Source organism: Cupressus sempervirens, chromosome 3 (assembly GCF_028749045.1).
Source record: "Cupressus sempervirens isolate cs-2001-9-10 chromosome 3, ASM2874904v1, whole genome shotgun sequence".
Taxonomy (NCBI): domain Eukaryota; kingdom Viridiplantae; phylum Streptophyta; class Pinopsida; order Cupressales; family Cupressaceae; genus Cupressus; species Cupressus sempervirens.
The window spans coordinates 1,012,556,702-1,012,700,880 of NC_143120.1; the positions used below are offsets into that span (position 1 = coordinate 1,012,556,702).

A 144,179-nucleotide genomic window follows, 5' to 3' on the forward strand; every position below is an offset into this window, starting at 1 on the left:
TATTCAAAATATTGCACATATCATTATTTGAGATCAAATGGGTATGTGGGATTAAACACACAATGAACAAAAAAGGAGGGAATTGAACATACCAAGGAGGTCCCACACCTTATGCTTGTTGAGTTCCACTTCATCAATGAACCTTCCTATTAAATTACTATCCAAAATGTTTCTCATAAGATAATGTGTAATGAGCTCTTCATTGGTGGGATGAAACTTGAATCTAGGAGGTAATTGTGCATCACCCTTATCATGACCATAACCAAAGTTAAGACCCTCCATTGTTGAATTATACTCTCAATCTTCTTACAATAAAAAAAGAAAACAAATGGATCATTTCAACTGTCCTCTACTATATAGGCCAAGGAAGCCTATCCCAGCTCAATTTAAGAGATGTCCATGTAGCCTTTGCAAAATATGATATGTGGGTTGTTGTGTTGACTTATTTTATGGGTGTAAAGGACTAGAGGTAGGAAAATGGAATGCTATGGGATGTATGGAGAGGCAGAGATCAAGGCTAAATACTGATGAATCTTATTGCTAGTCTGAAAGGGATTTCCTCAACCTCGTGTGTACATGTGTAAGAAAAGCATCACCATAGACAAGCTTTCTTAGTGTAAGAAGGGTGTGTATATATTCTTACCTAAATTTGAAAAATCTCAACTATTTCTCATCAAATCCCACCTAGCTCTATAAATAAAAATCACATAAAATAGAAAAAAAACCATAATTAGGGTCAATGGATATACTAAAGGAATATATAAATGCTATGGGAATGGGCATGTTGCAAAGTTGGGCCAAGGCATTACATTTGTGTTGCAACTTAGTGTTGATAGCTAGGCAGTCATCCCAAAAATATTGGTGCCACAAATTGTGCTACTCAAATGTGACAAGGGTTTTAGTGTTGTTAGGGCATAATTGATGGTATTTTTGCATAGATTTTTTATAGTTTCAAACAATTTATTTTCAAATAAAATTTGGTTTCAAGCTAGGCAATTTCATTTTCAAATCACATAAATCAGGTTTCAAACAATTTCATTTTCAAATAACATAAATCAGGTTTCGAGCAATTTCATTTTCAAATCACATAAACTTGAAGCAGTACATGTCCTTACCCAAGTAGTGTCAATGATATATGGGCTTGCAATGTTGAGTGACTCACAATGGAATTTGGTTCTCAAACCTCATCACACCACAATCATGCATTTCATATATGTGTGGTCAATAGTGAAAATGATTTGGCATTTTTTTCTTTTTTCTTGTATTGCCCATAATTGTCGACATTGTAACAGTTTCAAAAGAGGTAGTCATAATTCTGAAAATGTTGAGGGTCAATTCAAAACAAAAACACCAATTTCACAAAATGTGCACCCGACATTGGAAATTAACATAAAAAAATAGGGCCAAATGTAGTAGTGTGTCCTAATATACTTTAATATTTCCTAAGGGGTTTTAATGGGTCCTAAGTGGTCATATGAACCTTAGGACCCATTATGAGCCCTTGGAACCCATTTATACCAATTAACGCACATTATGACCCATTATAACACATTAATCATTGTATAACATACTTTAGGGTTCCAACATGTGCTAATCAACCCTCTATTTTCATAAGGGGATTTAGTGGGGCTTAAGCAGTTCTAGGTACCCTTAGGACTCATTACAACGTCCTAGGACCCATTGTAACCCATTATGACACATTAGGATCCCTTAGAGCATACTAATTATTGTAGGACATTCTTTTGGGTTCTCATGTGTCCTAATGTGTCTTGAGGGGTCATTAGGGCACATCAAGGACCCATTTAGGACACAATAGAACCCATTACAACCCCTTCCAACATATTAACCATTGTAAAGAACACTATTGTGTCCTAAGGTGACCTGATGTCTCATAAGGGTCACAATTGGTCCTAAGTGTTTCAATGACCCATTAGGACCTCTTAAAACCCCTTAAGATGCATTATGACCTATTAGAACATATTAGAAGCCATTAATACCACTTAGACCATCCCAAGGGGCTTAGGACACACTAATAGGCTATAATATGTCCTAATAGGCCCTAATGTGTCCTAAGGGGCTCTAATGTCATCTAGGTGATCCTATGACACCTTATGAACCATTAGAACCCCTTAGGACCCATTGGGGTCCATTCAAACACATAAGAACCAATTACAACCCCCTAGAACACATTAACCATCATAAGATACACTAATATTTCCTAATGCATCTTAATGGGTCATAAATGGTTATAATAAATCCTATTGTGTCCTATTCAGCTTTGATGGTCCTATTTTATCATAAGGGGTTATAATGCATCCTAAATGGTCCTAGGACCCCTTATAACATATTAACTACTATAGGACACATGAATATGATGTAAGTGATTCTAATGTATCATAAGGGGTCATAATGGATTCTAAATGGGGCTAGGACCTATTGTGACTGATTACAACCACTTAGGGCACATTAGGAATGATTAGGACACATCAGGAGCAATAAGGACATATTAGAACCTATTAATACCCCTTAGAACATATTAAAGGGTGCATATCATACTAGGATATATGTATGTGTGCTAGTATATGGTAATGGGTCTAAAGGGGCCTAAGAGGTCCTAGAATACATTAATGTGTCCTAGGACCCATATTAACCCATTAGGACTCCTTACCATACATCTTATGGTTCCCAAATAGTCTAAAGAGGTTGTAAGGGATCCTAGGACTTGTTACTGTACACTTATGTATCCACTAACAAGTAATAACGGGCCATATAACACATTAATGTGTCCTATGACCCCTTTAGACCCCTTACAACCCATTAAGAACCCTTATCATATATTAGTGGGTGGTAAGGGGTCTTAAGTAGTCCTACAATACAATAATGTGTCCAAAGACCCTTTATGACTCTTTAGGATTGTATATCATATACTAATACATGGTAAGTGGTCTTAATGAGTTTTAAAGGGTCTTAAGGGGTATTAAGGGGTTGTAGGAATTATTAATGTGTTTTAGGACCTCTTAAGACTCCTTAAAACCCCTTACCATACATGTTAAGTGCTCCTAAGGGTGCTTAGGATATATTAATGTGTCTTAGGACCCCTTACCATGTACTACTATATGATAAGGGATCCTACAGAGTCATAGGTGGATCTACGACACGTTAATATGTCCTAAGACCCCTTATGCCTTGTTAGCAACACTTGCTCTAAACTATAGGGTTCTTATGAGTCATTAAGGAGCCCTGGGATCCCTTGCAACCCTTAGGACCCCTTACCATACACTAATATATGGAAATGGGTCCTAAGGTGTTGTAAGGGGTCTTGAGAGGTCCTAAAGCACATTATTGTTTTGTAAGACACCTTAAGATCCCTTACAATCCCTTATGATACACTAATGCATGGTAAGGGTTCATATAAGGTCTTGTGACACATTAAAGTGTCCTAGTACACCTTAAAACCCATTACCATACATTGGCCCCAAGGGGTTTTAAGAGATCTTAAAGGGGACATAGGACACATTAATGTGTTTTAGGAACACTTAAGACCCCTTACCATACATTAGTATATGATAAGGGTTCCTAGGATACCTTATGACCCCTTTATATCTTTTAGGAACTATAAGATATAAGATATATAGTAAGTTATTCTGAGAGAGAGAGAGAGAGAGAGAGAGAGAGAGAGAGAGAGAGAGAGAGAGAGAGAGAGAGAGAGAGAGAGAGAGAGAGAGAGAGAGAGAGAGAGAGAGAGAGCTAATAAATAATATAATGAGAAACAATCCTAAAATGATCATACATAAGTCAAGGGCTCAAGCTTATAATCAATCATCCACTAGAAATCATGTTGAAGATAATGTGTTGATTCCTAAAATTTGGCCAAGTTGACTTTTAAAAAAAGAACTCAAAATCTAGAATCTTTATCTTAACTCCTTTGAAATTGAAGCTACTCTTAAACATCCTAAAAGTATATACATAAAATGTAACTTAACTGATAATTAAATGTTATATTATATGTATATGATCCCAATGCTAAAATTGACATCAATGTGCCCTATTTAAAAGGGTTTTCTAGTCTTTCTTTATTTCCCATAGGGTGTACACACTATAGCACGTGCGTGCACATACACACACACACAATTTAATCCACTACATTTTGATAGTGGGCTCGCATTATAGTGTAATCACACTTCATAATGCATTAGAATTCACTAATCCCAAGGCTTATATTTGCCTTGGAGATCCAACCCAAAGGCTTTGTGTAATCAAACAGGTTTGAGATGTATTTTTTAACAAGCATACCAAAAAATTTACAACATTTCTTGTGTTCTCTCCATTAGGTCTCTTTGTGGTTGAATTTCAATAAAATCAGGCTATATGATATTGATCTTTGCGTTATCTATCTAACCATATATTTTATTTAGAATTTATACTTTTTAAAGTCTTTCAACTATAATTTCTTTTGAATGTATGCCCATTTTTAGTCAAAAACCAACATGTAGTATTTGGGGGTTAGATTTTGGCTCGTCTGTTGAATTTTGCAACAACTTAGTTTTTTAGAAACTAGACTCCATTCTAGAAACTTAAATTTTATTTATTTTTAATTACTTTTTAAGTATTTCTATGGGTTAAACATAGATATTTCACATTTTTTAGGATGTGTCCACTTACAAAATTCATAAAAATAAAATATACATTAAAATATTACTTTTAAAATATGGGATAAACTATGTGGTGTTAGGTTACTTCTGACAAGAGTGATTAAAGGTTTTTTTTTAAAGTTAGCATTTTAGGGGGACCACACTTGACACTGTTATATTTTTTACTAAAAAAATAGTACCACTTTGTGTGGTCCCCCTTTTTAAGGGCCTTAAATGCCGCCATTTCAAAAATCAATTATTATTTGAGAAACTAGATTATGAGGACTACGACTTTTTTTTTTGTTATATCTTGAAATTTTGATTCTAACTATCTTTGATTTCTAGTTGAAGTTAAAAAAAATGATCTTAGAAAAACTGGCATCTTATACCCCTTTTTGGTACCACATCTTTGTGCACTTACCCCACCATGTTAAAGAGGGCCAAAATCTAGACACCTAAATATGACTACACAATTAAATAATCTAACTTAGTTTTCTTCTAGGAAATTATTAATTGAATAGTAAATATTTAATTATTTTATGTTATCACCGTAGTTAATTCATTTAAGTAATCAATAGTAGTCCAATTAATTATCTAAGGATAACCCATAGTTTGATAATTAATTAAATCCCCCTTCCTCTACTAAATTAAATAAATACACAATCTTATTTGATGTAAGTCCCAAATTTCCTTTTTGATTAAATAATTCCTATCTAATCAATCCTAACTCTAGACCACCATTTAACCAAACTAAAAATCCTTGGTTCAGACTCAACCCAATTTATTCATTGATACTAATCCCATTTAATTAATTAATTAATTAATCTAGATTAATTAAGTGAACCACTTGCATTCTTCATAAACTATGACTTGAATCCTAATCAAATCATAATCCACTCCTAATCTTACCCTAATCATTTGCACAACCTTAATCATGAGGATTAAGAAATCATAACCCAACCTAAATCAACTCTCATGTCAAATCCTCTCACTCTCCAACCAAGTGTATTAATGTCAACCTTAAATATACTTACACATCCCTTACACCCCTTAGCCCCTTTTCCCTTCTCACATCTCCCAAAATGGTCACATTCTTCCACCTTTCCAAGCTTATCTCCTTGTGACACTTTTCACAATGAGAGCCATTTGAGAAAAAAAAAATCCATGCACTCTCTCTAAAATGCATCTTAGACACCATCAAACCTTTTCCAAGAGTGCATCCCAATCATCCATTTTACCGCTTCTCATCTATAAACTGAACCCTTCTCCCTTCACAAGGTGTCTACCAATTCTATCAAAGTTACCATGCCATTTTGCATCCAAAATCATAGGCAAGACACCATCATATTGCCAAAATACTTCCATAGCATCTTCATACCTATGTAAAGCTCGAGCATAAGTCATTGAGCACACATATCTCCATTATTAGACAATATTTTTTCAAAAAGGAGGCTTTCTTTGAGGGAGTGCAAGGTTTGCATTTCTTGATTTTATAGCTTAGTTTCTTTTGTTCTAATCATAAATAGTCTTTTGTGTTTTGTTTGTTGAATGCTTAATACAATTTTGTGCTCCTAACATACTTTTAATTACATACACTAAAATTCAATCTATATATTTTTGTATTATTTTCAACACAAAAGGGATATTTAATTTAATTTGTGCCAAATCCCTTGAGCCAAATACATCCACTCTCCTTCAATATAATTAAACTTCCAAAGTAGGCCTAACTCCTTCCATGCAACATAAGCTAGTAAATTGTATTTCCTTATATTATAAGTTCTTATTTGTAGAATCATTCAACCAACTCCTCACTGAGTAATAATCAAAATATGATTTCACAAAAAATGTTGTTCTTAAGAGAAAATTTGTAGTGTCTCTCTCATTTGATTTTTGTAAGTCATCCTGATGGATGCAACCTTGTTGATCTTTCTTTGTGAAGTGATCGTGATTGGGACTGAGTGGTCTACACCCTCGAGGTGATTAGATTTATGTTGTTGTATCATTTACTTTGATTATGCTTATGGATGATTTATGAGATTATGATGTGTTAGATGGTTTTGCTAAGGTTTGTGCCAGTGGTTAAACCAAGATTGATGTGGTATCATGATGTTGTTATGTGATTACCCTAAGATGTGTGCAAATATTGCACTGTGCATTAATATCCTAATATATTTGAATAGGTTCTTGCGCTAGTGGTTAGTCATGTGTTTGGCCATGTTCACTTGTGTTTTAAGTACCCTTTTTTGTTGTTTAAAAAACCATTATTAAATGCTTAAATAATTAGAAATGAATTGCCAATGTTGGATTTGATGCTATGGTTAGTTACTTCATTCTTGCTTTGTGATGATTTATGCAGAAGTGAGTGATGTAAATGGATTATTTCAGTATAATTAAATAAATGGTTAAATTAAGTCATTTAATGCATTTATTGCTTTGGGTATGATATTATATGCAATTGCACTTGATCATGTGTTTTAGTGTATAGGATTTATGTTCCTGGCAGTGGCACATTGAGTTAGTGATTCACCTGTTCATATCTAGCCAATGTCATCCCTGTATGGTTGATGTATCCTATTTAATTGTTTAAATTAAACCCTTCAGTGATTTAATAAATTCAGACTCATTTACATTATGTGATTAGACCCGTGAGTGTGTCTGTGCATTTTAGAGGTTTGCAATTATCATGAAAGTTAGTAAGGAATTCTATGATTTTTGGTTTAAGGGAATTTTGGGCTTTATTTTATTTAATCTATTTCCTAGAAACTTTGTCGTAGTTGAATTCCAATTACTTGGAATAGCTTGTTTTTGTTTGGGTTGATTTAGGGTTTAACTAGGTGAGCTAGTTAATTACCCTAATCCTTTATTCACTTGAAGAGTGAATATATTTCCAAAAAGGAATATTATTCCTCACTTCTAACTTTCTGAAATAAGAAAATTGAGAGCAAATATCCAAATCGTCTTCTGTAGGATTGTATTTCCATTCATTGTAGGAGCTATGGGTGTGGGATCATTGTGAGATCAGTCTCGTTGGATCCAGCTTGGGGAGATCTTGGATTGTCATGATTTTCAGCAATTTTTGTGAGATTTTTATTTTATTGTTCAGATTCTCATTTTCGCCCTTTTGGTCGTTAGGTTGGGCTCTCCTGTTTTACTATTTCAGCTTTGTTTTTGCTCCTATTTTTGGTAGCTATTTGGTAGGAGGTTGAGGCCTAGTGTCCCCCTCATTTCTGATCGCTAGCTCTACCTAGATGGTTGGGTATGAGCATTTTCCTAATTTTTGGGATGTGGCTTTAGGATTTTGCACTGTTATGTTGGTCATTTTTGCATACGGTGTTCAAACCTGAATTTTATTAGATTTTTGTGGCTCATTTACCCAAGGTTAGAATGGGTTTTATTTTTGTTGATTTTAGTCAACATTGGGTTTTTGATGTTTTTGCCTCAATTTGTGTTGCCCAGTTTTCTCAGGTTTTCTTGGCATGGTGTTGGTCATGGATTTAGATTATCCATGGGATTTATATCTGACCGCTATTGCATCTTTATGTTTGCATTGGGATGTGTGTCACGTTGGTACTCCTAACTTTGTGTTTGGTTGAGTGATTTTGTACCTAGTGTTATTGTTTCTGGTCGAACCCTTGTTGTTATTTCATGGACGCTGGGATTTGTGTAGAATCCATACTCCTAGATTAAGGCCCATCAAGTGAGTTCATGATGTATGGTTTTCTTGCATCATTGGGATTCGTGTAGAATCTGTACTCCTAGATTTAGGCCGATGGAGTGAGTCACAATGTTTGATTTCTTTGTTCATTGGGATTCGTGTAGAATTTGTGCTCTTAGATATAGGCAAGTTGAGTGATTTTGTTATACTTGGTATTTTTGCTTGTGTTCTCATCCAACCCTTGTTATTTATGATCTTTGTGTAGTTGGTGCACCCATGCATGAGCACATGCATGTGCATTTTTCAAGTGCTTACGAGGCCCAACCTCTCGATGTTTATCGATGGAGTTACGTTCATTGGGGTTAGGTTGGGAATATGCATTGCCTATGGACACTCATCATGTGATGAGCATGGATATGTAGGGTAATAAATCTAAATAAGTGATAACTAAATAAATTACTGGGTAATAAATCTAAGATAATTAAAATAGTGAGCACCCGAAGTTGTTTCGAGGACACTTAAAAATGTGAGCACCCAGATTGATTCGAGGACATAGTGGTTGAGCCTCCTTCGGGAGTTGATGCCACACAATACTTAGCTTGGGCTCCTTGATGCCTAGTGACTTACTCTCCATTGAGTCCCTACATAGTTGACCTCTAGAGTGTCTAACCATGACTTGTTGTATTTGCATTGTCTCATGATCTTAGTTTCAATCCTCATTACTATCTAGCGTGAGTGTTAGCCATGGACAATTGTTTTGTGTGTGTTTGTGGTTAGATCACTATCTCCATCAGTATGACAAGAGTGTGCCTACATGTTCCACATGGTTGGAAGGTGTAGCTATCTTTCCATTGTTGGGGAATGATGTACAAAGATGGTCTATTTCCAGTTGAGGCGGATGCTTGATGTTCACTTGGTATATTTGGATTTTTAGAGTATGTTTCCTTGTTTTTTATGCTTTAATTAGATATCATATTTAGATGACGTTAGTTTTGTAGATGCATTCCTTTATTATGATGTTTTAGCATAGGGTTAGATGATGTGATTCACTATTAATTGGAGTATCTATGCTTTGTTGGATTAACATGTTAGATCTTCTTGTTCTTATGATGTTATTACATTGTAGTAGTAATGCCCTCATAAGACAACTCTGACTATCTAGTTGGCAGTTTGGGATGTTATGCTTGGTGGATGACTAGGGCCCTTGAGGTCTCATGTTGCTATTATGGTTGGGAGGAATCGAGTACAAGTTTAGTTGTTCATGTTTTCTTCATATGATGTTTGGTTTATGAACCATGTATGCACATTGCGATGTTGCTTTCCACTTGTCCCTTCATATGCTATTATGGATTAGATGGATAGATAGTTTCTACTTCCTATTGCTTGGTGTCTTGTATTTCATGCCTTTGAGTGATGTTTCCTTGACTACTATGGTTTTGGTACTCCCCGGTATGGAGTTTCTTACGTTGTTTGCCTTTTTATCTTGTTGTCTTGCCTTTTGGTTTTGAACTTGGGTGGCATTCATTCAGCATTGAGTGATACAAGAAAAGTATCACACCATAGTTGTGAGAAATGCCATACAACATTGGAAAAGTGTCGCCTGGCCATAGTAAGAAGTATTGCCTAGCCATAATAGAAAGTATCACCTGGCTATAAGGAAAAGTATCGCCTAGACAAAAAGTATCGCATGACTATAGTAAAAAGTGTCGCTTTGCTGTAGTAAAGTGTCACATGGGTTTGTGAGAAAACCTACTTGGGCGACTAGTGGGCACTTTTTGACTTGATCAAAAAATTTTGTGAGGTGTTTTGGCTACCCTTTTAGGTTGCACACCTTCTTGGTATACTTAAGATATATTTTAATAAATGCAACGATTCATTTGAGATAGGTTCCAAACCTCTCCGAGTTAAGATAAATATTCTAGAAAATTTCAAGGCTTCAGGATTTCATACTTAGCCAAATTTTAGGAGTCAACGTTTGTCTTTAGCATGGTGTCCAATAGATGAGTGGTGGTAACTTTGAGTCCTCATCTTATGTATGACCATTGTTGGTCCCTACTTGTAATTTTGGATTATGTTATGACTAGTGGAAATGGACTTGTTGTCTAACCATGCTAGGATCTTTTACCTTGGGTTTGAATAAATGGAACACTTAGCACTCATCGGATCTAGGTGATGCTTATAGAGGTGAAGCACCGAGACTTCTCAAGAGGTCACCCATTCCATAACTACTCCAGCTTGAGCACGCTTAACTACAAAGTTCCCTCCATGGTTAAACCCACTCTACTTGTAACCCCATTTGCAAAACCTTCACCAAGTGTTGTGCCTTGTGAACCATTCATTAGGAAGCCTCATCAATTGATAAGTAGGAGATAATTTCCACAGAAAGTCAAATTATGATATTGCTACTCATTGACCCATGTTTTATGAGTAGTTATTCAACTTGAATCCATCTCTCCTGAGAATAAATGGAACACTTAGCACTCATTGGATCTAGGTGATGTTCATAGAGGTGAAGCACTGAGACTTCCATGGAGGTTACCAATCCCAATACTACTCCAGCTTGAGTGCACTTAATGATAGAGTTTCCTCCATGGTTAAACCCACTCTTCTTGCAACCCCATTTGAAAAACCTTCATCAAGTGTTGTGCCTTATGAGCCATTCATTAGGAAGCCCCTTAAGCTCATCCATTGATAAGTAGGAGATAATTTCCACAACAAGTCAAATTGTGATATTGCTATTAGGATTTAACTATGTACTTTTTGAGTCAAACTCATTGACCCATGTTTCATGAATAGTGAGTCAATACAAATCCATCTCTTGTGAGAATAAATAGAACACTTAGCACTCATTGGATCTAGGTGATGCTCACCAAGGTGAAGCACCGAGACTTCTTGGGAAGTCACTCATCCCAGTACTACTCCATCTTGAGTGTGCTTAACTACGAAGTTCCCTCCATGGTTAAATCCACTCTACTTGCAACCCTAGTTGCAAAACCTCCACCAAGTGTTGTGCCTTATGAACCATTCATTAGGAAGCCCCTTAAGCTCATCAATTCATAAATAGGAGATAATTTCCACAGCAAGTCAAATTGTGATATTGCTACCAGGATTTAGCTATGTAATTTTTGAGTCAAACTCATTCACTCATGTTTCATGAGTAGTGATTCAACACAAATCCATCTCTCATGAGAATAAATGGAACACTCAGCACTCATTGGATTTAGGTGATGCTCATAGAGGTGAAGCACATCGACTTCTTGGGAGGTCACCCATCCCAGTACTACTTTAGCTTGAGCGCGCTTAACTACAGAGCTCCCTCCATGGTTAAACATATTTTTCTTTCAATCCCATTTGCAAAACCTTCACCAAGGGTTGTGCCTTATAAACCATTCATTAGGCAGCCCCTTAAACTCATCAATTGATAAGTAGGAGATAATTTCCACAACAAGTCAAATTGTGATATTGCTATCAAATTTAACTGTGTAATTTTTGAGTCAAACTCATTGACCTATGTTTCATGAATAGTGATTTAACACGAATCCATCTCTCATGAGAATAAATGGAACACTTAGCACTCATTGGATCTAGGTGATGCTTTGGAGATACTTTAGAAATATTCAATTTATGAAAAATAGTTATTAGTTCAAAACATTGTACTATTTTAGAATTATAATGTTTAAATGCATATATTTTTTAATATTTGTTAGGAATTCTCATAGTTGTCACCATAATTCTTTGTTGCACTAGTGACTTTATTTCACCTAGGAGGAGGATTTCCCCCACATAGGGCGAATTAATTCTCAGGAGTGGGAGGCCGACCCTTGAATTAAGCAAATTCATAGAGGAGGAGATATGCACAATTTTATCCAAATGCAAACACTACTTTCATAGTAAGTGTATTGATATATGGTTCTTGGCTCTATGGATGGCATGCAAATGTAATGCAATGCTATAAATAAGTACATAAATAATTATAAAAAATATATAACTTAATTATTTTGTATAATTATTATTAAAAATAATTATAAAATGTAATTATGCTAAAAAGTTTTTAAATCTAATTTTTAATTTTTTTTAATATATATTTTTATCTATCACAATATAATAATTAAAATTTGAAAAATATATTTATTGTCTTTCAAGTTTAATTACAAATATTAAAAATATATGCATTTAAGCATTATAATTCTAAAATAGTACAATGTTTTGAACCAATAAAGAGTAACTATTTTTTCATAAATTGAATATTTCTAAAGTTTTGTTATTTATTTATTTATTTTCTATATTATTCAATTTATTTATCTCAAATACGATTGGCTCTCAATTGGTTCTCATATAAGAGCCCTTTTTCCAAGCTCCTCATATTTTTAATATAAAATTACAAATATACAAATATATAATTATATAAATAAATCTATTAACAATTGATATAGTACATATTATATGTATATACATATTTTTACTATATATTATTGTTATTTTTGAACAAAATTATAATATATCAAGAGTCATAGTTAGGGGGGCATTGTTGTAATTTGTTGTGATGAAATGATTGAACTACTAGACTAGGATTTTCAAAGGATAGAAATGTAATGTGGGATTCCACATTAAGCTATTCTAAAATATTTATTATATTAAATTTGTAATACATACATGCTATAGATAAATATTACAACTCATAATATATTATTATAATCTAGATATAATATAGTAATATAATTTAATATTTTAAAATAGAATTAAATATACATTACAATATATTTTATATTCTCTAATACAATATCATTTACAATACATACTTTTTTTTACAATATAATTTAAAACTACTGCAAGGACAAAAATAAGAAAAATAAAAGAAGGGGAAGAAGGAATGAAGGTGCAAAAAGATGAGAACAAAAGAGGGCATTGCATTTCACAATGACAATATATCTAAAAGATGTCAACACAATTTCTAATAAAAAATCTAATTTATTGTTCAAAAATAAAATAAAATTTAACTTACTTTCTAAAAAATAGAAAAAAAAAAACTTTTACTTACAAAATAAAAATCAAATATAACTTATTTTTAATTATCTTAATAACAATATTCATAGACTATTTTTGGCTTCGTGGACGTTAAAATTTTATCTATCTATCTATCTAATATATTGTCTACATATAAATACACTAATTCTAAACATAGTAGGATTATTTACACTAAATTACAAAAGCCAAAAAAAAAACTTTTTTCTTTTTTCATTTTTAGATAGGTCCTTTCCATTAATTATAAAGTTACATTTTTCATATCATTCTCATAAACTTTGGATCTTCGACCCCACATTTCACGCCCAAAAAACGAATCTTTTCGATACAGAGGCACAATTCCGTTCAAATAACGCTGAAATAACGAAATAGTATAAGGCGCACATTCAATCCCAAGAGATTTGAAAGGTTGGAGTGCCTCTAAACGGTCCCGTTTAAGAGTTATTTTAGCCGCTTAGTCAACTCTGTTCTTTCTCAAAACAAGCTGTAGCTTTATCTAAGTACCTGTACTGCTTTCGCTTCCAGATCCACCGTCGTTCATGGATTCTTTGGCTAACAATCCCCTTACGAGAATACCTAAGTCTTGTTCTTCTCAGGTTCTTCAAAGGCCACGTCCATGGTTGAGAAAAACTTTTCATTTCAGCCACTCAAAACATAATGATTTACCGAAATTAAGAATAAGAGTCAGAGCTGGACTAGAAGAACTCATTCATAACCAGGTGACTGTCACAGATCTCAATGAGTCATTATACAAATAGTATACAATTTATATTAACAATGATGTGGGTATGAAATATACCAATCTTTTGAATGTGGGTATCGAAGTTGTGAATACGGGTGTAAAATTATCAAATGTTAAATTGGAATATTAGTTAATTATTTTTTCACGTGGCCATTGGAATTGTGAATATAAGAAAATTTCCATGTGGGCATTCGAACTGTAAAATTGGGCATAAAGAAAAGAGAACGTGGATATCAAATAAGATTAGATAGCTTTTAATGTCCTCTACAGGCCAAATTCATGCAGTACCTAGCAAATTGTGCTTACTTCTCTTGATGATTTTCTACCTTTGTTTTGTTCGAATAATTTTTTCTTAAGTTTTGTTTTAGTGAGCTGATTTAAGATGTTCATGTATGAGGTCAATGACTGCAAATATATGTTGTAATTGAAGGTATTAATATCGGCAACTGTGGCCGGTTTGGGCAGCCAGTTATTGAAACCATTTGTGCCTGCTGTGCTGGGAAGAGGCTTCAATTGGGAGTTGGCTTTAACTTCTGGCGGCATGCCTTCCAGTCATTCTTCTGTAACACAATTATTCATCTAAGAATGCTATAAGTTGATTTGAGCGATTTTTAATTTTTATTGCTTCTAAAGGTTTTGATTTGAGATATGGGTTTGTGAGTTGCAGAGTGTTGTGGCCGCTGCAACAGCCATTGGTTTAGAGAGGTAAGCTTTGTATCTAAATATTTTGCTGTTTCAGAACAAAAGGAGTAAGTTGTGCGGCTCTAATTTCTGTTGTTTCCAATTCAGGGGGTTCGCAGATTCTTTGTTTGGATTGTCGGTTGTGATTGCAGGACTTATCATGTATGATGCCCAGGTACCTTTTCTTACTTGGTCATTAAGGTTGAAAGTTTTTGAAGAATGCAAAATGGATTAATAGAATTGAATACTGTTAACTTTCAAAATGAATTAATAGAATTGAAAAGCAGTACATTTGAGGTTTTGTTCTTGTCGGGAGATTGGTAAACACTCACACCATGTGTATTCATTGTGATTGAGAATGCTGCCAATGTGTCAAAATTCACCTTGGACCTTACACACAGTTTTGTCCAAGATGACTCCCTTACAAACACAGGACCATGGTAAGTGGCGTTGCTTGATCATTGCCTCGAGAATAGCAACACCTTAACATTAAGCCAAGTCCACTGGGTTTTCAGGGTTATTTCTAATACAAATGTAATGGAAACTTTGAAGATCATGAATGGTCCAGAGCTTCCTTTCCCAATAGTCTGTAAATAAATTTCTGTTTAGGGAAGAGCCAAATGAGTATGAGTATATTATGCTGCAGAATCCACGGCCCTTTGGTTCCCTCCAATTTATCAGCCAGCAAAAATGACTTGATGAGTCCATGCAATGTGTTTCTTTGGTACTATTTTAAGCGTTTAAAGGATGCTTCTATTTATGTCATAGATGAAATTAAATGTCAATGATCCAATTTTTTAACTTGGATAATGGAGAAAAATCAGAGCCAAACAACTTCCCCATCTCAACTAACAGGAACCCAAAGCCCCACAAAGAGAATCAACCCAAGCAACTACACTAGCCACCAACACCGATGTAAGATACCTCTAGTGGACTAGGAACCCTGAGGAAAAGGAGGAAGTCGGATTGAGATCATCAAAGTTCCCTCCCTTAAGAAAATCAGCACCAACCAACTTTCTAACCTCAACAATCAAGATACCTAAAACCCAGAAAGAGAAGACTCCTAAGAAGCTTCCCACAAAGAGAAACCTCTAGAAAACCTAACACCAACAACATTGTGAAACACCTCCAACAAGAAAGGTCCACAAAGTGATGAGGGCACAACCCAAGACAAAATGAACACAATAGGAAAAAGATAATTTATTATCAGAAATGATATGCTATTACATTCAGTACAATGAAAATAGACTCAACTACATGCCCTATGGGCTTCTAGTAGATTTTAGAGAAAAACCCTTCTCACAATACCTTCTCCCAAACTCCACAAAAACTGTCTAAAGAACGCAAGAAATGACCTTAAGTAACCCGAATTAGGTTTAGGGTTAGGAATGCATTTTAGAATATGCCATTTGGCATCAACTGCTAAAGCAGAAGGTTCTAGAAGACACATCAGAAGTTAGTGTAAAATTAAAAGCGTCCAGAAATGGTAGTCCAACTTTCGGGAGGCATAACTTTTGCTCCGATACTCCGATTGACGAACTGTTTACATTTTCGGAAAATTCTCTGAGCGCTTTGTAGCCTTGTGGACAAGCCTCACTCATTCTCCATTTTTTAGGCTCGTACGAGGCCGTTTAGTGCCTCAAATTTGACTTCGAAGCATTCGTAGGGGGTCTCTAGGCAACTTAAAACTGTAATAACTTTCAAACCATAAAGCCTTTTGACTTGATTCTTTATCTAGAGTGCTTGAAATCACAAGTACAATCACCCTCCAACTTAAACCCTCTAACTCACCATAACTATGTTTCAATCACAAAATAACCCATTTTCTACACTGACACGTATCCCGAGGTGCTCAAAAACACTAACCCAAAAATTTGATAGTGGAACTATGAGAGTTGGAATCTTTATCTGGCCCAAATGGGTATCCAGAAATACAAACACATTAAACAAAAACAAAAACTAACCATATTATTGGGTGATATAGGATTGCCTTTACATCACTGGATGCTCCTGCATCGCAAAGGAGATGGAAAAAAAGATGGTTAGAGATCATTGAAGCACCCTAGCTTAAAAAACCTAGAACCAACCATCTTTCCCATCTCAATAAATAGGAACTCAATAACCCACAAAGAAGAAACACTTGAAACACTGCACCAAACACCATCACCAAGGGAAGACACCTATGGTAGAAGACGAAACTTGGAGTGAAGAAGGAACTTAGAAGGTTTTAGGATCTTTAAAGAAAACTCCCTTAAGAAAATCAACACCAACCAACTTCCTAGCCTTGACAACCAAGAAACCAACTTCCCACAAAGAGAAGCTTCCAAAGCAACTTCCCACAGAGAGAAACCAAACCGTTGGATAACTGGGGGGGTGGGGTGAATCAACTATCATAGATCCTTTAAAGCAATTTGTACCTTTTTATACTTATCAATATATAATTCGGTAGATATTCAATCGACCAACAACAGTTTACAACTTAATGCATATAAAAACATGAAATAACATGAAACACATCCAATAACACATTAACACTAGTATTTAACGTGGAAACCCAATTTGGGTTAAATCCATCGTGGGAATTGTCACCCACAAAGAAATTTACTCTTCTGAAGTGAGCTCGGTTAAGAGCTGACCCTGTTAAAGGTTACAAGCACATCTATTAAAAACTTAAATGTGACCTTGTTAGGGAATTTTCACCAAAGATCAGCTAGATTTGTTCACCCTATTCATGAGTGGCCTTACTAAAGGACTTAGTACATGCATTAGAATGACACCTTACAAAGGATTTACGAATAAGATTGTTAGATCCATTTGTTTAAGAGATTTTCTGCTATAATGGTTAGAAAGTAACACTGAAATGATCCGTGAATATAGCAACTACCTTTGCTTGTTCAAATCTCCTTTTTGCTCAATCCTCTTCTTCACACTCTTCTTTATTTGGTTGATCAACACACACTTTACAATAACTCTTTCCTTCACTTGATTCACACTTTCCTCTACTTGGTATACCCTTGAGTAGCAATATTAGTTTTAGTAACAATCTCCCCCTTTGACATTGATGACAACACATTTGAAATATACCATTCAATATCAACATCAGTAAACTTAATCAACCGTAATCTTCCTTGGCAACACATCTGCTTTAATGTTGTAGTCTCCCCCTTTGATTATGCTTCTCCTTCTTCATTCTTTGTCTGCTTCCTTTAACTGTATTTTTTTGCTCATCCCACTTTATCTTTCTCATTTTCTCCCTTGGTATTCATCTCCCTTACTCATATTCTCTCCCTTTGATAACAATGTCAAAGGTATCTCAAAACTGAAATTAATTTTCTGTGGAGTTATACCTTATACCTCGCTTGTACTATTTATTTCTATTTCCTTACAGCTTTTACATTTGTGACAACTTTAGGTGGCTCCTACAGAGTAAGCATCAATATCAACTCATAGACATATATTCTGATAAAGCATGAATTGATGCAGCATGCAACTTTCTTTAATGAACATTAGATAGGGGAATGACCCCTAGTTTACCTCTTAGGTACGTGAAAGTATTCTTAGGTAATGGCTTGGTGAAGATTCAACAACCTGCTTTTTTGACTTTACATACTCTAGTTTCACTTGTTTCTTTTGAACTTGTTCTCTCAAATAGTGATACTTGATTGATATGTTCTTTGTCTTGGAATGCATCACCAGTTCTTTGAAATGTTTTTAGCACTGGTATTATCACGGGACCATTTACTTCCTCTTGTATCCCTTCAAACTATTTGATCCACATAATATTTGAACAATTTATTTCAGCAGCAACATATTCAACCTCAACAGTAGATTGTGAAATGCAACTTTGCTTTTTTACTTATCCATGTCACTAGTCTTTCTTCTAAAAAGAAAGCTCCTCCACTTGTTCTTTTTCTATCATCCACATTACCTCCCCAATTAGCATCAATATACACCTTTAGTTCAAAATCTCCATTCTTTCTATACCATTAGCCATAATCTTCAATTCCTTTCAGATATCTAAAGATTCTCTTCACATCAGTCACACGTGTCTCTTTAGGATTAGAAGAAAATCTTGCCACCATACCAAAACATGAGCAATATCAGGTCTACTATGTACCACATACTATAGCTTACAAGTCGTTGATCTGTAAAAGGTCTCATTTACCTTGGTAGAGTCATCGTCCTTTGATAATTTGCATTTAGTTATCATCGGTGTTCCAACCGGTCTTGAGTCTTCCATCCCAAAAGTTTTCAAGATCTCCTTAATATACTTTGATTGTGTAACGGATATCCCATCCTTGGTTTATTGAACTTGAAAGCCAATTAAGAATTTGATCTCACCTATCATTGACATTTCAAATTCCTTCCTCATTTCATCAGCAAATGATCTATGCATCAGCTCATTTCCTCCAAATATATCATCAACAAATATTTGAGCCAATAATACCTTATCATCAAATTCACTTTTCAAGTATAGATTATTGTTCTCACTAGTTGTAATGAAACCAATTCTCATCACGTATGAGTGGAGTCTTTCATGCCATGCTCAAGGTGCCTGTTTCAAACTATACAGTGCCTTGTTTAGTTTGTATACCATGTTCTTCTTGTCTTTCTCAACAAATCCTTCTGGTTGTTCAATGTATATCTTTTCTTCCAATACTCCATTAAAAAATGAAGACTTTACATCCATTTGATAAACCTTTAATCCTTTATAAGCAACATATGCAAGTAGAATTCTCGCATCTTCTAGTCTAGCAATAGGGGCAAATGTCTCACCATTATCAATGCCTTCCTCCTGAGCATATCCTTTACACACGAGTCATGCTTTGTTTCTTGTCACTTCTCCATTCTCATTCAACTTATTCTTGAAAATCCATTTAGTACCAATAACATTTTTGTCTTTAGGTCTCGGTATCAATGACCATGTGTTGTTCTTTGTACAAATCCAATCTTTATTAACTAGAGCATCCTTGATTGGTCTGGGCTCAAATTTAGAAATCAAACATGCCCTCTCTTAACTTACGTCTTGTTATGACTCCTTCATCTTTATTTCCAGTTATCTAGTTCGGTGAATGGTTCCTTTTGACATACTTTGCTAAGACAGGCTCGGTTCATTGTTGTTCAACATTTTCTTCACTTGGTGGGGGCTCAATTGGTTCCCCGGTTTCATCTTGCTATAGCTTGGGTAAGGTATTAGGAACTCCTTCCTAAACATATGCAAATCTTTGATAGACTTCAGGTTCCTTTTTGCTATCTTCTTCATTCTTATTTGCAAACTCATCAATCCTTATATTTGCACTTTTCACAATTTTGTTAGTAGCTTCATTGAAACATTTATAGGCTTTGCTTTTTGTAGATTATCTTAGAAATATTCCTTCATCTCCTTTAGAATCAAAATTTCTATTTCTAATATCTCTCAGTATCTAACACCTACTTCCAAAGGTTTTAAAGTAACTAACATTAGGTGTATGCCCATACCACAATTCATAAGGAGTCTTGTTTGTACCTTTCTTCAATTGTACTCGATTGAGGGTGTAAACAGCAGTACTAATGGCTTCTCTCAGAATGTTTGTGCAACTCCCTTCTCAATCAACAATGTTCTAGCACAATTAACTAGAGATCTATTCCTTCTTTCAGCTATGCCATTTTGTTATGGAGTTCTTGGTGCAGATAATTGTTTTTTGATTTCATTCTCATTTTAGAAGATAGTAAATTCACCAAAAATAAAGTCACCTCCTCTATCAAATCTTAAGCACTTTAGTTGCTTACCTGTTTTCTTTTCAACTCTTGCTTTATACCATTTGAACATTTGAAATTCATCAGATTTTTTCTTCAAAAACACTACAAACATCATCCTAGAGAAGTCATCAACAAGCAAAATGAAATACCGGTCACCTTAATAACTTTGCACTTTCATAGGACCATAAAGATCAATATAAACCTACTTTAGTATATTATCAGATAAATAGGATGTGCTTGAAAAATTTGACTTTGTCATCTTACCAATCTAACATTCCTTACACATCACTTTGTCAAGCTTGCATAATCTCGGCAAACCTCTAACTCTTTGGTTCTTACTAATCTTAATCAGGTTATCAAAGTTAACATGACAGAACCTTTTATGCCATAATCAAACAACTTCATTTCTTCCTTCACTTCTTGCAATAAGGCACGTGTTTGCAATAGAATTCAGATATAATAAGTTACCTTGGGACTGATCACCAGTACCAATCAACTTTCCAATAGCATCATAGATTTTCACCTTTCGGTTTAGAAACTCTAGTTAGTGACCTATGTTGTTTAGTTGTGCAACACTTAGCACATTGTATTATAGTCCTTGAACCCAATAAGCATTATAACATCAAATCTTTTCATTCAGCACATTGAATCCTTTTCATTTGACAAAAGATGGAGCATCATTATCGAGTCTTAACACATCCTCCATCATATTCTTCTATGTTTTCAAACTTTTCAGCATCACCAGTCATATGATGTGAACAATTGTCAAAGTATAGCTTCAGTAGAAGTGATATTGATACCGTGTTTCTATATATGATTCCTTCCACACACACACACACACACAATGTAATCTGAAATTCCTAATCACTCGATACTCATATTTATGTCTGCGTGGGCTTATAATAATTTGCATCTGGCATTAGTATCGGGTTGCATTAAGCATTTTTTAGGCCTTATCTTATATGGCCAACTATGAGTGCATATCCACGTAGGGACATGACCCTACGTGGCCATTGGCCACATAGAGTCACGCCCCTACGGGGGTATGTACTCTTTCCTCCATATTAATAATGATGCCGCCGAGTTTTATAGACACCAATCAAATCGACAATGCTCTATTCCATTATTGGCCATCATACAAGTTGCAACAAATAACAGATTCAGACTGTCACACATTTCATATATCATCAATTAATTCAATAAATCAACCTAATATATATATTTGGAGTTAACAAATCATTTTGAAGCAACAAAATTACATACAGTGATATTACATCTGATCTCTATCAGAGATCCTATACTTTTATATGGTATTAGAGCTATTTTGATAGAGAAATTCAATTTAAAAATTGTTAAATATCAGATTTTAAATATCTTCAATTTAAAATGGTGAATCACGTAAGGTTAGAGGATAGACTTGAAGAAGCTTCAAATTTTGCATCATGAAAAATTCAAGTTATGATTATTCTATGAGAGATGAAATTAGAAGAATATATAGAGTCAAATAAACCGATACTAGAAAATGATCTAAACGAAACAACATGGAAAAGACACAACAACAAAGCCATGAAGATTATCATAGAGTTTATAAAGGATCACATTTTCCCCTCTATATCAATTCTTAAGACAGCTTTTGAAATGTTTTCCACAATTAAGAATACTTTCGAAATTAATAACACTAGTAGATTGCTAACATTGAAGCAAGATCTACTATACATCAAAATGAACAATGGAGAATCAATTACTTCTTAAGAATTTCGGAGTTGAAAGATCAACTTGCGACTATTGGAAATCATATAGATGATAAAGAACTTAGCATCATAGCTCTAAAAGGACTACCACTATCTTGGGAAACATTTATTCGTGGTCTAATTTCTCGACTTGATCTTCCTAAGTTTGAATTACTTAAAAACGAATGTACTCAAGAAAAGTCAAGATTAGTTTAGAGGAATCGGTTTAAATCAAGAGGGAGACATTCAAGCTCTTCAAACCAATACCAACAATAAATAAAAGAAAGGGAAATTTAGACGAAATAGAAAGGAATTCAACAAATCACACAAGAAAAGAGATTGGTCAAAAGTACAATGCTTCAAATGTGACAAATTTGGTCACACTCATTACTTCTATCTAGAGCGAAAGAAGATTCAAGCAGCACTAGTAGAAATCAAAGATGAAAAAGATGAAAACTTCGCATTCTATCTAGCACTCTCAAGTGAATTAAACTCCAACAAAAACATTTGGATCATAGACAGTGGAGCTTCACGACATATCACAGGCTTTAGAGATAAATTTGAAAGCCTTGAAGGATACTCCTTTGAAGAAGTAACCATTGGAGACAACTCTACATACCCGGTAAAAGGTATTGGATCATGTTCATCAAATAAATTCAGGTATTACTCTTCAACTTAAGAATGTTTTATTTGTACCTGGCATAAAAAGAAATTTGGTCTCCATCTCCAGTCTTGCCGATCAAGGGTATCGTATCACCTTCCAAGAAGATAAAGTATTATGTTGGCCAAAGAATTCTAATATCAAGAAAGCTATATCCATTGGATTTAGAGATGGAAGTTTATATAAACTTTGTAATCATCAAAATTTAGCCCTAAATCATGAAACATCAAACACAAATGAAATATGGCATAGAGGACTAGGTCACCTTCATTTCCATGCCTTATCATATATAGGAAAAATTGTAGCAGGGCTACCTAGTCTTAAACCTAATCATTTAGGCATTTGCAAAGGATGTGCCCTAGGTAAAAACACAAAAGGGTCCTTTCCCAAAATTGAACACAAATTTAATTCTGTACTTGAACTTATTCAACTTGATCTATGTGGTCCTATGTCTGTACCTTCCCTAAATGGATGTCTCTACTATGTGATCTTTATAGATGACTATTCTAGGAGAACTTGTATTTACTTCCTTAAACAAAAGGAATCAATCAAAGTGTTATCCAAATTCAAAGAATTCAAAGCCCTCGTTGAAAACCAGTCTGGACAGAAAATTAAAACCCTAAGATCAGATAATGGAGGTGAATACATCTCAGAAATCTTTAAATTTTTTTGCATTTCTGTTGGGATTAAGAGGGAGTTTTTTGTACCATATAATCCTCAATAGAATGGAGTCACAGAACAGAAAAACAAATCCATTATAAAATCAGCCAGAGCTATGATGCATGATCAAAATCTTCATACCTTTTTTTTGGACCAAAGCTTCTAATAATGTTGTTTATATTCAAAATAGATGTCCTCACTCAATATTGGAAAATACAACTCCTGAAGAAGTATTTATAGGCAACAAACCAGATTTAAGCCACCTAAGAATATTTGGTGTCCAGTTTATATTCATATTCCTAAAGAAAAGAGAACTTGTTGGTGTTTTAAAACTACAGGTTTCAAAAACCCAATGATGAGAACAAAATGCATTTGAGGGTAGCTAATTCCCATGTTCAACATATCCATTTAGACATCGGGGCCAACTATAAGGCTATACTTCTTCTTTAGGCTCTGCAAGACTTAGGTGGGTGAACCTATAGATTCTATTATGTGACCAATTCCCAAAACCATAAATCTAAATCTATACTTAGCAGATGAAAACCCCTAAATCTTCTATGCTTATGCAAACAACATAGACATGAAATAGCCAATAACATGTCCTATGAACTTGACAAGCTAAGTGAGGGAAAATCCTTTCAGCTCTTTAACATAGAAGGGAAAATATATTGATTATAAGATTGATTTCAGCATAACCAAGACATGAACAACAAAACATATGGATCCTATAGCTGATCAATGCCTTATCTATTGGGCAATTCCACAAATTACTAACACACATCTTTGGACATCATTGATACATCTCATATATCAAGACTCTAGATCTATCTTATCACTATGTGAATCAAACATCTGCATCAAGACTGAATCTCATATTCGACCTATCCCTTCATGAAATTTGCAACCCCAATATAGTAAATCAAGCATTTACATGACTCCTTGAATTATAAGCAAAATATACCAAAATATACAACCTAAAACAGATTTTAACTGGATCTGTGCTCTTTGTTCACAAACCATAGAAGATTACAAATGTCATAAACATGAGACAAGAATCAGACTGAAGATAAACTTGTTGCTGCATTTTTATTCATTTCCTTGAAACAAATACAATAGGATGCATGAAAATAACTTATAAAATAGCTGAATAGACTAGGACTATCTATAAAACTCTATTAACTACTATTCATAGAAGAGAGAAATACCGGGCATGAATGGTGAGATCACAGTTAGAGCTTTGCTCAATAGTTTGAAAACGACCAACCATCAACCACCCTAGAGAAAGAGAATAGAAGAGACTAAATAGAATGGAAGAAATCTCGGATCTGCTATGATGCTGCCATTTGTCCACTTGAAGAGCTTCCATTTGCTGATGAAAAACTTCTCTCTACTCTCTTCCTTCAACTGAAAATCAGATCTCCATCATTCTATTTGAAGAATGCTTGAAACTGCCCAAATAATGGAAACATAACCAACTGCAAAAGATGCTGAATCTAATGCTAAAAACAAGAGCCAAAACATCCGCCAAATGACTTTAGAGGCAAAATAATACTTTTAGGAGCATTATCCCCCAATCTGGAGCCAACAAACTTCTCTGTTTGCTTCTTAACTGATTCTGAAACTTCATCATGAAAAACACTTGTTCTACTGAGAATGCTCCTGATTTTATAAATCTGTCTATATCCTTTACCGCTGATGACCTGCACATATTTTGACTGCAAATTTGGAAAAATTATCTTCTCCCCTTTCCAATACTATACTGCACTCCATATTTCAGATAAAAATGGTGCCCTTGGTGCTCGTTTGAAAAATTTGGCCCTTGGTCATGAAAAGAGCTTTTAAAAATTGAATTTTTAAAAAAATTATATAGTTTTAAGTTTTAACCATACAATGTTTCAAATTTTTCAAACCTGAACGTGAGCACTCAGATTGGATAGACATTTGATTTTAATTTTTCACTTTATTTTCTCACCTTATATTCCTCCTATTCCACTTGGGTGCCAAGTGTCAACTCCCTATTGGCTGAATCACCTCATCGCGGGACCCAAACAACCTTATGCGTAACTTCAGAGGATTGAAAGTCTTGCTTCCCGATCTCACGAACCTCTTGATCATACGCTCAAGCATATCTTTGCAACACCATATTTCGAGCCTCTTGATCATGCGAAATTTTTAGCTTCGTATCCCACAAACCTTGGCTTTCCTGAACTTACCATTTTCAAATCATTGTAACTCTATCCATTTGACCTCCCGAACTTACGAAGCTTTTGTATCATCTTAACTCTTACCTTTTAGCCTTTGACCAGATGAAATCTCATAACTTCGTATCTCTATTCTATGCCATTTCCGAACTTATGAAAGCCCCCAGAATTTTCCACGTGTGGCTACCTTCTTGTGGTTTGGGTGCTCAAAACTATATCTTTGGTCATCGCCAGCTATCCTGTCCATGGGCCCATCATGCGAGCCTTGTGTAGTTTGTCATAAGGCTTGTGTCTTAGACAACTTTAATGTAAGCGCCATGGTATATAAAATCCAAAAACCCCATTCCACTACCAATATGGGATAATTTGTTTCAATCAAAAGGAATAGAAACTCCCTATGTCCGACTCCGTTTGCACAAACTCCATTATTTCAATTGGGCCTTTATGAGGTGTGCTGCTTTGTAATATTGGCATAGTGGTGTATGAGGGAGGGAACTTGCAATCACGTTGATTGAGTTGCCATCAGTCTTAGGCCCATTAGATGTCATTTTTTTCCCTTCCTTACTGTCATACAAGCTATGGAAGTGTATTAACTTTGACTTGATTGCCGGTAAGGCATTTTCACTTGTCCCACCTGCCCCATCGTAGAGGTGAAATATGATGCAGCCACTCACTGTGTTAGCTCAGCGATATAGATACCCTATTTCATTTTGTACTGGCACCCTTTCATCACACGTTTTCAAATGCCTTGGTCTTTCATGTGTGACATGAGAGACACTTGTCTTTAACCACAACCATGGCATATTCATCTGAAACACTAACCTCTAGCAGCATTGCCTTCCTGCTGCTTTGTAGATATGCTCGCATGTAGTGGGTGATACTTGAAATGATCCATTTTTGTGTGTGGGTAGGTAATAGAGGACAATTACAGTAACGTATATGCTGGATCATCCCTGCCGTCTTCGGCTGGAAAGCCTATGGGTGTGAATGTACATGCCTTCAACATATTAATTGCCCAAGTGTTAAAAAACATGCCAAAGAAAATATCAAAATGGGTGTTTGTGAGAACATTGTGATCAATCCACATTGAGTTTTTTGTATAAGATGAAAATTCTTTCATATCTGAAAAGGAGGAATTCATACGGCTCAAGGATCTTGCAACTATGAATGAGCATCAAGAAGTGAAGCTACGCTTTAGGTGTGAGATGGGGTGGAAAAGGACTGAAAAAGATTTTGCACGGCTGGTGAATGTGCGCCATTTGGACATTGTGAATGGTAGAAAGGAGGCTCCAACAAAGATTTCAGAGAAGAATGAGAACATTGAAACATCTTTGCACCACATCTTTGCAAGAAGTTATATGAGCTGCAATGAATTTTAAAACATTTCATTTATGTTCTTATATCACTGGTGAGTTGGTTCAAAATGAAACAATAACAATAGGACCTAAAATCCATGGTTATAATCAAAATCTATGGGAAATTACCCTCTGAACTTGGGCACCACAGATTCTAGGCTCTTGACCACCCAATACAACAGTAGCAAACACCTTCTATGCAAACTAATTGATCACATGCACCTAGTTCACATCATGTTTGCATTTAAAATGAGTCTCCTCTAATCTCAAATACGTATACAGGAATAACTCATTTTCTTAATGATCATAAACATTTCATCCTCCCAAGACATTTTATTCCCCATACTCATCTTGGCAATCTGTTAAAATCAGATGGATCCCAAAGTGGGTCCAGCTAATTTTTTTTTCAAACTGAAACACTTGACCCGTCAAACTGATTAGTTAATCATCTGGCACTGATTAAAATCAAATTTGACCAATGAATCACCATTTAAAACTCATTTTACCCCCTTTCTAAAAATTGTGATTTTTTGCTCGGAAGCCTCTGAGACTGGCTTTAAAAATTGAGTGAATCAAATAATTGGGTCTTGAAATCTGACATACATGTTTTCTGGTTCACATTCTTCTACCTTGTCATATTTCATCTCATGACGACATTTGGGTCAAAAGATATTCATCGTCAAAGATGCTCGCTTGAAACTGCCTACAAACAAACATGTTAGAAAATAATAAAGTGCGTTTGGATTTGGCTTTGAAAACAGGTCAAATGGACACTTGGAACCACAAACTGGGCGTTAGGTCATTGTCTCGAGGAGAATATAAATTTGTGATTTGGGCTTATGACGAATAACGGGGCAAATTTGGTAGATGTTCGAAGTTGGGTACTTGGATTTGCAGAATTGGGAACACTAGCGGAAAAGTGATTTTCTCAAACGGAATGGATCTGGAAAAGTGTGCAAACGGATTGGTGAAGACTTGAAAACTGGCACACTTGAAGAATTTTTAGAGTATAACACAGTGGTACAATCCTTTTGATCTCATCTATCACAGATTCAGAGTCATGACATTCCGAACTGGGCTATTGATCAATCTGCACTTTTGACACTAGTAAAACTTTACAAATTGCATTTGGAATCGTGTTTGAAAACTAGTTAAACGGATTCGTCATAGGCTCAAATTTGGAACATAGCAAGTGTCTGACCCCAAAAATGCAATGCAAAATGAATTTTCTCATTTTGGTCGATTGGGTCAAAGTTATAACTGGTCAAATAGGGCTTCTCGGAATTCTGAGAAATATGCCTTAGCATGACAATAGTAAACAACCAACTTCAAGGGATTAAAAACCTAGTCAAAACATATCGAAACGACTTGAAAACTGAAACATAGGTTCTTTGATATGCATACTAAATACTCTCAAAGTGGTGAGTCATGAAACTTAACTAGGTGCAAGATATTCAATTGCAAACTAGGCCTGTCGCTATCTAACACCCGGGCAATAATGCAGATTTGAACAATGCTCAAAATGACGCTTTACGGAATGACTTGGAATGACAATTTATCATCATAGAATGCATGCATGTACTGAATGCAAGGTGTTAGAAACATAAAATACCTCATAAGCCTCAAAGTGACAGCCGGGTACACATGCATTAAAAAGCGCTTATAGGGGGTCAATTTGGCTCAAAATTTAGAATGGTACTCAAAATCAAGGCTTGAGTTTTGAATCCCAACAGAACCAAATTAGAACCATCTGGAAAGAAGGGTATACTCATTGGATACAATGAATCAACCAAATGTTACATGATTTATGTTCCTGGACAAAGAACCATTGAAATCAGTAGAGGTGTAAAATTTGAAGAAGACATTGCCTTTAATCTCTCCAAGAACATTGAAGAATCATACTTAAAACCTACTACTAAAATAGATGAGAATCCTTCAATAGAGAATGAGAGGGGGAATAATTTTGAACATATTATACATTCTACTCCAAATTCAAAGAATATTGAAAATCCTAACAATAAAAAGAGACCACTTTGGGCTAGAAAAATGATAGAAGAAAATCATATAGAATTTGATGAAGTAGTCAGAGAAAACAAGAGAACAAGAAATCATTCTTGCTATGTAGCACTACTTTCTGAACTCATCAAAACAAAACCTACAAATGTCGAAGAAGCTTTATCAAACAAATCTTGGAAAGATGCAATGATTGAAGAATATCAATCCATACTAAAAAATGATGTATGGGATGTTGTACCTAGACCCAAAAATAAATCAGTTGTCTCTTCTAAATGGCTATACAAAATCAAGGATGCACCATATGGTAGCATTGAAAAATACAAAGCCAGATTTGTAGCTCGTGGATTCTCTCAAAAAGAAGGAATAGATTATGAAGAAACATTTTCCCTTGTTGCCCGATACACATCTGTTAGGACCATCATAGCTATTGTAGCATCCAAAGGGTGGAAAATACATCAAATGGATGTCAAAACAACTTTTCTAAATGGAGATGATATGATTATATATGTTGATGATTTACTAATAATAGGTCAATAACATCTTATAGCTAAATGCAAATAGGAAATCATAGCAGAATTCGACATTAAGGACCTACGACTTCTTCATTACTTCCTAGGTCCAGAAGTCTAGAAAAAGGAGAACTACATTTTAAATCAAGGAAAATACATTGTTGATATTTTAACTAAGTTTCGGATGATGGATTGTAAACTAGTAACTACTCCTATGGAAGCTAATTTACATAAACATAAGAATGAAGGTTTTGAATTTGAACCTACTGATCCTACTTACTACAGGCAGATTGTCGGGTCACTAATGTACTTGGTTAACACTCGTCTGGATATTTGTTATGCAACTAATATTTTAAGTCAATTCATGTGTGAACCAAAGAAGATACACCTTATGGCAGCTAAGCACATCTTACGATACTTAAGAGGTTTAGTTGGTATGGGACTCAAATATGATCAAGTTGAAATTAATCTTCATGGATATTCAGATTCGGATTGGCCATGCAGCTTTACTGATTGTAAGAGCACCATAAGATGTTCCAGTCTTGGGTCAGCAATGATTTCCTGGTTCAACAGAAAGCAATCTTCAGTTGCCTTAAGTTCCACTGAAGAAGAATATATAACCTCGTCCATGGGAGCCAGAGAAGCAGTATGGTTGCGGAAGTTTCTAGTTGGACTATTCAAGAAACCTTTGAAGCCAACTATCATTCATTGCGATAATCAAAGTTGTATCAAGCTTTCGGCAAACCTAGTTTTTCACAATCGATCTAAGCATATTGAGATACCTTACCATTACATTAGGGATATGGTAGATTGAGATATTATCAAACTAGATTACATAAGTGCAAATGAGCAAACAACAAATGTTATTACCAAACCTCTTGCCAAGCTCAAATTGGAATATTTCAGAGGAAAACTTGGTATGATCAAATTGTAATTATGGATATTGAACTTAAGTTTCAATTATTTATATGTGTGATTATGCTTCTAATTCAATAGTTGCAACAGATATGTAATGAAAGATGATGATCTTTCATGGACATATATATTCAGAAGGTAATCATTGTAAGGTGACAATCTTACAAATGATAGACTTGTTATCATGATGATTTATATTGTTGTTCTGGATATCTAGAAGTCATTGATAACAAACGTATTATGATCAGACTACATTTGGTTATTGTCTCGGAGTACCGGAGATCATAATACCTGTCATGATAGAGTTCATGACATTATAGTTACAGTTATTTGATGAGTTACTAGTTTAGAGTGTTAAAGTTAGATAATCTGTTCTCCTGATAGGTATCATTAATGTTGATAGTAGTTTGTATTTCAAGGGTACCTGAGAAATTTTGATATCTCACTTCTCCCTCGCTAAGAGGGAGTGTTAAAGTATAGCTTTAGTAGAAGTGATATTGATACTGTGTTTCTATATATGATTCCTTCTATACATACATACATACATACATATATATATATGATTGCTTATATGTATTAGAGAAGTAAAATCATATATGTTAAATCAATGTCTGTTTACACTTATATATATATATATATATATATATATATAATGTAATCTGAAAATTCCTTATCACTCGATAATCATATTTATGTCTGTTTGGGCTTATAATAATTTGCATCTAGCATTAGTATCAGGTTGCATTAAGCATTGTTTAGGCCTTATCTTGTATGGCTGACTATGAGTGCATATCCACGTAAGGACATGACCCTACGTGGCCATTGGCCACGTAGAGTCATGCCCCTACGGGCGTATGTACTCTTCCCTCCATATTAATAATGATGCCACCGAGTTTTATAGACACCAATCAAATTGACAATGCTCTATTCCATTATCGGCCATCATACAAGCTGTAACAAATAACAGATTCAGACTATCACACATTTCATATACCATCAGTCAGTTTAATAAATCAATCTGATAAATATATATTCAAAGCTAACAAATTATTTTGAAGCACCAAAATTACATATAGTGATATTACATCTGATCTCTATCAGAGATCCTATACTTTTATAAAAATCACTATTAATAATCCATGTATCAATTTTATCAATGTGAGAAATAATGGCTTTTTCACCTTCATAATCATCCTAATAGCAACATAGATTATGTCTTCACCTTCTTCTAGATCAACAGATTCATTATCAGTTTGACCTTCCTTAGCTAGGTAACATGACTTCTTTCCTTTGTCCTTGTTGTCTCTAATCTTTTGGTATCTGTTCTCCCTATTGTCCTTATGATTCCTATCATTGTCAGGACACCTAGATGCAATATGACTAATTTTGTTGCAATTAAAATATTTCAAAGGTAGTTTACCATTATACTTTCCTTTTTCTGGAGTTAACCTTTTTACAAATAGTGCTTCAAATTCTTCTAATTTTTTCTCCTCGGATTATATGCTGCTATAGCTATTTCCTCTAGAACTATGTAAATCTCTTTCACTTTCTGATATAGGAGCATCCTGATTCTTGGGTGTAAGAGCAATCTTGCATCACCCAAAAACATTTCCTTTTTGTCTCTTGAATAAGGTTTGTCTCAGTGCAGATTTGTTATTTGTGGAAGCTTGCTACCTAGTAAGTTGATCATACGAGCTCAGAATGTTCTAATTTTAGAGGTGGAGATTCATCTTGGGTATATCAGCCCATTGACAGAGGTTCAATGCCATATCATAAGTATTTGTTAAGTTATTGCATATTTTAGATATAAAAACTTTGAGCTCAATTGGATCTTGTGTGAGTCAGGCATTGTAGAATAGAAGATGACAATTCTGAAATTGGTCATAATAGCCAATCGACTCAACGGTTCACAAGTTATGGTCTTTGGAAGTTGAGTTACTTGAAAATCCCAAAATAACATTTGTAATTGTTTTGGGCCAACTCTATATGTAATTTTAGGGTTGGTTGGTCTTAAGGATCGGAGTGAAATGTCTAGAACCTTCTCGGGTGTTGGAAAATTGCCTATGTAAAGAAGGCCCATAGGTTGTTTAGGACAATTCTGGGTGATAGTTCATAGTTCTGTCTAGCAGATTATTGTAAGGAAGCGAACATGTGGGTTTGCATATTGTATTTCATAATTGTATAATTCCACATTTGTGGAGATAATAAGAAAGCTATATTTTATTCTCGCAACTTGTTGTTTCTCTATTTCTATTATGTGTTTGTGGTATTAAGAGGAGCACCCTTCTTCAAGTGGTATAAAAAAGGAGTTATTGCATTTGCAGATAGATCACTGACTGTGAGGCAGTTTGCACAAGCACTGTGGTATGAGCTGAGTGTGTAGATAAATCACCGATTGTGATACAATTGCACTAGGGTTTCAACGAAAGTGTGAAAATGCATCCACGAAGGGAATGTGGTGAAAGAGTCGGAGGTACTACACTAGAGGGTTTTGGAGTCCTCTAGAGACAAATGCAAGCATTGCAAGAACAACTATGTAGAGGGACGAATCATGCCGTAAGAGATGAAAGTGAGGATGAAGGAGAAGAAGTTGATCGAGAAGAAGTAGAGGAAGTTTTGAACCCAGAATAAGAAAGGCTTTCTAGAGCCATTTCAAGATTGGGAAAAGACTGAAGTTTGAGGTTCCTACATTGTCAAAAATTTTTAACCCGGAGGAATTGATCGATTGGATCAATGAATTAGAACAATACTTTTAGAATGGAGATATTGAGGATTTTGATAGGGTCAAATTTGCCAAAGCCAAACTAAAGGGTCATGTAAAGATTTGGTGGCAAGAGATTCAATTGGAGCGAAATAGAAGAGGGAATGATAAAATTACAAGATAGGAACGAATGATAGCTAAATGGAAGTGACAATTCATTCCCTTTGATTATGAAAAATGCAAGGGTTGAAGCAAGTGTGAAGATATGTTCAAGAGTATACAAAAGAGTTCTATCGAGTTCTCATCAGAAAAAGCCATGCAAAAGCTGACAAGAAGAAAGTTGCCTGTCACCTTAATGGGTTGAGGCCAACCATTCACGAGTATTTAAGTCTGGTTCAAGTGGACAATATTGAGGAGGGATACCAATTTGCCCTAAAAATTGAGGAAAAGTTGAATAAGAAGTTTGAGTGAGAACAAGCAATGCGAAAGAGGTCATGGTGGAAGATCTGACAAATGGTCTTATGGAGGCTGAAATGAAGATTAGAATGAGAAGGATGAAGCCATCAGTAGCAGTCAGAGTCAAAGTAGAAACAATCTCAATTGTTTCCATGATGAAAATTATAAAGATAACATAGGAAGAGGAAGAGGAGGCTCTTGTGGAACATGTTTTCATTGCAAAGAAGGGCATAGGGCATTTGAATGTCCCTAGTGCTAAGGAAGGACATATAGGAGAATTGAAGGCCAGGTGAAAGTTGCAAATGTGGACGAAGATGCCAAGTCATCACGTTTTGAAGATGCTGAAAGATGAGAAGTCCTAGTTAACAGAAGGTTCATGCTGAGTGGTGAGATTGAACCTGATCACAGAGGAGCCTGTGTGAAGATAAGTGTTGTGATGTGATTATTGATAGTGGAAGCATTGATAATTTGGTGTCAAAAGAGATGGTCACAAAGTTAAAGCTAAAGAAGTAGAAACACTCATGTCCATACCGCATTGCTTGGATGCAGGATGACCACAAGGTCATGGTCACTGAACAATGCCATTTGAAGTTCAAGATTGGAAACTACTAGGATGAGGTGCTTTGTGATATCATACGATTCATACCTATGAACATATGTCATATGTTGTTGGGTAGGCCATGACAGTTTAACAAGCATGCTGTACCTGATGGTAATGCGAATACCTACACTTTGACAAATGATGGACTGAAACATAAGCTGAAGCAATTGAAGGATAAAGAAAAAAGGGTATGTAGTGCTTGCAGAGTATGTTTTGTTGATGGAAAGAAGTTCTTGGAGGGTATGAGGCGTAAGCATATGTATTTTGCTATAATTCCAAAAGATGGTAAAGAAGTAGAAGAGGTACCTACAGAAGTTGTAGATTTGTTGGATGAGATTCCAGTCATTGTATCCAATAATGTGCCTAATGGATAATCACCAATGAGGAAGATTAGTCCACAGATGAACTTGATTTCAGGAGCCAGTTTGCCAAACAAGGTAGTGCACAAATTGACATAAGCAAAAAGTGAAGAGTTGAATAGACAAATTCATGAGTTGTTGTAGAAGTGGTTGATTCGAGAGAGTTTGAGTCCATGTGATGTACCAACAGTATTGGCACCAAAGAAGAATGGAGAATGTGTATAGATTCTAGGGCTATCAACAAGATCACAACCAAGTCTTGGTTTCCATTACCAAGGATGTATGCATTGTTTGAGTGGGGCTGTTGTAATGTTCTTGTCATAAAATAAATAAATAATCAAAGCATTGTTTATGGGCCGATTGATTTAGCATATCTCAGACCCATTTTTATTTTAATTGTTTCCATAGGTGTTGCCTCAACTGTCTTTGTAAACCCTTGGGAGTTCGTCCAAAGGGTATTTAAGCATGACATGTAGGTAGTAGTTGTTATGCAATTTGGATTATTTCATTGTATTGTGAATTCCTGTTGGAGTTTTGTCTTGTTCGCCATTTTGGAAGTGAAAGATTCCCTATTCTGGCTCTCATGGTTTTGGTGGGATTAAACCCTCACCCTATTCCGTCTGTGTATTACTTTGCTTTGAATTTGGCACATCCGGAGCATCATCTTTATCCAAATATATATATATATATATATATATATATATATTACAATTCACTTGTGCTATTGGTTTGTTTATTTCATTTTCACTCCGCACTAGGAAGACACACTCCAAGTCACAACTCATTGCTGACTCATACTCCATAATCGCCAGTTCACACTCCGTACGACCTTCTCATTGTACACACAACCTTACTACCATACAGTCTGCTACTGCACGGCATACCCCAGGATATCGTCCGCCATCCCCCCCTCTCGTCGTACATCATTGAACCATGCCGTACGCCATCTACAAGGCTATTCTGTATGGACTCCAAGGCATTACCCTACAGACTCCATACTGTATGACCTCCTAACACCTCCCATTGTGCACCTCTACCAAGACTTTCCGTATGACCAAACATTGTTGTACGGTCATTCACCCTCTCACCACCTATGCACTCCATACCTTCCCCTCCTAGCTTCCATACGGACATCAAGCAGCCCTTACCTTCTCTGTCAGCGTAACTAAGTATAGATCCAGGTCCCCTCGTACCTTGGGAACATTACAACTATGTATTTACAAATCTGAAGAGTGGGTACCATCATATTTAGATTAGAGAAGGAGATGAGTGGAAGACGGCCTTCAAGACAAGGGAAGGATTGTATGAGTGGTTAGTAATGCCTTTTGGGCTAACAAATGCACTAAGCACTTTCATGCGGCTCATGAATGAGGTACTAAAGGAATTTTTGGGTAAGTTTATCGTTGTTTACCTAGATGATATTTTGATCTTTAGTAAGACATAGGAGGAGGATATAATACATATTCATAAGGTTTATGAAAAGTTGAGGGAAGAAAAGTTGTTGATTAATTTGAAGAAGTGTACTTTTGTGAAGGAGTTAGTGTATTTGGGATTTGTAGTTTCAATAGGTGGTCTTAAAATGGACCTTGAGAAGATGAAGGCTATCCTTGAATGACTTAATCCAAGGAGTCTAAGGAGGTAAGATTTTTTCATGGATTGGCTAGCTTTTACATAAAGTTTATCAGAGGTTTTAGCAGTTTTGGTGGACCCTCGACTAAAACAATGAGGGGATAGAAAGAGTTTAAATGGACTGTAGGAGCAGATAAGAGTTTTAATTTTTTGAAACAAAAGTTATAGAATGACTTGTTTTAGCACTTCCAAATTTTAACAAGGTGTTTCAAGTAGACTGTGACGCTAGTGGTACTGCAATGGGAGCTGTTTTGAGTCAAGAAGATAGACTTGTTGCTTATTTCAGTGAGAAGTTGAACGATACCAAAAGAAAATATTTTGTTTATGATCAGGAATTTTATGCTATAGTCCAAGTATTGAAGAAGTGAATACATGATCTTCTTTGTAAGGAGTTTGTTTTATATACTAATCATCAAGCTTTGCAATATTTGAATAGTCAAGGAAAACTGAACCAGAGGCATTTGAAATGGGTTGAGTTTTTTGTAGAGTTACATATTTGTTTTGAAACACAGGAGTGGGAAGTCTAATAGAGTTGCAGATGTTCTTAGCAAGAGACAACTTTTGTTGACGAAGATGCAGATTGAGGTGGTTGGGTTCAAGGAACTCACGAGTTTGTATCTAGAAGATCTTGACTTTGGTGAAGCTTGGAAAGCTTGTACAATACTTGTTACACTTGACAGGACGAAATGGTTCGATTTCATTATCTTGAATGATATGTTGTTCAAAGGAAGTCAATTGTGCATTTTATGAAGTTCAATGTGAGAGAATCTCATCAAGGAGAAGCATAGAGGAGGATTGGCTGCACATTTTAGTAGATATAAAACCATTACTTTGGTTGCTAAGAGTTATTACTAGCCACAGTTGCAACAATATGTCAAGAAGTTTGTACAAAGTTGTAGAGTATGTCAGATGGTAAAAGGAGTTAAGCAGAATACATGGTTCTATCAACCATTACTTGTAACAGAAAAGTCGTGGGAGGATGTTAATATGGATTTCGTTCTTGGTTTACCATAAACTCAACAAGGGCATGATTCAATATTTATGGTGGTTGACAGGTTTTCAAAGATGACACATTTCACTCCTTGCAAGAAGACTAGTGATGTTGTTCATGCAGTAGAGTTGTTTTTCAAAGACGTGGTGAAACCACATGGTCTGCCAAATAGCATAATTTCAGATTGAGATACCAAGTTTGTTGGGTATTTTTGGCATACATTATGGAAGAAGTTGGAAACAAATTTAAAGTTCATCTCATCACATCATCCATAGTCAGATAGACAGACAGAGGTGATGAATCAGAGTTTGGGGAATTTGCTGAGATGTTTGGTTGGAGATAAGCCAAAAGGATGAGCTTTGATTTTACTGTAGGTGGAATTTGCATATAATAATTTTGTCAACAGGAGTACTGGTAAATCACCATTTTAGATTGTATATGGAAGTAGTCCCAGAAATGCCTTTGAATTGAGGAAGTTGGATAAAGGAGAGATAAGTAGTACTAAAGCTAAGAATTTTGTAGAACATTTGAAGAACATCCACGAGGAGGTGAGGAAGCACATTAAAAGGATGAATACGTAGTACAAGACTAGAGTGGATGAAAAAAGGAGGTATAAAGAATTTCAGGTTGGAGATGAGGTCATGGTTCATTTGAGGAAGGAGCCTTTTCTAGTGGAAACATGTAACAAGCTGAAAATGAAGAAGTTCATACCATGCAAAATACTAAAAATAAATGATTCTAGAAATGCCAATAAAGTAGAGTTGCCTACTGAATTGAATATTTCACCAATATATAACATTTTAGATTTGACAGTATCATGAAAGAGGTGATGGAGATGAAGTCACAAAAGTACAGTGGAGTATTCCAACAACTACATTAGCTACAAAAGAGATTAAGGAGATACTGGACAACTGTGTGGATAGAAGTACAAGGAACATAACCAAATGGAAATTAAGGCTAGTAGAAGATTCATCATGGCTGACAAGGAAGGAGGTTGACTAGACATCTTGGTTTTCCTTTGACCACCTAAGACGTGACAAGGTCACTTCTCAAATTACCCCGGGTGTTTGATGCAGGAGCATCCTGGGTGTAAGAGCAATTTTGCATCACTCAAAAATGTCTCTTGAATAAGGGTTGTCTCAGTGCAGAGTTGTTATTTATGGAAACTCGCTACTTAGTAAGTTGGTCATATGAGCTCAAGATGTTCTAATTTCAGAGGTGGATGTTCATCTTGGATATATCAACCTGTCGGTTGAGGCTCACTACCATATCATGAGTATTCCTTAAGTTATTGCAAATTTTTGGTATGATTTTTTGGAATAAGAACTTTGAGCTCAATTTTGAAGGCCGTAGAGGCCCTAGATGAGGCCCAAAACTCGGATGGTTGGAGCTTGCACATGTTAAGTGTTGTAAAATAGAAGATGACAATTTTGGAATCGGGTCATAATAGCCAATCGACTTAATGGTTTGCAAGTTATGGTCTTCAAGAGTTCGGTTACCTGAAAATCTCAAAAATAACATTTGTAATTGTTTTGGGTCGACTCTATTTGTAATTTTAGAGTTGGTTGGCCTCAAGGTTTAGGGTGAAATGTCTAGAACCTTCTTAGGCGGTGGAAAATCGCCTATATCAGCAAGCCCATAGCTTGTCTAGGATAGTTCTAGGTGATAGGTCGTAGCTCTATGTTGCAGATTATTATAAGGAAAGCGCCTATATGGGTTTGCATATTGTATTTCAGAATTTTGTAATTCCACATTTGTAGAGATAATAAGAAGCCCATATTTTGTTCTTGCAATTTATTGTTGTTTTTCTATTTCTGTTATGTGTTTGGTATTAAGGGGAGCACCCTTTATCACTTTCTTTCCTTGAACTACCAGTGGTTAGAGATGACTTGAAAACAGTTTCAATCTTCAATGCACTATTATCATAGTAATGAAGGTCATATGTAGTCTATCTACCGATCAAAGCATCAAGAGTAAGAATATTACTAGGTATGTATCTCAATTATTGAATAGCAGAAACTATAATAGCATATATAGGTAGGTGAGATCTAAGGACTTTGCTTACCACATCTTCTTCACTTATGCTTCCTCCAACTCCTCTGATAGCATTAACTACTTCCTTGATTCTATTGGAGTATTGTACAATGTTCCCACCACCTTGCATTCTCATATCATCAAACTTTCCTTTGAGACTCTCATCCTTTACTCTTAGTACATTTTGATCACCTCCATAAAAGGTGTAAGTTTGTCCCACATCTCTTTTGCAGTATTACAGTTCTTGATATCATCATATTCAACATCAGTCAGGGTAGAAGCTATCTCAATCATCAAGGTGTTTTGTTCCAACTTTTCCTTTATCTGCTCAATTTTTATCAGTCGAAGTGGTGTTGAATTATAGTGATTGTCCAAGTAGTACAATGCATAGTCTCCAATTCCAGACATTTATAGCCTCATCTTGCTTTGCAATGAGAAGAAATGTTCCTTCTTCAACTTGGGTACCTCTCTCTTATACGTCTTCGGATCTTTACCTTAAGTCTTTTAAACTTTTTTTTCTAAGAACCAATTTCCTAGATACCAAGTTTCAATAACCAGGGGGGGTGGTGTGGGGGGGGGGGGGGGGGGGGTTGGAGAATCAGTTATCATAGGTCCTTAAAAAACATTATACCCTTTTATACTTATCAATAGATAATTAGGTTAGACATTCAACTGACCAACAACAACTTACAACTTAATGCATATATACACATGAAATAACATGAAACACATCCAATAACACATTAACACTAGGATTTAGTATGGCAACCCAATTTGGGTAAAAACCGCTACGAGAATTGTTACCCACAAAGAAATTCACTTTTTTGAAGTGAGCTCAGTTAAGAGCCAACCCTATTAAAGGTTACAAGGACATCTGTTAAATGTGACCCTATTAGGGGATTTTCACCAAAGATCAGCTAGATCTATTCACCCTATTCATGAGTGGCCTTACTAAAGGACTTAGTATATTAGCTAGAATGACACCTTACAAAGGATTTACAAATAGGATTATTAGATCCACACGGTTAAGATAGTTTTTGCTACAATAGTTAGAGAGTAATAGTGAAATGATCTATGAACATAGAAACTACCTTTGCCTGTTCAAATCTCCTTTCTACTCAATCCTTTTCTTTACTTGGCTGATTCACACTTCACAACAACTCTTTCCTTCACTTGATTCACACTTTCCTCTGCTTAGTATACCCTTCTGTTTTTCTTTTTCTATCAGCAATTATCACCCACTTTAGCCTTCTTCCCCATCCTTTATGTAGATGTTTTGCCACTTAATCTCCTTCTTTAGGTTTTCCTTGAATTCCTCTCATCCGTTCGATCACATCTTAGCTTACAATGTATTTGACACTAGGTAAGACGTCTTTCGTTGAATCTCTTCAATCTGATCTTACCTAATTAATTTCATCCGTAGATTTCCCTGACAAACTTCTTATCTTCCTTGGAATCTTCTAGATTAATCTAGATTCTCACTCGATGTCGTCCCACAATTGATTTCAGCAAAACTGTTCTTCTTCGCCAACTTGTGTTCTTTTACCAAATAACTTCATCTGCTCAGTTAACAGTGTTCACTCGGTTACACTATCACACTCGGTTACACTTGTTCGGTAACACTTGCAAACTTTACTCTCAAACTTATGCTCGGTACACTTCCATCAAGCAATATCTTTGCTTACCGACCACCATTTCCAGCTTGATAGCACACTCTTGTTCCTTATCTTTTCAATTCACAACTTCAATCATTTCTTACCAATCAATGTAACTGACTTCATCTTTCTAACTCTTCATCAAATCATGTAAAACAATCACACCAATATTACCTTGTCAAAGACTGTTTCACCAATTTCCCATTTAAGCTCAAACACTTAACATTACTTCATCATTTCATCTTCCAACTTTACCAACCTTTTCTTTTCTCAACATCACATCCTTTTGATGATTTGGCATCTTACATAAATCAGTGTCCAGCTTAGCTTGACATCAATGACAGAATAACAACTGATCCAATTCTTTTACATTCCTTTCAGTGCTTGGTTTGCTAATCTTATTCATCATCAGCATCATCTCGAGCAGCCATATCAATTGTAGTAACACAACCCTCCCACCAGAAGTAAGGGGAATCATCTTTAACATAGACCCCAAAGGAAATGGAGACAATCAACAAGTGTGAGATAACTGAGGCAACCCATCTTAAAAAAACCAGAACTAGCCAAGGAACCCAAAATCTCACAAAGAAGATCCCAAAAAAGTGAACCAACCTCCAATACTAAGAGAAGACACCTCCGAAGGAAGAGGAACCCTAAAGGAAGGAAGGAAAAACAAAGGTTTGAGATCATCAAAGCCCCATTTTTATAGGAAAATCAGCAGCAACCAACCTCCCAACCTCCACAATTGGGATGCCAATTCCCCACAAGGAATAACCTCCTAGAGAATGATCCCCAACACAAAGAGAAAACACATTCAAAGGAAAAGGATTCCTAAAGAAAAGGAGGAAACCGCCCAAAATCATCAAAGCACCCTCCTTGTAAAAAAGCAGCAGAACTAGCTTCCTCATTCCATCTAACAAAAATCATCTTCCTTCGAATAAGAACCTCCCACACACCAGGGACCAACAACAACCATAAACCAAAAAGGCTCCAAGACAAGGAAAACTCCCAAAAGAGAGAGGGAGAAGAAAGGGTTAGGAACGAAAAAGCTCCTTGCCAAAAGAGACCCATCCCCATCCTCTCGCAGCTCCAAAGGAAGGAGTTCAAGACAATGAAACCTAGGAACTGCGCTACACACAAAAGAACTTTCTCATCCAACAAAGGCACATTGGCATCCCTTAGGAGAGATCCAAGCACCGCAGGGACCAAGGTCTCTCTGCGTTTTTGCTAAAACTTCTCCATCCCTAGACTTCACCAACAATAGTTTGGAGGAGAACAAATAACCACAAAAAAATGACACAAAAAGGGCTTTGCCTCCAATCTAGAATATTCTGTTAAAATATAACTAAGTAGACAATAAAACCAACATTGGTGATAAGCCCTAGTTGACATGGGAAGAGCCAGACAAGGTTATACAAAAGTTCCACAGAACCTGAATCAACAAACCAAGTCAAATGAAGGAAAGAATTCTCTACTAAAGCCCCCACCAACTGGGTTACTCAGCTCAAAAGGGTTGCAAGAAGAATGTAACCCTAGAAATAGGGCTCATCACACCATCAAAGATTACTAATGAGCATAGGTAGGCTTCCCGTTGATCAAATAGGGAAGTAATGACAAACACTAGACCTAACAAAGTGACCGACATGGATCTTGTCCTCAGTATCACCAACAAAAACATAATGAAAGCTAAGAGTCTCCAAAAACATGATCCATCTTGAGACAAAAATACCCCCGACAACCAGTGCAAGGAGCAAAAGCATAGCCCAAAAGTACCAACGCAAAAGTCTTGAAGAAATAGGAGGACCAAAGACCATATAATCTCCTTCATCATCGGATTCACCATCCTCCGCTACTGCAGATTTTGGATCTCCTCTGCCCCTCCATTTCCCACTTGAAGCTTTCCTCTCCATTTTAAACCTTACATTTTATTCATTCTATTGATGTTTTCCTTGAGCTTAAGTTGATTTCTGATTTCTTCCTCTATTTTCTTTGCTTCTTCAACCCAAACCTTCAAATCAACTATCAATATTTCTTCTTCTCCATGAGCTTGTGATAACTTGGTTTTTGCTTCATTTTGCTTCTTGTAGCAGCCATTTCATGTTTTGATTTTTCCTTCTAAGTCTTGATTTCACTCAAAACAATTATTAGCTCCTCTTTAAGATCTATTTCTCCTTCATCAGTAGATTTTCATGTTCTTGATTTTTATTAGGTACTTCTAAGGCTATGAACAATATTTCTTTACTTAGGGACTCTTCATCACTAACATCAGATGAACTACTTTCTTTCTTTGAATAAACTCTTTCTTGATTTTTGAAGCTTCTTCTCATTTCCTTTATACTTCTTCTTGTTTGACTTGAGCTTCTTTTCATAATTGTCCTCACTTTTTGCATATGGGCATTTAGTTGCAAAATGTCCTACCTTAACACAGTCAAAGTACTTGAAAGGCATGTTGCCTTCTGTTGATGTGTTGTAGCTTTAGTATGATAACCCTATGAGATAAATTTTCTTTTTTTGATTCATATATATATACACACAACTATAATTAAGATTATTATTATATTAATTATATTAATGAATTAATGGGACATATCTCCTCTTGGTTTATTCCTCATACAAATACAAAGAGATCGCTGCGTTTGGAGCACACATATCAATCAAGCAGTGCTTAGTACATTTGCAGTGATCCTGGAAAATAACACCTTTATATTTATTGGAACCTTTCTTAAATTTCCTCATGGATTATGTTTCTTTAGAATCAGACTCTTCGCCAACACTTTCATTAGATACACACTCAGTCTTTTCTTTTTATCAAAACTTTCAAGGATGCCTCCTTTTTGGATGAATAATCAGAGTTTGTCCTCATCTCTTAGGCTGTTACAATTCCATGTAGTCCATCAATAGTTAACTTTTCAAGTTCTTCCATCCCTTCAATTGTTGTAACCTTTGCATCAAACCTCAAAGGAAGAGACCTTAAAATTTTCCAAACTAATAGTGGACTCCTCAAGCTTTTCTCCTAAACCCTTAATAGACTTAACAACGTCATCTACTCACAGAAAATAAGCAACAATTCCTACATTTTCAGACTTTTAAATTTTTTTCCAAGTTTGAAGCTTTTGCCTTCTTGACATTATTATCCCCTTCGTATGATTTTTGAAGTTTCTCCCAAATCCATTTAGTTGTATTACAATGCATGATTTTCACAGATTTTTTTCTCTGACAAGCCACATAAGATTGCATTCATGGCTTTTACATTATTTTTAAACGCCTTCTTCCCATCAACATCTGTTGGAGGAGTAGGAGGAATTGTGTAACCAGTCCTCACACTATTCCAAACATCAAAATCAATTGAACTTAGATAAGTAAGCATTCAAACAGTCCAACATACATTGTTGGAACCATCAAATAAGGGAGCTCTATTTGCCATGAGACCATTAGAGCCATTGTGTGCAATCAAGATAACCTCCAAGCATTTAAACTTTATTTCTAAAGGAACCCTGCCCTAATATCAATTCAAGAGCACACAAGAAATACTTAAAGTGGGGGTTAATTGGTATTTCAGATTTTTAAACTTTTAAATGCATGAAACCACATAAAACATAAAAAGAAAGCTACCATTAAGATGCAAACACAAAATTTCTGGTGGAAGACTCTTTTGGGTAACACACCACGACACACTAACTTTTATTAACAAATAGACACCAACCCAGTTTGTATTAGTGAGCACCAAGTCACAGAGAGCACCAACCCTCCTTGAAGCACCAAGTCCGATCAGCTGAGGCACCAACCTTAGTTTGAGCGCTAACTCATAGAGAGCACCAATTCCCAGAGAGCACTGACCCTCCACAAAATAATAGAAACATCAGCTCTATCATACTCGGCTCATAACAGCCCGTCATAAATGTCGTTCAGCTCACGCTTAGATAACATTCCATCCAATACTTCAAACTTTATGCCAACAAAAAAATTTCGTTGCCTAGCTATGTCACATCCACTACTACAAATTCATTAACACATATTTCTCTCTTTCTGATGTGACTCTTGACTGTTTTCAGAAAAAGACTCGATAACATATATCTTGCCAGCATTTAAATTTTTTTATATCTATTTGAATCTGCAAACCAAAGGAAACATATTACTGATACATGTTTTCTCTGAATAATAATTGTCTTTCTCTTGACAAAGCATGTCTTCAAAAAACATGCCATTCAGTCATTCAAATCATTAAAGCTCCACCCAAAGCATTCATGTCTCCCACAAAGGATATCGTTTCTTATTAAAAAAAATATGCCCAGATTCCTATTACTAGCATGGACTTCTTTTAGCCACACACAACCTAGTAGAAAATACACAACACTATTAATTCTACTCCCATGTTGGCACAAAGGATCAATGCTCGTTCCATATCAATCACGCATTAATTTTTTTCTATTTTCACCATGGCAAATTTTTTTTTTGAGCCCACAATGACTACTTTTTTGTCCCATTCATTCACGCCACCCAGCTAAAAATAAGAAACTCCATCAGCCTTGTCAGAAGTAAAGGAGCCACTACCGCTCACCCGAAAAGCATTACAAGGGAATAAATGACATAAGATTTTTGTCAAAAGAAGCATTAAATTATGCAATGGTTAGAAGTAGTGGCAGTAAATCTAAGCAACTAAATAAGACAAGCAAGCAGCTCAAGCAGACAGCCAAGTAGCTTGAGCAGACAGCCAAATACCTTTACCAAACAACCAACTATCTCAAGCACACAATCAAGTAGCTTGGGCAGGAAGCCAAGTACCTCAAGCACGCAACCAAGAAGCTCAAGTAGACAACCATGAAGCTCAACCAGGCAGCTACATAACTCAAGCATGCAATCAAGTAGCTCAACCACCCAACCAGATAGCTCAAGCACACAACCAAGTAGCTCAACCATGTAACCAAGCAGCTCATTCCTAATCTCTATTACTTAGAATAATCCTCTGAGATTTATACAACCTTGATCACCAACCTTTGACATCAATGATATCATACTCAACAAAGGGCCCCTTAAGGCTTATTTGCATTAGGATGAGAGATTTATGGTCTTCAGAGCAGAAGTGGAGTAGATTTTTTATTTCAGTCCATTTCCGTTCCTTTCTTTCTAGATAGATGGCTGAAGATGTCTCTTCTAAAAGGGTGTTTACAACACATGCCTTGTTTGAAGTTGAATGATCTCTAGGTTGATTGTTGCCATTTCTGGATTGTGGACATCTGATATCATTGCTTGTGGAAACTTCAAAAATTGACATTATGGAATTTTTTTTTTGGGGGGGGATGGGTTTGGGGGAGTGAGGGTGAATTAGTGTATCCCAAATATCAACTTGAAATCCAATGCATCATTAGGACCATTACTGGATCTTACTTTAACATAAAAGAAGCTATGCAAATGATAATACAATCACACAACAATACATAAGAACACTAAATGTATGTGGAAACCTAGAAGAGAAAAACGATGGTGAGAATAGCTGCTTGGATCTACTGCCCAAATCCTAGCCTTGCAAAGATGTTCAAGATCCTATAACAATTTGTAGGCTCTCTGTAGGATGTACAACCTATGATGGAGACACCAATCCCCAATCATATTTGCAGGCACCAACCCAAATGAGACACCAATCTCCTAATACATGAACTGAGCACAACTTGGATGATGAGGCACCATCTCAATTCAACAAAGTACATGAAGATATGTCATGCAGACCTTCAAGGTGAACTCTCAGCATTTCCTTGATCTGATCAACATCTTTATAATTTCTACAATGCTTATAAGCTTTGCATTTAAAGCCACACACTTAACAAATTGAGTAGATAGTTTGCACAACTTTTGCCATGGTTATTAATTCTAGTCCAATCAACTGTTGTACATTGGAATGAATCCAGTTACAATTATATATGCATCTCTACATCAATTATATCTGCAAATAGGCCTAGAACATATTTAGAACATCTGCAAGTAGGCCATATGAATAAACTTCAAATCAAACATGTAAAGGCTCAGTCCAAAAGCCTCATTAATCCAGGAAAGGGATCATGCTATGCATTATCCAATACAAACTCAGCTGGTCTCAATCGGCCTCCACACACTTCGTCCATCTAGTGCACAATACAATACTCAAACGCATTCATCCAGAATATACATACATAATGAAATATTCACTGCGAGCATGCTGTCGACCATAGCTTTCCTTCTTCTTGAGCTCCACCTCTGAAACTAGATTAGATTTCTCTTCATGTGTATGTATCTTCCAAATTGCAAGCCCTAAAACATAACTGCAACAGGATTCAGTACAGAACACTATGCGCGGATACATACAATTTCTGAGCAATAGACCATAAAATTTACTGCAGACACTTTTGGATCCCCACAATCAATCGAATCACGATTATGATGATGCTAGTGACATAACCAGCATGGCCTAGTTCTGCTCATCCAGATCATGGCTTCTCTGACATGAGATGATAGTAATTCAAATTACAGCAGCCTTCCAGACTCTTGATGTTTACCGCACAGGCTAAACGGAGATTTATTGCATTCAGAGATTAGAATATGACACAGAGTAAGATAGTATATTATTCCTATAAGTAGAACATACAATAATGATTACAACCATATAGTATATTATTCCTATAAACAGAGCATACAATAATGATTACAACCATAATGATGATCCATAGTCCAATAAGATGATATGCATATACATTCCGAAGGGGCAACTCAACCGTCGCGCAATGTTACATCCCAAATTTTGACCTAGCTTGAAATATAGCCGTTGAGGTTCGCATGAAGTCAGTTGGCAATTTGATTTGATATAATCTGGTGAAATGGTAAGATAGTTGGTCGTTATGATTTCAACTGAAGATGACATGTTAGTTGATCATTGATCGCGAATTCATGGAATTAAGATGAAAGGTTAACTGTTATGATTATATAATTTATAATTAAATTATGGAGAAATTCCTTGCAGGGAGCATGTTGAAGGGGTGAAAGCATTGTCAGAAAAGAATTAGGTAGGGCATCACCATCACTGGGCAGACGGGTAAAAGACCTAGCCAAAATATATCTGCGGGACTTGTATGAGTTATTTAATAATTTAATTAAAATAGTTAGGATAAAATATAAAATGTATCTTAAAGGATTTTTAATTTATCTTTCATTATATTGTTTTTAATAATTATTTATTTTGTACATCTAAATATAAAATCATTTTAGCCCCAATATAATTTAATAATCAATTAAGTGATGGTTGCTTATTCATATTAGATTTTAATAATTATTATAACTTTTAAACATCCTATTTCCTTTCTTCCTTTCCTTCCTCCTCTTTTTTTATTTTTAAAAATTGAGTTGAGGGAAATTCGAATGGTTTTTCTTTGTGACTGTTAGGTACTTGAAGAGCCAAGCATCTCTTTTAATGGTCTCTTTAATTGTATAATTGGAACCTTGGTGTGCCAACCGGTAACTCTTCTTTCATTTGTCTTTTCGTATTTTGCTTATGTGTTATTAGTGAGGAGAAGACTTAGTCTGAACAGTAGCTGTTGCAATGGAGTTTTCTGGTGTAGCCCCTGCGTTAATATATTTCTGTCAGTATGGAGGGTCGTGTTCAATCCCTGTGCACGGTATGGTAGCTCCTCCAAGGAGAGCGTGGGAAATCTGTTCTTGTGAGTTGATCTGGAGCTGACATGTCTCTATTCATGAACATTTAGATTATTGCAGAACATCACCAACCATGGGACCTTAGTAGGAAGGTCAAACCAAAATCACGAGTAGAATGCTCTGTCCAAGATTCATTGTGGAGGTCACGTAAGACATCTGCCAATAACCAAGTATATTATATGTTCTTTATTCACTAGTTTAAATTCTAATACCTCATACACTACCGGTTCCTTGTTGCTACCTTTCTTAGTATAACGTCAACAGCGTGTTGATAGAGGTACTAAACCCATATCATGATATATTTGTTTCTTCCATGGGATAGTAAATAGATTCATTCTGTAGTTTGAAGTAATCCATGACATGATAGTTTATGTAACATAAACCATCTTAGTTTAGAACTAGATACTTTCTGTTATATATATTTGCAATGGAGATTTTGAAAATCAGGACACCAATTCATCAGCAATGATGCTTGTTGAGGTAAAGAAATGTAAAGCAAAAACAACGTACTGACACTAATAATAATCACAGACTAGATCATGTTGGGTAGTAAAAGATTTCAAGTTCTTGGAAAACTGTTCTTAAATCATAGATGATTCTTATTTCATAAGATTGAATCAATCATGCATATAGGAGATAGAGATGCAATGGAAGCTGTAAGCAATTAAAAATTGGCTTAGAAATGTAAAACGTTCATTTATACCATACACAGTTAAAAACATTATCAAGACTCCATACACCATGGAAAACTCGCCAGGCAATACGGTGAAGAGGTGGAGATAATTAATTAGATATTCAATTTGAGATCTTTAAAGAACATAATTTTAAGATCATAGTTTGTGAAAGGCTGAATGCATGTAAAATTGACAAAACCAGTTAATCTGAGAATTCCTAACTCTTGGACTCACCCAGTTGTGTAGCCAAGAAGGGTGACAAGGTGAAAGAGAGGAAACTGTAATAATAAGATACAGTATTAGTTATTACATTTTAATATATATCATTTAATATGAATTAATAATAGCTCATGCATATTCCTGTTATGATGATCTCTTGCTGCCAAGTCATATGGTGTGTTATATATCATGATGCCTAGTGAATGGTAAGATGTTCCCTGTCAATTTCGGGTAGGGAGGGCCTTTCTCGTTAGAGATCGTGTGGGGATATATATTGTGGTCCAAGGTTGGGTGGCAAAGCCCCTGGCAATGTTTCCTCTCTCAAGATGTCAGATATGCGTCAGACAGAGATAAGCCATGAAATCAATTGTTTATCGGAAACAAGTATTATCATTTTTGGTTATGAGAAGGTAAGATTAAATTGAAGTATTTCATTGTTATCATCATTTTACTTCATATAAATGAATATTGAATATAAGTAATTATCTAATCTTGAGAAATTGTCACAGATAAACAATCGGAAGGAAAAGAAATCCGAAGCCCTAATTGATTGTGTGACAGCTAGAACCTTAATTGATATGGTGGTATTGGAAGCCCTAACTGAATCCATGGTATCGAAAACCCTAGTTGAATCCCTGGTTGTAGAAGCCCTAAATTGAATTGGTCGTTGCGGAAACCTTAGATAAAATCCATTGTCGCGGAAGCCCTAAATTGAATCCGTGGTCGCAGAAGACCTAAGTGGTAAAGCAGTACCAGAAGCCCTAAATAAACTGATGGTAATTGATGCCCTAATTGGTAAGATGGTATGTGATGCCCTAATTTAAGTTATATTGGTATTTAGTGGTATTTATCAAATGATTTTTGAGATAGCATTCGATTTGAGAAATTGTTATAGTGTATTTGTGGACTAACTCGGGTGGTTGCAGAAGCATACTTAGATGATTTTCACTCTCAGTTTTTCCGAAGTATGTGATTTCAATTTTTGGAGTAATTTCATTTAAAGGTATTTCAAGTATTTAGTTAAGAAATTTTTGTTTAACACTTTAACGGTAAATCTTCTTCACATGAACATGAATGATGTAACTGCCTTCTTATGAAATCAAAGTTATAACCGTATTCTATGCATATGTTAGATGTTAATTTAGACCTGGAAAATCTGGATGTTACACGCAACCTTTCGGGTATTAACTAATCCCGTCGGCTTTGTTATACTTTTGCCAATAACATCCTCCCCCCCCCCCCCCCAAAAAAAAGAAGAAGAAGAAGAAGAAGAAGAAGAAGAAGAAGAGTTATCTTCAGATGACAAAATGGAGATTACTAAGTACATCAAAACATGACTAGGCAAGAGGGTGCAACTGTGTTCGTAACTCGTGCACTTGCTGGGTCCTTGTCTTCAAATCTGCCTCAACTTGCATCTGAATCTCTAAAGGTTTCTTCATCATCTCTGCTATATTCCCAAGCTCCACCTCTTTTGCTTCCCAGTCCTTCTGTAGCTGACTGTTTGCTTGCTTTGCTTCTTCAAGTTGTGATAAAATTTTTGCCTTCTTTGATTCCTTTTCCTATTTAACTGCCTCCAACTGGGCAATGAGTGTTGCCCATTCTGACTTCCAAGTTGATTGTTGTCTAGCCAAACTTGCTTCTATTGCCGCTAATCAGGTAGCTGTCTCTTCTCGAGTCCTTTCTGCTGCTACCTGATCTGCTTGACCCCTTCGTAGAGCATAGTAGACATCTCGATACACCTGCACTATCTCTCGGGTAAGGTTTTCCGCTCGGCTCTCTACTACTAGCTCTCTAGCAATCCACTCCTATCACATCTCTAGAGTCTTTGTATGAGGCCACCCTCGTGCCTTAGAGCATATTGAAAAGGCATTCGGGTAATCGACTTGCATAAAGGATAGAGCATGCTCTAGTTCCTACACAACTATTTCTAGTGCACCTGCTTGTGTAGAACTCACCACTTGGCGACCTCGAGTCACCAAATCAGCCAAGTATGCCTCTACATCTCCCCCATGTCTGTCAATGATCCTGATGTGGGCTGCTACTGTGTGCCCATTGTTGCCTCAACTTCCTCTAACATCCTCTCAAAGTGCAATTTGTTGGAGGTGGAGGTGGTAGCTCATCTGTGCTGGTGGGGTGACTCACCTCCTCTTGCATAACTATAAGGTCCACCTCCTGGGGCACTTTCCTCATAGGCGAGAGAATACTAGATGCTTGTGCTACTGGCATGTGTTAAACCTCTGACTCAAATAAGCTGTCAATTCTTGTGCTGTACTTTCCCTACTAGTATCTTCATTAGCTGGTTTAGCCAATAATGCAACATCTATGGTGATTACAATGTCTGAACCAAATATGTCCAATTGAACCTGTGGTGCCCTCGGGCTCTCAGGTGCCTCCTACGCAGTTATCTCCATCACCCCCTCATGTGTCTCCAACACCTCTTCCAGTAAGGCTGTAGGTGGCAATATATGAGACTCTGTCAGTGATATAACCACTGCTTCCGTAACGGTTGTAGGCTCCGAGATCCCTATGGGTGCTAGCTGGGCTGCTACTATAACGAGAGTGACGACTATGGGCTGCCAAAATTGTCCGAAGCTAGGAATGTGTACACCTACAGGAGCCAAATGAGATGTCATGGAGAGGGCAGGCTGTGGAAATAGTAGCCGTGTTGCGGTGATTACTTCAACCTCCTCATCGTCTTCCATTTGCGTGCTATCCTCATCCTCTTCATCCATCTCATTGGTATCTTTGGATGACATGTCTTGCCTGTCGCTATTTGTGTTCCCATGTTCAGAGCCTGCATCTAATTCTTGCCTAAGTCGCTTCTGTCCAACGGTGGCCTTCTGCCCGCCTAGTGTGTCTAAATGCTTCCACTGCATATGGGGGGCTCACTTGGAGCGAGTGGGCCAGGCTTGACCTCCAGCCTATCAATAGGGATCATTTGTGCCGTAGCATCGAGGAATAGTCCAATGGCATAATGGGGCATATAAAACATCTTATGCTGCAACATCATGAATTCATATATGTGTTCTGCAAGTATTGTTGCCCAATTATACACCTTCCCATTGATGATTCCATTCATCATTGCTACCTGTGGAAAAGAAATATTTGATGCATGGCTTGCTCCTGTGAGCTTTTTCTTAACCAAGTCCATCAAGCAGTGCTACTCCCCTTCTTGAATGTTGGTTTTTTCCAATCCTCTACCTTTAGAAGTTTCCACTGATGCTTCTTTCTCCGTCTGAGGTAGTGTGCTGCACACCAGATCTATTAGGCAAGCCTTTACCTCCCGACTCAATTTCTTGGGTTTTCCATCAATCTTCTTGCCTTCTTGTGCATGTCTGGGTATGCCAAATACCCTCATAAAGTTTGCTGCCTTGAAAGAAATTAGCAAGTCCCGTCCTAAATAGGAAAATGTGTGTTCTAGAAAATTTGTCGTAAGTGTCTATCATCATTTGCAAAAACCCTCATACTCCCGAATGCAAAGACCGACATTCGGATTGCCCATTCCACTTGTGCCTTCCTTATTCTGATTTTTACCAAGTGATCATTTAGGGTATCTTGCCACCATTTCCTGCACTCTAACCAATTTAGACCTTCAAAGAGTATGTTTTGAGGCATGAGATGTACTATTGCAGCCGTCTATACTTGCGGATTGGTCTTCTTTTTGCCCGAGCTCATGCTTCCTACAAGGTAATATCAGCACATTCATATTCATCCTCTTGCTGGAGGCCGAATCTTCTTCCAATTTCTTTTTCCAGGCTCTTTTCCGAACCGACTACATGATCACCCTTCTTATTTCCAAGGAACGGTTAAGGGAAACCGTTAGGGTTAAAGACTACTGTGTTGGATCACAACCTTGAACTACAATATTCCTTTAGTCCATATAGCTCGAGTTCAAATAGCAATTGTGTGCAATGATCTCCGTGGTCACCTGCACAACGGTATCATCCATACGGACCTTGGTTTCCTTAAAATACCATACGGCACATGCAGATGGTGAGCGATGTCCCTTCGATGACTGTCCATACGGTCCTATAGAATTGCTATATAGTATCGTATGACTCAAGCAATATTTATGTATTTTCACAACATCACAATTGTCGTACGTCGTTCGGTGGTGCCTTGTGAACTACTTGCTTTGGTCATACGGATGTCTATTCTTCCCCTGACCTGGCCGCACAATACATGTGTCCAGACTCTATACATCCTCCTGCATGGTGATTGTACGGTGTTCATGTCTATGCTTTTGGCTTGACCGTATGATGCCTATGTTTATACTTCATTCGAGCCGACTTGTCTGTACGAGTCTACATTTCATGCTTTTCTCGACTTGTTCGTACAGTGTATGCTTCGCTTCTTTGAGGATGCACGATACTTGTCGACCGTACAATGCTCGCTTTTATCTCCTCAGAATATCGTACAATGTACGGTGTTTGCTTTTCCTAGTGTTTGCGGTTACTATTGTATGCCATACAATGTTTGCCATTGCTTGCACACTGTCTTAAAAATGACGTACGGTGTCAATGATCTCATTTGAGATGTTCGAGTCCTTTTATAGCCTTGGCTGTACATCCGTATGGTGTTCTCTACTAGGCATTATGCTGTCTTCCGAACAATGTGATGTTAAGGAGGATGCCAATCGTCTTTCTTATTATTATTATATATATATATATTATTTAAAAAAAGAAAACAGAAAAAACATTCACATTCTACCTGAATCGTTCGTTCGGGTGTTATTATCTACCTGGGCTTCATTCCTTTGATGGTAAATTTTTAACTTTGAACCATTACTTGGGTAGGCCACTTCCTTCCCATCCAACGTCCACAGCTTGATTACTGTGTTGTTATCGCCAACTTCACAGATCTTATATGGCCCGACCCATTTCACCTTGAATTTGTCGGGTTTGATCTCATTACACCCATTATATTTTGGTACTAGTTGGCCTGGTGCGAATTTGTTTAGTTTTAGAAGCTTGTCATGCCAAACCTTGCGCCTAAGCTGTGAAATCTCTGTAGCTCATTGTGCTTGTAGTCTTTGTTCGTCAAGCTTATTTAGGTTGTATAGCCTCTCTCTGAGACACCATTCCTCCCAACTTGTTCTTAATTGCTATTCGTTAGCTTGGTACCATGTACTTTGCTAATACTACGACCTCTTGATCATACATTATATGGAATGGGGTGTGTCACGTGGTGACCTTGTAGGAGGTATGATATGCCCATAATGCTGATGGCAACTTCTCTTCCCAAATCTTCGCCTTCAACACTGCAAAATTTATAGATCACTGAAACTAAGATTTTTTTTGTTGATTTTGCTTGCCCACTCACTCTTAGGTAGTATGAGCTCGAAAGGGAATGGTAGAGTTTAAATTCTATTGTAAGTAGTTTGATGACATGGTTGACAAAGTGCTCTCTGTGGTTGCTTGTCAATTGGACTAGGATGCCGTACCTTGTAATGATTTGTTCATAAACGAATTTTGCCGTACTCAGTGCAGAGTTATCTGGTAAGGCCCGTGCATCTACCCACTTTGTGAGGTACTCCATTGCTACGATGATGTATCGACATTTGTGTCTTGTGCTTACCTTTAGGGGTTTGGCAAAGTCTAGTCCCCACCATTCAAAAAGTTCCTGGGCCTGTGAGGGGTTCAGGGGCATAAAATCCCTCTTTAGTGGCTTTCCGACCCTCTGACATGTATCACATCCAACGACCCACATCCAACAACCTACTCCTTGGCATCCTTGTGCACAATAGGCCACCATAGCCCTGCGAGAAGTATCTTTCACACAGTTGTTTCTGGCCCTATATGTCCGCCTATTGGCCCTTCATGTGCCTCTTTTAATCCTCTCGATATTTCTTCTTTGAGAACGCATCACCGTAGGACTTGGTTAGGTCTCGTCTTGTATAGTAGCCCACTAATCAACTAGAATGTTCAACTTCTCAGTACAAGTTTCTTTTCTCGTTTAGTTGCATTTCTCTAGGGAAGTGACCCGTTAAAAGATACTCTCCAATACTTGCTTACCAAGATGGAAGTACCACGATCTGAAACAATTGTGTTCGGAAAGTCATCATTGACTCCCTTCATTGGTTCCCTTGACTTGATTCTAGAGAGGTCATCTGCGCTCATGTGGCTTTTTCTGGGATGTACTACAATCTTAAACGTGAATTCCTGTAGGAGAAGTTAGCATCTACTTATCTACCCCTGAATGATTGGTTTATTCACCAAATAAAGCAAAGTTTGATGGTTTATGTAGAACATAAACGGGGTTGCCAGTAAATACTGCTTGAACTTCTGTACAACATACACCATTCGAGAGCTTCCCTCTCGGTCATGCTGTAGTTCTTTTCTGCTTTTGACAAGAGTCTACTTGTAAAGTAAACCGGGTGGTCTAATTCATAATCACTTGTCTGTGCGAGTGTTGCTCCTATTACGAAATTTGATGCATCGACATGTACGTGGAACTCCTTGTCCTAGTTTGGGTAAGCCAAAAAAGTTGCTTTGACCAATCTTGTTTTCAACTCTTGGAAGGCTTTATCTTGTTTTGCTTTCCACTTGTAGGGTTCTCCCTTGCAAGTTAGTTTGTTGAGAGGGTAAGACACTTTGGCAAATTTTTTAACGAACCCCCTATAGTACCCAATGTGTCCCAGGAATGATTTCACTTCGGTCACGTCGGTTGAAGGTGGCATTTCCAGTATCACTCGGACCTTATTTGGGTCTGTCTTCAAGCTTGCCTTGCACACGATGTGCCCCAATAGTTTTCCTTGGGGCATCATGAATCTGCACTTCTTAGGATTTAGTGTTAGCCTTGCACGTCTGCATCTCTCTATATACTTCTTGAGTGCGGTCAAGTGTTCGTCCTCTACACTGAAAATTGACCAATCATCCAAGAAAGCCTTGAAGTTGCCTATTGACATCTTGTCAAAGATGTGTAAGATGATCCTTTGAAACGTTGCAGGGGTGTTGCACAGACCAAACAACATTCGGTTGTAGGCGTAAGTTCCATCTTCCACCACAAAGGTTATTTTCAACTTGTTCTCCACGATGGATATTTGATTCTAGCCAGAGAAACCATCCATGAACGACTACATTTTGTGCCCGACCACTTGCTCCAAAACGCTATCAGTGAATTGTATTGGGAATGGATCCTTAATTGTCATTGAGTTCAAACAATGGAAATCCATGCATATTCTTATTTGACTGGTATCCTTTTTTAGTGAGATTACAATTGGAGACACCCACTCACTTGTTTGTACTTGAAAGATAATGCCTGCATCGAGCATTTGGTTAATCTCATCCTTGACCCGTGCAACTTAGTTTTTGTTCATCTAGTACGGTCACTTTCATATGGGCACCACTCCTTGTATAAGTGGAATTTGGTGGACACACAATTCTGGTGGCACTCCCTTTAGTTTTTTTTATGTCCATGCAAAAACATCCTTGTACTCCATGAATATTTTGAATGCTACCACTTTCACTACAGGATTCTAGTCATCTCCCACAAATGTTTTTTGGTTTGACCTCGTCCCCTAAGCTCACAGTTTTCACCGTAGGTTCTTCATATTTAATGTGTTTCTCTTCGTTGAATGTGTGCATGGTGTTTCATCTATTAGTGCCTCCCCTTCCTTGAATTCTCTACATTCTATCGAGAACTCGTTCTTTTCATCCTCCTTATTTCCTTCTTCCACCCCTAACATGTAACAACTTGGGAAGAGTTCATAGTCCTCCATTTTCCAATGGAGTAGGCCATTCAGTGAGTCCAAGTCGCCGTTGTTGGATCCTCCTAGTTTTAGGATTCTTTCTTCGTCGGGTTCCATCCTTTTCTTTCCTTCTTCATCTCCCTCTTCGGCTTCAGAGTTTGACAAGGATGCCACGTCTTCTCCCACCATCTGGGTGTGTAGGTCAATTATGAATTTGTGACCCCCTCTTTCCATCGAAAGAGTATTTCTTTTCCAGTCATGTTTCACTTTTGCCTGTACTAGCCAACCCCTTCTGAGGATGGCATTGTAACCTTTCCTTTTCAGCAAAATGACCACAAAGTTGAGTAGGAAGGGTTGTGTCTCTATTGTTACAGTTTGTGCCATTAAAGTCCCGATGGGTTTGATTCTGTGTTGGTTGGTACTAAGCAGTTGGAATGTAGGTGGCCACAGGGTTGGTTGTCCTAACTTCTTCTATATTTCCTCAAGTAATATGCTAGATCCTCCGTTCACAATGGTGTCAGTTAGGATGATTCCGAGGATACTCATCTCTACCACAACAGGGTGTCTCCCCATGTTCAGTGCGAGTAACATTGGGTCTGTCGTGGGGGCTTTGCTTCTATTGTGGGTGTTCTTCCTTGACCCATCTGTCATCTTTGGGGATGGTGTCATGTTTAGGATTGTTGTTCTTAGCTATGGCATTGCAAGAAGAAGCTGATTTAATTTCATAGGAACCTCAACTTGCATTACTTGTCGCATAATGTTTTGTTTTGCCTGGGTCCTCCTTGAAGTACTTGTAGTGTCATTCATTTGTGTTCTTTCGATCATCATCTCCTTTCCTATTTCTTCTTTTGTGTGGTGCATCCTTCTCTTCTCTCTTCAGGATCTGGATATGCCGCCTTGTTCGCTTGTGCACGGGTGATTGTCAATACTTCTTCCTCGCTTCTTTCTATAATCAATAGGTTCACCCCAGGCTTGGGGCATTTTGAGTCTTCGTCATCTCTAGGACCACACCATCTGCACAATAGTTGCAGTGTTCCTTTTGTGGTACAATCTTTGGCGAAGTGGCCCCATAGATTCCATGCGCGACATTATATCATTGGTTGTTTGGTTGGATCATATTGTATCTGGCTACGACCCTCGTTATTGTTGCTGCCTCCTCTTCCGCGTTGATTGTTGTTTCGATAGCCTCTTGAAGTTGCCACATCATTGTTTGCATTTGTTCCCATAGCTCTTGAGGTGGACTCTTCTTGTGTTAGTAGCACTTGCTAGTGACCTTTTGTTTTCATATTGAACAGACATTCTAATGGCTTGTATTTTCATTTAGCTTAAAAATTTTGATATCTTGTGAAAATTAGGAAGAAAATATGTTTTTGTTGCTTAGGGTTTGTTAGAATGCTGTTATTCCTCAAGAAAAAACCCTAGAGAAAAAATTGTACCTTATGTTTTGATGAATTATTCATAAATTGATATGCGAGTATAAAATAAGGATGCATTAAAGCTTTGGTTATATGTTTGATTTTTATATCCCAAAGCCGTTTGATCCTTTCATGTGTTTTAAATCATATACTTAAATGTTTTAAGTGGCGATGTCGTGAAAACTTCTTAATTGCTTCATCTCTCTAATTGTTTTGGTAGCAGCAAAGTCGCAAAGCAGTCATTTGCGTGGTCATTGCAGCGTCATAGGCATCATTGTTAACTTTCAAGTTAGGGTTGCGAAGAAGAGATTAATTAAAGACTGTAGGGTCGCGGCTTGTGTTTGGTTTAAGAGATTTTAAATTGCGATGATGCAAATCATAACCATGGTAATCAGAGCTGTAAGCCATCACTACATCGCAGGCAGTTAAGGTTAACTTGGGGTTACAGTAGAGAAGTGGAGATTTCTTGTCATTGCACCATTGCAAGGTTCAATTATGAGTTGGGTTCTATGGTTGCAAAGCTGCGAAGTAGTGCAACAGCTAATAAAGTAGTTATTGCATCATCGCGGGTGATAAAGATGTTAAACCATAATTGGTTATTTCATTCAGCTTAAAAATTTTGATATCTTGTGAAAATCAGGAAGAAAATATGTTTTTGTTGCTTAGGGTTTCTTAGAATGCTGTTATTCCTCAAGAAAATACCCTAGAGAATAAATTGTACCTTATGTTTTGATGAATTATTCATAAATTGATATGCAGGTATAAAATAAGGATGCATTAAAGCTTTGGTTATACATTTGATTTTTATATCCCAAAGCCCTTTGATCTTTTCATGTGTTATAAATCATATCCTTAAATGATTTAAGTGGCAATGTTGCAAAAACTTCTTAATCGCTTCATCTCTCTATTTTTCTCTCTAATTGTTTTGGTAGCCACAAAGTCGTGAAGCAGTCATTTGCATGGTCATCTTTGTGTCATAGGCATCATTGTTAACTTTCAAGTTAGGGCTGCGAAGAAGAGATTAATTAAAGACTGCAGGGTTGTGGCTTGTGTTTTGTTTAACAGATTTTAAATTGCGATGATGTGAATCATAACCATGGTAATCAAAGTTGTAAGCCATTGCTACATCACAGGCAGTTAAGGTTAACTTGGGGTTACAGTGGAGAAGTGGAGATGTCTTGTCATTGCACCGTTGCAAAGTTAAATCATAAGTTAGGTTCTATGGTTGTGAAGCCGCAAAGCAATGCAACAGTTAATAATGCAGTTATTGCATCGTCGCAAGTGATAAAGATGTTAAACCATAAATCGTGGAGAAGTTACGAGGCGGTCAGTTTGAAGGTTTCACTACTTCGCAAGGTTAAAGTGACAGTTAAGAAAGTAAGCAGCGAAGTGGAGATAGCCGGTCTCGCAACTTCACAGGTGTTAAGCCGCGGTCAAATTTTGAGGCAGTGATGTTGCGAAAAGATGCCAAGTATAGCTGTTTTGCTAGGTGGCTACGGTTAATGAAGTAAAAGGTTAAAAGGTTGTGAAGCGGCGAGATCGTCAAGTTTTATAAATTCTCTACTTCACGGGGTGTTCATTCGCAGTTTAATTTTATGTTGCGAAAATGCAAATATGGTTAGTGGTGCAATTATCGCTACATTTTTGCAGTTAATAAAATGGAATAGTAAATAGTTGCGATGATGCAATAAAGGGTCAAACGACGTTTTCACTACGTCGCAGGCCCATGTGGTAAACAAGAAAATAGAGTTGCAAAGTAGAGATTGACATGAAGTGCAACATCGCAGGGTTAATGTGGTAGTTAAAGAATTAAGTGGCGAAGTCGCAAAAACAGTCAAAATAGCCATTTTCGTGTGGTCGCAGGTAGGAACAAAGAAAAGCAAGAGACTGTTGAGAAGTAGAGATAAAGAATTGATCGCCACTTTGTAGCTGTCAGTTTTAAAAGCAAAATTAGAGCTAAAAAGCGCATGTCCGAGCTGGAAAAAGGGATGATGAGTTGGAGATATAAACAATGTGGAATATGAAAACAAGGTAGCTTTTGAAGGACTGAAAGGATTTTGAGCATGCCAATTTTAATGCCATTAATGCCACTCTCCAATTTGCAGAAATGGATAAAAGTAGAAAGAACAAGGATTTTCATTACAGTTGCATAGTGTTTGAAGTTTCAGAGTAGAGTTCAAATTGTAGAGCGAATTTCAGCATGCAGAGTTCATAATTGTTGTGCTACTTTGAAGCTATGGCACAAAAGGAAGGAGAGTTGATCACATAGGCTCAAATTGATGAACCTGCATTGAAGGGAAAGAGTCTGAGCACTTTTGTGGATGAATGGCTAGATGTTTTACCAAGTTTGCCCAATCTTCAATCTGCAAATGACCATGCATTCAGAGACCCATACATTTTTTGCAGAGATGCAAAGGTGCTTGACAGAAATGGAAGTGAGTTATTTTGGTACTTCTACAAGAACAGGGTGGAAAATGTTCCTATATCCAACCCTTGGACTAGGAATTTGGGAAAATTGATCATGCTTGAGGTTTTAACTTTTTGTAGATGTTGATCTAGTCAAGGCATTGATAAAATCATACAACCCAGTCAACAAAGCATTCCACAGAAGCGACAGAAGTATACTTGGTGCACTTGACAAAGAAATGGTCATTGAAGTTTTTGACTTGGGAGGACCTATGTCATTACCAATTGACATGGATAAGTTAAATGAGAATTTCAAAAACCACGAGTTTCTACACTGGTAGAACTATGACAAGGCATATTCCCATGGCAAAAAAGGAGAAAGGAGAAATACCAAAGAAAGTGGGATATTTTATGCCTCTTGAGTACTTCCAGAGATATCTCTAGAACACGGTGTTTGGTCTGAACAAAGTCCTAGGCTCAAATGGGACCATAAATGCTCTGGGTGGACATTATGGCATGGCGTTGAATATTCTGGACCCATACACTAATGTTGGGTATGACTATGTTACATATATAGCCAATAGGATTCATGATGAGATTGTTGCAACGCAGGAAGGCTGGAAAATTTCAATTTTCATCACTACTCTCTGATCATGCATTTGATTCTATTCAAGAATGTGCAATTCATTGATCAAAGTTTCTTTGAAAGTATAGAGGAATGGGGAGAGAGACTACCTGTGCAGCGATGGACAAGGATATGGCAAAAATTCTACCCTCACTTAAATACTATTTCTTTTTATAATGATTTTGAATATCCTGTTCTGAACATGTTAGGGGCTATAATAGAAAGAGTGCCTAGGAGTGTTAGAAAGTTATTAAGTCCAATAAGTGTTATGATGAAGGAAAACAATTAGGGCATTACTAGGGAAGTGTTTTTCTTTTTGAAGATTATACAGTCATTAGTGTTTATGGATGCCCTTAGCCACTCCACCTCCCAAAATTTGTTCCAGAAAGATTAGGAATTGTAGAAATCTTCTGGCAATTAATTTCATTAAATAGAGAATACCTAGTTCAAAATGTCAGGAAGGGAACATTTTTGTGTAGATGCTCCAAAGTTGGAGATTTTGAAATAGGAAAAAATGCAATCAAGGAAACTGATGCCTTCCTAAGAAATTATAAATTGCCAATTGTTCCTGCAAGAACATATGACCCTTTCAGTGCGATTAGGAACGCCTTAAAGCAGATGAGGGGATACAATCTGCCTCCAACTAAGGGTTTATGGGAGGAGGAGGTAATTGCAGATTATTTGGATGAAAATGTTTGTAGAGAGAGAAGGATAAAATCCAGAGATGTGATGAGTTTTGAGCAAGAAATGAAAAAGATTGATCCATCCTTCAAGGATTTTATCATGAAGAGGACTACTGGTCAAGTTTCAACAAATGCATTGAAAATTTTGATGAGATTGCAGCTCAGGTACTTGGAGAGATCAGGAACAGAGTAGATCCTGGGTCTCCTAGTCAGGACATTATTGTGGAAGTATGTGATGATGAAGACCAGCCAGAAAGCTCAGCATGGGCTCATCAGAAAAGGAAGAAGCAGAAAATGGTAGAGATTCCCAAAAAGGAAAGAGAAAAAGCCTTACAAATCTTGCCAAGGAATAGCCAATATTTTGACAGTGCAAGAAGAAGCTTCTTGATGGCTCAAGCCACTGAAGTTGAGCAAAGGGCAAAGAAGTTGGAGCTTCAAGCCCAAATGATTGATGACAGAATTATTGAAGCTAGGGAGTTCATGAATGATGAAAATTTTATAAAAATGAAAGAATTCAAAAGCTTTTTGTTTAAATTTAAACAAAATGAACTGTCATTGCAAATGAAACCGGGTGACTCTGTTGAAAATATAGCAGAAATGGTTAAGAAGCTACAAGATTATTATCCTGCAAGTGAGAAATTAACTGTGGAGGACGCAAGGGAGCTGATACAGAGGAGTGGTATGATAGTCTTCCCAGGATAGGAAATTAGTTCCTCTTTCCTGTTAGATCAAATGAGAAGGCAAGAAAGGACTATCTCATTTGATGGTGAGAATTAGCAGGGGTAGTTGAGAGGGTTTGGTTACAACATTGATGCTCAAACCATGGCAATATGGAGTTGAACTCCAGAGAATCAGAAACCAACTCTCATGGAAATCAAGGAATCCCCTAGAGGGAATGTGATTTTTTGGAATGCCCATTCCACTTCAAGCAACTAGATCTATGGGTTGTTGACTTCAGCATCACTGTTAGGTAAAAACAGAATTGATGTGCTGGAAGAGCAGTTAGGTGGAGCCTATGAGAGTTATATCAAGACCAGGAGGCACTATGAAGAGGAGATAGAGAAAACATATGTTCTAGAATAGAAGAATCTCCTGTTAGAAAATGAAATGGTAGCCTTAAAAACACTGTCAGATCTGCTACTGAGATTGAAGATAAAGGTGTACAGATAGAGGCATATACACTTGAAGCAAGGGATATGGTGGGCCAAGCTATGGCTACTAATGAAGAAGTGTTGGAATCTAGCAAAGAGATAGAGATTAGAACCATAAAGAATTTGCTGATTCATAAAATAAATTGTTTGAAATATGTTTTTAAAAATGTGCACAACAATTGTATTGTCTTGCAGGGGGCAGAGTATCAGTGTTTTGAGGCAATATCCTTATTATCTCCCTTATTCACCACATGGGGCCCATACACCCAATTTTTTGAGAACCTTATACCCATGTTGACACAGAAGGACTTACGAAAAATGGTAATTATTTCTATCAGAAAATTGATTAATAGGTTGAAGGTGTTGAATGGTTTCTTTGTAGGAAAGTTACAATTAATTCAGAATAAGATGAAAACAATTGCTACAGGAACTCCAAATTTTGTGCCCAGCATGTTAGCTGAAAGTGGAGCAGTAAAGGATTGGCAAGAATGGTCATCCTCTTTCGATGACATTTAGAATCACTCTAGGTTTATGACATACTGCAACGGTGAGGAAGATATTGTGGTGGTTTATGATTTGATTGATATATTGTATAAACTAGTCATAAATGGGCAAGATAATTGTAGAAGTTAAAGCCATAACAGATGCTAAGTGGAGTAAGAGCCTTGAGGAATTAAATGGAATCAAAGATGCCATCTGGCCAGATATAGAAACTAACATAGCTATTTGGGAGGTCATAGCTGGCATAAAGGCCTTGCCATCCGGGGAAATTGATTAAGCAGTTAAAGTCACAACCAAAAGGCAGAAGAGACAAAATGAAGAAAAGACAATGAAAACGACAGATTGTTAAAGTGCAAATAGATTTATGTTGAAGACACTTGAAATATCTTTGTATTTGTTTTTTAATCAAATTTTGACTAGTGTCCTCCCATCTGAAGCTTGTTGCAATCCTTGTCTATAAAAAGATTTCCAAGATGTGGAGTGAGGGTCCGAATTTTGTATAATTTTAGTCTTTATGCTATTGCAACTGGTCCAGTCTTTTGTGTCAATTGTATGCTTTTTCAAATTTGCACTTTGAGAATATAATGAATATTGAATGATAGAATTTGTCATATTTTGAGTCTTATATCAATAATGTATTATTTTCAAGGAAGATTAATAACAAAGGGGAAGTTTTGAGTATCCATGTCTATAAATTCTGTCTCCATTTTCATGTGCTTGTTATTGTGAGATTGAATGAGCAAAGTTCTTTCAATTTAATGCAGTTGGGATAGGTTGTATGTCATTTCATTGTAGCTTTTAATTCAAGGAATTAAGTAAATGCTTCTATGAATTGATAGGGTTTCTAGGTATATGGGAAGGATATCATAAGAATGGAATTTAGGGTTAATAGTTGATAAATTTAATTGCAAGTCAATTAAATAGGTCAAGATTTACTGGTATGACTCTATATAGCAATGGATAAGGCACTGGTCATAAATTGTGATGCAAATTGATATAGTCATTTGGTTGCATAATACACATTTAAATCAAAATCAATTGTTTAATTTCTATAACAAAGAACTATATTGTTGGTCATTCCCTTATTGTAATAGCTTTCCTTTGAGTTATAGTTGGCTGTTGTAAACCAAGGAATTAATTACAATTTCAAGAAGATGGTTGACCATTTTTTGCTATAGGGGATAAATACTTGAGAAAGAAGATAAGAAAATAAGTAACATAGTCCCTAGGTGCACCAGCCTTGGCCCTGCAAAGCCTAAAGTGTAGAGAGCCCTTGTGCTTTGTCAAGTTGGTCCAGATCTGGATGAGTTCATGTTGAATATGGGAAATAGCTGACCCTTAGGCATCCACCTTCATTCCGCATCTTGGCACTGGTTTTTGAAACCTATAGTTTTGAAACACCAACACATTCTTTGGTGGAATGTTCGACAATCTGGCAGATATCGCAAAACTGATTCTTGGGGCAAGCACCCTTTGTATGGCCTTCCTCCTTGCAGTTTGTACACCATAGTTCCCCTTCTGTGTTTTTCTTTGTATTTGTTAATTATTGGTGAAGTTATTGCAGATTTTCGGTACAAAATTTTGGTATAAAAACTTTAGGGTCAGTTTTGAAGGTCTTAGAGGCTCTGACATAAGGTCAAACCTCAGTTGACAAACGCTTTCGTAGTTATAGTTTGGAGAACAAGAGTTGCCGTTTGCAAAAAGGGGTTATAATAGCCATTTGGGTCAATGGTTTGTAAGTTATGGCATTCGGAAGTTGGGCTACCTAAATTTATAATTTGCAATTGTTTTGAGATGACTATGTAAAAATATGAAAATAATAGTTATTTGGGGGTCACTCGGCCTCAAGGGTTATGGCTAAATGTCTAGAACCTTCTCAGATGGTGGAAAATTGGCTATATAAGGAAGGCATGTAGTGTTGTCTAGAGAGTTCTGGGTGGTGGTTTGCAGCTTTGTCTTGCAGAATATTGTAAGGCACCCATGCGACTTTGCGTAGTGTATTTTTGCGTTCTGTAATTCCATACTTTTGGAGATAATAAGAAGCCCATTTCTAGTTATTGTGAAATTATTGTTGTTTCTCTATTTTCTATTATGTGTTTGTGGTACTAAGGGGAGCACCCTTCATCATAAAGTCACTAGGCATTTGATGGCATATGACAAAATTCAAAAAAGAAAGAGGAAGTTGGGACTTGTATTCTTGAATACCATAGGGGATGAAGATGAAATGTATCCCTGTCTACAAGTAGCTTAAAGATCATCAGGTGTGCTACATTTCTACCATCTAGTAGTTTACCCAACAAGACTAGATTTTGATACCTATAACAGAATCAGAGTGGTGGCTATTGTAAAATACCAAGACACGATTCGCCTTGAAGAATTATGGGCCAGCACTGCATATGAGTACGAGATCAAAAGGAGGTCTTTTTCTATATTTCCATTCAACATGATTAGGGCATGCAAAATTTAAATCATCCAAATGTCGAAACAATTGGATGAGGATACAACTATATTTCTAGATCTAAGATGGAAAAGAGAAGATTATCTAACCATATGATTGCTTCAAGAAAGAACTACTAGATCTTGACTTAATATTGGGATTAATCTTGCAATTCACAAAATGGTGGGTTGAGCATTGAATTGGTGAACTGAAGGTTGTTAAAGATGACTTATAAATTCATGGGACATTAGGCATTATTGGATGATAAACCAAGGCAGTAATCAGATTTTGGAATCGAATGAGGAATTTTGCTAGAAAATGCTAAATGAGGGAAAGGGAAGAGTATTTCCTGAGAAGTGCATCCGAGAGAGAGGTCGGACTCATCCAATGAAGAACCCTAGCAGAAGAGGCAAAGATGAGTGACAACTGTATCATCACCCAGTAGGACTCCAAACTTATAGGAGATTGACCATTTCACAAGGGGAGAAGTTGAAACTAGCAGGAGAAGGATGCCATAGGAAGACCATTTGACTAGGTTAGTGCAAGATAGAGAGAGCATCCATGTTTATCAAGGATCTTCCCAAGGAAGAGATAGAGAGCAAGAGTTTACCGCTGCGGAAAGCATTGGGGCCATTCTAGAATAGGAATTTGTAGAGAAAGAAGTTCATGTGATAGGGAAAAAAGGTTCCTACTATAGAAGTAGAGGTTCCTATCATAAAATAGAAAGTCCCATCGCCAAGGAAGAAATTAATGAAAGGATGGTGTAGGGACATGAACAATTGCCAATCTATGATCAACGAGCTGCGATTTCAAATTGGTTAAGGAAAAGGTTGTAGAGGAGTCATGAAAAAGGAAACTGGGCCTACTTTAGAATTACAAAAAATCTAGGATTGAGTCAACAATTTAGAAGAGAAGGGAAAGGCGAAAAAGTTTGCGAAGTTCATCAAGGGTGAATCTAGATCTAGGACTCTATAGATTGTAGTACCTATAGTTGACAAAACTATGGACGATATTGCTCCAGACAATTACAATGTGACAAAATTGGATCTAGGACATGCTTTAAGGGAGCAAGTAATCAAAGAGTTCAATGACTCTATCCAAGCAATGAAGGAGAAGATGAGGAAGTTGGAGAAAAAAATACTTGAAGGTGAAAACTAAGAACAAGGCTTTGTGCAAATATTTGACAAACGTATCCCATCGAGTAATGGAAGAAATCCTTTCCTTTTTTCCTCTTATAGTTCTTCCAATTGAGTTGGTGGAAGGTACTGAAAAAATGAGGCAGATTTACCAAAGTGGAGGGACTTAGATGGAGGACATCTAGAAAGAGGCATGTAAATTTATTGACGAATTGGTACAAATATATGAAAAGACATTAACTATCCTTTCTAGGGTACAATGCATAGATGATTCACAGGATGATGAACATTTTTTCCCAAGATGGAGTAATCTCACACTTGCAAGCCTTAACATAAATTCCTAGGTAGATGCCCGATGGGGGAGTGATTAGATAAGTGTATTTTTTTCTTGCTGCTATAGTGTACTAATCATGGTGAAGGAGATGGTGTGAAAATCACAATTAAGAATATGCTCGATAGAAAAATGTGGTCGGAAATATTTAGAAAGGAATCTCTAACATAGTTGTAGCCTTATTGACATTGAGGATGACCAAGAACAATGTAATTGTAGGTAACCTAAGAAGCAAGTTGGAGTTCTTTCAATTAAATTCTTTCATAAGGGATGCCTTTGAAAAGTTTTGCATATTCTCGAACGCCATGCATACGACCCAAGACAATGCTAGATTGGGAGAATAGTTTGAGCAAGTGTGAACGAGAAATGACCATTTTGGAGTTCAAGTGAGAATTGACGCCAAGTGTCAGCGTAGATGAGTTTTAGATAGTGCTATTCAGATTTTGAGCATTCAAGAAACAAAATCAAGAATAGGCTATTCTAGGCAAAGGAACACTTACTGCACACCAAGCATTTATTTCACCCCTCCCTCTGAATGGACTAACATAGTGGGCATTCATTACCCCACTTTGGAAGTGGTTTTCTCTTGATTGGTCTATTTGAACCCTTATATTAATTGTAGATTCTCTTTCCAAGCCCTAACCCTAATTAGGGATGAGGTGGTAAAATCTGGGCTACCAATTTTTTTTAATTTGGACTACTTGTAATTTGAGACTTATATAAAGGCCTTGCTTCTCATTTATAGAGGACAAAATTTGGAGATTGTTGCTTTTGAGCTACCGAGATAATAAAGTTGTCATTGAAGTTTGGTGATGTCTTGATATATCTTAGTGCTTGTATGTTCTCTTTGTTCCCTCACATAGAATAGATTTCTTTTCAAGTACTTGAATGAATGTGATTGATAATAGTTTTACGGTAGAATTTTGTTTCTCATACCTTTTGTTCCTAGGTAATTCCTAAATTAGTGTAAAGTTGGCTTGAGCCATTATGTGGATGCTTTACTTCTACCTTGATGCACATTGTTCATTTTGATGGCATTCATTAGGATATAAAAATTATTTGTACAACCTTTGAAGATTGCACCATCTTTGTGTAGTTGTTGAATTTTGCTAAGCAAAGTTTGGTAGATTCATTGTAGTAGTATTCATCTTTGAAGTTCGTAGGACTAGAATAGAATTTATCAACCCCATTCCTCTTTTTCTTTCTACATAGTTGTGACCCCCCCACCCAAAGAAGTGCTTTCATTGCAATATTAGTTGAAAGTCATAGCCCGTATTGTTCAAAGTTGACTAGAGGAATATAATGTAAGTTCCCTCGTCATACCAATATATCACATCAACCACGAATCTTATCCATAGTCAATAACTGACGGTAAAAAAACCTTGGAGTCAATTGTATGACCTTTCACAATCTTAGCATACACATGATTTGGATAAGGGAGAAGAGGGTATCTCAATATTTTATTTTATTGTTGGTACGTCGTAAAGAACACATCAACACTGCTCAATACATATATAAACTTTTCCTTGTCATTTAGTTTACTTCATACTTGGAGCTTCATGAATCATCTAAGTACTGTTAGTTGGTGATATGATATCAATACATCAGATTGATCATTGTGTCAATGGATTCTCATTATATAGTGCTTATTTTCTTAAGCACTTCATCTTTACAAATCTGATTTTATGCATTTTAATCATTTATGATTTGACCCAATGTGACAAGTGACAATATTATTCAATGTTTGACAATGAAATCCTATTATGAGGTTCTTTTGGTTCAAATACCATTTTCTATTAAATTTTAAAAAGCAATCCCCAACCATCTTGCTATCAATCTAAAACTCCAGGTAATAACTTCTCATCCCTAAATTTGCATCAATGTCCTTGAAACTCAGAGGAACGTTGATAAAAACTTGTCATAGAATGCTTAACATTATGAAGGAGCATTTTGAGTTAAGAAGTGATGATGTTGCATTTGAGAGCTAGGGCTAAGGAAACCCTAGCTGCCAACAATGGAGGTGGGCTTCTTTTTTCTCATGGAGGTTGTGAAGGGAGCTCAAAAGATGAGGGAGATGCTGAAGATGAGGATGACGAGTTACTCTTGGATATCTTGTTGGGAGCTCGTGCCTTAGCTCGTTTGTGTTGGTGTTTGAAAACGTTACCGATTTTCAATTACCCTGATGAGAACAAAACACATCTAGGGGCAGCTAACTCCCATTTTCAACATGCCCATTCAGACACTAGGCCAACTATAAGGCTTGACCCTTCTTCTTCAGGCTCTGCAAAACCTAGGCGGGTGGACCTATAGATTCTTTATATGGTACCAGTTATCAAAGCATACACTGCATCTATTCAAAGCAGATAAAATCCTCATTTCTCCTGATAGCTCATGAAATAACATCAATCTACAGTAGCTAAATGCAGATTTAGGAACCTCATAAGCTGAGTGAGGGCATTCTATTATAGCTCTTCAACATGAAAGGGGAAAAGTGTTTGATTATTGATGTTGATGTTCAATAAATCCTCAAACATGCAGAAGTATAACAAGTGATCCTATAACTGATCAGTGCCTAATCCATTGGGTAATTTTATGAATTCAAAACATACATCTGTGACATCAAGACAATATTACATATACCTAGACATCAAATCTATCTACTCACCTTGTGATTTAGACATCGGTGTTCATTAAGACCTCATTCTTATGAAATATCCTTCTCAAGATAACCAGCAACCCTGTCAAACACATCAAGCATTTACTTGGCACTTAGTTCCAATAGCAAGATATATCAGACATACAACCTGAAGGGGAAGCAAATGGATCTCAGCTCTTTGTTCCAAGACCACATAAGACTACATATTACAAAGACAGGAGACGAGAACCAAAATGAAACTAATGAAATGCTTGCTCATATGTATTCATTTCCTTGAAACAATACAATCAAATGCATGAAATTAAAACATGAAACAACCTAACATATCAGAACTATCTGTATTATCTGCACTACTGCTGTTCACATGAGAAGAAATTGCTGAAGAATGGAGGTGGAATCACAAATTTGGATCCAAAGAAGTGGTCTCACAGAATGACTGCAAATTTCCTACCAACAATGGTTTCTCAGTCACAAAAAACTGGAACCTCTACAATGAATGAAAGATAGAATGATATAGCAAGAAGTGAATTCCCGGATCTAATATGCAATTGCCACTTGTCCACTTGAAATTCAATCTTTGGCAATTGAAAAACCTCTTTCTTCTTTCCATCTCCCATTCTGATCTGATCTTGTTTCATCATTTTTCTGTAACAAACTTGCAAAATATCCCTTTCTAAATGATGAAAATTGTGTCACCAAAATATCTGATTTGCCCCATGAAAATACTGGAGGAATCAAACTTTAACTGATTTGAAATTAGTTCCATTCGATCCCAACTGCATTTTACTATCTTTTATGCACATCCAGGTCATTTCCATGCTAGAAAACAATTTTGAACTCTGATACCTGAAATCGGTTGCAAATTGGAAACCTGGGAGAAAACCTCGTGTAGCAGGAACAGACGGCTACCTGTGCAAAAACTAACCTTGGAATCGGAAAATTCAGACTTTCACGATTCCGGCGGTATATGATAAGGCATACTTTGCCTTCCGAAAATGCCCAGAAAGTCGATTTGAAAAATGCTCCTTTGTTACAAAACCCAGGTCTGCATCGAGTCTAAAGTTTAAAACCTTAAACAATGACCCTTTTGAATTTAAAAAGGTTGACGTGTATTTAAAATGATTAAAAATCATTTTGTAAACAGATCTTTAATAAAAATAATAATAAAATATTATTATTTTTAATTCCTCAATATTGCCCTGACCCTTTGAATCCGGGGTCAACCTCCAGTTGACCGACTGCCACGTGGCAGTATTTGATTGGTTGCTCGAACATACATCCGCCACGTCATTACCGGGCGGGCCTGCTGCCACATGTCGCGAGCTTGCTTTCCCGCATTATTTAACTAACATGCATCTTCATAATGCGGAAATGCGGATACTGATGGATCTACCACGTGGCACAATCGTGTGCGCCCGCTTGAACTTGCATGTCCCCGCCACGTCACTGCACCCGGAGCCTGCGTCGCCACGTGTCAACAGCCCGCTTTCCCGCATTTTTTTAACTTCCTCGCATCTTGATAATGCGGGGAAGCGGGCACCGTCGAATCTCGCCACTTGTCCTCATCTGGTCGCATCTCAATTTTCGATGCCACATCATCACAGGTGCAAGTTTGTTTAAAATTTCGCACTAACTGACTGACGTCAACATCCCACGTTAGCTTCATGAGTCCCGCGCACACTATGGTTTCCAAAAACCTCTTATTTCAATTCATTCCAAGAGATGAGTTGCATTGTATTTAAAATGTAAAAACACTTCTCACGGCCTCAATGTGGGATTAAAGGTTTTGAAAAACCTTTACTCTGCGTTTTTATCTAGTGTTTGCTGGTTCCTCCATTTTTCTCTATTTCCCTAATAGCTTTGGATGTGAGTTCATCAAGCCATTTGATGCGTTGAATTTGGCTCTTTCCAGCATGAGGTTCCAGTTCATTTCCGCTCCCCTTCAAATTCGTGGTGGGGTTTGTTTTAGATCCTCTTGCTGTGCTGCGTATGTGGAGTGCTTTGATTAGCGTGGGAGTTCTTAGAAAGTTGCGGCTGATTGCTCTTACCTCATTTGGCGTGTTTCATGCTACTCTGAAAACGTTTGCTATCCTCTGTGGTGCTGTGGGAGCTCCATTTTCTTATCCGGGGTGAGATGGCTTTGCCTGACGCTATTTTCCTCAAAACATGGACAACTTAATAATGATACTTCTGCTGCTTGTTTTTTAATGCGTGAGGTTCTTTTTTATGCTCGGTTTCTTTCAGTATGTTTTGCCTTTCAAAGTGGGCATTCCTTGCCTGTGCGCCCTATGGATTCCAGCTGTGAGGCTCGGCGTGAGCTCCATGTTTGTTGTTGCGGCTTCATTGTCTTCCTTTTATGCTTGTTGAATGTCCCCTGCGCTGGTCTTTCTTACCTGTGTGAGCTCTTGCTGTGAGACGCCTCCTTCATTCAAATTTCGCTTCACACTAGAAACGCCTCCTCCTAGCATGGACTGCTCTATCTACACGTGAAGCTGCCTGGTATTCTATGGAAAATGCTTGTGAATGGCTTTGACTGTATTGTGCTTTCCTAGCCCATGTGGGCCCTTCACCAATGCATGGGCTCTATTGCGTGGATCTTGTGTCTGACTGCTTCTTATCTATGGCTTTTATGAATGATAGGGAGTGCGTGGAGATAAGTCTCTTTGAAGCAACTTCAACCCTTTTATGCGTATTAAACTTGCCCCTTGCAATAACCTTTTCTAGCTAACTGCACTGGAGATGGAAGTTCAGACTTAGCCATATTTAAAATGTCAAAATCTGAAAATGAGCAATCCTCAGCGAACCCCATTTCCTGGGCACATTCTTCGAACAATGGATTAAAAGCTACATGAAATTGTTTCTCATAATCATTTAGACAAATGTCGGCTAGTTCATATCAATGTCTTCATCAAATAGCACATTAATAACTTCACAAGACATGTCATCACATCCATCTTTACATACATCTTCAGCAGAGAAAGAAAATTCAGAGTCTAAATCAGAACATGACTGACCACTGCTGCTGTCATTACATGAAAAATCAGTATTACAATCAACTAAATCATTTTCACAAGTACCAGAGATTGAACTCCACCACTTGTCTTCAATCATCGTGACTTCACACTCAACTTCATTGCCATTTCAAAACATAAAAGGTTGAAAAGAAGGAACATCTTTATTGGTCCTTTCGTGATCATTCTCCTTATTAATCTGACATGACTAGTTGGGCCCCGAAGTGGGTCCGGCTAAAACATTTTTTTTGTTCCCGGACAACTAAACTTTCAAATTGATCCATTGGCCTTCTCAGACTGATTAGAATCAATTTTGATCACAGATTGATCGTTGAAAGCACATTTGTTCTGCTCTTTGAAAACTGTGACTTTCTGATGATAGGGCCTGTAGGCTGGTCTTAAAAACTAATTCAAACATCTGACATAACTTTGAAACTCAAGATATATCACCTCTCTGACACGTTCAACAGCCCTGTCAGATCTCATCGCATGACGACATCGGGGTCAAAAGATATCGACCCCCGAAGTTGCCAACTTAAATTCATCTGCAAATAAACATGTCAAAAAGCTGAAAATTGCATTTGGAAATGGCTTGGAAAACTGAGCAAATGGGCACTTGAGGCTCTGAAAACTGGGGTACTGGTAGATTGTCATGAGGTGAGTATGATTCTACAATTTTAGCTCATGACGAATCACAGGACGCATTTGGCAAGCATGCAAAGTGGGCTATCTGGATTAGCAGGACAGTTATCATCAGTAAAACAACATTTTTTGTGAATGGAATAACCTTTAAAAAGTGTGCAGACGGATTTGTAAAGGCTTGAAAACTGACACACTTGTAGTATTTTCAGGGTAGAATACAGGGGAACAAACCATATGATCCTACCAATCACAGGCACAAAGATATGACATCTCGAACAGGGCTCCCGATCAATCTGCAGTTCTGACTACTAGTGAAACTTTAAAAATTGCAAAGGGAATCGCGTTTGAAAACTGATCAAACGGATTCTTCATAAGCTCAAATCTGGAACGCGTAAAGTTTCTGACCCCTAGAGTATGATGCAAAAGGAATCTTCTCACTTGGGTCAATTGGTCAAAAGTTATAGTATCTCAAACAGGGCTACCCAGAATAGTATGCACAGTGCAAATGTGTGAAAACAGTAACTGACCAACTTTGAGGGATTCAAAACCTAGTCAAACGAACTCGAAACGACTCAAAATCAGAAACATAGGTTCTTGGGTATGGACACTAGATATTCCCAAAGTGGCAAGTCACAAAACATTTCTGGGTGTGAGATATTCAGTGGCAAACAGGACCTCCTGACGCTGTTTGACATTAGGGCAGAATTGCAAATTTGACAAATGCTTGAAACAGGATTTCGCCAATGACTCAGAAACTCAATTTAACTTCACAAAACGCTTAGGCATACTGAATGAAAGGTGCTAGAAGCATTAAACATCATAGGGGTCTCAGATGGACAGCCGGGTACATAGGCATTAAAAGCGTTTATAGGGCTCAATTTTTTCAATGGTGCTCAAAATTGACCATGCAATTTTGAGCACCAACAGTTTGGAGGCTGATAACTTTGTCTCAAATGATGACGGCTTTAGCTATGATGACGGTTATGGGCCAAATTTTCTCTCAGATGATGTTAAGTCTTGCTTTGACAAGGTTTACAAGCTGGATCTGTTGGTTTCAACTGTTCTTGAGAGTGATGTGGCTATTCTTGGGGTTGAGATTGCTTCGTCCACTCGGTTTGTCAATTGGTTGAGGAGGGGTTTCCTCTTTGGATCTCCTGCTATTTTAGGGGGCAAAAGCATGCTTGCTTCTGTGGGTTCTCTTGTTACCGAGAATGATTTTGCTATTCATGGGATCACACCTGCTTCAATGTCCTGCACTGTCAAAGGTTTGAGGAGGGGTTTCCTTTCATGTTCTTCTGCTGCTTTTGGGAACAATAGCATGTATACTACTGTGGCACTTGATGCCTTTGTTGGTTCTCTTATGGATGAGATAGATCTGCCTCTCGTTGGCAGGTCTTCTTTTGGGGATGGAACTCTTTCTGCCATTGGTGATGGTTCCATTGGCCCTTGCACAAATGTAGAGGTTGGCGATGAGATGGATGTAAGTCCCTCTGAAGATTCCACTTCCCATGGAATCGTGGCAGGGTCTTGCAAGGATTTCGTCTTTGTTCTTGCTCTTTTAATGGTGTTTGAGGCTGGTTGTTGTGATGGTATTGTTCCCAATGAGATCTTATTTCTTCTCAGGCTTTTGGCTTGAAGATGGATATTCCTCCTTTGCATCCTCTGAGTGATTGTTCTCCTTCTGTACATGTGCTAGAACTGGATATTCCAGATTATTTGTTAGAAATAGATTGGCTGAGTTGCTCACTTGTTGGTAGGTTTTGTCGTGGTACCCCTTATATTGATATTGTCTGGAAATGGATTACTTGTGTTTGGAAGCCACGAGGACATGCTAACAATAATTATGGCTTCTTCTCTTCTTTACTCTTCTGATAATGAGGATTGTTTAAGGATTCTTATTGAGTGACCTTGCTTCCTAAGCCTAAATGGTCTTTCTTTGTCTAAGTTGGCCCTTGGTTTCAACCCTCAAACCAATTTCTTGTTCCCAGTGTGGGTCTGTTTATCAGGTCTGCCTCTTGAATTTTGGCATGAAAAATTTCCATTTCACTAAGTCCAATAAGTGGTTGCTGCGTGCAAGATTTCTGTATGTTTATAGCAAAGAATATGGTGCTTCCTTCTCATTTTATCCTACCTTCTATGTTGCATAAATGGGCTTGGGAAATTGATTATGAAAATTCTCCAATTGTTTGCCATTATTGTAGACAAGTAGGTCATTCTTATATGGACTTCATGAAAAACAGGAATATTGAATTTATTTGGGGAAGAATGGGTCAGTTTGGTCTGCTATCCTCCCCTCCTAGAAAGGTTGATTAAATGGTGGATAGAAAGGATCTTTTTTCAGAGAATACTCAAATTAATCATAGGAAAAGATGTTTGGCGGATTTGGATCAGCAAAAGAAGGAAAACAAGGAGACCATTCTCAAGCAGTCCTCCACTCCATGAGAGACTAAGTGGATGATGGATAGAAGGGAGATGTTTCCTCCTGAAGCTGTTAGTATGCAAAAGAATCGCTACAAGCAAAGATGTCTAGGAAATTCAGATCTTCAAAACATGGAAAACAGGGAGACGATCAATCAAAATACCCTGAATTACTCCTTCAAACCTCCTTAATTTCAGTTTTGTAGCTTCTGCTGTTGTTGTCTTGTTAGCTGTCAGGTTGTGTAGTTGGTTGGGTGTTCTGCTGTTTTCTGTTCGTTTTGCTGCTGTTTTTTCAGGTGTTGTGCTGTCATGCTCAGATTTTCACCCATACCTTTCTGTAAAATTATTCAGGGTTTGTTCAACAATTGAGCCAATTTGTAATGGGGCTGAGATTTGGGGTTTTCTTCCTTAGTTCTTTCCCCGAGGAGCCTTTGAACTAAATTTTTAAATTTTTATATATAGTAGCTCTGCCTACTTTTGCCCAAAAAAAACATAAAAAAAAATTATTCAGGGTTTCAAAACGTTATCTAATCAAAAACGTTATGAAGGTGACCCTATGATGATAAACCAAGCTACATAATACATAGGTGGACATAAATTATTGTATTTATATTACCGAGGCCAAATTGAAGCAGTGGAATTGAATTTCAAACTGAATTATCAGCATTATATCATGAAGATTAGGCCTATGTCTGAAGAAGATAGTCATGGAAAAATGCAAGGCATTTAGTTGTTTATATTTACATTATACTGGAAGGTGCATTTGCCATTTTTCATCAGGAAAAAATGTTTAAGGAAAAAGTAGAGCATTAATTGTTTATTTGTGCATTTTATTGCAAGGTCCATTTCCCCTTCATATCAGGAAAAAAGTATTCAAGGAAAAAAATAAGGGATTAATTCATAATTGTTTATGCATTTTATTATTTTAATGTAAGATGTGTTTGCCCTTCACATAACACCTGATAGTTACCTACAGAAACCTTTGATATATTGAGATGGAACTTTATGAAGATTTTAAAAAGTATAATTTCTTTGCCTACTCACCAATTACAAAAGACTCTTAATAGATAATTAGTGACTATGGAGGATTGAAGTCTCTTTAACCACAGCTATATGATTTCATAAATTTGTGGATACTCCAGCTATTAATAGCCCGTATGCACATTACAGACTTTTTAAGCCAATGCTAAATGCTTTTGCCTTTGGCTTGAGGTATTTCTTCACTGTAAAAAGCTTATACCTTGGAAATAATATGTTATAGACAAAAATCTACAAGACAGGATCCAGACCAACAGTAGCTTTGAATCTGGGAAAGAACCTACTGCAAAGCCACATGTTTTTGGAATACAGTAATTGTTAATATAGCTTGAATGATAGTAGAGGAAGATCCATTTACTTGAAAATACGTTTCTAGAATTACAGATAGGTTTGAATTGTTGGGATATGTTTCAGGATTTGTTGACACAGTTTTTTTTTTTTTTTTTTTTTTGATTTGACAGTTATGGAATGCTAAATAAACCTTTATGTTTGCCCTCTATTTTATTTCTGCAAACTATTGCCTGCAATTGCAAAGACTGTTTTAGGAAAATCAATTGGACCAAGTATGACCTCTTTTAAGCTTTCTACTAATTGTGCAATTGCTAGATGCAATCTTCACAAGTTTACCCAGGATAAATGTTGCTTAACTGTTCCCTATTTTCGACCGTCCAATGTTATAATTGAACTGCAGAACAATATCAATACTACAAGTAATTAACAACAAAATCTTATTAATAGAAAACCTATTGGGATTTAAGCTACAGAGAGTGACAGTAGAACCCGTATCCATTTGAAGAGTGCATTGCTATAGAAGCATCTGCTCTCTCATATCTCTCCCTTATTACTACATCTGGCATCTAGATCGTAAAATCTCAAGTTCTCTTTTTATGAAGGTGGTCGTGGAAGAATAATAGAAACAATTATAGAGCTTGTTTGGAATATTTTGCATTGCACTACTTACGTTTATTGTTGAAAATACCAAGAACGTCTTCAGCAAAGAAAATGTTGTTAATAAGAATTCACTTATGTGATGAAAGATGTATGACTTGAAATGAGAATATGCAACTCTTTCAAAACTAGGATGACGTTTACAATTAAAAGATAGTCTAATAATTGCAACACTTTCAAAATTAGGATGGTATTTTACTATTAAAGGTTAGTTTAATTTTTATATTTTTTTATTCCTCTTCCAAACTAGGACGATGTTTACAATTAAAAGATAGTCTAATAATTGCAACACTTTCAAAATTAGGATGGCATTTTAGTATTAGAAGTTAGTTTAACATTTATATATTTTTATTCCTGTTTACAAGAATAAGAGTTGAACATCGTGGTATATTTTGAAGTCAATAATCTTTCCACAACACTGTTCTGATGAGAAATTATCTGAACAGTGTTGTAGAAATATAGATAAGTGTTTAATTGTCATCTTAAATCATCTTTATGCATCTAAAGTTTCTGCAAACTGTTTTTATGCATTTAAAGTTGCTGGAAACTGTTATTCTCTGCAATATATAGGGGGTTAGAAGGGCAGTTGGAAAACAGGCTGAAGTGATCAATATGATGATAATGTCTGACATTGCCAATTATTCTCGCAATGGAAGCAATCAAATTTCTTCAGCAAATGATGGGGACCAAGTATTAGATTCAGTGAAAAGGGAGCTTAATAATGTAGCAAGGGCTGAAAGCATCAGATTGATCCAAGATGTTATGAGAGAAAACAATGTGCCGAGTGTAGGCTCTCCTAAATTTAGTTCTAGCTCTGAAGCTTTTCAAGTTTGTGAGAAAGAACGCAGAGTCTCTTCCTTTGAGCAAGTTGACAATGTGGAACATAATGAATTTGATCCTAGAGAATGGAAGAAAGTAGCACCTTGGAGGAACACTCCATTGAAAGAATCTCTTGGCCACACTAAAGCTGAAGTTTTGGGAGGAGCACTATTTGGGGTGATTGTAACTTTGGGACTCCATTCAATATTGCTACAATTGTAATTCTTATTGTCACAAATTTTGCAAGTCACAGAATATTGTGTACGGTGTGGTTTCATCTATTGGTGTAAAGGTGCATTACTAAACTGCTTCATCTAAGTTCCAAATGTATGCAATAGTCATTTTCTTCAAGAGCAATTTTGTTTACGCTACTACCAAATTTGCTTGTGTTTCTGGTCTTCATATATTTTTGGGATTGAGATGAATTATCAACCCATAATTATTACTGTTAATAAATTTCACGAAATTGCCTTTATTGTGGCCAGCTGTATTTCTATCAGACATTTTAATATCTTACAATTCTTTTTAAAAACTTCTAATTAGAATGCTTTGAGCAATCTTGGAAGTGAAGCAGCAGCCATGTTGGTTTTCAAGTTCTACAAGATGAACAATGCATTGAGCTATTAGTTTATGTCATGCAGTGTTTTTTTGATAAATTTAAATAAAAAAAATTTAAATCATAAGAACATGCTGCATGATAATGGCATTTGACTGATAAGAGACAGAGGGAAAGGATCAATCATTTTTTTTCAAAGGCCACATAGACATATTTTGCCTGGGAGGCAGACCAATGGTGAGGTAACATCAAATGCTATGAGTGTTGATGAGCAGGAAATGCAGACACTCTCAGATGATTTCAATCTCATTAGTCTTCACATTGATGTCGTTTCATGTCCAAGATATCCTGTAGCCTCAAAGTACCTGCATAGACTCACTAATGTGATTTTGAAAAGAAAAATTGATGCTAGAGAAAGAGGGAGGAGTTTTCTCGGTCCAGCTAATGCTTGTTTTGGACGAATCAACCTTTTCAAAATTGAAGTGTAATATCATGTTTCTTCTAGAGTTAATATTTGCAGTGAAATTAATAGATGAAATATATGAGTTTCGATAATCTATAAGATGTAATGTTATTAAAATTGATGTAATTAGTAAGTATAAACTATACAATCTGTTAATTTAGTAAGCATTGAAAATAAACAATTAAAATAGTAAATTGACTAACATAACAACATAGCTCAATCATGGCTTTGACTCAAGTGACCATTTCAAACTTTGCAATGGCTGCATTGCTTTCTGCTTGAGTTGTGCCTTATGCCCATGGGGGCTAGTTGGGTGCCAACGCGACCCTTGGGTTGGAAATGTATACGATGGTCTCTCCTATTGTTGTTGTCGATGAATTCTACATCAGGGCTCACCAAGAAATTGCTTGTTTCCTTTGCTCCACCTCATTTGGGGGTTCCTTTGGTTTTAGTGGTAAGGGAATTTATGTGAAAATGAGGTAATCTTTTGAGAGACTTTTCCTCACATTAGCTAAAGTTGTGAATGAGGGGTCGTGACTACATGTTCCTACTTACATATGAAAGACAATAAGAGAACATGATAACAAGGAGATAACTTTTCATCTGCACGAGGTGGAGTCAAATGGCCACCAAAGGTTGATCATCCTCCATTGTGCAATAAAGTAGGCACAAACATGTGCAATAAAGTAGGCACAAACATGTGCAACAATGAAGAGGATGATAAAGTGATAAGTGCACTAAAGGTGGAGACAACACGAAGTGGAATGTGATAACTACTATCACCACCTAAAATGGAATGTGACAACTACTATCACCACCTAAAGTGGAATTTCTTTTATACTATGTGCATCTTCCTAAGTTTCACATACACAAACTACTATGTTATGCTATGCATTTTTGTAAGTGTCACATTTGTAGACTACAATGTATGCATTATCCTAAGTAAGCTTAAGTGTTATTAGGTGAATAATTAACTACACCACCATCCCCCCTCAAGTGCAACTGAGGGGAATGCAAGCTCAAACTAAAATTCAAGATGTGGCTTGATTAGTAGTCCATGTTAGGTGTCCATGTACAATATTGCGAGGGACAACCCCCACTCGCCCTCGCCCTCCCCTTGCCGCCCCCTCCCCCCCTCCCCTAAAAAAAAAAAAAAAACTACTATGCTAGTTATCCATGTACAAACTACTATGTTATGCTATGCATCTTTGTAAGCGTCGCATCCTACTATGCTATGCATTATCATAAGTAAGCTCAAGTGTTATTAGGTGAATAACTAATTACACCATCCCCCCTTAAGTGCAACTTAGGGGAATGTAGGCTCAACCTAACAATGCAAGGTGGGGCCAAATTACTAGGCCATGTTATTTATCCATGTACAAAACTATGAGTGTAGATAATTTATAAGATGTAATGTTATTAAAGAATAGCTGTAAATAGTTAATATAAACTATAAAATTTAATAATTTAGCAAGCATTGAAAATAAATAATTTAAATAGTAAATTGACTATCATAACAACATAGCTCAATCATGGCTCTAACTCAAGTGACCCTTTCAAACTTTGCAATGTCTGTATTGCTTTCCACTTGAGTTGCACCTTATGCCTGTGAGTGCTGGTTGTGTGCCAATGTGACCCTTGTGCTAGAAATTTATACAATTGTTGCTCCTATTATTCTTGCCGGTGAATTCCAATCAGGGCTCACCAAGAAATTGCTTGTTTCCTCTACTCCACCTCATTTGGGGGTTTCCTCTAGTTCTAGTGGTAAGGGAGTTTATGCTAAAGCAAGGTAATCTTTTGAGAGACTTGGCCTTGAGTTTTCTAAGGTTGTAAATGATGGGTCCTAACTTTCAAGTGTCTTCTTATATACTCAAGACAATAAGAGAACACAATAACAAGGAGAGAACTTATCATCCACACAACATGAAATCAAATTTCTACCAAAGGTTGACCATCCTTCATTGAACAATAAAGTATGCACAATACGTGCAAAAATGAAGAGGATGATAAAGTGATAAGTGCACTAGAGGTGGAGACAACACATTTAGTGGAATGTGATAGCTACTATCACTGCCCAAAGTGGAATTTCTTTTATATTATGTGCATTTTCCTAAGAGTCACATATTAAAACCATTATGTTTTTCTCTGCATCTTTGTACGTGTTACATTTTCAAACCACTATGCTAGGCCTTATCCTGAGTAAGCTTAAGTGTTATTAGGTGAATATTTAATTACACCAATATCCCCCCTTAATGCAACTTAGGGGAATGTAGGCTCAAACTAACAATACAAGACAAGGCCTAATTATTAGGCCATGCTAGGAATCCATGTACAAAAGTCTATCGGACAACCCCCATCCCCACTCACCCAAAAAAAGAGAGAGATGGAAATACAAAATGATTGTTAAATAAGAATGAGAAGAACACAATCCCATGTGAAGAAAAAGTTCCCCCCCATAAGAGAGAAGTGAGACAAAGTAGCTTCCCCTCAATGTAGAATATACACCAAAAGTAGATGCTCCAAGATGGATATAGAAGATGCTCCTAGATGGATGTAGAAGACGCTCTACAATCATCAAACAATGTTCTTCCTTTTAGGTAGAAACAAAACCAAAGGTGTATGAATGAAGTTTCCCTAATCCTGAAAGGAATATGTAGGAACAAACCTCAAGATGCATGTAGTCTATGAAAACTACTCAAGTGTCACCATGTCAATAATGAGAGTTGCCTCCAAATGACATGTCCCACTCTAGTTTGTTGACAAAGACAAGTCAATGTAGAACATAATCCAAATACCCAAATGTCTCCTTTGTAGATAAAGAAACTTCCTCAAAATGTTGGTCCAATGTATCCACATTCATGTCAAATTATGAAGGATGATCATGTAGAGAATGATGAAGAGGCTCAAGGTGTTTCCTCAGAATAACTGAAGACAAATCATCTCCATCAAAGAGAAGATTGATATCATCAATGGTGTCTCCCAAATTTGTAAGATAGGACTCAAACAAACTTGGAATGTCAGTAATTTGTCATCCTAAAGAACAATATTTGGAAGATAATGCATATCCTACTGCACTGAATCACAAGAAGCCAAAATTGTAGCAGTACAAGCATCATTAGAAGCAACAATATATGTGATCCCAATAGGAGGAGATGGAATGTAAGGATCAAGAACTTAATCACATGTGAGGATATGCAAGTTCAAGAAGCCAAAGTTCTCAATATATGAATCCACACTAGATGTGTGATCATAATTTAAAGAATGATAATCATCAATAGGAACAAATTTTGAAAAAGAGTACAATTGAGATGCATGATCCAAAATCACAATAGCATAATAGCTCCACTCTTCAAGTCTCTGATAATAATTGTGTCGAGAGTGAATTCCACAGTCTTCCTTGTTGCACCATTAGTAATTTGATAGATGAAAAGAAGATTATTGGTGAAGTGAGGTACACAACACATTATTGAAATTGTCATCCTCGATATCAATATTCCCAATCAAAATCATATATGTATTATTACCCATAAAATTCAGTGGCATGTTTCGAGGCTCAAATCAAGAGAACATAGATTGTAAAGATGCCATAAAATGGAAAGCCCCTAAATCTAAAAGTCATCTCCTTGAATCATGACCTATAGTAGCTTAAAGAGATTTCCTTTGTTCTTACTTGTCCCAAAAGTGTGATTGTTTTCCTTATCAAATTCTTATTGGTGGGAAGAATAAGCCGAGGCAAACATTCGTGAAGACATACTTTTTCTATTTTTCTTTAGAAGGTGCTTCAATTCTTCAATATCATTCTATAAGCATAGTGTTCTTCATGTTCATTCTTCTTTCAATATTCACAAGTAAGCACCTCTTTCTTGGATGATTTCCCCTTAGGAGAGGATGTAGAATCTTTTTGGAGACGAGAAGAAGATTGTGCACTATACTTTTGCAGATTAGTCTTGGATAACTGCTAGTTCTTTCATTTCCCTTGTTTCCTCTATTTCCCTTGAGTAGCTATTGTTGGAAACAATTCTTCAAATTGTATGTTGCCATTGATGTTACACGAATGACAATATTAATCGAGCAATGAAGAACTTGCAGTATTAACCAAGCATATTTAGTGTTGATTGAGTAGTGAGGTAATGAGGGGCATTCGGTGTTAAATAAGCAGTTGAGCAATGAAGGATATCCAGCTTGTAGTGTTAATCGAGTTGTCAGGCATCAAAGGACTTCCAGTGTTAACTGAGTGATCAATCTCAGTATTGACCAAGTGACAACAAAATACACTTGTCTAATAATTAACTAATTGAGGCTAACTATTTGGATGTTTAATGATTATTTGAAAGGATATTCAAGCTGACTTGACAAAGCTTATGATATATACGAAAGGTCATGTAGTGAGGAGAAGATGTAATTGATAAGATGTGGAGTAAGATATATATGTGATCAAAGGAAAAGGCAAAGAAGGAAAGTGTGGAAGATAAGCTGCAAAGAATATTATGATTAGTAAGGATTCAGAGGTCAAGCTAAAACCAAGATCTGAATCTACAAAAGAAGTTGCTTCATAAATCAGGTCAACTTACTATTACCTTCTAACCATTGTCACAATAAAGAAATCTCTTAACAAAGTTGACTTAACAGTCATATTGTAAATCCTTTAACAAGGTGGCATTTAAATATTTAAGTGTTTGAAGACCTCTAACCAGGCCACTCCTAACAGGGTGATCTAAATCCTCTAAAAAGGTCATACTTAACAATATGTTTGTAACCTTTAACAAAATTGGCTCCTATTAGGGCTCACTTCAGAAGGGTGAAAAGTATTGTAACTAGTTACATGTTGATTTTCCAAATTGTTTTCCATGTTAAATCTTGGTGTCATCTGTGTTCATGTTATTTACTTTATGCATTATTTTTCTGCAACTAAGTTACTAAAGACTAAAACATATTAATATTCATAAGACTACTTTGTTAACCGAGTTGCAACAATAACTTAGTTATAACCAAGCTGGACAATATTGCACTATTAGTGAAAAGTTTGATTTGACATCTAGGGACTGGGAATTGTTTTGGTGTAACTAATTCACCCCTCCCCTTTTAGTTACTCTCTTCATTTCCAACAACTTGTATTAGAGCATTTGTTGTTTGCAGTAAAGGTTTCAAAGACCTAAGCTAAAGAGCAAGATGTCATATAGAAGGGAGATTTCTAAGCTTAAAAAAGAAAACTTTTCAACATGACAAGAATTGATGAAGCTACATCTTTCAAGCCTTGGAGATACTGGTCTGTTCTACTTGAAAAACAAATATGTGCCACCACCTAAACCTATGATTGTGGAACAAATGAACAAGGCAAATAATCACAATATAATGATGATTGATATAGCTTCCTCCCTCAACTATTTTGAATTTGATGAGGTTAAAGATTGTCCTACTACATTTGAAATGTGGGAAAAACTATAGAAAGTCTAAGGAGGTGATAAAAATTTGCAAAGAGCCAAGGCAGAAAGCTTAAGATGCAAGTTTGATTAAATGAAATGAAAGAAGGTGAGAACATTGTCCAATATAGTGAAAGAATAAAAGAAAGTGTGAGTGCAATTAGAGCTTCAGGAGGAATAATAACTGATGAGACAATGATCAACAAGGTACTAAGAACTCTTCTTCCTATTTATGCAATTAGATTTTTAGAAATTCAAGAGATGAGATGCAATTTAAAAAAATATAACATTGGATGCACTTGTGGGAAGATTGACTCCTTTTGAATTGGATAACTTTGCTAACTATGCTCCTACTTATAGCAATTTTGAATTTGCATTGAAAGCAAAACTAACTCTTGGTAGAAAAGGAGGAAACTCAAGAGGCAAACATGTTGATAGTGGAAAAAGATGAAACAGATGAAGGCCTTGAAGTCATTGAAGCCCTACTTGCAAAAAGAGTATCAAAAGGGAAAGGGAAATTTAGAGGCAAAATTCCATTAGTTTGTTTCTCATGTGAAGAGGTTGGTTATATTATTGCAAAATGTCCAAACAAAGAAGATAAAGATGAGAAAAGAAATAACAGGGTCAAAGGCAAGAAAGACTTCAAGGATTACAAGGACTACAAAGACAAATGTAAGAAATCTTGTTATATTGCTAAATTTTTTGATAATGATGATAATGAAGAAGTAGTTTATATTGTTGTTAATGATGAATTTGATAATGAGGAAAATGAAAAGATGCCACTTATTTCTCATGTTAGCAAAAATGATACATGGATCATAGATAGTGGTTTTTCTCATCACATGACAGGTGAGAAAACTAAGTTTGAACATTTAGAACACTATACTAGTGGAAGTGTTAGGTTTGGAAATAGTGAACCATGTTATGTAAAAGAAAAAAATTTGAAGGAATCAAATGTGAAAATGCCTACTGAGTTAAAGGATTAAGACATAATCTACTCAGTATGGCACAACTAAACAATATAGGATATAAGGTAGAATTCATGAACGACAAAGCTAAGCTAGTGGATGATAAAGGAAATCTGGTTGGGACTGGCAATTAGACAAAAGATAACTTGTTTTACCTAGATCTCATTGAAAATACATGTTTATTAGCACAAATAGAAGAAAGCTATCTATGACATAAAAGGATGTGTCATGTTAACTTTGATAATTTGGTTACCATATGCAAGAACAAAAGAGTAAGAGGTATATCAAATCTGAAGAAACCTAAGATGGGCATATGTAAACAATGTTAAATTGGAAAGATGAGCAAAAGAAGTTTTTGAAGTAAGTCTTTTAATTTAGAAGATGTTTAGGAACTAGTTCATACAGATCTTTGTGGACCAATAGGTATAGAAAGCTACCGTGGAGACATATATTTCATTTTATTTGTTGATGACTATTCTAGGATGATGTAATGTTCTTAAAAGATAAATCTAATGCTTTTCAAAAGTTCAAATGGTATTTGGCTAGAGTTGAGAAGGAAACATGGAAGAATCAGAAATGCCTGAGATCAAATAGAGGAGGTGAATTCATCTCAAATGAGTTTAATGAGTTCTGGAATGAAAGAGAAATCAAAAGACATGTATCAACACCTATGACACTAGAGAAGAATGCTATAACAAAAAGAAGGAATAGATCCATCATGGAATATGCATGAACACCAATGACTAAGAAGAATACTGGAGAGAAGCAATAAACACAATAGTTCATACACTAAACCAAGCTCAACTGAACAAAGGTACAAACAAAACACCTAATGAATTATGGTATGGGTACAAGCCTAATGTTTGTTACCTCAGAGTATTTGGAAGCAAATGTTATGTCTTGAAAGATGTAAGGAAAGGAAAACTTGATGCAAAAAGTGATGAAAGTATATTCCTAGGTTACTCCAATAAGAGTAAGGCATACAAATGTTTGAATCTTGCTACTCATAAAGTCATAGAAAGTGCACATGTGAAGATTGATGAGTTTGCAAAAAGAAGTGAAGAATAGAGCAACAAGGAACCTAAAGATTACAGAAAGTTTATTTACTATGAGGAGGATTTTGCGAATTTACCACAATCAATTGAAGTTGAGCAACAACAAAGTGAACCTAGTAAATCACTAGCAGTGCAACCTGAGTAATAGGCAATACAACATGGGTTCCAGCCAGACCAGTCAAAGGAACTCCAATCACAAGTAGTACAACCTGAGTCATAGACAGTGCAACCCAAGTTGCAGATAGATTAGCCAGAGGAGATCAAGAAAAAGAGAGAAGATCATGAAGAACCAAGTGAACCAAGTTTAAAATCAAGAAAGAAAGATCCATGACTTGCAAAATAGGTTAGAAGACATCATTCATTTGATCAAATAATTGGAGGAGAGACAGATGACATGTTTGTGTAGTAAATTTGAACCTAGATATGTAAAATATGCTTTAGAAAATGAAGGTTGGATAGAGGCAATGAATGAAGAAATTGAGCAAATAGAAAAGAATAATACTTGGTCTCTTGTACTTAGACTTAAGGATGAGAACGTGATTGGTACAAAATGGAAATTCAAAAATAAGTTAAATGAGAAAGGAGAAGTAACAAGGAACAAGGCAAAGCTAGTATGCAAAGGATATGCACAAGAAGAAATTTTTGCCCCTGTTGCAAGACTTGAAGGAGTCAAAATACTACTAGCATATGTTGCACAAAAGGGATTCAAAGTATATAAGATGGATGTAAAATCAACCTTCTTAAATGGAAGCCTAGAAGAAGTCTACATTGAACAACCTGAAGGTTTCATTGATCCAAACAAAAGAGATATGGTATGTAAACTTCTCAAAGCTCTATATGGACTAAAACAAGCTCCTAGAGCATTATGAAAGATTGCATGGCTATATGGTAATAATTGGTTTTGAAAAGACAAATAATAATAGTAATTTGTATATAAAGGAAGGACCATAGGACAAGATATTGCTAGCACAAATATTTGTGGATGATATCATATTTGGAGGACATGAGATGTTATGCAAATTATTTGTTGAAGAAATGAGGAAAGAATTGGAAATGTTTATTTTTGGAGAGATACAATTCTTTGTTGGTCTACAACTTCATCAAATGAAGGATGGCATATTCATCACTCAATCAAAGTACATGAGGGAAACATTGAAAGCATTTGGAATGGAAGATTCCAAACTAGTTGGAACACCTATGTTTATGTGACATAAAGTTTCAAAGAATGATGATTCAAAAGAGGTAAATCGGATTATGTACAGATCAATGGTTGGGAAACTTTACTATGTGGTACACACCAGACCTGATATTGCATTGGCAGTTGACATAGTTGCAAGGTTTTCTACAAATCCTAAAAAAAATCACACGATGGAAGTAAAAAGGATTCTAAGGTACATAAAGGCACTAAAGAATATGGTTTATGGTACAAGAAAGGAGGAAATCTTGAGTTAAGAACCTTTACTGATGCAGATTGGGTAGGAAGCATTGATGAAAGAAAAAAAAACACCAATAGGGGAGCATTCTTTCTTGGAAAAAGATTAGTATCTTGAACAAGCAAGAAGTAGAATGTTATTTCTCAATCAACGACAAAGGCAAAGTATGATGCTACGGTAGTCAATTGTTCTAACATAATTTGGATCAAACAATTACTGTCAGGAATGAAGGAGTAAATCAAGGAAACAATGGTTATCTATTGTGATAACACATGTGCAATCAATTTATCCAAAAACCCTATGATGCATATAAAGGAAAAACACATTGCAATCAAGTATCATTACCTAACGAAAATTGGTTCAAGACAAAGAGGTGTGATTGGAATATGTGAACACCAAGGAGCAAATAGCAGACATATTTACCAAGGCATTACCTAAGGATACATTTATGTATCTAAGAGGTAAACTAGGGGCTATTCCCCTATCTTATGCTCACTAAAGCACAAGATAGTGATGCATCAACCAAGTTCCATTGAAGATCTACCAAGTTGATGTAGATTGTCACACTTCAGGTGTGAAATGCAAAGCATATTGTATATGAATCAGTACAAAAGGTACATAGTAACTTCACAATATGTATCCTTTGGCATGTGATGTCAAAGAGGGAGAGTTTGATGTCAAAGACTAAGAGGGAGAGTTTTGTATCTTAGAAGCAAAGTATTCAAATGATGGAATTTACAACAAAGAAGGAGAGAATGACAAAAGGTCATAGAAAAGCGATTCATTTGGAAGCAACTGAGACAAATCCAGGCAGAATCATAGAGGGAGTTGATATTGATGAGAATAAGAATGAAACTAAGGATATTAGTAAATTGCTCTTACTTTTATCATTCTATGTTGACATGTTGTCTCATTTGGAAGCAACTAAGACAAATCTAGGCAGAATCATAGAGGGAGTTGATATTGATGAGAATAAGAATGAAACTAAGGATATTAGTAAATTGCTCTTACTTTTATCATTCTATGTTGACATCTTGTGTTGCCATTAATGCCAAAGAGGGAGATTGTTGGAAACAATTCTTCAAATTGTATGTTGTCATTGATGTTACACAAATGACAGTATTAGCCGAACAATAAAGAACTTGCAATAGTAACCAAGCATATTTAGTGTTGACCAACTTGTCGAGTAATGAAGGGCATTCAATATTAATTGAGCAGTCGAGCAATGAAGGATATCCATCTTGCAGTGTTAACCAAGTGGTCAGGCATCAAGGGACTTCTCATGTTAACCAAATGATCAATCTTCGTATTGACCAAGTGACAACAAAATAGACTTGTTTAATAATTAACTGATTGAGGTCGACTATTTGGATGTTTGAAAGGGTATTCAAGCTGACTTGAAAAAGCTTATGATAAATAAGAAAGGTCAAGTAGTGAGGAGAAGATGTAGAATAAGATGGATATGAGATTGAAGGAAAATGCAAAGAAGGAAAGTGTGGAAGATAAGCTACAAATAATATTCTAATCAATAAGGATCCAGAAGTCAAGCCAAAATAGAGATTTGAATTTGCAAAAGAAGCTGCTTCATAAATCAGGTCAAATTATTGTTACCTTCTAACCATTGTAGCAATGAAGAAATTTATTAACAAAGCTGACTTAATAGTCATATTGTAAATCCTTTAACAAGGTGACATTTCAAGATTGAAGTGTTTGAAGACCTCTAACCAAGACACTCCTAACAGGGTGATCTAAATCCTCTAACAAGGTCATACTTAATAGTATGTTTAGTAACCTTTAACAAAGTTGGTTCCAAACATGGCTCACTTCAAAAGAGTGAAAAATATTGTAACTAGTTGCATGGTGGTTTTCCCAAATTGGGTTTCTACGATAAATCTTGGTGTCATCTATGTTCATGTTATTTTCTTTATGCTTTATGTTTCTGCAACTAAGTTACTAAAGGTTAAAATAGATTAATATTCATAAGACTGCTTTGTTAACCGAGTTACAACAATAACTTAGTTATAACTGAGCTAGATAGTAGTGCGCTATCAGTGAAAAGTTTGATTTGACATTTAGGGACTAAGAATTGTTTTGGTGTAACTGAGTCACACCTCCCCTTTTAGTTACCCTCTTCATTTCCAACAACTACCAAACCGTGTGACTTAGATGACTTGAGAACCCTTTATAGTGATCAATTTCTCTTGTTCAAGTATCAACATTTTGGTGAGTGCATCAAAAGATGGCATAACGTAGGAACTAATAGTCAACTATTGGGTTTGGAAACTAGAGATAAAGATGACATATTTTGATGAAAGTTTGGCAACAAATTAAAAACCAATTGTGCATCCTAATTTTAAAATGCCACAATCCTTTAGTTGTTCTATAAGCTCATTTTATTTGGTTACATAGTCTTGGGTAGTGTTAAAGTTCTTGGGATGTAAGCTTATGAGATCATGTCCAACTTGTGGCCTTTGACCTCATCAACGTTGTCATACAATTTAGCAAGTGTTTACCAAGCCTCCTTCACAATTCTGCACTTATCAATATGAGATCATCATTATTATACTTTCTCAATGTTCCAAGAGCCATTGTATTTTTAGTGAACCATTTGACTTGAACATTTGGATAAACTTTAGGATCAAGTGGTGCTTCAATAGTTCCATCAATGCAATGAGTTAGTCTTTTGTCCATTAATTTAGTCCAGGCACATTTTTTTCCACGATCCATAATTATGTGGATTTACAGGTGGATGCTTAGGAGAACTCTTAACTAAAATGAGAACACCACCATTCAGAGAAGTGCACAAGACATTACCTAAAGTCATTCAATCAAAGAACCCCCCCACCCCCAAAAGCGAAGAAAAAGAAAGAAGACAAAAATAGATGATTTTGACACTTTATACTTAGTGCATGCACATTTGCCACTTGCAAAACAAGACAAAATGGATTTGATCTAATTTCATTGTTTACAACTTCCTCAAATAGGCTATAGTAGACTCAAATGAACAATGCAATCAAGGTTTAAGAGAGCTAAGAAAATACAAGTGCCAAGACATACCAATTTTTTAAATTGATCTATCCACTCACAATAGCTACACTTTGATAGCAAAAATGAGAAGCAGACAACAAATTATGCACTCAATAAAGATAGCTGAAAATATGTTAATATAAGTTGGAGCACAACCACGGAAGTTGAAGAAACAAGGATTCTTGTTGGAAATATTGTTGTCGATGTCAAAGGTATGAAGATGAAGTTGTCATTGATGTCAAGATGTCAAGCATGAATGAGATTGTTGGCAAGATTTTTTTTGAAATAAGTTGCAACAAGAGCGTGTTGGCTTGTGGTACTATCAAGCACAATTAAATACAAGACCCAACAAACAACAAGAGGCCAACGACAATACAAAGACTGGACAAAGTCAACACGAGGGGTGTTGACATAAAACATAACTAGAAGAACAAGGAAATGAGGCTAATGCCTATGCAAATTGGGCCAAAACTCACACTGCAAGGGAAGGCAAACAAGAAACAACCAAAGTCTTCATACAACTGATAGAACACAAAGAGAAAGTCCATAAAAGAGGGCCAAACTCACACCACAAAAGGAGGAGATTGTGAGTTCCTTCTTTACATTTGGCAAGATTGTTATCATTGATGACAAAGAAGAGTTATTTTCGTGATGATATAATGGGTGGCATATGATTCTATGAAATAAATGTGAAAGTTATTGAAAATCATTTGATCTACATTTTATGCAAATATAAAAGATGATAAAGAAAATAATAAAATGACTTGATGATTATCATCATTAACAAAATTAGAGGGCTGAGGGGGATTTCCATCAATATTGCCAAAGTACTCTTTTTTTAATATAAGATTGAAAAATAATCTAATAATCTCTCTAGAGTTTGCAAGAGGAAAACAAAAAATGGAAAGGAACTGAGAACTTATAATCCATGATACATACAAATAAACAAATTCAATCATTTTACCTTCTCTTATTTCCCTCTCGATTTGTTTCTAATTGTACATTACAAATCTTCCACCTATGGTTTGTCAGTGTTTAGTATTTTTGTACCATTTTTGTCTACTTTTTTTGCTTGTTTCATTTATTGATCATCTTTTGTTGTCCTCTTTCCAAATTGTTTTGCAAATTTTGTACTTTTTTTGAGTAGCTTGTCCCCTCTCAAGATTTTGCTTAGATTCTATTTTAAGTTTTTTTCTTTTATTTGTTTGATCTTCCATTAGCCCCTTTGCTTCCAACTATTCAATCCTCTTTCTCATGTCCATGAGTTTAGTCACGTACAAATTTGATGACCATAATAGGGAAGCAGTCATGGGAATGTAAATGTTTTAGCTATATTAAGACTCTACTTCTTGATCCATTTCACTTCTTATAGTGTTTTCTTTTATCTTTCTATTGATTCATATTTCTTTTGGAAAGAGAAAGTATCCTATATCTTTCCTTTGTTTACCCTTGATCTATTTGGTTTCCTATTAAGTAAGTAGTCACAAAATTATAGTTTTGGTTAGTTTTTGTAGGATCATGTGGTGAACCTCTTATTTTGTGTTCTCTTCAACTTTTGTGTTTGCCTTCATCTCAATTTTTTTTCATATTTCTTTACATTTATGAAGACCAACCTTTCCCCTAAATCCACTTGATTCTTTTTTGGGTTCAAATAGAAAGGAGGTCCAATGTCCTACCATGTTCCCCAACTACACATTATGATATAAATATATGAACTCCATTATTGTCTGAAGATTGTTATTCTAGAGGATGTCTAACACCCCTTCATATCTCTTTAGCATGTACACAAAAAAGCTTCCACTATGAATTAATTTGTCTCAAAATTGCCTAAACCCTTTTTCACTAACCTAGATATTTTGTCTTTGTATTTTTTGATACAATATGTATTTTCATTGTATCAAACCCTTGGAAAGTTATGTGCATTCTATCCTTACAATAATACCATTGTTGTTTAACCATGATTTGATCTTGAAAATCCATAGTTTTCAATGCCACAATACAATTGTTTAAGAGGGTAGTGATGATTTAAAAGAGAAAATCTGAACAATTGGGATAAATGTGGGCCAAACTTATCACTCTGATGGGATAACTAGAGCCCACAAAGCTGAAAATGATTTCCTTCTTGGCTCCTTCCTAACCCTCAGAACAAGGATCCACATGCAATATTCTTGGCATCCCTCACAGAGGCCATAGATGGTGTTCACCAGTCTACATTTTTTTTTACTCATAGTGAACTCTTCATCACTTTGAAAAGATGAGATTGTTTTTTAGTTGAACTCATAGTGAGTTATTAATCACATTCCTATCACTGCTATTTGTTAGGATTTTCACATTTTGTCATAACTTTCCTATTACTTCTTTGATTTTCCTTTTCCCCACTTTCACTAAAACATCAAGCATTGTTCCATTTGAAATTCGAAATAATGATATTAAACCTATAGTGGGTAAATTCCTTATCACAAATATTATACAAGAGGACACAAAGCTTTTCTTTGTAGCTTTTTTAAATTTCATTTTAGTACATTAAAATGTTTAACCAAAAAAAACAATGTTTTAACCAACATGAGTGAGAATGCTAACATGAATTAAGACCAATGTAAGATACTCTTCTTGCAAGAGGTACCCACCATAAAATAGATTATTGGCTAATATATATATCCATATTTATATGATATCTCCTTTTTCACACTAAAAGAGAGGTAAACATTTATTGAAATCAAAAGAGACGAGAACAAAAGAAGATACAAGGAGCTCTAATGAGCTTTATCCTAAGCCACAAGTTCGTTCAACTCATGAGATAAGTCACGGGGGAGAGACATCTGATCAACAATATTCCAATCTTGTTTTCACTTGATCTAGTCTTCTTAATTTTTCATTGTATTTTACATATAATTGGATACGACTTTAGGGTCAGTAAAAATTAATTCTTTAATACAATTAACTTCAAATCAACATGCATCTTATATTAAACTAATTAATAATGTGTATTTAGAAGAAGACCAATTAAATGTTCAAGTGCGAATATGACTTTTGTTAAAAGAAAGACAACAAAGATGCTTTTAAATTAATGCAACCAACAATATCAGATAGAACATTTAGAACCTTTTGTAAATACTATCATTTGTTCTTTTTTATTTTTAATAAATTTTAATAAAATAATCTTTAAAAAAATGTGAAGGACATTTTCCATTGAATTATTAAAATAGAATTTATCTTTAATCTTATTATATTTATGATCTCATTCATAAAATTGTTAATATTTTTAGTAATTATTTTTCTTAATTTCATCAATATTATATATTCATTATAAATTTCAATAGATTCTAAACATAATCGAGATACTTATTAATAAAACTAAAAATTAAAGAAACATGTAAAATGAATTATACATAATTTTTATTTTACTAAAACTTTTTTGTTGTGATCAAAGTCTTAGCACAATCTAATTGTTTCTAAACTCAATTGATGAGACTTTTGCATTAGTGTTTCAAATTGCACTCTATGATCCATTGTCAATATTTTTAACATCCTAATGATCAATCATGGAGTGTAATCTAAAATTTTATGTAAAAAATCTCACACAGTTGAATCTAGAAGTCATTAGATCACATTTGTATGAATTATGAAAAATAAATGTCAAATTAGAAAAATCCAAATATTCATACCCTTGCAACCTTATCTTATTTCAAATCTACTTTGGACAATGATGATTATCAAGGGTGTAAACTAATTTTGATATACCCAATATTTCCATCTTTCTTTGTGCTGAATAGTGCATAACATCAACAAGACAAGCTAGTGCTCAAAACCTTTGCAAGTTTTTACCATCCATCGTAATGTTTGCATTTTTGTGATTGTTGTTGTTACATCTCTTGATAAATTGTTTAAAATAATAGAATCAATGCTCATTTGCAACGGAAATATATTTTTATAGTTTTTATATCTATATAAAACATTTAATTTGTATTTATTTAAATAATTAGTTTGATCCACAATCTTAATTCTCATAGCCTCTAATTTTAAATCATTTATTTGTTGATTGTATTTTGGCTACAATTTTGAGTTGTTGAATTACGAGTATAAATTGTGAAGACAAGAATACAAGTTTTTGTTTGTAATTATAATCCTTACATATTTTCTTGATAATTTTCTTACTTCTTTTCCTTGTAGTTGTTAAGGGTGTTTTGACACACTCATTGATGTGTAGGTAGAATACCAAATGCACCACCTCTTCTTAAAGGAAACTAACCTCATGCAATTGATAACCCCAAGTTATCTATATCTCAAGTCATGATAATGATGCATAACTTAGTGACTCGTGTAGCTATACCTATACTGTAATGCCCCACCCAGAGATCCTTGGAAACAAGGATGAAATGCAAGCCATAATTTTTTTTTAATAGTATGAATGCAGATGACAACATCATATAGCGATCACAACGATCACAACGGAAGACTTCACCACAATCTCGACAACCAACGAATCTCCGAACACCACTACCAAACCAACACAAGCAAACAAAAGCCAACAGTGACCACACACATGATGAGGGCTCAAAGAGACGACCACTCATCAACAAAACACCAAGCTGGGGTAAAATGTAGAATCCGAAATATGGCTAAGCCTTAAATCTTGAAGCCCTAAAAATTGGCTAAGTCTGGATTTCTGAAGCCCTGAAATATCCTAGAATCTTCATCTTATCTCAAAAAGGTCTGAAATCTATCTTAAAAGATTCGTCACATATATTAAAATATACTTAAACGATATATTTTAAACCCTAAAGGACTACAACAAAAACACACAAACTGGATTGAAAGAGAACAACCTGAATCCAAAATGCAACAACATAAGGTTGAAGAACACCAAAAAGGGTATCCAAAACAACTCTTGAAAAGTTCGGATCAAATCGAAAAGTGCTTGCTACTGACCCGTGCAGGTTTCTACAAAACCCATGCGAGACTTTAATAGAGCACTAAAAAGTTTTGTGCGACATTTCTTAAGGAGGAGGGAAACTCTTTCAGAGTTTGAGTGATACTTTTTCCAAAGGCGTGTAACACTTTTAGGGTGTCGTACGACATTTCTCCAAAGGTGTGATACTTTCCAGTATCGCACGACATTTCTCCAAGAGGCGTGTGATACTTTCCAACATTGTACGACACAATTTCTATGGGCATGCGATACATTTTTATGTCGCACCATGCTGATAAAATGTCGCCCATAGAAACACAAAAACACTTAAGAAAAACACAAAAGGGTAAAATCAGATAAAAATTGAGTTCAGAACCTCCACACCGGGGATTACCGGATCCACAAAGATTGAGGAGCGAACACTCGAGAGCATAATCAACAATAAACCAAAGAACAAGGAAGAGGAACGTCTATCCATCTAAACCCAAGCAGTAATGAACATACTGAATGCAAAATCGTAGTGCACAGAAGTAACATCGCAATAACAAAACAACCAAACTAAGTACACGGTTCCTCCCAACCGTCAATAGCATCATAAGACCATCATGGATCCTAGCCATCCCTTGCGCATAACATCCTAAGCCACCGACCAAATCGTTAGTATTGTCGTAATAGAGACGTCACTTCTAAAACATGCAACAATATAAGCATAAAGAAATCTAACATGCTAGTAGAAAAGCATAAGATAGTCCTACAGTAGATAACATCACCTATCACATGCTAAACATCAATAAGCAATAGATAATCTAATATAGCAATTCACATAATCTAGGCATATGCTAAACATCATAACATGGGAATGCATAAAATAAACTAACATCATCTAAACATGATATCCAAACATTCTAATAAAAGCATAAATCACAAGAAAGCATTCTTCGAAACTTGAAGTATCAAGTGAAAACATCCAATAATGGTTGCACTAGGACAAGACCGTCTCTATACATCAGTCCCTAGTAGTGGTGAAGGTAGCTATGCCTCCCAACCACGTGGAACCTGTAGGTCCACACCCACTGTGCTGATGGAGATAATGATTCAACCACAAACACACATAAAGCACATCATCCAAGGCTAACACTCACACCAGATAGTATGATGGCTATAACCAAGAACCTAAGACAATGCAAGGACTACAGGTCTTGGTTAGACACTCAATAGGCTACTAAGTAGGGATTGACATCATGGAGAGTGGCTTGGCATCAAAAAGCTGTAATATCCTCCCCTGATTTGAACTTTGACTTGCAAAAATTTAACTTAAGGAATATTGTCAAACACTTTGTATGCAAACTCATAAAGCTGATTTCCTCAATAAATTGCTTTCCAATGAGTAGATTTACGAACAACTATGAAGTGACATTAAAATGCATAATACACATCATAACATTTTCACAAACACTTGGCACACATTCAATAGTATATGAAAAATCTGGAAACTCTTTCAATCTGCTAATAAAGGGTGATTTTTAAATGTAGATGTGCACTTACAGCTGCCTTAAAGGCTGCCACAACTATTCAGACTTGTATTCAACAATTATTATGCAAAATATCAAAATTTGATAGAAGAAACCTGGAATTAGTTGCCGTAGTATTTTGCAGATGTAGTCGGTCAGCCCTCCAAACTTCTAATCAGCCGAAAAAATAAGTAAACTTGATACCAACACTGTTCACGCCATACTGTAGCAAAATACTGTTCATGCCGACTGTAGCAAAATACTGTTCATGCGACACTATAGCAATAACTAACTTCAGATCTGCACCTCAAACCCTTGTAAATTTCTTTATGCAAACACCCCAAATGAAACCCAGTGTGTTTCCTGAAGTGAAAACACCCTTGATCCTCCTGACTATGTCTTCCAACAGCGAAGAGAATGCTAGCAAAGAGGGATTCCGTCCTCCAAGCCCGATAATCAGATATCCAGCAACATAACATTAATCTTCATCCAAGCATACAAAAAAAAAAGCTCTTCCATTTCTTTTATAGTGTTCTCACAAGAGCTCAATCCTTCGTTTTCTCAATGTGGGATAAAACATAACTCCCTTTATGTACCTTATGTCTCCAATGTGTTATAAAAATAAAGGGAACTCTTTTAATTTAAATATTTCCCACAAACTATAGTCTATGCATTAATAAAGTTAAATATTTAAATTTAACTTTATAAAATGGCTTTATCAATGCATAACAAATCTTATCAATGATAAATAAGTCTTCCTGTTGATTTTAAAAAATTACCATCGACATACCACTGTGACTGAATGTCCGGCCATGTCCAAGATGACTTACTATAAATAGTAAGTATGCCCAAAGTTGCCTCAGAACCCCTCAGAAAGACCTGCAACTGAAACTGTCTAGGCCAAATGGCCTCTAAGCCCCTTTAATGTCCTAGTTAGCCTACGGGACTGTGGGGAAATAGACTAACGACAACATCATGCTATGAATGCTAGAAAGGGGACATTACAGTCCGCCCTTCCCAAAATTGCTTGTCCTCAAGCAATTTCAACTCTGGATGCTGCAATATCTGCTCATTTTCCCAAGTAGCATCCTCGACAGGTAGGTTCCTCCACTTCACTAGATACTCCCTGATAGTCCTCCTGCGAAGCACCCTCTCCCTGGAGTCAAGTATGGCCTCAGGAACCAAGATAAGCTTCCCCTCATCATCAAGAGGTGGCAATACTACTGAAGGCAACACATTATGACCCAATGCCTTCTTAAGGCGTGACACATGGAACACATTATGCACAGAGGTGGCAATACTACTGCAGGCAACTCCAACTCATAAGCTACTTCACCCACTCTCCTGATTACTTTGAACGGTCCATAGTAGCGTGGTTTCAATTTCTCTGCTCCACTCTTCTTGAGAGAGGACTGTCTATACGGCTATAACATGAGGTAAACCATATCTCCCACCTCAAAAGACCTCTCAACCCTGTGCTGATCAGCATATTGCTTCTGCTGATTTTGTGCCTTTTGCAAATTTTCCTTCAAGGATTGCATAATGTCCTGACACTCCTGCAAAGTATCCTTGGCCTTAGGCACCCTGCTGTCCCCAAATAACAAATCCAAAAAATTAGGAGCATCATACCCGTACAGTGCCATAAAAGGAGACATTTGAATAGACATATGGAAAGAGGTATTATAGCAGTACTCCCCTAGATGTAGCCACTTCACCCAAGCCTTTTGCTCTCCTGCAATGTAGTTTCGAAGGTACCCCTCAACCCATTTGTTCACTATCTTTGTCTGCCCATCAGTTTGGGGGTGGTAGCTGGTACTCAGAGTGAGCTCTGTTCCACATAACCTGAACAACTCCTACCAAAAGTGGCTCATAAATCTGCTGTCTCTGTCACTGACTATGCTCCGTGGTATCCAATGTAGTCTGAATACCTCTCGAAAAAATAGTTTTGCTATTTGTGCTGCTGAATATGTAGACGAAATTGCAAAGAAATGTGCAAATTTCGTCAATCTGTCTACCACAACCAAGATACAATCCCGACCCTGTGCCTTGGGGAGGCCTGTGATAAAATCCATGGAAATGCTATCCCACTTCTTTTCTGGTATGGGTAGGGGCTGTAGTAAACCACCCGAAAAAGAATGTTCCTGTTTGTTCTGCTGACACACAGGGCATTCCCTAACAAATTGAAGCACCTCTGATTTGAGTCCTTTCCAAGTGAAGCGCTCTCTCACCTGTCGATATGTCTTAAAGAATCTGGGATGTCCTGCCATTGGTGAATCATGAAATGCCCTCAAAATCTTCTGCTTCATAGCAGACCCGGGCACTAAATAAATCCTTTCCTTGTAGATGATCAGATCATTTACGACAGTGTATCGACTATCTTGAATAGCTCCCTCAATAATGCTAGATGCCCAACTATCCTTAGCATATTTTGCCAAGATCATCTCTCTCCAATCATCCATGACTATCCCAACAACAAGCAAATGAGGCCTTCTAGATAAAGCATCTGCAACAATATTTTTCTTCCCTTTGACATAGGCTATGTCGAAATCATAGGCCTGTAATTTACTCACCCATTTCTGTTGCCTGTCATTAAGGTCCTTCTGTCCAAGGAAATGTTTCAAGCTATTATGATCTGTTTTTACTGTGAATCGGCTTCCCACTAAGTACTGCCTGAACTTAGCTAGCGCGTGCATGATTGCTAGCATCTCTTTGTCATAGATGCTGTAGGTTCTCTCCACACCTCGTAATTTTCTAGTCTCATATGCGATGGGATGTTTGTCTTGCATGAGAACAAATCCTATGCCCTCTCCTGAGGCATCACACTGCAGCTCAAAAGGCCTGGTGAAATCTAGAATGGCTAAAACAGGACATGTACTCATCAGCTCCTTAAACCTGTCAAAACAATCCTGAGTCCTCTCTGACCACTTGAAACTATTTTTTCGTGTCAAATCTGTAAGTGGTGCTGCTATCTGTGAAAATCCCTTCACAAATCTGCGGTAGAACCCACAAAGCCCGAGAAATCCCTTGAGTTGTGAAGTGTTCCTCGGTGGTGGCCAATCCAGAATGGCCCTGATCTTGTCTGGGTCAACTCGAACACTTCCTGCACTAATAATATGCCCTAGATAGAGCAACTCTGTCATCCCAAACTCACATTTACTCATCTTGGCATATAATGACTCCCTCTCTAGAATACTGAGCACTGTATTAATATGCTTCAAATGTTCTTCCCAAGTACGGCTGTATATCAGTATATCATCAAAAAATATCAACACAAACTTCCTCAACTGATCTCTAAACACTCTATTCATACAGGACTGGAAAGTGGCAGGGGCATTTGTCAACCCAAAGGGCATGACTAAGAACTCAAAATGTCCATAGTGGCATCTAAAAGCTGTCTTCTCCACATCCACCTCTCTAAACCGTATCTGATGGTAGCCGGATCTCAAATCAATCTTTGAGAAGTAGCATGCACCATGCAATTCATCAATAAGCTTATCGATGCGCGGGATAGGGTATCGGTTCTTGATTGTCTTCTTGTTTAGCTTCCTATAATCAATGCACATCCTCATTGTACCATCCTTCTTCTTCACCAATACTACTGACGAAGCGAAAGGACTTTTGCTTGGCCATATGTGCCCCATGTCAATCAACTCCTTAATTGCCTTTTCTATTTCATCCTTATATCTCTTCGGATGGCGGTAAGGTGTGATGATAATTGGCTTAGCCCCTTCCTCTAATTCAATAACATGCTCGATTCCCCTATCCGGGGGTCTCCCTGGAGGTATCTCACCAAACACCTTAGTATATTTGGTTATTATTTTTTGTACATCAGGTGGATACTCTAGTTTATGCTGCTCTGTCATCTCAGGCATTACTCTAAACTCTGCTGCCCACTCCACCTGATCATGTCTAAAGAAACTCTGCATCCTCTTGAGTGACACCACTCGAAGTCTCCCATCTGACAAACCTCTGAGCACTATCTTTTTACCATTTGCCTCAAACCTCATTTCCATTTTCTCAAGGTTAAATGTAAACTCTACCAGAGACTTCATCCAATTCATCCCAAGCACCATATCCTGATCACCAATGTTGACCACAAAGAAATCTCCTGTCATGTCATAATCTCCCAAACGAAGCTGCAAGTTGGAGATTTTCTTGGTACATTCAATTTTGAAGCCATCGGCAACCATCACCTTAAATCCCCTATGCTCCTCTGTATGTAGCCCTCTGCGTGTCACAAACTTCTCATCAATGAAGTTATGTTTCGCCCCTGTATCAATGAGTGCCACAACTCTCTATCCATCCAAGATTCCCCTAACTTTGAAAGTGATAGCCTCCTGTATACTTGACAATTGAGCTATCGTGCTATCACCGCATGCTTCCTCCTGTGAAGAACTATCATCATCTCCATCTGATTCGGATGACTGCTTTGAATCTCCATCTACTGTCTCTTCGGCTGAAAGGTACTCCATCTGCTTAACTTTTGCTTTCAATGGACACTTATGTGACAAATCCCAAGGCTCCCTGTAATGAAAACAAAGCTTCTTCTTCCTGAGATCATTAAGTGTCTCATTGTCCAACCTCTTACTTTCCTCCTTAGTTGGCTGAACCTCTTTTTGAAAAGGTTTCCTGTCCTTATCTTTCCTTGAAGGGAAACTCTTTGCTTGGAATTTATTTTTTGAAGATGAAGAGGAATCCATGTCACGAGCTTTCTTAATGGCTTCCTGCAAAGTGGGAGGGTTGAGAGCTTTAATCCACCCTCTCAACGGATCAGCTAACCCATCCATAAATAGAACTAGTATCCTCCGTTCAGATACATCTGTGACTAACACTACAAGTTTCTGAAACTCTGAAATGTATGTTTCCAATGATCCCCACTGTTTAAGTTGAGCTAACTCCTTGAAATGGAGTTCTGGATCCTTCCTATCAAAACGTTCAATCAGCCTCTCTGTAAACTCCACATATGAGGTAATGTGTGCATGTCCCATAGTGACCATACCATGATGCCACCACTCATATGCTAACCCATCCAGATGAATTGCTGCATACTTAATAGCTTCTTCCTTGGGCATAGGGTTCAATTGAAAGTATGTGTCAAGCTTTTGAACCCAAGCTCTTGCTGTAGACTTTCCTGAGCCATCATAATATGGTAACTCAAGTCTCCCTACTTTCTTCCGTAGCTCATAGCTCTGGTTCCTGTCATGTCCACGTGGCATATGTTTCATCCGCACATCCATATACTCCCTAAAGGTAATTGCAGCAGTAAAATCTGGCCCTCCGGCTTCCCAATCTCTCCTCAACTGGTCCTGTATATCAGTAATCTGGGGCTCTGGTACGAGCTGCTCTGGAGCTCTAGGAGGAAATGTAGGAATCATTGGCCTTGAACTCACTGTCCTAGCTCGCTGGGGTGCATGATCGAAATTGTTCCCAACTTGTTCATCTCCATTATGTGTCCCATCCTGATCATTTCCATTCTGATTGTTACCATTCTGATTATTTCCTCCACCCATGTTAGCATTCAACCCCATTTGACGAGCCATCATCTGCATCATAAGATCCAATCTCTGATTCTGTTCCTGTGCCCTTTGTTCTGCTACTCGCTGACCCTGTACCAAGGTCTCTAATAACTGTAAGAATCTTTCCTCTCCAGGCTCTGGACCGGCATTCCCGCCTCCACCTAATCTTGTATTCCTGTCATCTCAGTCACCCATATTGCTGTCTTGATCAAAGAATACCTCCGCTGTGTCTGTATGACTGGATTCTATACCCCCCTGTACGGATGAACTAGATTGTTTGCTTTGCAGGTGTGAACTCCTACTTTGTCTTGCTTTGGTATTGTGGAAATTATAAGGCCCCTGTCGCATGCTCAAACATAAATGCTCTGATTTTAGTGTTTTGACATTTCATCAAACACTTTCTCCTCTCTCCGCCAGTCCCAAATTTCCTATAAGACCTCCATAGGATGGCAGGACTTATAGCTCTGATACCACTGTAATATGCTCCCTTGATTTGAACTTTGACTTGCAGAAATTTAACTTAAGGAATATTGTCAAACACTTTGTATGCAAACTCATAAAGCTGATTTCCTCAATAAATTGCTTTCCAATGAGTAGATTTACGAACAATTATGAATTGACATTAAAATGCATAATACACATCATAACATTTTCACAAACACTTGGCACACATTCAATAGTATATGAAAAATCTGGAAACTCTTTCAATCTGCTAATAAAGGGTGATTTTTAAATGTAGATGTGCACTTACAGCTGCCTTAAAGGGTGCCACAACTATTCAGACTTGTATTCAACAATTATTATGTAAAATATCAAAATTTGACAGAAGAAACTTGGAATTAGTTGCCGTAGTATTTTGCAGATGTAGTCGGCCAGCCCTCCAAACTTCTAATTAGCCGAAAAAAAAAGTAAACTTGATACCAACACTGTTCATGACGTATTGTAGCAAAATACTATTCATGCCGACTGTAGCAAAAATACTGTTCATGCGGCACTATAGCAATAACTAACTTCAGATCTGCACCTCAAACCCTTGTAAATTTCTTTATGCAAACGCCCCAAATGAAACCCAATGTGTTTCCTAAAGTGAAAACACCCTTGATCCTCCTGACTATGTCTTCCAACAGCGAAGAGAATGCTAGCAAAGAGGGATTCCGTCCTCCAAGCCCGATAATCAGATATCTAGCAACATAACATTAATCTTCATCCAAGCATACAAAAAAAAAGCTCTTCCATTTCTTTTATAGTGTTCTCACAAGAGCTCAATCCTTCATTTTCTCAATGTGGGATAAAACATAACTCCCTTTATGTACCTTATGTCTCCAATGTGTTATAAAAATAAAGGGAACTCTTTTAATTTAAATATTTCCCACAAACTATAGTCTATGCATTAATAAAGTTAAATATTTAAATTTAACTTTATAAAATGGCTTTATCAATGCATAACAAATCTTATCAATGATAAATAAGTCTTCCTGTCGATTTTAAACAATTACCATCGACATACCACTGTGACTGAATGTCCGGCCATGTCCAAGATGACTTACTATAAATAGTAAGTATGCCCAAAGTTGCCTCAGAACCCCTCAGAAAGACCTGCAACTGAAACTGTCTAGGCCAAATGGCCTCTAAGCCCCTTTAATGTCCTAGTTAGCCTACGGGACTGTGGGGAAATAGGCTAACGACAACATCATGCTATGAATGCTAGAAAGGGGGCATTACAAAAGCCCAAGCTTGGATCATGTGAATTTGACATCCCTCAATGGAATGGCTTGGCACAACATTTTATTATCTTAAGTTTTATTACCATTCACACATTTTATTTAGTTATCACTTATTTAAAAGTTCCTATCCTCCGCCAACCCTATGGGACTGAGGTCACTAGGCTGCGAGATAGAAGTTCCCTCCATATGCTACCCTACCCTACCCATGCTCTTCCTACAAAAAGTGCCTGTGGGCATGCATACTCCCATCCCAACCCCAATGATCATAACTTTCAGAAGTACCATAGAAGATCAGCCCTCGCAAGTCACCTGACAATTGTACATGCACGTACTCGTGTGTGACGCACCATCATCACGAATATCACAACACAAGGATAGGATGAGAACACAATGCAAAGAAAACACCCAACTGAAAGCAACACAAGAAGGAAAAATTTTACACGAATCCCAAAGCTAATAAAATCATACATCATGAAATCACTCAACCGGCCTCAATTTGAGAGTATGGATTCTACACGAATCCCAATGATGCAACAAGACCAAACATCATGAACTCACTCAACCAACCTCAATCTGGGAGCATGGATTCTACACAAATCCCAGTGTCCACGAAACAATAACAAGGGTCCAAAAGAAACCATAACAATAGGTATGAAAATCACTCAACCGAACACAAAGTTTAGAGTACGGATGCGACATGCATCCCAATGCAACAAAAAAGTGCAATAGTGGTCTGACTGATGTTCGAATGGATCATCCAAGTCCATGACCCACATTGCGCCAAGAAAATTTGATAAAACAAGGTGACACGTAAAACGAGGTAAAAATCTCAAATTTTGAAAAACTTCCAAAATTAAAACCCATTTGACCTTTGAATACAAAAATCCCAAAAATCCAAAAATAAATAGAATCAGACATCATATGCAAAAATGGCTAGCATAATGGTGCAAAATCCCAAACCCTCATCTTGTAAAATAGAGAAATGTTCGTACCTGCCCAACTGGGTAGAACTAGCATACAGAAATGGAGGGGAACACTACTCCTCAGCCTCCAAACAAATGGCTACCAAAAATAGAAGTAGAAACGGAGCAGAAACAATAAAATGGGAAAGCCCTACCTCATAGCCAAAAGGGCAAAATGAGAATTTGAACCAGAAAATAAAACACTCGCAGAAGTGGCCCAAAATATCGGTAATCCAAGGTTTCCTCGAGCTCAACCTTGTGAGGATCCCATGCCCATAGTTCCCACAACGAACAAAACAGTAAATCCTCATGAAGAGGAATTTGGGTTTTACTCTTGAACCTTCTAATTCAAAAGTGAAGCGAGGAATTAAATTTCTCTTTGGATACTTATTCACTTTTCGAGTGAATAATTGATTAAGGCAAATGACTAGCCAACCTAGTTAAACCTCGAATCGACCCAAACGAAAATAGGCTATTCTTAGTAATAGGAATTCATCTATGGTAAAGCTAGCAGAAATTAAAATAAATCAAATAAAAGTCCAAAAACCCAAAAAGACAAAAATTTCCTTAACAACTTTCGCAACAATGCGAACCTCTAAATGCACAGACATGCTCACTGGTCTAATCACATAATGCAAATGAGTTTAGATTTAATAATCACCAAAAGGTTTAACAAAACAATTAAAATAAGGATACATCGACCATACAAGGATGACATTGGTAAAATATGAAAGGCTGAATCACTAACTCCATGTGCCACTGCCAGGGATATAAATCCTGCACACTAAACAACACGATCAAGTGCACTTGCATATAATAACATAGTTGAAGCAATAAATGCATTAAATCACCTAATTTAACCACTTATTAGTTTATATTAAAATAATCTATTTACATCACTCACATTCACATAAAGCATAACAATGTAGGAATGAGGTAAATAACCATAGCATTAAATCCATCACCTAACATAATCAGAGGTATGTCCAAATACCAAATAACCAAATATCATCATAAAAACACACTGTCATCTCAAAATGCCATCGTCATGCAATATGATCAACTGAACAACATAGTAGTCTAAAATCTATGATACTGAAATCAAAGTATAACATCTAACCCTTAGGTACTCTCAAATATAAAACATCACATAAGTAATAGATATCTCTTAGATCAAAATATAACAAGGTAAATGTCCACAACACATAACCAAATAATCCAACATGGACAATCCATTTCTAATTACTTAAGCATTTAATAATGATTGTTTAAACAACACTTAAAGGAACTTAAAAGATATAAGTGAACACAGTCATAAACATGACTACCCACTGCTACAGGAACCTAGTCCAGTGTAGCATGGTAATAGTACAAAATGAAATCTCTGCACACATCTTAGGGTAATCACAGAACAACCTCATGATACCACATCGATCCTGGTAAGCACTGGCACAAACCTTAGTGAACCATAAATCATATCATAATCTCATAGATTAGTCAAAAGCATAATCAAAGCAATTGATACAAAAACGTAAATCCAAACACCTCAACTGTGTAGACCACTCATGGTCAAAACCATGATCCATCACAACAAAAGATCAACAAGGTTGCATCTATCAGGACAACTAACAAAAGTCAAATGGTGGAGGCACTACATATACAAGGGGTTGTTGGTATTAAGTTGACAAATAGTCAACTGCAGAAGGAGATCACCAAGTAAGATAACAATGTATGAGAAGATTCCTTCAATCATCTATTGCACAAGTTTGAACATTTTAAGCATTATATTGGCATGACTTATACCAAGTTGTTGAAAATCCACTTTTAACTAATTAGATCTAAAAAATGATGAAGGGGGTTAACAAGAGATTTATATGAAATGAAATAAAAAAAACACCACCTAAGGAAATCAATCATTCAAAAACTTGGCTTGCATAAAGAAGGTTAGATTCAATCACATAATTGTGAAATTATAAGATAGACATCCACAACTACTATAATTCATAATGTAATCTTCAAAGGATATAGAATTAAATATTTTTCAAATTTCGTTGAATTGAAAAGCCATATTGTCCATGCACATATGCAAGACATAATATCCTCCAATGCACCAATGGAATGATTAAATCAACTTATCCACCACAATAAGAAAGTATTTAACAACTAATACCAATTAAATGTTTTGTTGGATAAATATTTTGAACATGGCTCTTGAACATAATTTTTTAAGATAAAAATTTGCATAGTTACTAGAATTACACTCTGAGAATGCAACACTATATGTCTATATTGTTCAAATAAAATTTATTAAACTTTATTACCTCTAAGATCTAGTGATAAATAGATTTCAAATTTTCACTTTGTTAAACCTATAACTAGGGTTTTTGGGCATTATTTATGGGTCAACTTAAAATTAAGTAACACTTTAACTATGTAAATGTACTTCTAAACTATCACAAAATTGATTGACAAGCTCCATGAGTTTTTTTGTTGGGGGTTTGGATGATGGTTGTCATTTTGCTCCTATTGTTGGAGTTTCTATTTTTGGTCCCCTTGGGATTGCTGTTGATACTGCTTTGACTTCTAAGACTTATGCTAGGTTTGCTACTTTTGTTGTCCATGCTAGATCTATGGATTTTGTTTCACCTTCCCATACTTTTGTTGTCCTTGCTACCATTGTTGGTCATTCCTTGGAGGGTGTGGGTACTTCTATGTTGGATTCAATATCTTAACATCATGCTATTGCTAAGGTGGAAGAGCGTTGGGTTACAATAAAAGAAATAAATCTATATCATCTCAACCCTCATTTGATATGACCCTTCATTTTGACCATAAGGGTAAATCTAAAGGGAAATCTTAGTGATGTTTAGTTGTTATGGGCCGCATTTTGATTTCTCTTAGATTTTCTTGTCATATGCAGTGTCATGTCGTTGTAGGGGAGATCCTTTTGCTTCCCCCATATTCTTGGTTTTGTCCTATCTTGTTCTTCCATGTTTTATCTAGAGAATAGTCTTGATTATATTTATTTTTAGTGTTCAATTCCTTCTATAACTTATTTTGTATAGGTTTTAGGGCCCCTTCAAAACTTGCTTTAACTTAATAAAAACTAAGTTCCATGAATTTACAATGCGAGATGACCTTAATTCATGCAGAAATGTGCCTTTAGAAAATTATAGGCTAAAACTCAAGTTTAGGTAGCTAGAATTGAACTTGGTCAAATCCACTTTTTGCATTTTACTTGAGATTTAACATCAACAAAACTAAGCTTTATCATTTTAATAACCACGAAGATGATTGAAGACAAGAAATTAAGCATCTCAAAGAAATTTATCTATTTGAAACATTACCACAATAGTGAAATTGTGGTCGTTCTTTACTCTTGCATTTCTCCTTTGCCAACAAATGGAAAACCATAAAAATGTTCCCAAAATTTGTCTCCATAGATTCAAAGATTTGCTGCAAGCTCTAGGTAGGTAGTTTTGAAGATTCAGTTCAAAATTTCCTAGATTTTGTTGATGTATAAGGTTTGCGCAACATACATGATTCATTAGCCATTCAAGAGTTTTATTGAACTAACTAACTAAGAGTAGAAGGAAAACTAAGATAAAAAAAAAAAACTACCTAAATGTACCATTACCACTACACTATGAACAAGAGTTCATATTTTATCTCGCTTAGATCTAATCAGAAGCAACTTTGTCAACTTTAAATCCTCTCTTGTGAAAATCATATATTTCAAGGTTTGTACATTAGAATAACTTAGAATGTTTTGAGTGTCAAAGTTGTGGCATTCCCAAAACTTTTCAAATTCAAGGATGTGGTATCCTTAAAATATTTTGAAGATCATCCCCCAATTTTTTATAAGTTTTGAAGGTTAGGGTTAGTAACCCATTTTAGGGCTTAAAGCTCTTGGGACCCCTAAAATTAAGAAATTGGCTTTCAAGTATTTGTTCAAAATTCTTGAGGGAAACTATAGATTTCGAGGAGTGTGCATATTGAATGCCATTGCCATCCTTGAACCCTCAAAATTAAGACGCCTCATAAATTAGAAAAAAAATCAAAAGGAAAAAAGAAAATAAAAGATGAAAAATTAAAATGCAGGAAAAAGGAAACTTCAATATTTAGGCTCTTAAGTATCATTAATGTCTTCACAATCTGACTTCCCTGAGGCTTAGATGACAAAACCTTCTAAAACCCACCAAAGTGAAGGAACACAAGGCAACAAAGAACAAGGAAAGAGGGGGTCCCACTTGTTCCAGTGGGAAAGTGGGGTGTGAGTTAATTTCTTATATCTAATTGGAAATCTCATATTATTCCAACAACATATACAAATTGTGGAGAAAAGAATTATTGAATTCCCTCATTTAACAAAATTATTTCAATGTTACATATTTTTCATACAAACATGAGAATGTATCTAATCCCCTCTAATCACTCTCTAATGTTTTATGTCTAAATTGTTTATTATTAACATTATAAATTTGAAGTTAACATTAGAAATTCGCAAACACAAAACACAAATCTCTCTCTCTCTCTCTCTCTCTCTCTCTCTCTCTCTCTCTCTCTCTCTCTCTCTCTCTCTCTCTCTCTCTCTCTCTCTCTCTTTGTGGTGGGTGGTTACAAATGAATAAGAGTGATGACAGGGATACCTACAATTTAAAAGTAATATTTGATGTAAAATTAAATATGAAACTACAATTTAAAAGTAACATTTGATGTGAAATTAAATATGAAATATTAAATACCTATTTTCACACTATAATAACATTTTGAGTCTCTCTCTCCATGGCCATTCATGACTAAATGAATTATAATTTAAAAATATTAAATCTTATTTAAATTAAAATATAACAATACTTTTGTTTATTAATCATAAAGAGTAAGATTTTAATTTTATTATACAATTTTCAAGTAAATTTTTTATTTAAAGAAAGATATCGTAAAATATTTTTAACTATTGCAAAATAGGTTTTGAAGGACAAGAAACCTTTTATAAGATGAGGGTTTTAACAACAAACTCCGACAACTTGTAACAAACACTGCATGAAAAAATCAACATGCAACCAAAAACAAAAGAAAGGGTCTATGGGAAATTCAACCCCCACACTCCAAAACAAGACCCATTAGATTTTTCCTTTATTTCTACCCATATGAGATCAAAGGGTCATATCAAAAGAGGGTGTAGACATTTTATATATTTTTTTCTTTTTTCACCATAATCAAGCCCTCTTCCACCTTTGCAGCTGCATCTTGCCAAGCCAATGACTCTAGTGTTGGAGTTACAACACCCTAAGATGGAGAACTAACAATCCCTACATATAGACTCAAAAACTATCTAGCAATAACCTACATGCACTACAACATTTGGGGTCAATTACGACAACAATTTGCAACGATAGTGTAATTTGTGGTCATTTTCATGTTTTCCTTTGTAATTATCCTTGACGTCATTGCAATAGTGACGTTGGCATCATAATTATGATGACATTGAGAGTATAAACAAAAAAAAAAAGCACAACATAAATCATTCCCCATTTGTTTTGATTTTGAAGAGTTGCATGTGAAAGAGGGTGGAGAGCTCTGAACAAGGGTGGAGAGGTGTGAATGTTGTCGTGCCCTTGTCATTGGTGCATTTCATTGCTATGATCTTTGCATTTCGTTACCATGCCCTTGCTCTACGATTTCATTGCTGTGTATCTTTGCATTTTGTTGTCGTGCCCTTGCTCTGCGATTTGGTTGTTGTGCCCTTGCTCTTTGATTTCATTGTCACGCCCTTGCTCTGTGATTTTGTTGCCATGTGTGCCCTTGTGATGCAATTTTTTTGCCATGTCTTCCCTTGGCTCTGCAATTTTGTTGTCGTGCCCTAGCTCTACAATTTTCTTCAAGGGAGCTATGTAAATGTTCATTTCTTTTTCTTCTAAATAGGTATCTCTTTGTATTTCCTTCTAAACATGTATATTTAGAGATATTTTAAAAGTTTCTTATTACATCTTAGCACATAAGAAAAATTGATCTAGTTGCATACATAATAGAAAATCCAAATAATAAAAGAACAAAACTCACTCAACCCATGCTAAGTGACTTAACTCAAGATCCTCCACAAAAATAATGTAGACCACGAAAAATGGGTAGAGTTTGGAAGAAGTTTTACAAAAACATATCATAGCAAATATTTTTAGAAAGAAACTAGCCATAACCCATTTAAATGGGTCTAGTTGCTGACTAGCTAGGTTGATTACAAATTCCTATAGATCTACCATTAGATTAGGCACAATAAAATAAACAATCAGCTATTCCCAGTTAGTAGGATCAAATATAGTTTTCCAAGGTGATATAATTGCATATGCAAGGACTTGAAGAATAACTTTAGTGAAGATTTGAGTGTAAGGAGTTGAAGAAGAAAGTTTTGCTTACGTGTAAATGTCATAATCATGAGGCTCATTCCCTTGTAGAAGTCTCTGCCACAATGACATTACCTCTAAACCATGCATAGGACGTTGAAGTGGTTACCAACCTTGAAACACTCTTATTAGCATTTGATACTTGGAATCATCACAGGGAGACTGTGCCAATACCTGAAACACTCTTATAAGGATTTGATATTTAGACTGTAAATTCTCAAAGACACTTGAAAGTGATTCCAATTTCATAGTACCTACTACAACACTTTCCTGGATTCTATCCAGTGACTCCCATAATATCCTCCATGTTGTCTAGCTGTTGTTTCTGCTGTGCAGTCTCTTTCTAAAGCTGCTCCTTCTCCTTCAATTTGGTGCCTTAAAATTTTGATTATCAAACTTCTGAATATTTGCCTCTACATTATCTAAAATCAACTTCACATTGTGTTGTAACTTTGGCATAGGTGTTTAATCATCAATAGCTTTCATTCCAGCATTCAAGTTTTCAAGATTGATGAACACCCTCACTTGTGGACCTCTCATGTCAAGCACTTTCTGTATTGTTTCAATACCATGCTCTTGCTTTTGAGCTAACATTTCTTTGGGTGCATTTTATTGTAAAACATTAATTTTGTTGAACAATTGTAAACTCTTAGAAAGTGCATTGTTGTTTTCATGTATGTATGTATATATAATAATGAATAATAATAATGTTTTCATGTATGTCAAAATAATAACTAATATTATGATTGGATCATATAATAATGAAGTAATCAACCCAACTAATCAGCAACTAGACCAATTTAACTGGTGTTTCCAATGTCATAGTACCTACTGCAACACTTTCCTTGATTCTATCTAGTAGCTCCCATAATATTCTCTATGTTGTCTAGTTGTCATTTCTATTGTGTAGTCTCTTTCTAAAGCTGCTTCTTCTCCTTTTTCTAGAGCCGCTCCTCCTTCGCTCTCATGCCTTAAATTTTGATTATCAAACTCTTGAATATTTGTCTATACCTTATCTAAAATTAAATTCACAGTGTGTTGTAACTTTGGCATAGGTGTTTGATCATTGATAGCTTTCATTTCAGCATTCAAGTTTTCAAGATTGGTCAACACTCTCACTTGCAAACCTCTCATGTCAAGCACTTTTTGTACTATTTCAACACCATGTTCTTGCTTCTGAGCTAACAGTTCTTTAGGGGCATTTTCTTGTAAAATATTAATTTTGTTGAACAATTGTAAACTCTTAGAAAGTGCATTGTTGTTTTCATGTATGTATGTATATATGTATGTATGTATGTATGTATGTATGTATATATGTATATGTATGTATGTATATATGTATGTATATGTATGCACGTTTGTATATAGAGAGATCTTGTGGATTGTGGATTATGGATTATAAAAAAGAAAGAAAAATAAAATATGACATTAATCATTTCCCATTTGTTTTGATTGATTGTAGAGAGTTATGTGCAAAAGAGGGTGGAGAGCTCTGAATGAGGGTGGAGAGCTTTAAATGTTAGTGGAGATCAGTGGAGATCTAAGATTTTGTTGCCATTCCTTTATGATTGCTGCATTTCATTGTTGTGCTATGTTCTTGTGATCTTCGTGTCCTTGCTCTATGATTTTCTTCAAGAGGAGAAGAGGTGCCTATGCAAATGTTCTTTTTTGTTTCCTTCTAAACATGTATCTCTTGTTCATATATAATAGCTTTGGTTAGATTCAAACATAATTGATTATGATGATTGTATGCATATGTGCATGTATGTTTGTATATCAGTTCACTATGTGAACTTCTTTACATGCACACATACACACTTGCATATTACATGTGCTAAATTAAATTAATCAGTCATGTCTTGAATTCACACAAGCAATTATCCTTGCATTTAATTAAAATTATTCATACCAAACTAAGTATGCAAAAAATTGTACTTATAGATTATATTATCTCTTGGTGATTGAGTAAAGATCTCATGCATAATATCATCTAGGTAATGATCGAACACATTCACATTAAGTCATAATAGGATCAAGCAAATGATCCATTTATGTTACTTCATACTTGTTTTATTCAACATTTTGTTTAACATAATTAGTAATACTATAATTATATAGCTACAACTAGCACTCTTGTTTATTTTATTTAATCATATACATTTAAGACTATTATTTTTCTTAAAATTAGACTATATATTTGTTATCACTAAAACAAAAATATAGATCTTTGATAGTTCTTTTTAAATTTCTTGAGATCTTCATATTTCTTATCATTAAAACACAAATATAAAACATTTAGGTGTATTTTGGTTCATAATAGTCCATGCACCACAAATCAAAATCAAAGTTCACATTTCAAAGGCCAAAGATTCTAACATGAAACTAGTGATTGAGAGTGTTGGTTCATCAATCTGAATGTACAGTTCAACAATGAAAGTTTGACAATTCCAAGTAGTCCATACCATTTTAGAAGACCAAGTCCAGTGATTTGTATCTAGCAATTTGATGATATTGAAATTCAGTATGGAGGAGGATATATTAGCATCACAAATGAATCATCCCATATCTAGAAACAACATCTAATCTTCTGTAAGTCTCTCTCCTCTAAAGACCCAATACATGGAGCCATTATCATCATGAGTAGACTCACTCTCCCCAGATGAATTCAATTGAAACTATTCATAGCAAACGAAGTATGCAAAAATCTGTACTTACAAATTATATTGTCTCTTGGTGATTGAGTTAAGATCAAATACAATTTTCCAAGGTGATAAAACTACATATGCAAATGTATGTATGTATATATGTATCTCTACATCTTGTTGTCATACCCTTGTGATCTCTGTATATGTATGTATGTATGTATATACACACACACACATATATATATATATATATATATATATACATATGTATATGTATATATGTGTATATATACATACACACACGTGTGTGTCTATTGTGCATGTATGTATATAAATAGAGAGATCTTTGTATACATACATGCATACATACATACATATATAGACACACACATATGTGGGGAAATATAAAGAGATACACGTTTAGAAGGAAATTTTTTTTTTTTCATAGGTTCCTCTTCTCCCCTTGAAGAAATTTTTAGAGAACTACTACATTTTGGCTCAAATACACCACAAATTACACTACCATCACAAATTGCTATTACAATTTGACTCCAAATGTTGTAGTGTGCAAAGGACATACAAATCATAAGGGAACGACATGACAAAAGAATCACAGAGCAAGGGCATGAAGATCACAAGGGAATGCCAATGAAACACAGATATCACAAGGGCACAACAATGAAATGCAATGATCACAAGGGCACAACAACAAAATTGTAGGTCTCCACTGATCTCCACTAAGGGCATAGTAACAAAATGCATAGATCATAAGGGCATGTCAACGAAATGTAGTGATCACAAGGGCGTGGCAATAAAATCTCCACCAATGTTTAGAGCTCTCCACCCTCTTTCACACACAACTCTTCACCTTCTTTCATGCACAACTCTCCACAATCAAAACAAATTGGGAATGATTTATGTCATTTGTTTTTAATACCTAAAATCGACTTCACATTGTGTTGTAACTCTGGCATAGGTGTTTGATCCTTAATAGCTTTCATTTCAACATTTCAACATTCAAGTTTTCAAGTTTCCTCTTCATTATATAGTTCTTGCCACCCTAAAAACCACTTTGTTACTTCATTAAAATTAGGACTTGAACAAAGCCAATGATACAAAACCTAGAACCACTTTGGAAAAAATGTTGCCTCCAACATTGCAACCATATGATAAATGGGAATGGCACATGCCCAAGCCATAACCTAGTTAAATTGGTCTAGTTGCTAATTAGCTAGGTTGATTGCAAATTTCTATAGAATTGACATTATATTAGGTCTGATAAATGAATAATTAGTTGTTACTAACTACCACAATCAAATACAGTTTTCCAAGGTGCTAAAATTGCATATGCAGATGAATCACTTGCATGCCAGGCATGAAGTGCATTCCCCAATTTATAATGAATGGTTGTTTATAAAGGCTCCATACATTGGCCCAACAATGGAAGCCAAGGATGTAACCATGACTATATTGAAGTTAATTTGGGCATCATTGTATGATCCAGAATGTTATGAAGTACTGAAGTTAGTAGTAACTTCTACCATGTCTCTAGAAAACATATCATAGGTTTAGGGTCCCTTGGCTCCCAGGAATTTATAGGATAGGTTTAGGGTAGTAAATCCTTACACTCAACTCTTTACTAAAGTTAGTCTCTGTGCCACAATGAAATTACCTCTAAACCATGCAAAGGATGTTGAAGTGGTTCTCAACCTTGAAACACTCTTATAAGCAATGACAAAGCAAATGCAGATGCAATACATGAAAAATTGCACAACTTGTAGTCTTCATGTTAAAACATGTAGCTTTGTCTAACAATAACTATGATCAACATATATACATACACACACACACACACACACACAAATGTATACCAATATGATGCACATACATACATACATACATACATACATACATACATACATACATACATACATACATACATATATATATATATATATATATATAGTCTGAGATCTCATTTAAGGCATGATAAAAAATTATTCTAATTCCTTTGAGTTTAGATCACCATCAATCTATATTATATTAGGCTATAGTTCATAATGATCGGTAATACATGAGTAAGACTTGTGTTAAGTCTATACAAATTGGGTTTGATAAACCATTACCGAACGAGTGTGATTGTGAATGTTCATGTCTCCATTCAGAGACATGCCCATTCACCATCACAAATCAGTGTTCATACCTGCAATAAAAGTTTTACATCAATCAGCCTCGAATATGAAATCTGGTAAGAAACTTTTCAGTTAACATATATAGAGAGATATTTTTTAAGGTGCTTATTACATATTAACACAACATAAAAATTGATCTAGTTGCATACATATTCCATAATCCAAATAATAAAACAATAAAACTCACTCAACCCATATTAAGTGACTTAGATTAAGATCCTACACAAAAATAATGCAGACAAGGAAAAATAAGTAGAGTTTGCAAGAAATTTTATAAAAACATATCATAGTAGATATTTTTAGAAAGAAACAAGCTATAACCATAATCAATTGTTCCCAACTAGGAGGATCAAATACAATTTTCCAGGGTGATAAAGTTGCATATGCAAATGTGTGTATGTATGTATATATGTGTATATACATGTATGTATGTATGTATATCTATGTATATACATATATATACATATGTATATGTATATATGTGTATGTATACATATATACATATATACACAAACACATATCTGTGTATCTATGTATGTGTGTATGCATATATATAGAGAGAGATCTTGTGGATTGTGGAGATCAGTGGAGATCTAGGATTTTGTTGTCGTACCCTTATGATTGCTGCATTTCATTGCCTTACCCTTGTGATCTATGCATCTCATTCTATGCCCTTGTGATCTTTGTATATGTATTTATGTATGTATCTACATATATATGTGTATATGTATGTATGTATGTGTGTATGTATATAAACAAAGAGATCTTGGCACAACAAAAAAACAATAAAAATCACTCAACAGGTAGCATGGCCACAAATGTAATGGCAAAGCCTATTGGTAAGTAGATTCCTCTTTCTCTCTTTCATTTTTCATGTGTTATGTAGCACTTAACTATTTTAAAACATTATATGTTAACTTAGGAGCTTCATTCCCTTGCAGAAGCCTCTCGCCAAATCACCCAAGATGGCTAGAATATCTGGCTGAGCACCTCCTATTTTGCTAAATTTATTGAGTTCATCTTTGATATAATTCTAATTATGTATAAGAGGATTATATGTTTCTTCATTATTGCCAATGTCTATGTTCATTCTAAATATGTACTCTTGCTTGTTTTTAGCACATTCTTTGACAATAATTTACCTTTTGACTATTGTTGGGGCCCAAGCTTTGGAACCAACGTACGTTAATTTGCATGGTAGTAGAATTTCTTGAATTTATTGACATAGTACTAATTGGAATCTAAAAAAAATGTATTTCAATTCTCCATTGGGGACATAATCTTATTTTATTCCCTAATTTTGGATGCAGTAATGTAGGTTTTAGCTCAAGCCATGGGAGAGCATTTGAGTTGTGAATATAAAATTGGGAATGATTTATGTCATGTTTTTATTTATTTATTTATTTTATATATATATCTAAAATCAACTTCACATTGTGTTGTAACTCTAGCATTAGTGTTTGATCTTTGATAGCTTTCATTTCAACATTTCAGCATTTAGGTTTTCAAGTTTCCTCTTCATTATATGTTTGGTTTATCAATGATTTCCTCTAGTTCAATTACACGACATCTCAACTAGCTACTCCAATGATGCAATCACCCATCTATCTCTAGATTATTCAAGAACTTGTTGATTTACAAAATCTATATAGATACGAAGAGTTCCAAAGCCATAAACCTGAAGAGCATCATGTGTGCATCCCACTTTAGGGAAAAATTGGATGTCATGTTCTTGTGCATATATTACAATCACTTCCTTCAAACTCAACTAAGGTGCACCCATGGAAGTTGAGGCTTGCTATTGAGCATATGCTACTACTTTTTATTGTTGTTGAAGTGCCTCAAATTAGTGCCACTTTGTCATCCTAAGATAGCTTACTTTCTCTCTAGCCCCAGGTTGTTTCACAGTTGTACTCCCTACAACTTGATTTATCCTTTCAAGGACTAGATTTAGCTTACTTCTTATCTCCTCATTAGCAAGAAGCTAAGGGAAAAATAGTACTTTCCACCCTAAAAACCACTTTGTTACTTCATTGAAATCAGGACTTGAACAAAGCCAATGATACAAAACCTATTGCCACTTTCAAAAAAATTCTGCCTCCAACATTGCAACTATTATTTATGTATATTTATGTATGTATGTATGTAAATGACACCACACTTGGGTGTTTAACTTAATGAATGAGCACACCAAGTGAAAGACCTTGTGTGATGAAGGATTATATGATTTTTTACTTGCATGCAAAACTTGTATGTATCACTTGCATGCTAGCCATGAAGCACATTACCCAATTTATAATGAATGGTTGGATATGAAAGATCCATATGCTGGCCCAACAATGGTAGCCAATGATGTAACCATGCATGTATTGGCATGCTCTCCCTAGGAGGATCCTAAGTATCTACTACTACTGTTAACTTTGTCTAGTTGTTGAGTAGCTAAGTTGATTATAAATTCTTGTAGAAGTGTCATCAGATTAGGTACAATAAAACAAAAAATCAGTTGTTCCTAGCTAGCAGGATCAAATAAAGTTTTCCAAGGTGATAAAATTGCATATGTAGATGTATGTATGTATGTATGTGTATATATATGTATGTATGTATATGCATGCATGTATATATGCATGTATGTATATCCATATATATATGTATGCATATATATGTATGTATATATGTATGTATGTATGTATGTATATAGTGAGATCTTGTGGATTGTGGAGATCAATGGAGATCTAAGATTTCATTGCTGTACCCTTGTGATCTTTTCATCTCGTTGTCATGCCCTTGTGATCTTTGTATATGTATGTGTGTATGTATGTATATATATATGTATATGTATATATATGTTTATATGTATGTTTGTATATAAATAGAGAGATTTTGGCACAGCAAAAAAACAAAAAAAAATCACTCAACATGTAGCATGGCCATAGATGCAATGGAAATGCCTATTGGTAAGTAGATTCCTCTTTTTCTTTCTCATTTTTCATGTGTTTATTTCACTTGAACTATTATTTCTTAGGAAGCATTTTGTGATATTGGATTCATTTTATGTAGGTGGCGATGAGGACATTCCTGGATGTACTTGTGTGATGAATTGCTCACGAGCAATGAAAATGGACTTCCCTTGAGAGTAGCTACAGATGATGAGGACATTCCAGGTACTTTAAAGATTGATCCTTTTTATAAGGTTTAGATGTTGGGGGGGGGGGGGGGGGGAGTGCAAATGAGCTTCCACCTTCACATGGTTCACCCTAATTAGTAGAGAATATTAAACTATTCAGGAAACTAACTGAAGCTCAATAATAACCTATGATTGTATGACAACTAATTGTGTGAATCTCTTGGTTTCAGGGAATGTAGAAGGATGCCATAGTTCAACATGCAATGCCAATTCATATGTATACTATATTAGGTAGAGTTGAAAAACACAACAGGTTTGCATTTTTGTTAGAGGTCTTTAATTAGGTATTTTAAGTTATAGACCATCATGAACATTGTTTATGATGGTCTATAATTTTAAAAACTTAATAGACCTATTATATAAATGTAAAGTTGTTGTGTTTTATTAGCTCCGCTTGCTGTCCATGCATTTGAACATTGTTGCACATGCATTCTGAATTCAAAGTGGCAGGATCTTATTTTGGATGCAATGGAAAAATGACATGCACTAGAAGATGGAAAAATGATGCCACTTTTGTAGGTCTTGAACCTTTTTTTGTACTTTAAAGATTGATCCTTTCTTAAATGTTTTAGATGTTAATAGGGAATTTAGATGTTGGGGGGTAGGTGGGGGTGTTGGGGTGGGGCCAAATGAGCTTCCACCTTCACATGGTTGGTCCTTCTTAGAAGAGGATATTAAACTACTCTCGAAACCAAGTGAAGCTAAATATTAACCTATGATTGTATGACAACTAATTGTCTGAATCTATTGGTTTTAGGAAATGTAGAAGAATGCCATCGTTCAATATGCAATCTCAATTCATATGCATAGAACATCAGGTGGAGCTAGAAAATCCCAACAAGTTTTCATTTTTGTTAAAGGTTTACATAGACCTATTAAATAAATGTAAACGTGTTATATTTTTACAGCTCCTTCTATTGTCCATGCATACAGAACACAACTGTACATGAATTCTCGATTCAGAGTGGTAGAATCTTATTTTGAATGTGATAGAAAAATGACATGCACCAGAAGATTAAAAAATGATGTCGCTTTTACAAGTATGGAGCCTTTTTTTTGTACTTTAAAGATTAATCATTTCTTAAAGATTTTAGATGTTAATGAGGAATTCAGATTTCAGGGGGGGAGTGTGGGGCCAAATGAGTTTCCACCTTCATGTGGTTGGCCTTGATTGGTAGAGAATATTAAAATATTCTCGAAACCAAGTGAAGCTCAATATTAAACTATGATTGCATGACAACTAACTATATGGCATGCTTCAATGGAGCTGATCTTCATAACATTTGTGCAAAAGTTGGTATGGTAGCTATCCATGCAGAGCATGATTACGTAATCTATGCAGAGCTTTGCAAATTTTTTTTTTTGATAATGCAACAATCCATTGCAATTGTGATGCCTTGTTTGACAAGAAAGCGTGGCTTTGAAAACATTACCCTCGCAAGTCATCACCACTAAAATGGAGACCATCGATGGATGATCGTCACTCGAACAATGTTGCTATCACATGTCATTGCCATTGTGACATCTCTTTGAATGGATTATCATTAGGTGTGAAACAATACTATTGGAACTTCGATGACTGACTAAAATTGTAGGGCATTGTAGTTGTGATGGTATACCGTCGAACATGAGATGGCATGAAGAGGAATTCTTCACCTTTCTTTTTCCCAAAATGCAACGGCTTTTTCCATCTCAATTGTGATGAAAGACCATACCATTGCAAATTGAGACAAACAAAATCCAACGGCCATCTGATGGGGTTCAATTCTTGTTACTGGCACTTAAGTGATAGGTGGTTATCTCAATTGTGATGACCTACCATCACAATTGGAGCCCAAAAGTAGTAGTGGTGATAGGTCCAAAAACAACTGAAGAGAATGTTGGTAGAGGGACAACACCATCACTTGTTTCATGACATGGTTTAACAACCTCTTGTATCTTCTATAAGTATAGTGATTGCATTAGGCATTGACAAGTTGATCTTTTGGTGCAAGGACAACCCTAGTGATTAAGAAGTGGTATTAGAGATTGGTCACATGTTCCAATCCTTGTATGTAATGATGAGTAATGCCGAGAGGGGAATTTTTAGCACCAGACCAACATACCTCAGTAATTTCACAAAATGGTTTAACAACATCTTGTATCTTCTATAAGTCTAGTGGTTGTATCAAGCATTGTTAGGTCAATCTTTTGTTTCAACAACAACCCTAGTGAATAACATAGAAAACGATATAACTACCCCTAATACCATCAACAACTAGAGACATATTCGCACAATCAGCTAGGGAAACCATAGGAAAAGTAATAGGGTTATTCCTCAAAACCCTTCTATAGATAGATTGAAAAGAGACCAAAGGATCTTGAGAATTCAAGGGCACTACATGTGAAAAGCTTCTCTGAGAGTCAAATTTCTTCAAATTATCATATAATGCTAGACATAAGCACAATCCCAACAAGAAGAAGGCAATTTCTTTTTCTCAAGACCACATAGATAGATTGAAAAGAGACCAAATAATCTTGAGAATTCAAGGGCACTACATGCGAAAAGCTTCTCTGAGAGTCAAATTTCTTCAAATTATCATATAATGCTAGACATAAGCACAATCCCAACAAGAAGAAAGCAATTTCTTTTTCTCAAGACCACATTGAACAATTAGAAAACTTGTTTAAATAATATTCCACACCTAAAAGGAATCCCTTCATAATTAAAAGTTTAAACACAACTTCCCTTCAAAGCCTTGATACATATTTCTAGAGGAAAACCCTAAGAAACATTCAAATCAACCTAGATACAAGTAAATGTGGAATGATAGACCTCAAAAGATTTATTATCAATCATAAGAAAGTCTTCCGAAGCATCCCCTACTGTCTCAAGAAAGGAGTCCACCCAAAGTTGGACGGAAAGATAGGGAAGACAACCTAGATAGGAATCATATTAAGCTTTTCACAAAATGGGTTAAAATCTAAATGCCACAACTTAATCATTAACATATAATTATTGTCCCAACTAAGTAAATTATGAAACAAAATCTTTATTTATTTATTTCACATCAATAATGTAAAATGTTTATATAAAAAACATTTAGCCATAGGGAAGATGTGTATTGTACTAGAGAAAAGAGGCTCCCAATGTTGAGCAATCTAATTATGTAGTTGAGGGAGGCTAGGCTAGAATTATCTAAACCAACAAATAACAAAATGTGACTAAAAAAAAGAAATTGTGATCTATCTCCTTGTCCTCCTAGTCAATAGAGATCCCTTTAGAAATTGGAATAGAATCAAATGACCTCATGGACTTCCCAACATGTTTACTTTAGGACACATGATGAATACCTTGAACCAAACCATCTTCATAAGAAATACCATAGGAGAGGTAATACCAACCCAACCTAAGAGAACAAATGAAACATCTTAACCATCCCTACCAGAACTAGTAGGGAAGGAGGATAGACCAACACACACAAGAGAGGGAACCCATGAAGCATAAGCCACAAGTCCAAACTGGAAAACTACTCCATTGGGAACCAATGATTGGACACCTCCATCGCTTGCAACAACCAAAAAATCTTGTAGAAGACCACACCCTAATTGACCACCCATAATCAAAGCCATAAAAAATGACAGGAAGAGACCAAAATGAGAGAGAAAAGACATGTTTGATTCATGGGAATGAGAAAGAGAAGTAATGTTTGAATGAAGGGAGAGAGAGAGAGAGCCATCACAAAAGTTTTTTAAAGATATTGCAAACTATTATTAACTGTAAAAAATGGATTTCTTAATTTTATACTTGTTAATGTACATTAAGTTTAAATTTTTTAAAATCTAATATTTTAGTTTTTTTTTTTAACAAAGAAACTTAGCAAGGGGGGTGATCCTTACATAAGAAAGGCCTATAGGTGAAAATTCAGGTCATCAACAAAAGAACAAATGCAAGATAGAAATACATAATATAAAGTACAAACTCTGGAAGCCCTTTAAAAGAAAGGCCAAACTCACTCCACAAGATTACAACATTGTAAAGGAAGATCACTCACCAAATCAAATGGTGTAGGTGTTATGATATATTACGAGCACACCCCAAAAGGCTCATCCTCAAAACTAAATCAGATTAGCATAACCCAAAAGGTTGAAGGGGTGATAATGAAAGATCTAGATTTGAGGATGGAAAGTGATTTGGGGATGGGTTCCTTAATGTCAAGATGTATATGATATGAAAATATATGAAGGGAAATTGATGCTATGACTAGGAAATTAAAACTAACAAGAGATGATATTAGATTTGATGCATAAAATTAAATGCTGGAGGAAAATGAAAAGAACATACTCTCCTTGAAGCTAGGAGAGGAAAGGTAAATTTTAGATATAGTTTTAACTATCACAAAGTTGTTAGAATAAAAAAATGGTTCTAGATCTAGCACTTTGACACTCGAAACTTTTGACTCTGGAAATTCTATATCCAAAGGACTATGTAGACTAAAGTTGACATTGTCTAGAAAATTCAACCTTGGCCTTGTGACTCTGAATATGATGGATTTATGAAGGATATGTCATCAGCTATGTAACTCCCAAAATATGGATTTGAAACTTCGAAAACCTATTTCTGCACACAAGAAGGAAAAAAGGTCATGGGAAGTGGGTTTCCTTGGTCAAGCCCCTATATTAAATCAACCTTGAAATTAAATTGAAATTGCATAAGAAAATTTGAGTAAAGAAGATAAATCTCATATTTACCTTGCACAAAAACCCTCATGGATAGATGTAGACGTCAGTCAACTTTATTAAGATGCTTGAAATATATGTTTGGATTTTGTTGTACAATCAATGATGCCTTTGTAGATTAGGCATATAAATGCATAGATATGCACTTATGTAATTACCCCAACAGGTTATAACTTCATCAAACACCAAAATCTTCTCTAATTCAATTTTTTGACATTCTATCAAACACTTTTCAAGCAAGCTCTGATACCAATGTAATATCCTCTTACAAGGAACTAATATGCAAGTGAAATTCTTTTGGTATTTTTAATGCAAATACATGGAAACTAGAAATGAAATGCAAAATAATTGACATACAATAATGATTACAGTAATGCCAAAATTTGATTCTGAATTATCATAAAAAAATCATATGCTTATGAAGTACAATGATAACTACTAATAGTTACAAGAGGAACCTAATAATAGTGATGCCCAAGAATGGAAATGAATCAAATCTAGATACTGTAGCATGACGTTGTGTATGTGTACTGTAGCAACCAAAATCTATTCTCCAATTTAAGTGCAAATAGAACTCCTAAATTGAAGCTCTCTTGAATACCAAATTCAATGGATATTTCACCACCTAAAATGGTTGCAACACTGAAGAGTTGACATTCTCCAATGGTTGACTTAAATTAGAAACCTTAGTTTCTTCTCCCAACTTAATATCAAATGCAATTCACAATAATCGAATGATAAACAATGAAGCTCTCACCTTATTTATACTTTTCCTTCACCCTTCTAGAAGGAAATACAATATTTAATAATTGCATTCTCTAGAAGTTTCTCCCTTTCCAATAATTAATGTGCTTTTAGGAAATTAAATTACTAGAAGTTTCCCCCTTCCAATAATTAATGCACCAGCTAGAAGCTTCTCTCTTGTAATACAATAATTAATTTTGTGCTTCTAAAAAATTAAATTATTAGAAGTTTCCCCCTTCCAATAATTAATGCACTCTCAATTAATTAAATTAATTAAATATAAAGTCACCTTTTTATTTTAATTTATTTAATTACTTCACAAGAAATTAATTTAATCAATTTCTCCTTATTTCTCCACTTAGCCTTCAAAGAATGTCAAGGCTAAGAGTTCCACTGAGATGCTAAAAAGATGGGGACATTATAGTCTACCCTCCTTGAAATTTCTTGTCCTCAAAAAAATTCAAGTTCGGATGCTGCAAAATCTCCTCATTCTCCATGTCGCATCCTCTATTGGAAGGTCCTTCCATTTCACCAAATATGCCCTATAGTGTGCCACCTCAAGTTCCTTTCCTTGAAATCAATGATAGCCTCTGGCACCAATATCAATTTTCCCTCATCATCCAAGGGTGGGAGCACTGTAGAAGGAAAATATGATGTCCTAGCGCCTTCTTGAGGTGTGACACATGAAAAACATTGTGCACCTTGCTCTGTGTTGGAAAATCTAACTCATAAGCCACCTCCCCCACTTTTCTAATAATCCTGAATGGACCATACTATTGTGGCTTAAGTTTCTCGACACCATTCTTCTTGAGAGTGGATTGACAGTAAGGCTGCAACATAAGATACACCATACCTCCAACCTTGAAAGTCCACTCTATCTTCTTCTAGTTTGCATACTACTTCTGTGGATTCTGTGCCTTGGTTATATTATCCATGAGAGTCTTAACAATGTCTTTACTCTCTTATAACAAATCACCTACATTGGGCACTCCACTATCACTCAAAAGTAGATCCATAAAATTGGGTGCCTCATACCCATACAGGGTGACATCTAATTAGACATGTGATAAGTGGTATTGTAGCAATACTCACAAAGATAAATCCACTTTACCCATGCCTTCTGTTGCCCTGCTATATAATTTTTGAGATAACCCTCCACCCATTTATTCACTATCTCTATCTAACCATCTGTCTGAGGGTGGTAGCTAGTACTTGGAGTGAGCTTTATCACACACAAACTGAATAGCTTCTACCAAAAATGACTCATAAACCTACTATCACTATCACTTACAATGCTCTAAGGTAAGCCATGTAGTCTGAATATCTCCTTGAAGAACAACTCTGCCACCTGTGTAACAGTGTATGTAGCAGTGATTGAAAAGAAGTGTGAAAAATTTGTAAGGCATTCCACAACCACATATATGCAGTCCCTACCTTGGGCTCTAGGTAGTCGTGCGATGAAGTCCATAGATAAACACTCCCACTTCCTATCAGGAATCGGAAGTGGCCGAAGTAAACCACCTGGATAGGAGTGTTCCTGCTTATTCTACTAGCAAGTGGGACACTCCTTGATATACTGAAGTACTTATGCTTTGAGCCCTTTCTATGTGAAGTGCTCTCTAATATGCTAGTATATCTTGTAGAAATTAGGATGTCTTGCCATAGGTGAATCATGAAAATATCTTAGAACCATCCTTCTCACTATTGAGCCTGAAACCAAAAATATTTTCCCTTTTAAAATGATGAGCTCATTCATAAGGATGTATCTATTGTCCTGAATAGTTCCATCGATGAATCTAGTGGTCTACGCATCCTTTACATACTCTACAATGATCAAGTGTCTCCAATCCTCTAATATATCTGTCAATAAGCTCAAATGAGACCTACGTGACAAAACATCAACAACTACATTCTATGTCCCTTTAAAATATGTAATATCAAATTCATAGGATTGTAACTTGCTCACCCACTTTTGCTACCTATCATTGAGATCTCACTACCCCAAAAGTGTTTCAGGCTACTATGGTCAGTTTTGATGCAAAATTTGCTACCTACCAAATATTGCCTTAATTTAGCCAAAGCAAGCATAATGGCTAACATGTCCTTATAATATATGTTGAAGCTCTACTCTGGCCCTCTTAATTTCCTGCTCTCATAGGTAATAGGGTGCTTTTCTTGCATAAGCACCGCTCTAATGCCCACTCCAGAAGCATCATAGTGTAGTTCAAAAGGTTTGCTGAAATTTGGTAACACTAACATTGGACAAGAAGTCATCAACTCCTTAAATTTCTCAAAACACTCTTGTGCCTCAAGAGTTCACAAGAAAGTTCCTTTTCTCATCAAATCTATCAAGGGTGATGCATGCCTAGAATATCCATCCACATGTTAGATTGTGGTGACTGATTAGAAAAGTATTGTACATACTTCATAAATTCTTTAGGGCTTGAGGCATCGGCCTAAATTTTTTTTTTGGGCCCTATTTTATCAAGATTTTGGGCTGACATGTAATTATTAATTATAACCCTAAAGTGGTAAAAATACTTGTATAAAAGATCTTAGGGTTAGCTATTGTTTCATAGTTGTGATGCGAAAATTGGTTCTTGCGGTGGTATTAAACTGTAAGGGATTATGGATTGTAATTAGGTTGTAATCACTGGATCATAATAATATCAAACTTGTTGTTTGGTGGATGTAGCCTAGGGATTGGGTAACCCATGTTAAATCTTGGTGTCATGTGTTCTTTTCTATGTGATCTATTATTTTCTGATATTGTTTATATTTGGATGTAATTATTATTTCTATCTGTGGTTTATTCCTAACACCACAAACCTCTTGTAGAAACCACATAATCCAAGACAACCCCTCAACTGTGTAAGGTTCACTAGTGAAGGCCACTCCATAATGATATGAATCTTTTCAGGATCCAGGCGTACACCTTGTGCACTGATGATGTGACCCAAATACAACAACTTTGTCATACCCAAATCGCATTTTGACTTCTTTGCATACAAGGACTCTTTGCCCAATATATCCAACACCATGTCAAGGTGAACCAAGTGCTCCTCCCAAGATCTACTATACACCAAGATATCATCGAAGAAGAAAAGTATAGATTTCCTCAACTAAGGATGGAAAACCCTATTCATTATTGCTTGAAAAGTAGTAGGTGCATTAGTTAGCCCAAATGGCATAACTACAAAATCAAAATGGCCACAATGACATCTAAAGGTTGTCTTATCAATGTCCTGCTCTCTAACTCTGATTTGGTGATAACCTAATCTCAAATCTATTTTTGAGAATAAGCAAGCTCCATGAAGCTCATCTATCAACTCATCGATCCTAAGAATGGGGTACTTGTTTTTAATTGTGTTCCTATTGAGCACCCTGTAATCAATGCACATCCTTCTTTTTCACCAACACCACTAAAGAAGCAAAAGGAGACTTACCTAGACTAATGTGGTCCATAGCAAGTAACTCCTTTATGGTTTTTTCAATTTCATTCTTCAACCTCTTTGGATTCCTATAAGGTGTAATCATGGTAGGCTTGGCCCCCTCCTCTAACTCAATGATGTGCTCAATACCCTTGTCTGGTGGTCTATCTGGTGGAATGTCACTGAACACCTTAGAGTGTTTAAATCTAAGCTTCTAAATATCAGGAGGATATTCAATCTTCTGCTGCCCCTCCTATGATGGTATTAACATGCACTCTACTACCCACTCCATTTGACCATGTTGAATCAATCTAGCCATCTTCTAAAAAGAGACCATTCTAAAATCACTATTCATGATTGCCTAAAGAATTTGTGTCTTCCCATTTACTTTAAACCTCATCTCCATCTCCTTGAGATTAAGAGTGAACTCACCAATATTGTGCAATTAACTCATTCCAATGACTATATCTGTATCTCCCATAGGTACAACATAGAAATTTTCCTTAAAGGTATAATTATTAACTTCCAATGGGAGTCCAATGATCTTATGATCACAATTGAGGACATAGTCATCAACTACCCTCACTCTAATTCTCCCAAACTCCTCTGTTTGTATGCCATGCCTTCCCACCAACCTAGCATCAATGAAATTATGAGTGGCACTAGTATCAACCAAATTTATAACTCGTTGTCCAACAAGTACTCCTCTCATTCAAAATGATCCTTCTTGCTTAATACTAGTGAGACGAGCTTCCCTAAGTTGCCCATCTCCTTCCCCATCCTTGAACTCCATTTTAGACAAGTTTTCAGCCTTGCCTTCTTTTTTTCCACCATCTATTTCCTCTATATCAGATTGCTGGTCTGAATTATCTAATTCTGATTCCTCATAGTATGCTCACATAACTCTTTTAGCTTTTCCCTTTGGTCTAAGAGGGCAGTCATGGTTTGCATCATAGGGTCCCTTATAGTAGAAACATAATTTTTTCTTCCTCAAATCATTTAATATTTCCCTGTCAAGAGGTGTTGGAGTTTTATCTTTAGAATCATTTTAAAAATTAGTTCTCTCTGGTTTGTTATCCTTACTAGAAGATACTCCTTTGGATTAAAATTTGTTTGTTGGGATTGCATATTCCATACTTCTTTCCTTTTTCATAGCTTCCTATACTGGTTCCTCTCTAACAAAGGTAGGACGCATGGTCTTGTTTGTTTTTCTAGAAAGAGTTCTATGAGCTCTAGGTGATCCCACTACACTCCTGTTATCCCATTGTTCCTGATTGCATCTATCCTATGGGTTCATGCACTCAACCATGGTGGTGAGTGCCTACAAAGCCTATGTTGTTCGCTCTTTTCTTATAACCACTACTCTGAAAAATTCTCTTATTTCCTAATCCTTATTCCTATTATCTCTTGGTGGGCTATGCTCTTACCTGTCACCCATGGTGTCTAGCTACTTGTAAAAATCTTGTTCCCTGTCAAATAAACCTTGTCTGCAAGTGAAAAATTTGTGAGAGCCAACCCTAGGTGGCTGCATGTGATTGCTAAACCCTTAGGATGGCAGGATTTAGCTCTAATACCAATGTAGTAACCCTAATAGGTTATAACTTCTTCAAACACCAAAATCTTCTCTAGTTCAATTGTTCGACATTTTGTCAAACACTTTGCAAGAAAGCTCTGATACCAATGTAATAACCCCAATAGGTTATAACTTCTTCAAACACCAAAATCTTCTCTAGTTCAGTTGTTCGACATTCTGTCAAACACTTTTCAAGCAAGCTCTGACACCAATGTAATATCCTCTTACAAGAAACTAATATGCAAGTAAAATTCTTTTGGTATTTTCAACACAAATACATGGAAACTAGATATGAAATGCAAAACAATTGACATACAATAATGACTACAGTAATGCCAAAATTTGATTCTTAATTATAATAGCAAAATCATATGCTTATGAAGTACAATGATAAATACTAATAGTTATAAGAGGAACTTGATAATAGTGATGCCCAAGAATGGAAATGAATCAAACATAGATATTGCAACATGACATCCTGTATGCATACTGTAGCAACCAAAATCTATTCTCCAATTTAAGCACAAATAGAACTCCTGAATTGAAGCTCTCCTGAATACCAAATTCAATGGATATTTCACCACCTCAAATGGTTGCAACACTAAAGAGTTGACATTCTCCAATGGCTGACTAAAATTGAAAACCTTAGTTTCTTCTCCCAACTTAATATCAAATGCAATTCACAATAATCAGATGATAAACAATGAAGTTTTCACCTCTATTTATACTTTTCCTTTACCCTTCTAGAAGGAAATAAAATATTTAATAATTGCATTCTCTAAAAGTTTCTCCCTTTCCAATAATTAATGTACTTTTAGGAAATTAAATTACTAGAAGTTCCCCCCTTCCAATAATTGATGCACTAGCTAGAAGCTTCTCTCTTGCAATACAATAATTAATTGTGCTTCTAGAAAATTAAATTACTAGAAATTTCCCCCTTCCAATAATTAATGCATTCTCAATTAATTAGATTAATTAAATATAAAGTCAACTTTTTAATTTAATTTATTTAATGACTTTATAAGAAATTATTTTAATCAATTCCTCCTTATTTCTCCACTTAGCCTTCAGAGAATGTCAAGGCTAAGAACTCCATCGAGATGCTAAAAAGATGGGGACATTACAACTTACCAACCCTAGATCTTGAATGGAAGTATTCTTGAAATGTTTGAAAAAAGAAGGGGAATGGAACATCTTGCCTTCTTGAGAATTCATCTACTTGGCCATCATGTGGGTGTAATTTTCATTAGTGAGAGAAGATTTCCTTTTTTGAATGGATCTTGAAGAAGTGGAGAGTTGGAGATATTGAATTGGTGCTAGCACATAATCTTTATTGTAATAATCATTATCCAAAAGGAGAGGCCTCAATGCCCTTTTATATTCATTTTAGGATTTAATATTGTTGGGCTAACCACACGTAAATATCAAAAAATAAAAAATCCCACATTGGGCCTAAGGCCTAGTCAAATACAATGCTCTAGAACAAAGCCGATTTGGATAAACTTTTTTTAGGACAAGGCTTACTTAGTTTTGACCTAATCTTCACATTATTAATTTTGAAAGTGATTAGGGTCTTGGTGTTGGAATTATAGATGGAGTAACTAAGAAGGGGAGGGGGGAATCAGTTACCACAAAAAAAAATCTCCTAGTCCTTTAGATGTCTTAAATAACTAGTTACTACTGATACTCAGTAAACACTGTAAAAATGCTATAACTTGGCAGATTAACTTGTTACTGATCATTTAGCATTCATAATTATTAACATGCATGCAAAAGTCAATAAAATGAACACGCGAGACACCAGATTTAATGTGGAAACCCAATATGGGAAAAACCACCAATTAACTAGCTACCAATTTTCACTCTTCTGAAGTGAGCCCTATTAGGAGCCAACCCTATTAAAGGTTACAATACACACTATTAGGTGTGACCCTGTTAGAGGATTTAATCACCTTTTTAGGAGTGGCCTTGCTAGAGGTCTTTAGAACAATTCAACTAAACTATCACCTTATTAGAGGATTTACAAAAATGGCTGTTAAACCAACTCTGTTAAGAGATTTTGAAATCATTGCTACAATGGTTAGAAAGTAACAATGAATTGACCTAAATATGATGCAACTAAATTTTCTTATTAAAAATCTCTATTCTCCACCAATAGATCCTCCTTGATCAAATATAGCTTTGTTGAAATGATCTCTGATCATCCTTCAAAATTCGCTTTCATAATAATTAGTCATTCTTCACAATTTTTTCACATCAAAATCATCACACACTTAGAATTCGCAACTTGACCTCTTATATATACCATTCAGAATATCAAGTCGGCTCATTCACAAGTTACATTTACCAATAAACCATACATCAGTCGGCCTTAAATATTATATTAAACCAATATACTTTATTTCACAGAATAATGAATTCCTCCATTGGCTGACCCTGCTTGGTAAGCATTGCTCTAGAAATAATTTCCTAAGTTAACCAACTCAATTTGGTTAACACTACAAAATCTGCAAAATCCTTTGGCTACTGAGTGAACTTGGTAAGAATTGAATTTCCTTTGCTGAACATGAGAGCTCGGTAAGAACTATTTTCTGCACTATTTTCCTTTGATGACCGAGTGTGCTTGGTAACAACTGTCTGCACAAGGTAAAGTTTCAGAATGCTTGGTAGACACTGTAAACCTTTTTTGCTAACCTTTTGAGTTTGGTAGACTTTTTCTTTTGCCTTGTTGACCAATTGAGCTTAGTAGACTCTATCTAATAACTGATATGACATTTGTTTAACATCAAAGACAACACATAATTGAACAATTGTATCCAACAATCTCCATCTTTGGCATTGATGGTAACGCAACATGTTATAGTAGAATGAAATTTGAAAACAAGTCTTCATTGAAAAAATGCTTTACCTTCTTTCATTTCAATCCACAAAACTTCTTAAATATAGTAATCTCCCTCTTTCATGGTAATCTCTCCCTCCTACATAAACTCTCTCTTTTTGCAAATTTTAGAATGATATGACAGTAAACTCTCCCTCTTTGACAACACATGCCAAAGACAACATAACTTCAAACTTAAATGAAATTCAATGTACCTTAAGTACTGATTCATATGCAATGTCTTCATTTCTTTGCTACATCAATTGATAGATTTTCAATTCTGTTCCTATTGATGCATCACTAAAATTATATTTTAGTGAGCTTCAAATAGGGGAATGACCCCTAACTTACCTCTTAGATACAAGAATGTATCCTTAGGTAAGGGCTTTGTGAATATGTTAGCAATTCTTTCCTTTGTATGGACATATTCCAATCTGATTTTCTTTTCTTGTACCAATTCTCTAACAAAGTGATATTTTATAGCAATATGCTTGGTTTTTGAATACATCATTGGATTCTTGGATATGTTAATTGCACTTGTGTTGTCACAAAACATAACAATAGATTCTTTTATTTCTTGCTTCATACTTTCCAATAATTGTTTGAACCACACAATGTTTGAGCAGTTTACTGCTACTGCAACATATTCAGCCTTTGCTATGGACTGGGATGTATAGTTTTGTTTTTTACTTGTCCAAGAAACCAACCTCTTTCCAAGAAAGAAAGCTCCTCTGCTTGTACTTTTTCTATCATCAACATTCCCTGCCTAATCTACATCAGTGAACACTTTTAAATCTAGATTTCCTCTGAGTTTATACCATAATCCATAATCTCAGTTCCTTTTAAATATCTCATGATCCTTTTGATTGCTATCATGTGATTTTCTTTTGGTTTTGCTGAGAATCTTGCTACAATTCCTATTGCAAGCGCAATGTCTGGTCTTGTGTGCACTACATATTGCAACTTTCCAATCATAGATCTATACAATGTCTGATCCAATTCTTTTGATTCATCATCCTTGGTAAGTTTCAATCCAGTACACATAGGAGTTCCAACTGGTTTGCAGTCTTCCATACCAAAATTTTTCAGTATCTCCTTAATGTATTTAGATTGAGTGATGTAGATACCATTCTTAATCTGATGAATTTGAAGACCAACAAAGAATTTGATTTCTCCCAACATTGACATTTCAAATTCCTTGTTCAATTGTTCTGAGAATTCTTTGCAAAGATCATCATTTCCTGTCAACAAAGTATCATCTACAAATATCTTTGCCAAAAAAATCTTATTATTTAGTCCTTCCTTTATATACAAACTACTGTTATCATTAGTTCTTTGAAAACCAATTTGAATAAGATAGTTATGCAATCTTTCATACCATGCTCTAGGGGTTTGTTCCAGACCATATAATGCTTTATACAATTTGCAAACCATGTTCTTGTTGTTCAGATCAACAAAACCTTTAGGTTGTTCAATGTAAACCTCTTCATCCAATATGCCATTGAGAAATGTTGACTTGACATCCATCTGATAAACTTTGAATCCTTTGTATGCGACATATGCAAGTAAGGTTCTAACACCTTCCAATCTTGCAATAGGAGAAAAAGTCTCTCCATAGTCTACACCTTCTTCTTGAGAGTATCCTTTGCATACTAGTCTAGCTTTGTTCCTTGACACCTTACCATCTTCATTTAACTTGTTTCTAAATACCCACTTAGTTCCAATCACATTTTGGTCTTTAGGTCTAGGTACAAGAGTCAATGTGTTGCTTTTCTCTATTTGTTCTATCTCTTCATTCATAGCTTCAATCCAAATTTCATTTTCTAATGCATCTTTGACATTTCTAGGTTCAAAATCAGCAAGTAAACGAGTGCCTTTCAACTTACTTCTTGTCATTGTTCCTTCTGATTTATCTCCAATGATCTGATCTGGTGCATGATGCTTCCTAATTACATACTTGGCTAACATAGGCTCCTTGCCTTTTGAATGATTTGCATTGTTATCCTTTTGCGCTTCAACTTCTGGTTCTAAATCTGGTTGCTTGGGCTTGGTAGGTGTTGATTTGGTAACTTCTATTTGCAACTCAGGTTCTTGCAACTCAGTAGGTATTAGCTCAATTTGAACTTCCTGTGACTCGGTTACTGAAGACTCAGGAGTTGAAGATTCCTGATTGATAGGTGTATTTGACACTATATCAGGTTCAATGTAAACAAATCTCTTGTAGTCTTTAGATTCCCTTTTTCTTTCTTCTTCAGTTCTTTCTACAAACTCATCAACTTTCACATGTGCACTTTCTATGACTTTGTGAGTAGACAAATTCAAACATCTATATGCTTTACTTTTGCAAGAATATCCCAAAAAAATTCTTTCATCACCTTTTACATCAAATTTACCTTTTCTAGATTCTTTCAAAATGTAACATTTGCTTCCAAATACATTTAGGTAACTTGCATTGGGTTTGTAGTCATACCATAACTCATAGGGGGTTTTGAATGAGTCCTTTTTCAGTTGTACTCAGTTCAAGGTATGAACTGCAGTGCTAATAGCTTCCTTCTAGTATTTGATAGCAATGCTCTTCTCAATCATTAAAGTTCTTGCACAGTCCATGATAGATATGTTCCTTCTTTCAGCTATTCCATTTTGTTCAAGAGTTACAGGTGCTGAAACTTGTCTTTTGATTCCCCTTTCAATGCAAAAGTTATTGAACTCATGTGAAATGAATTCACTACCTCTGTCAGACCTTAAACATTTTAGTCTTTTTCCTATTTCCTTTTCTACGCTGGCCAAATACCATTTGAACTTTTTAAATGCTTTTGATTTCTCTCTTAGGTACATGACAGTGATCATTCTTAAATAATCATCAACAAAAAGAATGGATTTTTTTTCACTAGTATAACTTTCAATGCCAATAGGTCCACACAAATTAGTATGCACAATTTCTAAAATTTCTTCAGACTGATAGTTCTTGCTTTTAAAGCTAGTCTTTCCCATTATGCCAATTTGACAATCCTTGCATAGACCAACCTCAGGTTTCTTTATGGTAGGAATGCCTCTTACTTTCCTAAATTTCCTTATTTTTACCAATTTGTCAAAGTTTACATGACATAACCTCCTGTGCCATACTAACTTTCTTCAACTTGAGCAATAAAATATGAACATTCACCAAGTTCAAGATAAAACAAGTTACCTTTTGTTTGAGTGCCTAATCCATTCAGTTTTCCTTTTCCATCCAACAATCTTTCTTTTCCATGCATGAATTCCACTTTGAATCCATTATTGAGTAGCTATGCCACACTCAACAGATTGTGCTTTAGTCCTTCTACCCAATATGCACTATCACATACAAGTTCCTTGGTTAGTGAGATTCTTCCTTTTCCTTTTATACAACAAGGTTCATTGTTACCAAATCTTACACTGCCACCATCATAGTCTTCAAAATGTTCAAACTTAATTTTATCACCAGTCATGTGATGAGAACAACCACTATCTATAATCCACGAATCATTTCTACTCACATGAGAAATGAGTGCCATTTCTTCATCATTATCAGATTCATCCTTTACAACTATGTAAACAATTTCATCTTCTTCTTCATCATCAAAATCATTAGAATCTTTAGCCATGAAACATGTTTTCTTACCTTTATCCTTGAATGATTTGAAGCCTTTCTTGCCATTGCACTTGTGACCTTTCTTCTCATCTTTGTTCTGCTTATTTGGGCACCTAGTAGTAATATGTCCAATTTCTTCACAAGAAATATAGATTAGAGGAACTTTACCTTTTTATTTCCCTTTGCCTCTTGAATATTTCTTTACTAGTAGAGCTTCAACCACCTCAAGATCACTGTTTGAACTCTGTTTTGATTCTTCATCACTATTTGACTAAGGATCCTTTATCTTCTTGCCTTTTTCTTTGAGTGAAAGCTTGGCTTCGAATGTTGATTCAACGTTCTTGGCAGTTGGAACATAATTATCATAGTTGGCTAGCTCAAATGCAATCAATCTTCCAACTATGGTCTTTAAATTTATCTTATGATTTGCTCCACATCTTCTTTCTTGAATTGCAGAGACTCTGATTGCATAAATAGAAAGTAAAGTTCTAAGAACTTTACTTATAACTATCTCATTCTTGATATCTCCTCTAGATGCTTTGATTTCACTAACACATGCTTTGACTCTTTCAACATATTTTGCAATGTTTTCATCCTCTCTCATCCTCATTTGATCAAATTGTCCTCTCAAAATTTCTCCTTTGGCTCTTCTCACATTATCATCTCCTCCATAGATCTCTTTCAGCTTGTTCCACATTCCAAAGGCAGTTTTGCAATCCTTGATGTCATCAAATTCTTCATAACTTAGAGTAGATGCTATATCTATCATCATGTTGTTGTGAGTCTTCTTTTCAACAATATCATTGACAGATAATGTACCATTAAGTTTTGCATATTTTTCATCAAGGTACTTCAGTCTTGAATCACCAATAGAAGCTAGATGAAGTCTCATCAATCCCTGCCATGCTGAGAAGTTGTCCCAGTTAAGTCTTAGAATTTCTCTCTTGTAAGACATCTCGATCTTTAGCTTAGATCCTTGAAATCTTTTCCTAAAAGCACCAAGAGCTCTAATACTAATTGTTGGAATTATAGATGGAGTAACTGAGGTGGGGGGGGTGGGGGTGAATCAGTTACCACAAAAACAAATCTCTTGGTCTGTTAGATGTCTTAAATAACTAGTTAATACTGATACTCGGTAGACACTGTAAATATGTTGTAACTAAATAGATTAACTTGTTACTAATCATCTAGCATTCATAATTATTAACATGCATGCAAAAGTCAATAAAATGAACATGAGAGACACTAGATTTAACATGAAAACCCAATATGGGAAAAACCACCAAGTAACTAGCTACCAATTTTCACTCTTCTGAAGTGAGCCCTGTTAGGAGCCAACCTTGTTAAAGGTTACATTACACACTATTAGGTGTGACCCTATTAGGAGTGGCCTTGCTAGAGGTCTTTAGAACAATTCAAATGAACTGTCACCTTGTTAGAGGATTTACAATAATGGCTGTTAAACCAACTTTGTTAAGAGATTTTGAAATCATTGTTACAATGGTTAGAAAGTAACAATGAATTGAACTGAATATGATGCAACTGAATTTGTTGATTACAGATCTTTATTCTCCACCAATAGATCTCCCTTGATCAAATATAACTTTGCTATTCCTCAATGATCTCTGATTATCCTTCAAAATTCACTTTCACAATAATTAGTTCTTCTTCACATTTTTTTCACATCAAAATCATCACACACTTAGAATTTTCCACTTGACCTCTTATATATACCATTCATATTATCAAGTTGGCTCATTCACAAGTTATATTTACCAATAAACCATACATCAGTTGGCTACAAATATTATATTAAACAAATATACTTTATTTCACAAAACAATGAAATCCTTCATTGGTCGACCCTGCTCGGTAAGCACTTCTCTAGAAATAATTTTCTGAGTTAACCAACCCAACTCAGTTAACACTACAAAATCTGCAAAATCCTTTGGTTTCCGAGTGAACTTGGTAAGAATTGAATTTCCTTCACTGACCATGAGAGCTCGGTAAGAACTATTTTCTGCACTATTTTTCTTTGATGACCGAATGTGCTTGGTAACAACTGTCTGCACAAGGTAAAGTCTGAGAATGCTTGGTAGACACTGTAAACCTTCTTTGCTAACCTTCTGAGCTTGGTAGACTTTTTCTTTTGCCTTTCTGACCAACTGAGCTTAGTAGACTCTATTTGATAATTGATATGACATTTGTGTAACATCAAAGACAACACACAATTGAACAATTGTATCCAACACTTGGAAAGTGTGAAAAGTATTAGGGAAAGAAAATAGAATATGTAAAAAAATTAGCATAAAGACATTCAAATATAGAAGTCTAAAATCTAGGGTCTAATAGGTTTTAAAGACACAAATAATAGATGAAAACATTTTAGGATAATACATCCCCAATGAATGAAACTTTTCTAGTGAAATTTTTAACGTGGTGGTTAGAGTGTTGAAGAAGTTGAGTAGTGTTAGTAGATACTTGTTGCAAAACAAAAAAAAAATCAATAGGATCAAAGAAAACCACAGGGCTAGAGGGGGTTGCACCTAAGTAGCAGAGGAGCATCTAGGGTTACAATGGGATTTAGAAGAGTAATAGAAGCCTAATTTCATTCAGGAACATGTGCAACACCAATATTTTAAGTAGGGGTTTCACCTTCATGAAGAACTGTAAGTCCTTAGAGGAAGAACAAGAAAGAGAATTACAAGAACAACATCCCTCCACCAAGTAGTAGGACCTTTTCAACACATAATAGTGTAGTCAATACCTATGCACCTATTAGAAAAGTTTTACTGACAATAGAAGGGAAAGCCCTCATAATCCAATGCTTGAGTCCATGGCCTCTTCTTGACCATGAGCACCACATCCCCCCAAAAATGGAGTGGAGATATCTATATCATCCAAAGTAGGGGTGAAAGTAGGATAGCCCAATATAATAGTACAACTTCATCTAACTTTAGGAAACGACCAAAAGATTTTTTGATGACCTCAAAGCAAGACGTCTCCCATAAATGGAGTGGGAGATTAGGAAGATGAACCCACACTAAACACTCATTGAGTGGTTTAACAAGAGGGTTGAAGGATACTATCCAAGATTTGGTAGAAAGGGAATGACTCCCCCAAGCCCATGGATTGTTGAAAAAAAAATCATGATCTTTGGAAGATAAAAATGAAGTAATCAAAAATCCATTTACATAGGGGTAGAGATCAGTGTCATAAGAAACTAGTGGTTGCCAAGGACTAGTTACCCAACATTGTAAATACAAAGGAGAGGGATATAGGTTTGTGAATTTATAGTCTAACCTATGACATTGGTAGAAATCGATGTTGTCCATTAGATTTGGGTCACAACCCACTAGAGGGTAGGCCTTGACACCAAAAGGAGGTTAATCTTTCACCTTTGAAGGAATGATAGTAAAATAATTTGTAGCATGAGCATAGCTCCTTCCATCATTAGCAATGGATTTGGTGGTGGAGGAATCCCATCCTTGACAATCCGATGGCTAGAACCACTAGAGCCAGGAGTATCTAGTGACAATTGCCAACCCAACTTGGGAAAAACAAGCATACCCAACAAGAGGAGAAGAAGCAAAAACAACTCTTATGCTGGGGACAACACACAAAGTAGAGGGATCTTGAATGAAAAGGGTTTAAAACCTCATAGCATCCCAATCGTAAATCCTTGGAGAAGATGATGCCTCATAGATAGTCATCAACATAGAAGTTTTGGTGGGTTTGGAAGTAGAGAAAGGAGGGCCATTGGTTACACCAACAACAACTAATAGACCTCTAGAGATCGGCCTCCAACAATGCCCATAGAAGATAGAAGATTGACACCATTGTAGGAGATATGTGAGATGACCATTACAACCATTTGAAAAAAAAAAAAAATTTAAAAAAAATTTGCATTTATTTGTTGTTCATAAATATAAATATTTGTTTTTTTATTTATAAAGTTTCAAAATAAATTTTTAAATTTTTAGATAAAGATATACTAATATATACTATATCAATATATAATATGTGTCTATATGCATGCATGCATGTATATGTATATGCACATATATGTTTGTGTGCATCTGTGTGTATGCATGCATCTACACACACACACGCGCGCGCGCCGAATTCATTTGATACAGTCCAATGTGCCTTTACAAAGACAATACACTTATAGTTGGAAATATCAAACAAAAATTTATAATTGCTAAAAAATTTTGATACTTACTAAGAATAAACCAATGGTACTTTATTGCTAAAACCCTAAATCTACCAAAATATAGCATGCCAACATTTCCCATCTTGTTACATTAATTCAAACAAAAGTTGAACATTGCAACGTCTTAGAACCTAACCTTGTATTTGACCTTTATCGTTGTCACTACTCTTATTCTTTCCATGACTACAACATCACGACACCTTTCTGATCCACGATTACACATTCCTTTATCTTGTATCTTTTTACCTTGTGATCTCTTCATCCATTTTGAAAGCATAGTCATGCTCTTCAAGAGCACAAATCCTCTCATTATGTCATCTTGCCAATTTATCCTTGTCATCACTCTTATTCTTCTCATGACTAAGATGTCATAAGACTATTTATTTCTTATTGCAACAAATACTATATTATATTCTTCTTTGAAATGTCATTACTTTACCTAATTGCATTGCGATCTAAAAGATGAAAAGTATAAAAATATAAGTATAAACATCATCAATTAGATCTACTCTTTTCTATTAATTCAATAAACTATTAAATATCTAGCCAATTTACATAAATTCTTAATATAAATACAAAATTTGCAACTAAATTCCATGAATATTAGAAAACAATGTACAGGTTGTCCAACATGATTGAAACCAATAATATCCCATGGAATCATGATTGTTAAGCAATCCAACATGAAACCGATATAGATTCATATTGAAATGATTGTATAGCAATCCAAATTGAGCAATCAAAGAAATGTGTTATGAAAGTTGGATTTTATATTGAAATCATTGTTAGGATTTATGAGATAGAAATAACAATTACATGCAAATATAACCAATATCAGAAAAATAATAAATCACACAAAAGATATCACAAGACAAAGATTTAACATGGTTCACCCAATCCCTGGGCTACGTCCACTAAACAATAAGTCCAATCTACTTATTATTCAGTGACTACAACCTGATTACAATCTGTAATCCCTTACAACTCAATACAACCCAAAGAAGCCACAACATAATCATACATTATAAAATCCCCTAACCCTAGGTCATTTTAAATATAATCTTTTTGCCACTTACAATATTAGAGATCAAATAAGTCCTCCAATAAAAAAATAGTAGTTGATGTCTTTGACAATAATAAAGTCAGTTGAGCTTTCGAGGGTGCTGCCCCTAAAAAACCCACATAGGGCCTTTGCCCCTCGACCCCACCTTGTACTATGACAGGGAGCACACTTAGGGCTATGCCCCAGGGCCTTGCAAGGGGTGCTTCTTGTTCATTCTATCTTAGGGGCGTTGCCCCCAAACCCCCGTAGTAAAATCTAAGGGTGGGAATTGCATTGAATAATATGGGGAAAAGTAACCTCCGAGTCTAGTTAGGTTCCACATCACAAAAATGATTTTTTTCCTGGAAACATCAATTATATATATTATAAAAAGACCATTCTTGCATCTTTTTCAGGAAGATTCCAAGCTTTGCTACCTCTAACCGCTTCCCAAAATAATATATATTTTTATTTTAAAGACTTAGGCTGAACATAAGGTTACAATAAGATTCACACAATTCCTAAAACATAGGGTTCCTAATGCTCCATTTACTGCAAAAATGGTTTACAGACAATATCT

At 35.9% G+C, this 144,179-nt stretch overlaps 1 protein-coding gene across 3 annotated transcripts; it reads left to right on the plus strand.

The window, feature by feature from the left end:
* Positions 1–13,683: 13,683 nt before the first annotated feature.
* On the plus strand, positions 13,684–115,101 carry LOC149570174 (Acid phosphatase/vanadium-dependent haloperoxidase-related protein). Of its 3 annotated transcripts, none has more exons than XM_089822826.1 (5): positions 13,684–14,027; positions 14,481–14,612; positions 14,718–14,755; positions 14,840–14,906; positions 79,172–79,895. In XM_089822826.1, exons 1-5 carry the CDS (start codon positions 13,848–13,850, stop codon positions 79,640–79,642), a joined length of 888 nt encoding a protein of 295 aa, XP_089678952.1. In that variant the 5' UTR covers positions 13,684–13,847; the 3' UTR covers positions 79,643–79,895. The 3 variants fall into 3 exon arrangements, with proteins under 3 accessions (XP_089678952.1, XP_089678953.1, XP_089678954.1); XM_089822827.1 differs by lacking the exon at positions 79,172–79,895 and adding an exon at positions 114,828–115,101 and having other exon boundaries at positions 13,698–14,027; XM_089822828.1 differs by having other exon boundaries at positions 13,698–14,027; positions 79,139–79,771.
* The last annotated feature ends 29,078 nt before the right edge of the window (positions 115,102–144,179 follow it).

Excerpts from the sequence above, each read along its gene's own strand:
- LOC149570174 (XM_089822826.1), top strand. The coding sequence starts at position 13,848 with ATGGATTCTTTGGCTAACAATCCCCTTACGAGAATACCTAAGTCTTGT. Across the intron at positions 14,613-14,717 it reads TGCCTTCCAGTCATTCTTCT|AGTGTTGTGGCCGCTGCAAC; the intron begins GTAACACAATTA and ends TGTGAGTTGCAG. Across the intron at positions 14,907-79,171 it reads TTATCATGTATGATGCCCAG|GGGGTTAGAAGGGCAGTTGG; the intron begins GTACCTTTTCTT and ends TGCAATATATAG.